Here is a 144179-nt window from a genome sequence, read left to right on the forward strand (position 1 = left end):
ATTAACCAAGTGTATCAATATCTTAATATGATTCATATGTACCTAGTAAGACGTTGTTATAACGATAATCGTTATATATATCGTTTTCGAGTTTCTTAAATTAATAGTCTCATTTTTATGTATATAACTCATTGTTAAAATACCTAATGAGATACATACTTATAATAAAATCATGTTAACTATATATATAACCATATATATGTCATCGTATAGTTTTTACAAGTTTTAACGTTCGTGAATCACCGGTCAACTTGGGTGGTCAATTGTCTATATGAAACCTATTTCAATTAATCAAGTATTAACAAGTTTGATTGCTTAACATGTTGGAAACACTTAATCATGTAAATAACAATTTCATTTAATATATATAAACATGGAAAAGTTCGGGTCACTACAAAAAGGGTGTTGTTATTGTAATTTTCTACAGTTTGAAGTTAATGAAAGTGAAGATTTTCGTAAGTTTATCCTATTAAAATTATCGTTATCAATTTTTATCATTATTATTATGTTTGTATGTTTTTATTTTTATGTTTACCCCAGTATAATGAGTAGCTAAATTTTCCTAGTGTTTGCTTAGATGTAGAGCCCCTAGTGAAATGGATTGTTATCATTTGTAAAAATTAAAATGTATCTCAAGTATTTTTAACATTGAGCCTAGCTAGGAGAACCATTATTATGTATTTAGATATTTAACCCTTGTCACTTAATTTATTAGATTCAAATAACGAAAGTTATTTTATTTATATAAATTAAGCTTCAACATTAATAATGATTTAGACGAACTTATGAACAATTTATTAACACTAAATTATAAATAAAGTTCGGTGGTTTGGGTAATATCATTAGGTAAATAATAGTGAAATTGTAAAAAGGGAAACCGTTATGATTTGGGTTTTGGCGAAAGTCAAAACTGGGTTAGGTCTCAATTTAAATACTTGGGGAATAGTGACTAGCTAAATAAGATCAAATGAAAATTAGATTTAATTTAGTTAGTCGTAAATTTATATATTCGAAAGAAAAATATAAAGTTTTGTACTAAAACATTTTAATAGAGCTTAAATTTAAAATAATCCATGGATCTAGAGGTGAAACATTTAAGTGAACACTCCCATTTATATATTGAAAAAATAATTATATTTGTTATTTGTTTACGTACTATTATTATAAAAAAAATTATATAATTCCTAATCTAAAACCCCCTTTAAATTAGTTTAACTTTAAAGACTATTAAAAATCATTAAACACTCCATCTCCCTGTGGAACGAATCGGATTTACCTATAAAACTAAACTACGCTGATAGGACCAGTTGCATATATATGTGTGAAATCAACCCGAATTCATTAAAACACCATATATACAATAAATCAATTCCTGTAACAAAATAACTCAAATCCATTCAAAATAAAGGTTACGTTTCACCACATCAACTTTTTGGTGCCGTAGCAACAAATATAAATTTATAAAAAGAAATTTTATAAGTTTGATTAATTATAAAGTTGAAAAAAAAAAAGGCAGAACACTTACGCGAACCGTGTGGTATACCACGCGGAACGCGTACAATCAGAAACCACGCTAAACGCGTAACACTACGCGAAACGCGTAGGTTCAAAAACAGAAACCCATATCTGGTCGATTTCTTTTTCTCCTTCACACATTATTATTGTTTTTGCTTACTGAGAGGACGAAGGAGAAGCACAAAAACCCCAAAAATCACACCCAAACACTAAATTAACACTATCAATCTGTAACAACCCGCCTTTTTCTGGTTACTTTCCGTTTAACTATTTTAAAGTCCGTTATATATTTATAACATCTTTCGTTAATACGCGTTTTAAATTATCTCGATTAGGTAATTCACGCACCCGATTCAAACTTGAGGGACTAAAATTGACACGGGGCAAACTAGTTTACTAGGTCAACTAGTCCACCCCAATCACCACCATTCAACCATCTCAATCTCTCTCTCTTTCTCTCTAGCAAGAACACACACACAATTACCAAATTCATTCAATCATCATCTAAATTCGATCTAGGAGGCTTACAACAAAATAAATTACATATTCGTGATCCTCTCTTCATCCTCTTCATTTTGGTACCAACTTCATCTCGTTTGGGTAACATTTCTAAAACTCTAGATTTCTCTAAATTCGTGTTTTTGACTTGAAATAGTGTTAGTTAGTGTCTATGGCTCATTGTGATGTCGTGTATGCAATTTGTAGGCTCGATCTTGTTATTTGGTGTAACTAGCATGAACACTTGAAATGGGTTAGTTTAACCTTTGATTTTGAATGATAAAATGTGTTTAGATGTTAATGGTTGTGTGTTCAAAGTGTTAGTTACTTCATTAACTTCGTTTTGGTGTGTTGATTGACATGAAAACCTTACATTAACATGATTATTGGTTTTGAGATGTTGGTTAGGGTTTGATAAGCTTTATATGAACTTTTGATGTATCAAATGCTATGAAATATTGTTGAAAAGTGTTTTGTTGCAACGTGTGTTTGATTACCTTCGAAACGGCATATCATACATGTAAATTGGTTACCCGAATCATGAAATGCGTTTTAGAACTTGAACCTTTGATTATGAACGTTTAATGCGGTTTTGGGTTGTTGTAGGTGTTAAATTACTTGTTGAAATGTGTCTAGTCATTTTCTTCGTCAAATTACCTTCCCAACGGTATAAAATACTTGACTTGATTGTTTGCGGATCATAAATTGTGTTTATTTGGTTTTTGGTTCGTGCACTTAGGAGTTCTGCATCAGACTTGAAATCCAACCTGGACGCCATCCAGATTCTTGGACGCCGTCCCAGTATTCAAAGCTGGACGCCGTCCAGAAAGTCTGGACGTCGTCCCAGCCTTCAAATCTGGACGCCGTCCAGAAAATCTGGACGCCGTCCAGATGCACTGGCAGGCTACTGTCCTCGTTGGTCATTTTACGAAAATGTTTGTTATGATATGGACCTCCGATTCACATGTAACTTGTTCTAACATGCTCATATATGATTAAAAACCTCAGAAAAATAGTTCGGGACCCGACCCAAACGTGTTGACTTTTTCGTTGACTTTGACCGACCAAAGTTTGACTTTTTGTCAAACTTAACCAAATGATTATGCAACATTCCTAACTTGTTTCTATACTTGTATCTTGCATGAAACTTGAAAAATTGATTCACATGCTACGTAATCGAGTCGTAACGAGCCATAGGACTAATTGAACATCTTTGACCTTTTGTGTTTACCGTTGTTGATACGACCTATTTGTTTAGGTCAAGACTAGCATTGCTCTTTGCACACGTTTACTTGTTGAAGTACTTTACTACTCGTGCACTCAAGGTGAGATCATAGTCCCACTTTTACTCTTTTTGAACTTACATTTGGGATGAGAAAACATAAACATTTCTTTTACTAAGTGAACACAAGTACAGGAAAACAAACATTCTACATACGAGTTTAGAACAAAATCCTCAATTCGATTATCATTAGTTATACTTGCCGGGTGTAAGTGAGAACTTATGTTGTATGGATCCATATGGGTTTGACAAACCCTCATTCAAACGGTTCGCTACCGTTTACGAATGAAATATATTTTCGAGAAACAGTGTATGTTCTAGCACTAAGTGATGGGGTTCAATGGAAGGAATGTTAAGCATTGATAATTGGGTGCTCGTGAAACAAACTTTTGGAATGTATTACTACTATCTCGTTGTTGCAAATCTTGTGGTTCACTTGTACTTACTTACTCAAACCTATGATTTCACCAACGTTTTCGTTGACAGATTTCTATGTTTTTCTCAGGTCCTTGAACGATACATGATACATGCTTCCGCTCATTATTTTGATACTTGCATTGGATGTCGAGTATATATGCATACATGGAGCGTCTTTTGGCTACTTTTAAATTGTGTCGCATAAGTTTCATTTGTACTTAAAACTTTGTATCGTAACTTGTGGTGGGACTATTCTTGTAAACTTTGAACAATCTTTACATTTGAAATGAATGCGACATATCTTTTGGTCAAACGTTGTTTTAAAGACTTATGACCACGTAACGGGACCTAAGTAGACGGCGCCGTCAAACATGATTTGGTCGGGTCGCTACAGATGGTATCAGAGCGTTGGTTGTAGGGATTTAGAGTTCATTGGTGTCAACCTCGAGTCATAGGGTACATTGGTGAGTCTAGACTACAACCGGCATATAGACTTGAAGTAGGAATTACTTGACTACTTGTGCATTTATACTCGAACGCTTCTACTCATATCTACTCTTAGTTCGTCTTAATCTCACATTGTTTAAGTTGATTGACACGCCACCTTGACTTTATAGAATAATGTCGAATGCACATATGAATCAGGGTAATATAATTGCCGGGATTATATTACGGTGACTCATATGAACGTTCCAACATTATGACATAAAGAATTTAAGGCGAGTCGAGGAAAAACTTCTCTTTATCTTTATTCTATATCACGGTTAGTATTATTGAGAATACTAATCAATGATATTCTTGTGTCTTGAAGGAACAATGGCTCCTCGTCGTGTACGCCGCAATGAAACTCCCGAACAAGCTCTCGAACGGATGATAGCTACCGCCGTAGATGCGGCCATGGCCGGTCACTCATCCAACAACAACAACAATAATAACAACAACCACAACAACAACAACAACAACAACAATGGAGCCGGTAACTCAAACAAAGGGTGCTCCTACAAATCCTTCATGGGGTGCAAACCTCACACTTTTGATGGAACCGGGGAACCGGTCGTGCTCACCCCATGGTTTGAGCAAACGGAAGCCGTCTTTAGCATAAGCAGTTGTCGGGACCAAGACAAGGTCAAATACTCTACTCACACCTTCGCCGGTGTCGCTCTTACATGGTGGAATACTTATGTACAATCGGTGGGTACCGATGAAGCTCACGCCCTCTCTTGGGCCGACTTGAGGGAAAAGATGATTGTCGAATATTTCCCTCGTGAAGAAACCCAAAGGCTCGAACAAGAGCTAAGAACTTTAAAGGTGATCGGAAATGATCTCAAGGCTTATAATCAACGATTTTCCGAACTAGCCTTGATGTGCCCAAATCTTGTGAACCCCGAAGCTTTAAGGGTTGAACTTTACATGGATGGTCTTCCAAAGAGTATCAAACACGGAGTAATATCATCCAAACCCACTAATCATCAAGAAGCTTTGAACATGGCCCGCAAATTGATAGAGACGGTGGACGAAATCGTAGTACCGGCACCTAAAGCCGAAGACAAGTCGGGTAACAACAAAAGAAAATGGGAAGCTCCCCAATCAAGCAACCACAACTTTGCCAAGAAATCTTTCACCTCCGACGGCAAGAAGGTGAAATGTCCCGTTCTTATTGATTAAAAACGTTCCATATTAATTGATTTCGTTGCGAGGTTTTGACCTCTATATGAGACGTTTTTCAAAGACTGCATTCATTTTAAAACAAACCATAACCATTATTTCATCAATAAAGGTTTAAAAAGCTTTACGTAGATTATCAAATAATGATAATCAAAAATATCTTGTTTACACACGACCATTACATAATGGTTTACAATACAAATATGTTACAACAAAATAAGTTTCTTGAATGCAGTTTTTACACAATATCATACAAGCATGGACTCCAAATCTCGTCCTTATTTAAGTATGCGACAGCGGAAGCTCTTAATAATCACCTGAGAATAAACATGCTTAAAACGTCAACAAAAATGTTGGTGAGTTATAGGTTTAACCTATATATATCAAATCATAATAATAGACCACAATATTTCATATTTCAATACACATCCCATACATAGAGATAAAAATCATTCATCTGGTTCCGATTCTTCTTCCGGTTCCGATTCTTCTTCCGGTTCCGACTCTTCTTCCGGTTCCTCTTCGGGAACTTGTGAATCAGTCCACGAATCATTCCAATTTACATTTGACTCTTCATTATTATTAGGTGAGTCAATGGGACTTGTTCTAGAGGTAGACATCTATCACATAATATCAAACGCGTTAAGAGATTAATATATCACATAATATTCACATGTTAAAAATATATAGTTTCCAACAAAATTTGTTAAGCAATCATTTTTCAAGTAAACACGGTCGAAGTCCAGACTCACTAATGCATCCTAACAAACTCGATAAGACACACTAATGCAAAATTCTGGTTCTCTAAGACCAACGCTCGGATACCAACTGAAATGTCCCGTTCTTATTGATTAAAAACGTTCCATATTAATTGATTTCGTTGCGAGGTTTTGACCTCTATATGAGACGTTTTTCAAAGACTGCATTCATTTTAAAACAAACCATAACCTTTATTTCATCAATAAAGGTTTAAAAAGCTTTACGTAGATTATCAAATAATGATAATCTAAAATATCTTGTTTACACACGACCATTACATAATGGTTTACAATACAAATATGTTACAAGAAAATAAGTTTCTTGAATGCAGTTTTTACACAATATCATACAAGCATGGACTCCAAATCTCGTCCTTATTTAAGTATGCGACAGCGGAAGCTCTTAATAATCACCTGAGAATAAACATGCTTAAAACGTCAACAAAAATGTTGGTGAGTTATAGGTTTAACCTATATATATCAAATCATAATAATAGACCACAAGATTTCATATTTCAATACACATCCCATACATAGAGATAAAAATCATTCATATGGTGAACACCTGGTAACCGACATTAACAAGATGCATATATAAGAATATCCCCCATCATTCCGGGACACCCTTCGGATATGATATAAATTTCGAAGTACTAAAGCATCCGGTACTTTGGATGGGGTTTGTTAAGCCCAATAGATCTATCTTTAGGATTCGCGTCAATTAGGGTGTCTGTTCCCTAATTCTTAGATTACCAGACTTAATAAAAAGGGGCATATTCGATTTCGATAATTCAACCATAGAATGTAGTTTCACGTACTTGTGTCTATTTTGTAAATCATTTATAAAATCTGCATGTATTCTCATCCCAAAAATATTAGATTTTAAAAGTGGGACTATAACTCACTTTCACAGATTTTTACTTCGTCTGGAAGTAAGACTTGGCTACTGGTTGATTCACGAACCTATAACAATATATACATATATATCAAAGTATGTTCTAAATATATTTACAACACTTTTAATATATTTTGATGTTTTAAGTTTATTAAGTCAGCTGTCCTCGTTAGTAACCTATAACTACTTGTCCACAGTTAGATGTACAGAAATAAATCGATAAATATTATCTTGAATCAATCCACGACCCAGTGTATACGTATCTCAGTATTGATCACAACTCAAACTATATATATTTTGGAATCAACCTCAACCCTGTATAGCTAACTCCAACATTCACATATAGAGTGTCTATGGTTGTTCCGAAATATATATAGATGTGTCGACATGATAGGTCGAAACATTGTATACGTGTCTATGGTATCTCAAGATTACATAATATACAATACAAGTTGATTAAGTTATGGTTGGAATAGATTTGTTACCAATTTTCACGTAGCTAAAATGAGAAAATTCTCCAATCTTGTTTTACCCATAACTTCTTCATTTTAAATCCGTTTTGAGTGAATCAAATTGCTATGGTTTCATATTGAACTCTATTTTATGAATCTAAACAGAAAAGTATAGGTTTAAAGTAGGAAAAATTAGTTACAAGTCATTTTTGTAAAGGTAGTCATTTCAGTCGAAAGAACGACGTCTAGATGACCATTTTAGAAAACATACTTCCACTTTGAGTTTAACCATAATTTTTGGATATAGTTTCATGTTCATAATAAAAATCATTTTCTCAGAATTACAACTTTTAAATCAAAGTTTATCATAGTTTTTAATTAACTTACCCAAAACAGCCCGCGGTGTTACTACGACGGCGTAAATCCGGTTTTACGGTGTTTTTCGTGTCTCCAGGTTTTAAATCATTAAGTTAGCATATCATATAGATATAGAACATGTGTTTAGTTGATTTTAAAAGTCAAGTTAGAAGGATTAACTTTTATTTGCGAACAAGTTTAGAATTAACTAAACTATGTTCTAGTGATTACAAGTTTAAACCTTCGAATAAGATAGCTTTTTATGTATGAATCGAATGATGTTATGAACATCATTACTACCTTAAGTTCCTTGGATAAACCTACTGGAAAAGAGACAAATGGATCTAGCTTTAACGGATCCTTGGATGGCTCGAAGTTCTTGAAGCAGAATCATGACACGAAAACAAGTTCAAGTAAGATCATCACTTGAAATAAGATTGTTATAGTTATAGAAATTGAACCAAAGTTTGAATATGATTATTACCTTGTATTAGAATGATAACCTACTGTAAGAAACAAAGATTTCTTGAGGTTGGATGATCACCTTACAAGATTGGAAGTGAGCTAGCAAACTTGAAAGTATTCTTGATTTTATGTAACTAGAACTTGTAGAATATATGAAGAACACTTAGAACTTGAAGATAGAACTTGAGAGAGATCAATTAGATGAAGAAAATTGAAGAATTAAAGTGTTTGTAGGTGTTTTTGGTCGTTGGTATATGGATTAGATATAAAGGATATGTAATTTTGTTTTCATGTAAATAAGTCATGAATGATTACTCATATTTTTGTAATTTTATGAGATATTTCATGCTAGTTGCCAAATGATGGTTCCCACATGTGTTAGGTGACTCACATGGGCTGCTAAGAGCTGATCATTGGAGTGTATATACCAATAGTACATACATCTAAAAGCTGTGTATTGTACGAGTACGAATACGGGTGCATACGAGTAGAATTGTTGATGAAACTGAACGAGGATGTAATTGTAAGCATTTTTGTTAAGTAGAAGTATTTTGATAAGTGTATTGAAGTCTTTCAAAAGTGTATAAATACATATTAAAACACTACATGTATATACATTTTAACTGAGTCGTTAAGTCATCGTTAGTCGTTACATGTAAGTGTTGTTTTGAAACCTTTAGGTTAACGATCTTGTTAAATGTTGTTAACCCAATGTTTATAATATCAAATTAGATTTTAAATTATTATATTATCATGATATTATCATGTATGAATATCTCTTAATATGATATATATACATTAAATGTCTTTACAACGATAATCGTTACATATATGTCTCGTTTAAAAATCATTAAGTTAGTAGTCTTGTTTTTACATATGTAGTTCATTGTTAATATACTTAATGATATGTTTACTTATCATAGTATCATGTTAACTATATATATATCCATATATATGTCATCATATAGTTTTTACAAGTTTTAATGTTCGTGAATCACCGGTTAACTTGGGTGGTCAATTGTCTATATGAAACATATTTCAATTAATCAAGTCTTAACAAGTTTGATTGCTTAACATGTTGGAAACATTTAATCATGTAAATATCAATCTCAATTAATATATATAAACATGGAAAAGTTCGGGTCAGTACAGAAGGGTTATGCCGGAAATCTACCTCTTTGCAAAAAATGCAACAAACATCACTTTGGCGAATGTAGTAAGCTAATTTGCCATCGGTGCCAAGGAATTGGTCATATGGCCAACGATTGTAAAAGTGCCACTCCCGTCGCTCGAAAGTGGCCCAATGCACCAAAGACGGGCACTTGTTACGAATGTGGCCAAACGGGTCATTATAGAAATGCATGCCCAAAGAAGAAAGATAACCCCAACACGCGCGGCCGAGCTTTCAACATCAACACCGAGGAAGCCCGGGATGACACTGAACTTGTCACGGGTACGTTTCTTCTCAACAATTCTTATGTCTCTTACTTATTCGATTCGGGTGCCGATAAATGCTTTGTATCCAAGACTTTGACTCATTCTTTTAGCACTCCACCTCTTCCATTAGATACCACTTATACCATTGAAGTGGCTAACGGGAAACTATTAAGTGCCGACACATATTACCGGGGGTGTACGTTAAACATTTTGGGTAAGGAATTTGAAATTTACTTGATACCCATGGAACTAGGAAGCTTTGATGTAATAATCGGTATGAATTGGTTAGTCAAAACGAAATCTCACATCCTCTGTGATCTTAACGCAATCCGAATTCCTACCGAGAATGGTGAACCTTTGATTGTTTATGGCGATAAGAGTTGCACCAGACTCAACCTCGTTTCGTGCCTTAAAGTTAGAAAACTACTCCGTAAGGGTTGTTTTGCGATCCTTGCCCACGTTAAGAAAGTCGAGTCCGATGAGAAGCATATCGATGATGTGCCAATTGTTAGTGACTTTTCCGATGTATTTCCCGACGAATTGCCGGGTCTTCCACCTCATCGACCGGTAGAATTCCAAATCGAACTTATTCCGGGAGCCGCACCCGTAGCACGTGCCCCGTATAGACTTGCTCCATCCGAAATGCAAGAATTGCAAAGTCAAATCCAAGAATTACTTGACCGTAGTTTTATCCAACCTAGCCATTCACCATGGGGCGCTCCGATTTTGTTTGTTAAAAAGAAAGGCGGATCCCTACGAATGTGCATTGATTATCGTGAACTAAATAAATTGACGGTTAAGAACCGATATCCTCTTCCTCGCATCGATGACCTCTTTGATCAACTACAAGGGTCTTGTGTATATTCGAAAATCGATCTCCGCTCGGGTTATCATCAATTAAGGGTTAAGGGGGAAGATGTCTCCAAAACCGCTTTCCGGACTCGTTATGGTAGTTATGAATTCCTTGTCATGCCATTTGGTCTCACTAACGCACCGGCGGTGTTCATGGATCTTATGAACCGCGTGTGCAAACCGTATCTCGATAAATTCGTTATTGTATTCATCGATGACATATTGATCTATTCTAAAAATGAAGAAGAGCACGAACAACATCTCCGACTTGTACTTGAACTCTTGAGACAAGAACGACTTTATGCCAAATTCTCCAAGTGTGAATTTTGGTTGAAGGAAGTTCAATTTCTTGGTCATGTTGTAAGTGATCAAGGTATTAAAGTCGATCCCACGAAAATCGAAGCCATTAGTAAATGGGAGACTCCTACTACTCCTACTCACATTCGTCAATTCTTGGGTCTCGCTGGGTACTATCGTAGATTCATCGAAAACTTCTCTTTGGTGGCACGTCCTCTAACCGCATTAACTCACAAGGGAAAGAAATTCATTTGGGCGACCGAACAAGAATCCGCATTTCAAATCTTGAAAACAAAGCTAACCACCGCTCCTATCTTGTCACTTCCCGAAGGCAATGATGATTTTGTTGTATATTGCGATGCCTCGAAACATGGTTTTGGGTGTGTATTGATGCAACGAACGAAAGTCATTGCTTATGCTTCGCGACAACTCAAAATTCATGAAAGAAACTACACGACGCATGATCTCGAACTCGAAACCGTTGTCTTTGCACTTAAAATGTGGAGACACTATCTTTATGGAACCAAGAGTACCATCTTTACCGATCACAAAAGTCTCCAACACATTTTCGATCAAAAGCAACTAAACATGAGACAACGAAGGTGGATTGAAACCTTAAAAGATTACGATTGCGAGCTTCGTTACCATCCCAGGAAGGCAAATGTAGTAGCCGATGCCTTAAGTCGAAAAGAAAGAGCGGTGCCTCTTCGTGTCCGAGCCTTAAACATCACCATCCACACGAACCTTAATAGCCAAATTCGGGTAGCTCAAGATGAGGGTCTCAAGGATGAAAACCTTTCACACGAGCTCTTGAACATTCTCGTCTCTCGATTCAAAATTAGGGAGACCAGACTCCGATATTACGCCGGAAGGATTTGGGTGCCTAGTTATGGGGACCTACGAAGCCTTATTTTAGATGAAGCCCATAAGTCATGATACTCGATTCACCCCGGTGCCAATAAGATGTACCACGACCTTAAACAACTATATTGGTGGCCGAACATCAAAAGGGATGTAGCTACTTATGTTTCCAAGTGTTTGACATGTTCCAAAGTCAAAGCCGAACACCAAAGACCATCCGGACTACTTCAACAACCCGAGATCCCGCAATGGAAGTGGGAAAGGATAACGATGGATTTTATCACCAAGCTACCAAAAACGACGGGTGGTTATGATACCATTTGGGTTATTGTTGACCGTCTCACCAAATCCGCACACTTCCTTGCCATGAAAGAAACGGACAAAATGGAGAAACTTTCACAACTTTACATTAAGGAGATCGTAGCCCGACACGGTGTACCTTTATCGATTATCTCCGACCGAGATGGCCGTTTCGTTTCTAGATTTTGGCGTACTTTACAAGAAGCGTTGGAAACGCGTTTAGACATGAGCACCGCATATCATCCTCAAACCGATGGACAAAGCGAACGTACAATTCAAACCTTAGAGGACATGTTACGAGCTTGCGTGGTTGATTTCGGAAAAGCTTGGGACAAGCACTTACCCCTCGCCGAATTCTCTTACAACAATAGTTATCACGCGAGTATAAAGGCCGCACCTTTTGAAGCACTATATGGCCGAAAATGTCGTTCACCTCTTTGTTGGGCCGAGGTAGGCGACGTGCAAATTACCGGACCAGAATTCATTCACGAAACCACCGAGAAAATCGTTCAAATCCGAGATAGGCTTAGTACGGCCCGAAGTCGTCAAAAGTGCTATACCGACAAAAGACGCAACGACCTTGAATTTCAAGTCGGTGACCGCGTCATGTTAAAAGTCGCACCTTGGAAGGGTGTAATCCACTTTAGGAAATGCGGGAAGCTAAATCCGCGGTATATTGGTCCTTTCGAAATCTTGGAGCGTATTGGAACCGTTGCTTATCGTTTAGATCTTCCGCCTCAATTGAGCTCCGTTCATCCTACCTTCCATGTATCTAACTTGAAAAAGTGTCTTGCCAAACCTGATATCGTCATCCCTCTCGAGGAACTTACTATTGATGACAAACTTCATTTTGTGGAGGAACCGGTTGAAATTGTGGACACCTCCGTCAAGACATTGAAACAAAGCCGAATCCCGATTGTTAAAGTCCGTTGGAACGCCAAAAGGGGACCCGAGTTTACTTGGGAAAGACAAGATCAAATGCAAAGAAAGTATCCTCATCTATTCGTGAATTCGGAAACGCAAGATCTCGAGGAAGAAACAACGACTACTACGCCTACTTAAATTTCGGGACGAAATTTCTTTTAAGGAGTAGGTAATGTAACAACCCACCTTTTTCTGGTTACTTTCCGTTTAACTATTTTAAAGTCCGTTATATATTTATAACATCTTTCATTAATACGCGTTTTAAATTATCTCGATTAGGTAATTCACGCACCCGATTCAAACTTGAGGGACTAAAATTGACACTGGGCAAACTAGTTGACTAGGTCAACTAGTCCACCCCAATCACCACCATTCAACCATCTCAATCTCTCTCTTATTCTCTCTAGCAAGAACACACACACAATTACCAAATTCATTCAATCATCATCTAAATTCGATCTATGAGGCTTACAACAAAATAAATTACGTATTCGTGATCCTCTCTTCATCCTCTTCATTTTGGTACCAACTTCATCTCGTTTGGGTAACATTTCTAAAACTCTAGATTTCTCTAAATTCGTGTTTTTGACTTGAAATGGTGTTAGTTAGTGTCTATGGCTCATTGTGATGTCGTGTATGTAATTTGTAGGCTCGATCTTGTTATTTGGTGTAACTAGCATGAACACTTGAAATGGGTTAGTTTAACCTTTGATTTTGAATGATAAAATGTGTTTAGATGTTAATGGTTGTGTGTTCAAAGTGTTAGTTACTTCATTAACTTCGTTTTGGTGTGTTGATTGACATGAAAACCTTACATTAACATGATTATTGGTTTTGAGATGTTGGTTAGGGTTTGATAAGCTTTATATGAACTTTTGATGTATCAAATGCTATGAAATATTGTTTAAAAGTGTTTTGTTGCAACGTGTGTTTGATTACCTTCGAAACGGCATATCATACATGTAAATTGGTTACCCGAATCATGAAATGCGTTTTAGAACTTGAACCTTTGATTATGAATGTTTAATGCGGTTTTGGGTTGTTGTAGGTGTTAAATTACTTGTTGAAATGTGTCTAGTCATTTTCTTCGTCAAATTACCTTCCCAACGGTATAAAATACTTGACTTGATTGTTTGCGGATCATAAATTGAGTTTATTTGGTTTTTGGTTCGTGCACTTAGGAGTTCTGCATCAGACTTGAAATCCAACCTGGACGCCGTCCAGATTCTTGGACGCCGTCCCAGTATTCAAAGCTGGACGCCGTCCAGAAAGTCTGACGTCGTCCCAGCCTTCAAATCTGGACGCCGTCCAGAAAATCTGGACGCCGTCCAGATGCACTGGCAGGCTACTGTCCTTGTTGGTCATTTTACGGAAAATGTTTGCTATGCTATGGACCTCGGATTCACATGTAACTTGTTCTAACATGCTCATATATGATTAAAAACCTCAGAAAAATAGTTCGGGACCCGACCCGAACGTGTTGACTTTTTCGTTGACTTTGACCGACCAAAGTTTGACTTTTTGTCAAACTTAACCAAATGATTATGCAACATTCCTAACTTGTTTCTATACTTGTATCTTGCATGAAACTTGACAAATTGATTCACATGCTACGTAATCGAGTCGTAACGAGCCATAGAACTAATTGAACATCTTTGACCTTTTGTGTTTACCGTTGTTGATACGACCTATTTGTTTAGGTCAAGACTAGCATTGCTCTTTGCACACGTTTACTTGTTGAAGTACTTTACTACTCGTGCACTCAAGGTGAGATCATAGTCCCACTTTTACTCTTTTTGAACTTACATTTGGGATGAGAAAACATAAACATTTCTTTTACTAAGTGAACACAAGTACTGGAAAACAAACATTCTACATACGAGTTTAGAACAAAATCCTCAATTCGATTATCATTAGTTACACTTGCCGGGTGTAAGCGAGAACTTATGTTGTATGGATCCATATGGGTTTGACAAACCCTCATTCAAACGGTTCGCTACCGTTTACGAATGAAATATATTTTCGAGAAACAGTGTATGTTCTAGCACTAAGTGATGGGGTTCAATGGAAGGAATGTTAAGCATTGATAATTGGGTGCTCGTGAAACAAACTTTTGGAATGTATTACTACTATCTCGTTGTTGCAAATCTTGTGGTTCACTTGTACTTACTTACTCAAACCTATGATTTCACCAACGTTTTCGTTGACAGATTTCTATGTTTTTCTCAGGTCCTTGAACGATACATGATACATGCTTCCGCTCATTATTTTGATACTTGCATTGGATGTCGAGTATATATGCATACATGGAGCGTCTTTTGGCTACTTTTAAATTGTGTCGCATAAGTTTCATTTGTACTTAAAACTTTGTATCGTAACTTGTGGTGGGACTATTCTTGTAAACTTTGAACAATCTTTACATTTGAAATGAATGCGACATATCTTTTGGTCAAACGTTGTTTTAAAGACTTATGACCACGTAACGGGACCTAAGTAGACGGCGCCGTCAAACATGATTTGGTCGGGTCGCTACACAATCTCCTCCAATTCATCTACCTTTCAACATGCCGAGATTGGTAAGGGTCCTAAACCCGTTTTTACAACTTATTTTTCAATTTTTTTCATTTATTATTTTTATGGCTTTAATCCGAATTAATGCATGATATTGTTGAATTTTGCTTGATTAATGCTATATCTATGTTGTTAGTGTGATGTTAAACCCGATTAGCATAAGAATTTGATGTTTAATTGATTTTTGAAAAGTTAGGGTTGATGTAAATTGGGGAAATTGAAGAATTGCTATTGAATTGTGTTATTTTGGGTCTATTTACATGTTTTTAGATGTTTCGATAGTAGTAGAAGCTTTGAATATAAGTTTGATTGTTCGAATTTGTGATTTTAATTTTCGTTTAAATTTGATAATTTTTTTTTTTAATTATCATGAATCAAGTATGGATTATAATGATGATTAGGAACTGGAATATACGCAATGTGATTGAATTAGATTATATATGCTTAGCTCATTGCGTGTTTCCACTTGTGAATTAAACTTTATTTTTGAAACTTGATTTATGATTGTGAATTTTTTGTTTTAATTTTTAGAAGTAAACTGTTGTTGAGATATTGATTCCTGTGGTGTTGAAACAAGCTTGTATGTCAAGAATGAATTCTTTGCTAACATTAACATACCCAATCGGGACAATTCTCTTGTTTTAAAATGTTATGCAGGGATTCTTTAGAATGAGAGCTGTTAACCAACAGCAAGGGGAAGAACAAGTAACACCATAAATGGAACAACAACTTCAGAATCTACACCCAAACCTGAGATTTTCCTGATGATGTACCTAACCGATTACAAAAGGTTAAGGACTTACTTTCTCTGGTTAATAGAAACATCTCTCCAGTATACGTTGTGGACTGGGCTCCTTTAGGACCCCCAGTCAACTTAGATGAGCAAATAAGGGGAATTTTAAACCAAAGTTTTACAAACAAATTTGGAATGACTTTGGTTATTAATGATTTTGAGAGATTGTTTAGTTTAAATAGCCCTGTATATAGAGAATGGTGTTTAGAGTTCTATTCTACCGTTAGAATAAGTTTACACCCAGAAACTATCAATGACCTTAATTTTCTAAAATTTCGACTGGGTGGGGTAGATAGAAGTATGTCCCTAAGTAACGTGACTGACGCATTAGGGATTTACACCGTTGAGGAGATGTTGACTCCAGGTTTTAGGGAGTATATTTTTACAGGAGCTAGATATACAGGAAATTATGATTCTTCGACAGTCTGGCAATCTTTCACTAATAGAAATACATATGAGCCAGGCCAAGAATCATACCTAAAGATCACTGATGTTCGCTTTAGAATAATTCATAAGTTTATAGCGAACACAATAAACCAAAGGTCATTCACTAATACAGATAAAATTAATTATATCGACCTTTGGTACTTAGATGCGATCAGAGATAGGGATACATTTGTTAGTATACCCTATAGAGTTGCTTACTTTTTGGCCCATGTTGGTAAAGGGGCTAGAGGAACAAGTGACATGTCGAGGGGTCACTACATAACGTGCCTAGGAAACTGGTTCGGACTCGACCCGTGTGAATCAGAACCTCCAATCCAACCAGTAGATCAAGCTGTTAAAACTTTAGGATTGGACGTGTATAGGACTGCTAAGGCTATACAAGTGAGGGGTGGGGTAATTAGTTTAAGACGACAAGAAGTTGTCGCTCCAGCTCCTATGGAGGAGGATGAGGAACCCGCTAGGGAAACTAGGAGGAGACGAAGATAACCAGATCAGGCTAGTTCGTCTAATGCAGGTATTTCTGATTTCGATATGCTACAAAATTCATTTAATTCATTGAGTTTAGATTTAAGGAACTCGTATGATAATTGGGGACGGAGATCAGAAGAACAATACACTAGTTTGTCTAGGCAAATAGTGGAAATTAGGCATACCCAACTGGCTCAGGATAATATGTTAGAAAACATCCGATACGATCAGAGGGGCCAGGGAGCACAGTTAGAGTGGGTGCATCATCAAGCATATTTATACGCAGCAAACCCACAACAATACGCACCCTCAGCTTTTCCATCATACCCCCAATGGCAAGCACACGGTGACCCTCTACCTCCACCTTATGACCCCAACGCTGCCCTAGCCGCAAGTCAGGAAGCTTATAGGCGTTTTTACGAGGAACAACGCCTAAATGAACAACGGCAGCAACAGCAGCAGGAACAGGAAGATCAGGGAGGCCCTGCGTGGTTATTTTTCTAGTTTCTTTTTAGTTTTAGAACTATTTATTTTGTAATTGTTTGTATAAAATAATTTTTATGGTGTGTTAATTTACTTTTACCTTTATTTATTTTATTTCTACAAAAACTTTTAGTGTGGGGTAAAATTTTTGTACTACTAAAGTACAACCCCATCTCGTTTGTGTTTGACATATTTGTTGACAGGTACTTACGATGATAAGATTCGACATAGCGAAACACGAAAGCATTATTGTGATAAAAAGGATTGGATATGTTCATACATTAAGCATTTTACAATCTCCAATTGCTTAACAAAGGAAGTTCTAAACACTTTACACTTTTTTGTCCTCTCAAATTTATACATTTAATCTGATTTTATGTAATGAGGGCATTACATAATCTTAAGTGTGGGGTGGGAGTATATAAATTCTCGAGAACTTATAATTTAGTGTTTTTTATGAAAATTTTTACAAATTTTAAAAAAAAAATATAACTAATCAATTTTTAAGGTAATAACGAGCAATTAAAGATTAGGTGTCAAAAATCGAAATTATTGTCTCCATACATTAAAAATACATAAGTTTATTTGATTGAAATATATAAAAGAAAACCAAGTATAACAGAATTTATAAACCCCATATGTTTAGAACTATTTATCACATGTTTCTATGAAGTTTATTGCATATATCATCGCTTTGGAATGTATAAACCTGAATATCCCTTAAGGAAGTAAAGTCTTCTAAAATGACACACTTGCTAACTTATGTTAGAAGATGTAGTCCAGAACAGCTGTAGGTTGACGAAAAATCTTGAAAAGTCATCTCTATCATCGGCTGGAAATCCACCTCACCTCAGCATTAAACAGGGTTTTTGGTGGTCAGACTTATCCTAACCATGAGATGGATCTGTCTCGTACAATGGGGGGGGGGCACATTGCAAATTAGCTTTTAAGACTAATGAATCTAATCCCCAGATGGATGATCTCTGTAAAGATCAACCGCATCTATGTTTGACCTCGATCAACATACATATGCCATAATAAATTGAGGTGTGCAAACTCATGGTTCACCGATGATATTTGGACATGATATAATTTTACTCTAAAACTTGTGCTATTTTATGAATTATATTGTGTAAAACCATTTTTAGGACATTCGGTTTCAAGTTCCATGATACTTCAATTATGGGGGCGGATAGCTTGCTAATTGCCGACTGAGACTACGGTTTTCAGTTACCCTCGACCGGAATTTGAGGTTAAAACCGGAAAACGTGTCTAGTGTTTCCAAATTTTTAAACCTTAATCACGATTTTCAACTTTGTTTCTGTTGTCAGGATTTCATTTCGTGTGGTGTGCGTGTGATCCAATAAATATTGTGTAGTGTTTCCAATTTATTTCATAAAGCGTGTGTTTTCGTTTCGTGTGACGTGTGTGTGTGATGAATTACTGATATGAAAAATTGTGTAGTATTTCGAGTCTATTAAAAACTGTTATTGCTTGAGGACAAGCAACGTTCAAGTGTGGGGTAATTTGATATTGCTAAAATAATGCATATTCTTAGTCGCAATATCAGTCCCAAATGTTATGATTTTATGTGTATTCGAGTAGTTTTCAGGTTTGTAATTGGTTAAAATGTCCAAAGCGTCGAATGAACTGTTATTATGGATTTTCAATGATATAGAGATCAAAATGAAGATAAAATGAAGATTTCTAATGAGCAACAAAATAGTACAACATCGCGCCTCAAGACTACAAGTTAAAATGATCGAAATCACGAAATCTGCGCGCCTGCATGAAAAAAATCATAACTAAATATACGGACTCGAAAAAAGGCGAATCAGGTGTCCAGACGTCCGTAACTCAAAAATCTACAACTTTCAATAAGGAACCTTACGCGAAACGTCTACCAATTTACGCGAAACGCGTAAGGTTTGGACGAGATTCAGATTCCAACAGTTAGTGGGACGGCTGCTTTTGAGTATAATACATAAATTAATTCAGGCTTTACAGCAAAAAGGCATACCTCCACTCTACCTACTACCTACTACTTCAACTACATGAAAAATAAGAGTGGGAGACACAACATCTTACATATACACAAGTACGCAAAGAAAGAAAATAGAGAGCAGAGGAGACTACACAAATTAATATCACTCACAACTCAATTTTTTACTACTGTCTTTATATTTTTAGTACTCCGTATAATTTATTTTCAGTTCCAATTAATTTCAAGTGTCAAGATTAGGATAGTTTTATTATTAAGGGGTGTATTGTTCGTGATTAAGGGTATTATTGTGCGAGTGCAAGGGTGCTTTCATTTCTATTTTCTACCATTTGTAATCATTAAATTGAAGATCTTTTGTAAGTTTGTTTCTTTCATTTTTACTATTGTCATTGTTACTTATTATTATGTTTTTGTTTATGTATTATTATTTTCACTCCCGTATTATTATCATGATTAGTTAGTAAATTCCCATATTGTTCACTTAGATGTAGAGTCCCTAGTGAAATGGATTGTTACCTTTTGTAAAAATAAAAATGTAACTTAAGTATTTTTAACATTGAGCCTAATTAAAAGAACCATTATTACGTATTTGGATATTTAACCCTTGTCACTTAATTTATTAAATTCAAATAACGAAAGTTATTTTCATTTATGTAAATTAAGCTTCAACATTAAAAGTGATTTAGACGAATATATGAATAGTTTATTAACACTAAATTAGAAATAAAGTTCGGTGGTTTGGGCAATATCATTAGGTATGTAAAAGTGAAATTGTAAAAAGGGAAACCGTTATGATTTGGGTTTTGGCGAAAGTCAAAACTGGGTTGGGTCTCAATTTAAATACTTGGAGACTAGTAACTATCTAAATAAGATCAAATGAAAATTAGACTTAATTTAGCTAGTTGAAACCTTATTTATTCGAAAGAAAAATATAAAGTTTTATACTAAACATTTTAATAGAGCTTAAAACTAAAACAATCCATGGATCTAGAGGTGAAACATTTAAGTGGACACTCCCATTTATTTATTGCAAATAATTATTATTATCATTTTTACTTATTATTGCTCAGAAAATTAAAATACAAATAGATTTTCTCCAGTTCAAATACGTACTGTTTTGTCACATCAAACTTAACATACGCGGATCGCGTATAATTTCACACGAAACGTGCATCTCCAATTTGTACGCGTAATGCGTAGATATACACGCGGAATGCGTAAGTGTAATGACAGTACTGTTACGATTTTTGTTAAATTCCAAGTTTTAATTAAAACATTTTATTATTACTTCCCTTTTCTACTAGATTAACTATCGGTAATTTAATCTCTTGAACTCCATTCTCCCTGTGGAACGAACCGGATTTACCAACAAACTAAACTACGCGGATAGGACTAGTTGCCTATATATGTGTGAAATCAACCTGAATTCATTAAAATACCATATATACAATAAATCAATTCGTGTAACAAAACAACTCAAATCCGTTCATAAATAAAGGTACTGTTTCAACGCATCAATATCCCACTTTCCTCTAGTGCTCATCAAATAATGTAATAGAGGGCCATACTAGAATCGTGATATATATATATACTTGTGTTTGAGGTTCGTTTAGTTCGAATATGAAGCACAGGATAGCGGTGAAGATTAAATAATATAACGTGAGGGTGGTTGATGGTAGTAACGGTTCATAAAGAATTTGGTGATGGTTGTTGATGATGATTGGGGTTCTTTTATGACGTCGAGCAAAAAGACAGTCATAGAAATAGAAGAACAAGGTGTTGCAGGTGGTTTGATAATAATTAAATGGTTTGTGTTCATCAAGAGAAGAAAGCAGAAAAAAAAATATCCAAAGTGGTTTTCACGATTTGAAAACTAGAAATACATACAATAGCCTTTGATAATCGTGATGGGGTTTTTGATGTCAACAGTCGCAACAAGGTGTGTTGGTTGTGTCTTCAAACCACAACAGTAATCACGTAGTAGTAAAACTCAAAAGGAGATGGGGTGCTCGATGATCACCTGAGATAATGAAGATGGTATGTTAGTGGTTGGTTCGAGATGGTTCATTGAAGATGAAGAGTGGTTCGTTGATGGATTGTCTTGGTGTTGATTAAAGAAAATGTGAAGGTGGCGGAGTGTTCTTGTGGTGGTGATTGATTAAAGGGATGGTGAGAATTCGTCTCCTTTCTAACCAATAACAGAGTGATCGATATTTATATATTGAGTGATTTTGACAAGAAGAATCACATCGAAATACGTTCAAACAAAAATAAAAAAAATGAGATTGAGATTGGTAACAACTCGTACGATTTTTGTCTTTGATATCCAACAGCATCTTTGGCTGTATTGATTTAGTTCACTGCTTTTAACAATTAGAGACAGGAAATAAAGTATGACTACGATGTTAAACAGATTGATTCTTTATTTATCTACTTATTTGATTATTCATTTATTTTTGTATATCATTTGTATATTATAATTGTAAATATAAATGTATTAATAATAATAATAATACTTTTATTAATAATACTGAAAATAAGGTTAATATCAAATATAATGATAATGTCAATAATTATAATTATACTATTAATAATAATGTCATTAATTAGAATAATAATCATAAAGTGATAATAATATTTAATGATAATACACTTAATAGTTAAGATAATACAAATTATATCGAATTTCATATATATAACTTTGAGAATCTAACAATATTAATAATACATATACTAATATTAATAATAATAATAATAATGAAAATAATGATAAAGATATAATATTTATTTTTAACTTATAGTTACATGTAATATATTAATTTTAAACTATATTATATAATAACATTTATTGAATATTTAATATTTATATCACAATATGTTAATAACTATCAATAGAAATTATATATAGATTCATAATAATACATATGTAATTATATAGTAATTTTATTTGTAACTTATTTATTCTAACTATTATTTTACATATTAACTTCTTAATGATCCAATTATATTTTATTATTTCCACTACTTACATTTATATATATATATATATATATATATATATATATATATATATATATATATATATATATATATATATATATATATATATATATATATATATATATATAACAACTGTTCGTGAATCTTCGAAATCGGTCAGAGGTTAAATGCAATCATGTAAACAATTCAAAGTTTTTGAGATTCAGTTTAACAGACTTTGCTTATCATGTCGAAATCATATAAAGATTAAGTTTAAATTTGGTCAGAAATTTCCGGGTCATTACAGCACCTACCCGTTAAAGAAATTTTGTCCCGAAATTTGAGTGAGGCGGTCATGGTTAACAATAAAAATATTTTCATGACGAATATGAGTTGATACATAGAGTTTTATCATCATTGAGTAATATGGATAGAACCATTTGATTTTGTGAAGAGTACAAGTGAAGCTATCACTGAAGAGTGAAATGAGTAGGTATAGATTCTACATATCTTTTGACGTAGATAGGATTGATTTCCAAAATTGAGAGTTTTGGAGAAAATCTTCGTAATAAGATTTGATTCTTCGGTAATCAAGGAGATTAGGATCCGCTTTAAATGTGATCATCTGTTTTGATTGCTCTGTCGGATATTTTACTATAAATCCACCTTCTTTTTTCCTTACAACTCACACCTTCTATTCTTTCTCCCTCAATTCTTACCTTAAAGCATTCGTCAATATGCTCCATCCAGTTCTGATTCTTGATATACTCCTAAATTCCATATCTGTCATTCTTCTCTTTCATCTACCACCAGAAGAATCTATTCACTTCTATTATTACCTTGGGGTTTTACTGTTTTTCATTCTCCCATGTCTTTATATTGCTATACGCATTGATATACACAGTTTGTAGTTTCGGGGTTGTTATCGGGCTTTATATTCTCCATTATATTTCGGAGCTTCATGCTTTCGTTTTCTCTTCCCGTCCTCGAGTCAAGCGAATAATGGTCCAAAATTCGTAGGTATGGATTTTGAAATGAACATAGTTAATGTTCTAAGAAAGAAATCGTAATGGCACGATCTTGATTTGGAAAATTACTAGAATGTCCGAAAAGATAGAACTATCAAGAAGATATGTTCTTAATACACTTGGAGATTGAGTAGAATGTAAGAGTCGTGTAAATGGCACATGATGATGGTACTGTGAATCATCACATTCCATTAGAAACTCAGCATGAACTACTGTAATATAATCACGTTGATCAAGTGTCATTATATTATACTAACTCATGCATCAGTTCCCAGCATTACTTCAATAACATTCATATTTTAAGCTCGAAAGTTTACAGAATATAGAAACTAACAGTTTCTATATGATGTAATACTGTTAGCACGAAGAGATTAATGATTTCAGATAAGATTAGTTATGAAAATATATTCAGAAATATCGAGTATATTTATAATGAAAGATACGATAATATCTCGGAATATCTAAGATCAGAGGATGATAGAAACTATTGTCCGCAAGGGTTTAGAATAAATAGTAAGATATTCGCTAAAGACTTTAGCAGGCATTGAATCATTTGGATTCTTTGAAGTCAAACTTATTCTTTATGATTTATCCACGGCTTCCTTCATAGTTTCGCATAATCCACTTTTTGGTACTAAAGTTTCTATTGAGTGTTTCCTATACCCCATTCTTTATCATTAACTTTTGATGGTTAAGGTCGTTTACGGTTGTCTACGGTTTCTGCTGCTTCATTCAGCTTCCTCAAAATTTGGAGTATTGATTAGTAGACTGGGTGCTTTTCAGAATTTCAGAATAAAAGATCATAATTCTAAGATATAAATGTTATATGTATACATATATCTGTTGATGTAGACATGCTGCGAGATTTCAAAATACTGATTGCAAATTCTCGGTAATTAGAATGGAAATTATTGTTATAAGATGTGAATGAGTATATGATAGAGTTTCAATGGGTATAAAATTTTTTCGGAAAGCCAAAGATCAATGGAGTTGCTGGCAAGTTTACTGCTAATGTAGTGAGATATAAACGGTTTTACGGTATTGATGACGAAAGGTAAACTTATATATCAGGGTTATAATAAGCTAATTCGAATGGAAGTCGAAGTTCATTTGCTGAAGCTATGACAAAATTGACTATTGTGAAAAAGAGTTTCAAAGTTATTTTCGGTAATAACAACGCCAAAGAAGTTAGCACAGATACGTGTTAAATTTTTACTCAAGTTCCGAATGTTTTCAGGTGCATAACTATATGCATCGATCTTTTCTTTCGTAGATGAAGTGCGGTTGGTTCGTCTTCTCGATTGAGGTGTTTTCAAGAATTATGAAAGGTTTGAACGCAGATTATAATCGTCAAGATACAAATGAGGTTTAGGATGAAATCAAGTGGCAACTTTGAAGAATTGTTTAGTTTCATAGGTTATTATCAATATTTTAATTCATTTTAATTGTCCAATGTTGGTAGTCCACAGTTAGCAGTCCACAGTTACTAATTCAATAATTCATACATAGTTTATAATATTCGAATTAATTAATATGTATCGTGACCCATGTACGTCTCAGACTCGATCACAACTTAAACTATATATATTATTGTAGAATCATCCTCAACCCTGTATAGAGAACTCGATCATTACTGCATATAGAGTGTCTATGGTTATTCCAAATAATATATATAGATGCGTCGATATGATATGTCAAAACCTTGTATACGTGTACCGATATTTAAAATGCGTAAAATAAATAACATAAATTAAATGACGATAAATAAAGTGCGTAAAATAAATAACAGAAATTAAATGACGATAAATAAAATTGCGATAATTAAATTGCGATAAATAAAATGTAATAAGGAAAAACAGTTAGCTAGGAACAGTTAGTTAGGATTTTGTTAGCGTGGTTTCTTAACAGAATTCTTCTCATAGTTAATTTGTTTGTTTCTAACAAATTTTATTTTGTCCAATGTTTTCTTCATTATGCCACTTGTTAAATTTTGATAGGTCAAAATCCAAATATGAAATTGAATGAAAATGGTTATTCTGCAGTGAACGGATACGTATAACTGTAGGTGTAAGTAGGATAGTGAATGACTGTTGAATCAGATTTGGAGATTGTACAGTGTAACTTATTAATGTGAAATCTAAATATTCCTCGGGTATTACCTACCCGTTAAAATATTTTCACCATTAACAGTTTGTATGAAAGAATTTTTAATTACAATCTTTATGAAAATATATATACATATATATTTTCTTCAGATGTAATCACGGATTTAATGAGTTAATATGATATTAAACTCATTTGATTTACCGTTAGAACAAGAATATATAATCTCTACAACATTCGAGATTACATAATCGTCATGTCGAACGAAGATAAATGATGTAGAACGATTCGCAGATTGATGATTATGCTCGAGGTACATAATGATATGTTGAGGCGTGTGATATTGAAACTTGTGTTGTTGGTGATACTGGTATTGATGTTGGTGGTACTGTTGGTACCGATGATGTTGCTGAAGCTGGTAAATTTTCAACCATATTCTCCAAATTTATTAATCGAGTGCGAAGCTCGTTGACTTCTTCCATTACTCCAAGATGATTGTCGTTCGGAATGAACGGATGAATAAGGTGTAGAATTTTAGATAGAATATAATCGTGGCGAGATATTCGGGAAATGAGTGAGAAAATAGTATCTCGAACAGGTTCGCCGGTAATTGCTTCAGGTTCACCGCCAAGAGGTGAATTTGGTTGATGGAAAGGATCACCTTCTTTTTGTCTCCAATGATTAAGGAGGCTACGAACCCATCTGATGAATTGGTTGATTCATTCTGGTGACACTGCTTTTGGAGCTTAGGTGAAACTCCATATCGGAATAGTTGTCGGAATCCGAGGAATTCGAACTGGTTGAGGGATTCATCTCGTACGATCAGATGAAGGATTTTTTTTTTCGATAAGAAATAGTTTATAGGATGTAGATTAGTACCCTGCAATACATAATTTACATATGCATATTTTATACTAAAATCCCATAAGTTACGGAGAAATCTACGGAAGCTGTCAAGCAAAGATAACAATAACATATATGCTAAGATATGAATTAGCAGATACGCTAAGATACGAATTTTATCTATACACTATTCATGCAATCATTGCAGTAAGATGTGTCTAGACTAAGAATGATAAGCAGGTAATTTCCTAAGGATGATAAACAGATGATTTTCGACAAAAATGATAAGCAAAACTTTTGACATGCAGACACGGTCGAAGTCCAGACTCACTAATGCATCTAAACATCTATTAGTTAGACACTCTAATGCAAGACCTGGTTCGCTAAGACCACCGCTCTGATACTGAATGTAAAGACCCGTCCTAATCCATCCGGACGAAGTCCATATTGATTATAAACGATTCACAACAGTTGATTAAATCGCGAGGTACTTGACCTCTATATAATACATTTTACAATCATTGCATTCGTTTTTTAAAAGACAATCTTTCATTACATCGAAAGTTGACGGCATGCATACCATTTTATAATATATCTAACTATAATTGACTTAATAATAATCTTGATGAACTCAACGACTCGAATCCAACATCTTTTGAAATATGTCATGAATGACTCCAAGTAATATCTTTAAAATGAGCAATTTCACAACGGAAGACTTCTTTCATACCTGAGAATAAACATGCTTTAAAGTGTCAACCAAAAGGTTTGTGAGTTCATTAGTTTAACATAAATAATCATTTCCATCATTTTAATAGACCACAAGATTTCATATTTCCATTTCTCATAAACATACGTCTCATGCACAGAGACAAAAATATCATTCATATGGATTGAACACCTGGTAACCGACATTAACAAGATGCATATAAGAATATCCCCTATCATTCCGGGACATCCATCGGACATGATAAAAAAACATCGAAGTACTAAAGCATCCGGTACTTTGGATGGGGCTTGTTGGGCCCGATAGATCTATCTTTAGAGTTCGCGTCAATTAAGGTGTCTGTTCCCTAATTCTTAGATTACCAGACTTAATAAAAAGGGGCATATTCGGTTTAATAATCCAGCCATAGAATGTAGTTTTAAGTACTTGTGTCTATTTCGTAAAACAGATATAAAAGCAGCGCATGTATTCTCAGTCCCAAAATATATATTGCGAAAGCATTTAAAAAGGGATTAATGAAACTCACGCATATAAATATTGTAAAACATTTAATAAAGCATTTGCATGTATTCTCAGCCCAAAAAGGTAAAGAGTAAAAAGGGATCAAATGAAACTCACCATACTGTATTTTGTAGTAAAAATACGTATAACATCATTGAACAAGTGTAAGGTTGGCCTTGGATTCACGAACCTATATCATTTGTATATTTATTAATACACATAATCGTAATCGAACAAATTTATTTATTATATCTTAATTTATATATTATATATTTAATTTTTTTTGTATATATTCAAAATGATTAATATCTATATTAATATATATATATTTGGTTAGTATTATATTAAAATACTTAAATTGTTATATATGATTATTTATATATTAAATGTTCATATGATTATTAAATACTTATATGTAATATTACTAAAAGTACATTTTATATACAAAATATTTATTTGGTAACATAATCTCAATAATAGTAATAAAAGTTGTTTTTAATTATAATGATAATATACTACTAATAATAATAATAATAATAATAATAATAATAATAATAATAATAATAATAATAATAATAATAATAATAATAATAATAATAATAATAATAATAATAATAATAATAATAATAATAATAATAATAATAATAATAATAATACTACCTTTAAAAGGAGACACGCTTCAAAAAAAATAAAGAAACAGCCAATGGCAGGGATCGAACCCGCAACCCCTTGTTCAAAAACACCACAGCCTAACCATTTGTCTGTTTCAAATTATCTATTATACCCCAGCTTAAATTCCATTTAACCCATCATAGTATTATTACGAGTCCTAAGCCCAAACTGAATAATTAAACAGACCTCGGCCCTAACACATCTGTTGTTAGTTTAAAAAAAAATATTACCATGGCCGAGGATTGAACCCACGACCTCTCGTTCAATAACCCCTCGTCCAACCATCTCTTCATCTGTTTCAATCTGATTACTCTAATACTTTAAAACCTTTTAACTCGACTATGCTTGTTGTCTTTTCTTTAATCTTACAGAACCAAATAACATCATCACTTATCATCCCACCTCATATTATTATTATAACCCTAGTGTAATCTTCATCATAACTTAATCCTAAACCTTATCTTATTATGAAATTACAATCATCATACCATTCATTATCATCTTCGCTGAGATCATTGTGCATCACAGATTCACCATAATATCATCAACGAAACGTCATCGAATCATCTTCATGATCACCTTCACTGTGCATCATTGCTATCGTTCATACCCATCTTCATCCTTACTTAGTATCATCATTCCCTTGAACATGTAATACAGCTCGATCACCTTTCTAAATTATGGCCCAACAGCTTAAAGAAGCGGCCCACATAATTACAATTGGGATATCGGCCCAGCAGCATCATTCTAACATGCTTCTTCCATCACCTTTACACATACGCGTTTAAAAAAAAAAAAATTGAAACATCTAGTTGAACGTCCCTATAGTGTCAGCCATACAATTTTAATATGTTCCACTTGAAATTTGATCTTACTAAGAAACCAATTCCTATGACCCTACAACTAGTGATGTATCCAATCTTCCACCCCTTTTAATATTCAAATCATTTCTTGTAGTAAAGATTGTTGACTAGTATATGCCATCATGTCCCACTTTCCTCTAGTGCTCATTAAATAATGTAATAGAGGGCCATACTAGAATCGTGATATATATATATATATATATATATATATATATATATATATATATATATATATATATATATATATATATATACTTGTGTTTGAGGTTCATTTAGTTCGAATATGAAGCACAGGATAGCGGTGAAGATTAAATAATATAACGTGAGGGTGGTTGATGGTAGTAACGGTTCATAAAGAATTTGGTGATGGTTGTTGATGATTGGGGTTCTTGGATGACGTCGAGCAAAAAGACAGTCATAGAAACAGAAGAACAAGGTGTTGCAGGTGGTTTGATAATAATTAAATGGTTTGTGTTCATCAAGAGAAGAAAGCAGAAAAAAATATATCCAAAGTGGTTTTCACGATTTGAAAACTAGAAATACATACAATAGCCTTTGATAATCGTGATGGGGTTTTTGATGTCAACAGTCGCAACAAGGAGTGTTGGTTGTGTCTTCAAACCACAACAGTAATCACGTAGTAGTAAAACTCAAAAGGAGATGGGGTGCTCGATGATCACCTGAGATAATGAAGATGGTATGTTAGTGGTTGGTTCGAGATGGTTCATTGAAGATGAAGAGTGGTTCGTTGATGGATTGTATTGGTGTTGATTAAAGAAAATGTGAAGGTGGCGGAGTGTTCTTGTGGTGGTGATTGATTAAAGGGATGGTGAGAAGTCGTCTCCTTTCTAACCAATAACAGAGTGATCGATATTTATATATTGAGTGATTTTGACAAGAAGAATCACATCTAAATACGTTCAAACAAAAATAAAAAAAATGAGATTGAGATTGGTAACAACTCGTACGATTTTTGTCTTTGATATCCAACAGCATCTTTGGCTGTATTGATTTAGTTCACTGCTTTTAACAATTAGAGACATGAAATAAAGTATGACTACGATGTTAAACAGATTGATTCTTTATTTATTTACTTATTTGATTATTCATTTATTTGTGTATATCATCTGTATATTATAATTGTAAATATAAATGTATTAATAATAATAATAATAATACTTTTATTAATAATACTGAAAATAAGGTTAATATCAAATATAATGATAATGTCAATAATTATAATTATACTATTAATAATAAAATGTCATTAATTAGAATAATAATCATAAAGTGATAATAATATTTAATGATAATACACTTAATAGTTAAGATAATACAAATTATATCGAATTTCATATATGTAACTTTGAGAATCTAACAATATTAATAATACATATACTAATATTAATATTAATAATAATAATAATAATGAAAATAATGATAAAGATATAATATTTATTTTTAACTTATTGTTACATGTAATATATTAATTTTAAACTATATTATATAATAACATTTATTGAATATTTAATATTTATATCACAATATGTTAATAACTATCGATAGAAATTATATATAGATTCATAATAATACATATGTAATTATATAGTAATTTTATTAGTAACTTATTTATTCAAACTATTATTTTACATATTAACTTCTTAATGATCCAATTATATTTTATTATTTCCACTACTTACATATATATATATATATATATATATATATATATATATATATATATATATATATATATATATATATATATATATATATATATATATATATATATAACAACTGTTCGTGAATCTTCGAAATCGGTCAGAGGTTAAATGCAATCATGTAAACAATTCAAAGTTTTTGAGATTTAGTTTAACAGACTTTGCTTATCATGTCGAAATCATATAAAGATTAAGTTTAAATTTGGTCGGAAATTTTCGGGTCATTACAATACCCATGTATTAGAAGAAGTAATACTAAGCTCAATGTATACCATATATACATTACCTGAGGTTTGCCCTGCATTCCTCTTTTCTTTCAACTCCTTTAGGTAGACCGGGCAGTTGCGTTTCCAGTGACCCATTTAACCGCAACCAAAGCACGGATCTTCCTTGGAGTTAGCTTTACCGGCAACCTTTTGCTTCTTGTTATTGTTGGTTGGGGTAACCATCTTTCCCTTTCCCTTGCCCTTACCTTGGTAGGCGGGTCCTTTCCTGTTAGCCGCCTTCGGCTTAGAAGTGTTATTGTTTTTTTGGACCCGCCTTCATTGATCATAAACATGGGTGAAGCCCTTTTATCCATGCTTTCTTCGGTCATCTTAAGCATGGCATGTAATTCGTCAATGCTCTTATCCCAACCATTCATGTTGTAATTCATTACAAATATGTCAAACCTCTTTGACAAGGAATTAAGGATAAGGTCCGTGGCTAATTCATTAGACACGTTGCAGTTTAGACGGTTCGCTCGATCAATTAGGCTTTTCATCTTAAGGACATAAGATGAAACGGATTGGGAGTCGTCAATCTGACATGCATGAAGCGCTCGAACTGTTTCGAAGCGCTCGACACGCTTGTTGAAGGAACATCTCCTTCAACTGTGTGATCATGTCATATGCACTATGATGCTCGAAGTCCTTTTGGAGTTCGGGTATCATAGTCCCAAGCATAAGGCAAGCGAATTGCACCAAATCAGTGCAATACTTATCCCAATAAGCCATGCCTTCCGTATCATCCTCATCGGGTTGATCGGGAATGGGGTCTTCCAACACATACGCCCTATCCTCAAGTTTGAGGACAATTCTTAGATTGCGAAACCAATCAATGAAATTCGTATGGTTGAGTTTTTCCTTTTCGAGAATTTACCTCAACGATATGTTGTTAAAGTTGATTGGAGCGTTTAGAATGTTGTTGTTATTGGCGGCCATCTACAAAATTTAACAAAGTTGTTTAAGTATCAATTTTAATTTAACAATCAATACCCTTTAAATCCACTTAATATTTATTAAATTTTAGAATCCAATGGTAAACCAAATTTCGGTTAGGTGACCTTTATTCCATCATTTGATTTAGCTAGGTAGTAATTATATGAAAATTGCAATCCTTTTGCAAGTTCTAAGTTATGGGATCATGCAATCCTTTTGCATGGCATATTTATCCCATCAACGCGTATTTGTTCCTCATGCTTCGGGGACCCTAAGTTCATGATTCCCAAATCAAGTCGTCCTACTTGTGTAAATGTGTAAATTTAACATACAAGTGGTTAGGTGACCTTTATCCCACAAGCACGCGAAGTTCACCTTAATCATATTAGTTTGCTCATAACAGTTAGGTGACCTTTATCCCATTATGAGTTCCCTAATATTTTTAAGTGTCACACAAAAGGATGGCATTTAACTTGTTTGCCTTGTTAATAAGGGATTTTAAGTTTTCATTATTTCTAGTTTAAGAAAACAATTATACCATATGCCAACATGCATTTAGTGTTGGGTTTATTTGAAAATCCACTTTTCATGTTATGTAATAAAGCCAATTTTATTACATTGATATAAACCACTTTATACGTGTATTAATAACCAATTATTATAATCCATTTAGTGTTCTTAATAACCATTTATTAATGTCCTTTTGCCACTTTTAATTTAACCAATTATTTTTCCGTTTTGCATGTCGTTAATAATGTCTAATTTAACCAATTAAATTATCATTATGCTTGTTGTTAACTTGTGATTTACTTAAAGCAACCAAACATACAAACACAATAAACACCCATGCATGCAAAACAAATATGTTCACAATCAAGCCAATTTGGCCGACATTTGTTTAGCCAAAAACAAATGCCACCGGTAAAGGGTTATAACACAAAGTAGGAGATTTCAAATCTCCCACTTAATCTTGTATCTTCCTTGTCATCATCTTGCATCTTCATTTTTACAAAAAAATATATCCTAATACATTTTTTTTTAAAAATGAAAATACAATCTAATCTATTTTACATACCAAATATAAAATAAATTACATCACCAAATGAATAAATATTACAAACCAAATGAATGAATTAATATTACATACCAAATGAATGAATTAAATCAACCAAACATTCAACCATTCAAACACAAGGTCAAGGCTTAGATTGTGAACATCATCATACAACCAAACATGACCAAAATGGAAGAATCCAAACCCATTTTTGGGTCTCCCAAATTCGGCCAAAAAAAGAGTACCTACCCAAACATATAATTTTTGCATTTTACTTTCATGCATGTACATAGAATGCAAATATAGTGGGTTTAAAGGCCATATAAGAAGCATACTTCATAGACTTTGGCTCTAGATACCATTGATGGAATTCAACATAACAAGCTTTAATGTCAACATAATCACAAAGCCATTTTATGATAGTTAAACAAAGCGGAAGCATGATTATCAAGAAAACAAGTTTATATGTTTAACCATTTAAATTGAATTCCATGTTAATATCAAGTCTTGAAATATTTGCTTACATATAAGAACAAGAAGAGAAGATTCATACCTACTCAAGCAAGTTGAGGGCTGTTTACAAGTGAGCAAGATGATGATGACGATGATGGAAAGTAAGCTTCTAACTTCAAGCCTCAAGCAAGTAATACCCCAAGCAATAACCCCAACACCCTTGCCTTTAGTTAGGATTTGATTTACACTTGAATAGAGCTTGCTAAAACAAATTAAAACCCACCTTTGAGTCTAAAAAAGGCCACGGCCAAAACAGCCCTTCAGCAGAATTCTGTGCAGTTTTTTTTAAGCTTACTTGATGTGTTTGAATGCATGTGTGAGTGTATGCATGTGTGAGTGTAGAACACTATGTCTTGGTGTTGGTAAAGCATGTTATTGGGTATGACCCGACTTGAATCATAACATGTTAGCCACATTAATTTAATATGTCTCTCGGGCATACGAAATACCTTCAAATTAATGCTTGTAATTAATAATCTGAACCCTCAACCTCAGATATTAATTAAAACTCTAATAAAATTTAAAATCCTAAACCTAACCCTAACCCTATACATTAAATACTAAAACCTAATACCATTTAATATTAAATATTAAACCCTAACCCTAATATAAAAAACTATAATATAAACTATATGTAATAAATTAAATGTGACATTTATATAAATTAAAAACTAAGCTGATCTAAGTAAGAATTTATATAAGCCGTGGACAAATAATTAAATGATTAAATAAAATGTATTATAAATAAATGTAACTTTAATAAAAAAAATATAAATTATATAAATAATTATGTAAATGCCGATTAAAAAAAATAATAAAACAAATATAATTGTTAGTAAACAAATTGGCTAGAAGGAGATTAATAAAAAAAATTATAAGCTTGATCATTAAGCTAAAACAATCATAGTTTAATACTAATTCAAGTCCTTGATCTCCAAGCAAGTTGAGTGTGATTAGGAAACTAGAAACCATCTATTTAAAGCCTCACGTTTTCCATAAGTTGCACCACAAAATAAACCCACAAAATCCTTGATTTAGTCGACACATTCTGTGATGCCCCGTACAAAACCATCGTGTATGAATCATTAACAATAGGATCATTACAAGGTCAAATACTATATGCTGTTTCAAAAGAAGTTTGCATTCATAAGAAAAGGTGACGTCATAACCAACGCCAAATGTTTAACAACCGGTAGTGTGCTTCTACGAATAGAAAGCGATAATAATAGTACGTGACCCATAGGTCATTACAAATACATTGTTTCAAAGATAACATTGTTTGAATGCAAATTAAACGTTTCATGCGGTGACATCTCTAATAATCGCAGCGGGACTCTACAAAGCATGACAACGACAGCGGAAGCAAGCAAACCTTAAGCACCTGAGAAAAACATGCTTAAAAATGTCAACACAAAGGTTGGTGAGCTATAGTTTAAGTATAACAGAAATGTAAGGTAGGCCATGAGATTTCAGTGTTTCAAAACAGTGTGAAAAGTATATGTATAACTGTGGGCACTTGGTAACTAACTTAACGTAAATAACATCCCCTAAAAGTACACTTGGCGAGTGCGTAAGTTTACGAAGTATTAAACACCCGTTAAATGCTAGCGCTACTAGCCCGAGTGGGGATGTTAAACCCTATGGATCCATATCTAAGATTCGCGTTCACCGGTTCAAAGACCAATGACTAAACGTTACCGAGCTAAGGGGAAATTTTATGCCGTTGTATAACCCACACATATATAAAGTTTAAGTACTCGTGACTAGTATGTAAAACGTAAAATTCGCATGTATTCTCAGTTCCCAAAATAGTTAAAGTAAAGAGGGATGCTATAACTCACAGTGGAAAGTAGTAAAAGTCGATACGCGGGAATAGTAAGCAAGTAGTTGGTCCGAAAGGTCCTCAACCTAAGTCAAAAGTTACTAAGTCAGTAAATCGTTCCCAAAGGTGTAAAAGTATGTAAATTAGGTTTTAAGTACCATCATCATTCATCATCAAACTAAAAGTGTAAAGTAAGTTTTAAGTCAAGACTAGGGTTTGAAACAAGGGCTGACTTCGTTCAGTCGCCACGACCTCTATACAAACTGAAATTAGGTGAGACCAGTGACCATGGCTCCGTATATGAGTCCAATAGAGGCTGACCAAGTTCCAGAACCAAAATCGTCATCGTTTGACCGTGGTGACAGTTTAAGTGCGAGTTGGTCAGAAATTTCAGCACAACGTTAATAGGGTGTAGTGACTTTCGGGAGGCCATAGATCCTAAACCGTAACTTGGATATAGATGAGGTCTAAATGGAAAATCATCTACTCAAACCGAACTAACTGAAAATCAACTTTAAAGTAGCCCAGGTTGTGATGACCCAGAAATTTCGACTAAATTTAAACTTAATCTTTGTATGATTAACATTTCCGACACGATAAGCAAAGTCTGTAAAACTGAATCTCAAAATTTTTGAATTACTTTTATATATTTAAATACCCTTCGGTTGTTTTCGACGATTCGCGAACAATTATATGTAAATAGATACATATATACTATAACATGAAAAGGTAACAATGTATTAATTGTTTGATACCGTACATTAAACTTATTGGTTTAAATATCTATTCGAATGTATATGATAAGTTGAAATATTTATTATTAAAATTTATTTATAAATAACTTCCAATGTGTATTTAAAAACTGATTTATGTATATTAAAAAGATATATACATATATATAATAAACGATAGTAACATTCGTTTATTGATTCAATTGATATTTAGTTAAGTTAACTAAAGCGTTTAAGATGAACCAGTTAAACACTAATTTGTTACAGTGTTTTCAAATTCCCACATTACTCAAAATGCTACAGTGTTTTCGAAAATCACTATTTGCTACAGTGAAAATCACTAGTTCTCTGAAATTGGAAGAATGCTGATGAAGCAGCAAAAACTGTAAACGACCTTAACAGTCAAAAGTTTGATGATAAAGAATAATATGGTGGTAAAGCTGAGAAAAAGAGAAGGTTTGAAACTGGAAAACGGATTGAGCAAAGTATGAAGGAGGGTTGTGGATAAATCACAAAGACTAAACCTGCCTTCAAAGAATACAAATGATTCAGTATCTGCTGAAGTCATTAACGAATACCTTGCTCCCGATACTAAACCCCTACGGACAATATTCTTCATCATCCTTCGATATTAGAAATTCTAAGATATTATCATATCTTTCATTATAAATATCTTCGATATTTCTGAAGATATCTTCATAACTATTATCATCCGAAATTATTTATCTCTTCACGCTATCTGTGTTACATCATAAAAGAAACTATTTTAGTTTCTAATTTCTGAAAATTTTGAAAAATGGATGTTTTTGAAGTAGTGTTGGGAACTGAAGCATGAGTTAGTATAATATAATGACACTTGATCAACATGATTATATTACAGTAAGTCATGCTGAGTTTCTAATGGAACGTGATAAAGGTTCACAGATCCCACCCTCATAATGAACCATGTTACATAACTCTTTTATTCTATTTAACCTCTAAACATATCAAGAAAATATTTTCTTGATGATTCGGTCTTTTCCGGATATTCTGGTAATTTGACAAATCAAGATCGTGCCATTACGATTACCTTCTTAGAACATTAACTATGTTCATTCTGAAATGTATAGCTACGAATTCTGGACCAGTATCCGCTTGACTTAAGGTCGGGAAGAGAAAACGAAAGCATGAAGCTCCGAAATATAATGGAAAATAAAAGCCAGATAAAAACACATAAATTTACAAACCGTGTATATCAATGCGTATAGCAATATAAAGACACGGGAGAATGATAAATACAACTATCCCTAGAGCATAATAGAAATAAACAGATTCTTCTGGTGGGAGCTGGAAAAGAAGGATGAGTGTGGCAAACGTCAATATTAGGTCAAGAACCAGAACTGGATTAAACATTTTCACAATCTTTTGAATGTATTAATTGGGAAAGAAAGTAGAAGTGGTGAAAATAAATGAAACGGAAGAGGTCAATTTATAGCGAAATATCAGACATAGCAATCGAGGTAGATTACGCATTTAATCAAAGGAAATCATAATTTCCTTAATTCCCGAAGAATCAAATCTTATTTAGATAATGAAGATTTTCTATTCCTTAAATTCCGGAAATCAATCGTTACTACATCAAGAGATAAGACGCATCTCTATTCTCCATTTCACTCAATTACGATAACTTCTCTTATAAGCTCTGAGTAATTGGATTGTTTTATCCATATTACTCAACGGTAATAAAATTCTATTTATCAACTCATATTCGTCATGAAAACATTTTTATTGTTAGCCATGACGACCTCACTCAAATTTCGGGACGAAATTTCTTTAACAGGTAGGTACTGTGATGACCCAGAAATTTCGACTAAATTTAAACTTAATCTTTGTATGATTAACATTTCCGACACGATAAGCAAAGTCTGTAAAACTGAATCTCAAAATTTTTGAATTACTTTTATATATTTAAATACCCTTCGGTTGTTTTCGACGATTCGCGAACAATTATATGTAAATAGATACATATATACTATAACATGAAAAGGTAACAATGTATTAATTGTTTGATACCGTACATTAAACTTATTGGTTTAAATATCTATTCGAATGTATATGATAAGTTGAAATATTTATTATTAAAATTTATTTATAAATAACTTCCAATGTGTATTTAAAAACTGATTTATGTATATTAAAAAGATATATACATATATATAATAAACGATAGTAACATTCGTTTATTGATTCAATTGATATTTAGTTAAGTTAACTAAAGCGTTTAAGATGAACCAGTTAAACACTAATTTGTTACAGTGTTTTCAAATTGCCACATTACTCAAAATGCTACAGTGTTTTCGAAAATCACTATTTGCTACAGTGAAATTGACTTTGCTACAGTGAATTGCTACAGTAACTTTGCTACAGTAAAACACTATTATAAAAATGTGTTTTGACAAATAGCGAGACGATGATTTATAGAAGTAAATGACCAAAACACTCGAAAGTATAAGATACACTTTGAGTGATATAATTAAGGGATAATTTAAGGCTATATTTTGACAAAGGTACGTGTCACGAAATGTAAAATGCAAGTTTTCTAAGCGTACGAAAATGCGTTCGAGAAACCGGAACCGGGACATAAGTCGAGTGATGACGTACGACTTATCGGAACAAAAATTACAAGTCTACTATGCACAAGAATAAAATATAATATATAAATAATTATATTAATTATTTATATATTTATATTTATTTTATATTATGTCGACAAGCTAGGAGCCAAAACAATGTGAGCTGTCCCTGGTCCTCATGCGAGTCGCATGGCCAGAAGGCCATTTCCATGCGAGTCGCATGACTCCAGATTTCAGGCCAGGTTCTATAAATTGCAACATTTTCTGCCGAGTAAAGAAAGAAAAAAAAACACACACATACATATTACTCCGTATTTATTTTATTTATTAATTATATTATTATTATTATTATTATTATTATTATTATTATTATTATTATTATTATTATTAATAAGATTATTATTAATCTTATTATTATTTTTTTATTATTAGTGTTATTATTTTTGCGATACAAAAATAATAATGTACATCAAATATTACGACGGAGTGCTGTCCAAGTAATTTTCAAAATGAGTTTTCGAGCAAGCTAGAGCTAAGGAAATTATGGGTTATTGCCAAGGAGGTTATGGGTAATGTTCGGGGGTATTTTTTTTCTGAATCAAACCTCGTGTTTATCATCTCCGATGCGTCTACGTGTTTTCCTGCAATATTGTATATCAATATTAAACAGTGAGTTCATTTGATTCCCTTTTACTCTTTATATTTTTGGGACTGAGAATACATGCGCTATTTTTACAACTGCTTTATTAAATGCTTTTGAAATATATTTTTAACTGCGAATACATGCAAATGCTTTATTAACCGATATACAATATTTATATGCGTGAGTTTCATAAGATCCCTTTTACTCTCTACATTTTTGGGCTGAGAATACATGCAAATGCTTTATTAACCGATATACAATATTTATATGCGTGAGTTTCATTGATCCCTTTTTAATTGCTTTTGCAATATATTTTTGGGCTGAGAATACATGCACTTTATTTTAAACGCAATGGATACAAGTACATACTAAATTCTACACTGAGTTTGAACCGAAAATCCCTTAGCTTTGGTAACTAGTAACTGCCAGTTATAAGAACTGGTGGGCGCGAGTAGTAGTATATGGATCCATAGGGCTTGACATCCCCGTTCGAGCTAGAGCGCTAGCCTTTTAACGGACGTATGCTATTTGAGAAGCGTACACGTTGGTTTGCGTGTATTATTAAGATGATTATACAGAGGGTACAAATTATATAAACGTTAAAGTTTAGTTACCAGGGTGCTCAATTTTGTAGAACCGATTGATAAACGTTTCAGATGAAACAACTGAAATCTTGTGGTCCACCTTTTATTTAAAACATAATGATAAACGTTTTGAATGAAACAACTGAACTTTTGTAATCCACATTGATATACGGATTATGTGTAATATTAAAACTATGAACTCACCAACCTTTGTGTTGACACTTGAAGCATGTTTATTCTCAGGTTTCTAGAAGTCTTCCGCTGTTTGCTCATACGTGATACAAGTTATGTGCTTGGATTCATACATGCTATATACAAGAAACTTGCATTCATCAAACCATTACCATGTATCTTATTTTGACTGTATTGTCAACAGATGTATTATTGTAAACCATTTAAATGGTGATTGTCTATACGTAGGAATCATCAGATGTAAAAAAACCTGGAATTTATATATTCATTTATGAAATACCTTTTCAAACGAATGCAATGTTACAAAACGTATCACATAGAGGTCAAATACCTCGCAATGAAATCAATGAATGACGTGTTCGTCCATATGGATTTGGAGCGATCGTCACAGTTGGTATCAGAGCGTTGGTCTTAGCGAACCAGAATTTGCATTAGTGTGTCTAACCGGTTATTGTTAGGGTACATTAGTGAGTCTGAACTTCGACCATGTCTGCATGATAAAAGTTGTTGCTTATAATTTTTTTGTTAGAAATTACCTGCTTATCATTCCTTGTGTGGAAAATTACCTGCTTATCATTTGTAGTCTAGACACACCTTACTGCATGGATTGCATGACTAGTGTATAGACAAAATGAATATCTTAGCGTATCTGTTACTGTTACCTTTACTTGACAGTTTCCGAAAGTTTCTCCATATTTTACGGATCCTTTGTACTATATAAAGGTATTCTATGTAATTAAAATATCATCCGATATCCGAAAATCATTTCACATCGAAAATTATTTATCTAACCGTGTAAGATGAATTCTGCAAGTAATTCGAGTTCTTCGGATTCCGATATGAATTTCCACCTGAGTTCCGAAAGCAGTGTAACCGGAATGAATCAACCAATCAGTCATCACCAATTCTGGATGAATTGGGGATGGGTTCGTAATCAACTTAATCAATGGAGACAAGAGGAAGGCGATCCTTTCCACCAACCGAATTCACCTCTTGGTGAGGAACCTGAGGCACTTACCGGCGAACCCGTTCGAAACACTATCTTTACCCTAATTTCCAGGATATTTCGCAACGATTATATGATAACTAGAATTTTAAACTTTATTCATCCTCTCGTACCAACCGCTAATCATCCCGGAATAATAGAAGAAGTTAACGAGCTTCGCGCTCGAGTTGTGGCTTTGGAGAATATGATGCACAATTTGCAGGCATCACAGGCAGCACCGGTAGCACCACCAGAACCAGCAGCACAACCAATAACAGTACCAGCACCACCAACAACAACATCCGCACCGTAAACCTTAACCTCACAATCTGTCCCACGAGTATCAACCTCATACGCACCGTAGGCACCGAAGAATACTAATAACCATAAACGATGAAGTATTAATTCATAACTTCATTGGAGAAATATCCTGCGACGATTATGTAATCTTTAATATAGAAGAGATTATTCGTTTCTAGTTCCAACCGAAAATCAAATGAGTTTAATAACTCATTAAATCTATATTACATCTGAAGGAAATATACATACATATATTTTCATAAAGATTGTAATTGAAAATCCTTTTGTACAAACTGTTAATGATGAGAATATTTTAATGGGTAGGTAATACCCTAGAAATATATAAATTCCACATTAATATGTTACACTATACATTCTTCAATTCTGATTCAGCAATCATTAACTATACTGCTCAAACCTATAGATATACGTATCTGTTCATCGCAGAATAACCATTTTCATTCAATTTCATATTCTAATTTCGATAGATCAGAATCCAAGTCAAGATTAAACGAAAAACATCACTCTTAGATTCCTACATCTTTCAAAACCATGCTTCGAAACCCATGCTTTGAATTCAGAACAGTACTAGAACATCATATGATTATATTTTGCGTTCAAACCCATCGAAATTCTTGGAAACACTTCAACTAATGAACAAACGAGAAGACAAACCAACTACACGATATCTACGAGAAGAAAGATTTGTACTTATAATCATATATCTGGAAAGCTCTCGAAACCTAAGTAAAACTTTAACACGTATCTGTGATAAATCCTTCGACATTATTATTACTGAAAGTAACCTTGCAATTCCTTTTTAAAAGTATCCAGTATTATCACCCATTCAACTAGTCAACGACGACCTTTCAGACTTATAACTTTGGCATATACGTTTTTGTTACTGGGGAACCTTTTATGTTCCACCATATTAGCAGTAAATGTACCAGCGACTCCGTCACTCTGCTATTTGAAACTCTCCGGAAATCACTATATATACATTGAAACCCTATCATGTACTCATCCACATCTTGTAACAATAGTTGCCATTCCAACTATCGGGAATTTTCAATCAGTATTTTGAAATCTTGCAGCACGTCTACGCCAACAGTTATATGTGTACATATAACGTCTACCTCCTCGAATTACATACTTCGAATGTGAAGTTTTTGAAAAACACCCCAAACTATGAAACTAGTTCTCTGAAATTGGAACAATGCTGATAAAGCAGCAAAAACTGTAAACGACCTTAACAGTCAAAAGTTTGATGATAAAGAATAATATGGTGGTAAAGCTGAGAAAAAGAGAAGGTTTGAAACTGGAAAACGGATTGAGCAAAGTATGAAGGAGGGTTGTGGATAAATCACAAAGACTAAACCTGCCTTCAAAGAATACAAATGATTCAGTATCTGCTGAAGTCATTAATGAATACCTTGCTCCTGATACTAAACCCCTACGGACAATATTCTTCATCATCCTTCGATATTAGAAATTCTAAGATATTATCATATCTTTCATTATAAATATCTTCGATATTTCTGAAGATATCTTCATAACTATTATCATCCGAAATTATTTATCTCTTCACGCTATCTGTGTTACATCATAAAAGAAACTATTTTAGTTTCTAATTTCTGAAAATTTTGAAAAATGGATGTTTTTGAATTAGTGTTGGGAACTGAAGCATGAGTTAGTATAATATAATGACACTTGATCAACATGATTATATTACAGTAAGTCATGCTGAGTTTCTAATGGAACGTGATAAAGGTTCACAGATCCCACCCTCATAATGAACCATGTTACATAACTCTTTTATTCTATTTAACCTCTAAACATATCAAGAAAATATTTTCTTGATGATTCGGTCTTTTCCGGATATTCTGGTAATTTGACAAATCAAGATCGTGCCATTACGATTACCTTCTTAGAACATTAACTATGTTCATTCTGAAATGTATAGCTACGAATTTTGGACCAGTATCCGCTTGACTTAAGGTCGGGAAGAGAAAACGAAAGCATGAAGCTCCGAAATATAATGGAAAATAAAAGCCAGATAAAAACACATAAATTTACAAACCGTGTATATCAATGCGTATAGCAATATAAAGACACGGGAGAATGATAAATACAACTATCCCTAGAGCATAATAGAAATAAACAGATTCTTCTGGTGGGAGCTGGAAAAGAAGGATGAGTGTGGCAAACGTCAATATTAGGTCAAGAACCAGAACTGGATTAAACATTTTCACAATCTTTTGAATGTATTAATTGGGAAAGAAAGTAGAAGTGGTGAAAATAAATGAAACGGAAGAGGTCAATTTATAGCGAAATATCAGACATAGCAATCGAGGTAGATTACGCATTTAATCAAAGGAAATCATAATTTCCTTAATTCCCGAAGAATCAAATCTTATTTAGATAATGAAGATTTTCTATTCCTTAAATTCCGGAAATCAATCGTTACTACATCAAGAGATAAGACGCATCTCTATTCTCCATTTCACTCAATTACGATAACTTCTCTTATAAGCTCTGAGTAATTGGATTGTTTTATCCATATTACTCAACGGTAATAAAATTCTATTTATCAACTCATATTCGTCATGAAAACATTTTTATTGTTAGCCATGACGACCTCACTCAAATTTCGGGACGAAATTTCTTTAACAGGTAGGTACTGTGATGACCCAGAAATTTCGACTAAATTTAAACTTAATCTTTGTATGATTAACATTTCCGACACGATAAGCAAAGTCTGTAAAACTGAATCTCAAAATTTTTGAATTACTTTTATATATTTAAATACCCTTCGGTTGTTTTCGACGATTCGCGAACAATTATATGTAAATAGATACATATATACTATAACATGAAAAGGTAACAATGTATTAATTGTTTGATACCGTACATTAAACTTATTAGTTTAAATATCTATTCGAATGTATATGATAAGTTGAAATATTTATTATTAAAATTTATTTATAAATAACTTCCAATGTGTATTTAAAAACTGATTTATGTATATTAAAAAGATATATACATATATATAATAAACGATAGTAACATTCGTTTATTGATTCAATTGATATTTAGTTAAGTTAACTAAAGCGTTTAAGATGAACCAGTTAAACACTAATTTGTTACAGTGTTTTCAAATTGCCACATTACTCAAAATGCTACAGTGTTTTCGAAAATCACTATTTGCTACAGTGAAATTGACTTTGCTACAGTGAATTGCTACAGTAACTTTGCTACAGTAAAACACTATTATAAAAATGTGTTTTGACAAATAGCGAGACGATGATTTATAGAAGTAAATGACCAAAACACTCGAAAGTATAAGATACACTTTGAGTGATATAATTAAGGGATAATTTAAGGCTATATTTTGACAAAGGTACGTGTCACGAAATGTAAAATGCAAGTTTTCTAAGCGTACGAAAATGCGTTCGAGAAACCGGAACCGGGACATAAGTCGAGTGATGACGTACGACTTATCGGAACAAAAATTACAAGTCTACTATGCACAAGAATAAAATATAATATATAAATAATTATATTAATTATTTATATATTTATATTTATTTTATATTATGTCGACAAGCTAGGAGCCAAAACAATGTGAGCTGTCCCTGGTCCTCATGCGAGTCGCATGGCCAGAAGGCCATTTCCATGCGAGTCGCATGACTCCAGATTTCAGGCCAGGTTCTATAAATTGCAACATTTTCTGCCGAGTAAAGAAAGAAAAAAAAACACACACATACATATTACTCCGTATTTATTTTATTTATTAATTATATTATTATTATTATTATTATTATTATTATTATTATTATTATTATTATTATTATTAATAAGATTATTATTAATCTTATTATTATTTTTTTATTATTAGTGTTATTATTTTTGCGATACAAAAATAATAATGTACATCAAATATTACGACGGAGTGCTGTCCAAGTAATTTTCAAAATGAGTTTTCGAGCAAGCTAGAGCTAAGGAAATTATGGGTTATTGCCAAGGAGGTTATGGGTAATGTTCGGGGGTATTTTTTTTCTGAATCAAACCTCGTGTTTATCATCTCCGATGCGTCTACGTGTTTTCCTGCAATATTGTATATCAATATTAAACAGTGAGTTCATTTGATTCCCTTTTACTCTTTATATTTTTGGGACTGAGAATACATGCGCTATTTTTGCAACTGCTTTATTAAATGCTTTTGAAATATATTTTTAACTGCGAATACATGCAAATGCTTTATTAACCGATATACAATATTTATATGCGTGAGTTTCATAAGATCCCTTTTACTCTACATTTTTGGGCTGAGAATACATGCAAATGCTTTATTAACCGATATACAATATTTATATGCGTGAGTTTCATTGATCCCTTTTTAATTGCTTTTGCAATATATTTTTGGGCTGAGAATACATGCACTTTATTTTAAACGCAATGGATACAAGTACATACTAAATTCTACACTGAGTTTGAACCGAAAATCCCTTAGCTTTGGTAACTAGTAACTGCCAGTTATAAGAACTGGTGGGCGCGAGTAGTAGTATATGGATCCATAGGGCTTGACATCCCCGTTCGAGCTAGAGCGCTAGCCTTTTAACGGACGTATGCTATTTGAGAAGCGTACACGTTGGTTTGCGTGTATTATTAAGATGATTATACAGAGGGTACAAATTATATAAACATTAAAGTTTAGTTACCAGGGTGCTCAATTTTGTAGAACCGATTGATAAACGTTTCGGATGAAACAACTGAAATCTTGTGGTCCACCTTTTATTTAAAACATAATGATAAACGTTTTGAATGAAACAACTGAACTTTTGTAATCCACATTGATATACGGATTATGTGTAATATTAAAACTATGAACTCACCAACCTTTGTGTTGACACTTGAAGCATGTTTATTCTCAGGTTTCTAGAAGTCTTCCGCTGTTTGCTCATACGTGATACAAGTTATGTGCTTGGAGTCATACATGCTATATACAAGAAACTTGCATTCATCAAACCATTACCATGTATCTTATTTTGACTGTATTGTCAACAGATGTATTATTGTAAACCATTTAAATGGTGATTGTCTATACGTAGGAATCATCAGATGTAAAAAAACCTGGAATTTATATATTCATTTATGAAATACGTTTTCAAACGAATGCAATGTTACAAAACGTATCACATAGAGGTCAAATACCTCGCAATGAAATCAATGAATGACGTGTTCGTCCATATGGATTTGGAGCGATCGTCACACAGGTGGTCTGGTCAGTTCCAGAAATAGTAAGTAAAGATGTTCCGGTGGGTTCTTGGTGCTTGATGCTCATCACAGTTCTCATCCTTGATGCGTATAGCTTCAAGTGTACAACTCGTTGATGTTTCATAACCCATCCTAATCCATCTAGACAAAGTACATATCGATTATAAACGATTCACAATAGTCGATTACATCGCGAGGTTCATGACCTCTATATGATACATTTTACAAACATTGCATTCGTTTTTAAAAGACAAACTTTCATTTACATTGATAGTTGATGGCATGCATACCATTTCATAATATATCTAACTATCATTGACTTAGTAATAATCTTGATGAACTCGACGACTCGAATGCAACGTCTTTTGAAATATGTCATGAATGACTCCAAATAAAATCTCTAATATGAGCAAATGCACAGCGGAAGATTTTTTTCGTACCTGAAAATAAACATGCTTTAAAGTGTCAACTAAAAGGTTGGTGAGTTCATTAGTTTATCATAATCATTCATTTTTATCATTTTAATAGACCACGAGAAATTCATTTCCAGTTCATAAATATACGTCCCATGCATAGAGACAAAAATCATTCATATGGATTAAACACCTGGTAACCGACATTAACAAGATGCATATAAGAATATCCCCTATCATTCCGGGAAATTCTTCGGACATGATAAAAACAACATCGAAGTACTAAAGCATCCGGTACTTTGGATGGGGTTCGTTAGGCCCAATAGATCTATCTTTAGGATTCGCGTCAATTAGTAGATCAGTTTACTAATTCTTAGGTTACCAAGTAAAAGGGGCATATAATGTAGTTTCAATTACGTGTGTCTATTTCGTAAAATATTCTAAAAGCGCATGTATTCTCAGTCCCAAAAATATATATTGCAAAAGCATTTAAAAAAGGGAGTAATGAAACTCACCATACTGTATTTTGTAGTAAAAATACATATGACGACTTTGAACAACGCAGGGTTGGCCTCGGATTCACGAACCTATATCATTTGTGTATTCATTAATACATATATAATCGTAATCGAATAAATATATATATTATTATTAGTGATGTAATTTTTATATTAGTAACTTACATATACTTCATTATTTAATTAAATGTATTCATTTTGTATAAAAATATTAATATAGTTATATTAATATATATTTGGTTAATATTGTATTAAAATACTTAATTTTTTATATATGAATATCTATATACAAATGTTAATAATAAAAAATTATATTAGGATTTATTAATGATGACAACATATATTTATATATTAATTGTTACATTTTATATATAGCTTAGTTACTATCATTTTAACAAAAATATAGTGATATGTATTATTAATATTATTGTAATGTATTTTTATGTAAAAATATATATTTATCATAATACTAATAATGATACTTATGATAATAATAATGGTCAGTTTAGTAATAATTTTAGTTTCAATAGGTATTTTAAGTGATCATATTAATAATAATACTAATAGTATGATACTAGTAATAATAATGATAATAATAATATTAATAATAAAAATGATACTAATAATACTTAATATTAGTAATGACAATAATAATAATAATACAAATAATAATAATAATGATTATAGTAATAACAATAATAACTACCTCTCAAGCTTTTTCCAAAAAGAAACTAAAGTGCCTTCGCCCGAGCTCGAACCCGAGACCTCTCGGTCTAACACAACACACCTAACCATCTGTCTATTTGTTATCTTCCTGATCTAAATGAAAGCCCAAATATATTTATCTTAATATATGTGACTATCTGATTCTCCTTCTCCTTTTCAAAATAAAAATGGCACAGTCCAGAATCGAACCCATGGCCTCTCGTTAACCTGACAACACCCCACACCACTCCTTCTGTATCCGCTTTTCTGTTTTAATTATACCTTAAATTCTTATATCCCGTATTTACCTGTTTCATCTCCTTCCTTATATCATTCGACCAAAAAAAACATAAATAAACAATAATTGGCCCCAAAAAATGAACTCGGCCCAAGTTCCTTATACGTTGGTTAAATGAATTTCAAAAATCCAATAACTCTTTTTTTTGTTTTTTTTAAGCACAAAGTCCTAGTGGTATCTCAATTCTAATATCAATCAATATTATCATAATTGTTTGAAATTTGTGGCCTAAATTCGTTAATTAAACAAAAAGATAATCGGTTTTTTTTTTAAACGCGACAAGAAGCAGAACCACTATCTCATTGATATCTTAATATTACCATCACCTTCCATTATTATCAAAACTAACCAAATAATAATTAAGTATCCCATGTATGTCGGCCATGAATTGGAAAACTTGTCCCACCAGCGCATGTGTCACGGATTTTTTTTTATTTAAGCTTTTTGTAAAGCAACTTTAATACACTTAAATTTACCAACTCTAAATTGTATATATATATTTATATATATATGTCGAGCAATCTTTAAATTTAAGAAACGGGTGATATATATATATATATATATATATATATATATATATATATATATATATATATATATATATATATATATATATATATATATATATATATATATATATATATATCACCCGTTTCTTAAATTTAAAGATTGCTCGACCCATGTTTATACCACAACTTCCATCTTATTATCATTGTTAAAACAAAATAGAAACAAAAAAAATATGCGGTAGCAGGATTCATCATGCAGTGAAGAGAAAGTAATAAGGATGAAAAATATAGTGGCAGTTTTGTTTTGATTGACTTACAATCGTAAGAAGAAACGGCGAAGTAGCAGCGAATTAAATAGCGAGTGGTGGTGTTTAGTGTACTCAATTGTTGCAAGAAATACACCAAGGTGGTGATGGTAGTCATACAAGAAACAGAAACACTATAGTTGTCTTGAGCGTTGAGGTATGTATCGTTGAAACAAAAAAAAAATTAGAAGGAAGAGAAACAAAAGAGAAAGGTGACGGGTGATTGTTTGTGGTGTTGAAGATGGTGGTTAATAGTGGTGGCGTGTGGATTTAGGTGGTGGGTATTGCCGGATCAAGAAAAGAATACGAGTGGTGGATGAAGTGTGTTCTTAAGGTTTACATGACTATATAAATATCTATATCCTAGATAGATGAAGACACATAATTAATGGATGGTAATAGATATGGATAGATAACAGAAAACAAAAGTAGAGTGATGTGGGTGTCGACAACTTATCACGAGAATAATAGAAAGACAGAAAAATAATTCATGTTGAAAGTGATATAGAACTGAATTTGGTCTTATTATCTATATATATACCAGTATATTTATATCTGTATTTATTAAGTATATAATCGATATTAATAATAATCATATAAATATAAGTAATAATAATAATTCTAAAAATTATATTAATAATACTTATTATTAATTATAGAAATAGAAATACTAATAATAATATTACTAATAACACTAATAATAATAAAAATTTTAATAATATAAATATTATTAAATGAAAATAATAATATTAAGAATAATAATAATCTAATAATTTATACATATCAAATTTCATATTTATATCATACTATTATTAATACTGATATTAATATTAATATTTATTCTAATAATAATACCGAAAGTAATAATATTATAACAATTATATTTAACTTGCACTTAATATTATACATTATTATTTATGTTATATTTACTAGTTATATAATGTATTCTATAATAACATATCTTGAATATTTATTACAATATATATATATATATATATATATATATATATACACGTTTATTTACAACAACTGTTCGTGAATCGTTAGAAATAGTCAAAGGTCAAATGATTTCATGAAACAGTTCCAAAATTTTTACGACTCAATATTACAGACTTTGCTTATCGTGTCGAGTTCATATTAAGATTAAGTTTAAATTTGGTCGGAAATCTCCGGGTCGTCACAGTACCTACCCGTTAAAAAAATTTTGTCTCGAAATTTGAGTGAGGTGGTCATGGCTAATAATAAAAATATTTTCATGACAAATATGAGTTGATAAATGAAGTTTTATCATTATTGACTAATATAGATAAATCGATTCGATTAGGTGAAGCGTACGAGTGAAGCTATCACAAAATAGTGAAATGAAGTAAATAGAGATTCGTCTTAACTTTTGACGTAGTCACGGTTGAATTCCAGAATTCAAGGGATTTAAAGAAAATCTTTGTAATCTTTATAAGATTTGATTCTTCAGTAATTTAGGGAGATAGGAACCTCTTTGGTAAAATGTGATAATTTATTTCGATTGCTCTGTCGGATATTTCACTATAAATCCACCCAATTCGTTTCTTTTATATTTTGAAGTTCCATCCATTTTATTTTCTCTTCCCGACTTTAAGTCAAACTAATAATGGTCCAGAATTCGTAGGTATGAAGTTTTAAATGAACATGACAAATGTTCTAAGAGAGATTTATAACAACCCTCATATTTCCATACCTGAATTGACTAATTTGACTATAGGATTGTTATCCATACGTAATATATAGATAAATTTGACATTGATCAAATATTTATTTTTAGTCGACACTTTTTGTTAACTAAAGTTTACACTAATTATATAAAATAACTTTAGTTAATATTAATATTAATGCGTATTATATTTAAAACTATATGAAACATAATTATTAATTAAATGATAAGTTATTTTAATCATTATATATATATTTTTAGCTTATAAAAAAGATATTTTTTTATAAATTAAATAATGAGCCCATGAATTTTGACTAAATATTTTTAAAAACAAAAACTTATTAAAAACATTTTTAACATGTTTTTATTTTTTGTCAAAATTAGCACCTTTATTTTATTTATATTTTTTTCTTTTCACCAACCATTTTTTTCCTATAAATACCCACTTCCATTTCATAAAAACTTGTATCAAATCTTTGGAAAAACTCTCTCACAAACTTGGGAAAGTACTTGAGGTATTTTCTATATTTTTTATAGAATTGCTTTTTTTTTTGTATATTCTTTAAAAATTTTAATTTAATATATATAAATTATTTTTACATATTATAATTAGTATTATAAGTATTATGATGTATAAAAATAATTTTGATAATTTATGGAATATTATTTATAATTAAATACGAATTATGTAGTATTTAAACATAAAAACAATATAAAATTCGTAATAAAATATTAACCAGTAATAAAAATAATTATAATTTTTTTTTGAGATTATTATACTTTTATAAACAAGAGAAAATTAAAAAAATTAAATAAATGGGACGATTAGTATTTAAAAAGAATTTACTTTTGCATTATTCTAAACCAAGAGAAATAATAAAGAAAATACAAAATAAATACAAATGTGTGTTAAATATTTTTATAAAATTTTTATATGATTAGTAACATCACTAGATACTTTAAAAAAAATATAAAAATTAATTTTAAATTATTTTTTCTATTTATTTAATTATAGGCCGATTACAATGGTTAAATAATTAGAAAACATTAAATAAATAATATTTTGATATAAAATTTGATTTAATAATTTTTATAACATTTTTACATAATATAGAACCTGTAAAAAATATAAAATTATTTATTTAGGTCGATTTAATATTTATTACCTAATTAAATTTGATTAATATAAACCGAGTATATATATTAAAAAAAGTGGGAAATAAATACAAAAACTTGATAAAATTATTTTTATAAAATATCCTATTGAATTGTATAATTAACTAAGTTTATAAAAATTATAAATATAATATTTAATGAATTAATATTCGAATTAACATATATTAGTATGATTTTCGATTAACATAAGTATACTAAATTAATATTATTATTATAACTTACGGTTAATAACTAAGTATACTATATAATAAAGTATAATGCTTATAATGTAAGTTAATAACAATACATTATTAATAAACACTTATTTTATAACTATACTAATTTAATAATAATAACTTATAGTATATAATATAAGATAATCAAATTGTTAATACATTAATAAATATAATATAACATATATAATAACATATAAACCTAAAGTGAAGGTTAATCAAAGATAATGTATAATTCATGTGAACTACATCGCTACTCACGGTCGTAAGTGAATGATGTCTAGGTTGCCATTTATGGGTAAGTGTAACGACCCGGAAATTTCCGACCAAATTTAAACTCTAATCTCTATATGGTTCCGACACGATAAGCAAAAACCCTAAAGTTGACCCGCACTTTTTCGATCGTTCTATACTTATAAGATTAATATTTACATAAATTAAACCTTACCAACATGATAAGCAATCCAAATTGTTGAGACTTATGTTTTCGAAAAGAGTTTTACACAACGTTTGACCGTCTAGTTTGACCGATGATATCACGAACTATATAACATATGATAATTATACGTTTGTGTATATATATGTATATATACATATTTAACATGGTTTATGGATGTTTTAATATCTCATTTTGTATTAATAACAATAAGTTATAAGTATATTTTGAAACTACTAACTTAAGTTTTCAAAACAATAACCATACATAACGTTATTTGATATAAATACTTATGACTTATAATGTTTATACATATAACGTATAAGTAATGTATTTAATCACTTTTAAGGACTTAAATACATAAAATAATATAAGTATATTCACAAAAGATAGCTATATTTGAATCCTCGTTCCGTTTTCTCAAAGATTTCTACACGTATATTTAGGGTATATGTACCCGTATCATACGCAGCTTCTAGATGTATTTACTATTGGTATATACCAATAAAAATCTGCTCCTTAGCAGCCTTAAATGATTAAGAAACATGTGGAACCAACCATTTGTCAAGTAGCATGAATTATTTAGCAAGAAAACAAAGTTAGGTATCATTTTTTTTCTTTATATACTAAAAACGTTTTTATGCATGCACACCATTTCTTCACCCCATTTTCTCATACTTACACTCCCATTTCTCTCTCAAAATACTCTTAACTTCATACTTGATCATCTACAAGCATTTTCCCCATCATTTAGCTTCAAAAACCTTACTTAATCACCATAAGAAAACCATACAAAAACACTTCAAGAAATCCTTCCAAGAACACAAACTTACTTCCAATCTTTCATCCACTTCCATCACCCTTTTGGTTCTAGGTTCTTACTCCTCTTTTACAGCAACCTTGTCCAAGGAACTTGAGGTAGTAACTATGTTCATAACCTTATTCGATTCATATATATATAGCTATCTTATTTTGTGGTATAAAATTTTAACAACAAGAACATAGTTTGAAAGTTTTCAAACTTGTTTGCAAACTAAATAGATCCTTCTAACTTAACTTTTAAAATACTTCAAGACCTGTAATATAACTTAATTATATGCTAATTTAACAAGGTAAAACTTGGTTTTTCAAAGAATACCTTAAAAACTGTTTTTACGACGTCGGAGTGCAACCGGGGACTGTTTTGGGTTGGATAATTAAAAACCATCTTAAACTTTGAATTGGAGGTTTATTTTCTGGAAAAATGATTTTTACTATAAATATGTTAACACATAAAAATTTCATGATTTAACTCAAAGTATAGGTATTTTTAGAAAAATGGTCATTAAATGATATTTTTGTAACAAAAATGTTTAACTTCATAAGTTTCACTAAAGTTTCACCTATGCCGTGTGATTTTGAATACATACTAAGGTATTTACAGTTCATAGTCTTAAAGAGGGACTCGATCCAAGGAGATGGCAAGTTGAATCAACAAAAACGGAGTTGTAACGAAGAAACTATGACCGAAACAAAATCGGATATCCAAGACTAGTTTAGCCACGAAAATAATTTGGAGAAATTAAATAAATCACATCTTTCTAAGATAACATGATATTTTATATATATGTACTCATAATTCAATTTTATATGGTTCAGGATCACCCGTAAACAATACGAGAAGATTAATCATAAGATCCCATGATTGTACGCAACACGTCATTTGACAACACCGGTACTTTATGTACGCAACACGTCATTTGACAACACCGGTACCGTGGGTCAAGATTAATCTCGACCAATACATATACGATGGGGGTTTTATTCATTTCATTGGGGGTTTATTAAACACCTAAAAATGAACCATTAAAATTGAATTACTAACATCGGACTGCTAACTACGGACTAAGGAATTATTAAAAGTATTAAAAGTATAACAAGTATATATATATGTGACGATTGTTTAAAAATGAAAATATATTGATATATTATATATGGATAGGTTCGTGATATCAACCGGAAGACCAAGTCAAAATATTTATATCTTCAAGACAACAGTGAGTATATAGTCCCACTTTTAAACTCTAAATATTTCGGGATGAGAATACATGTATTTTATGTTTTACGATATGGACACAAGTAACTGAAAAATATATTCTACGTTGAGTTGTACCACTGGCATACTTCCCTGTAGCTTGGTAACTAATATTTACAGCGGTATTGTAAACGCGAATCCTGTTGATAGATCTATCGGGCCTGACAACCCCAACCGGACTGGACCACCAGTATTCAACGGTTGCACAGTACTTCGTTTTGTGACTACACTTGGTACGGTGTAGTAAGATTTCATATTAAAGGGAATATGCGACGTGATTGAATGTTAAGTATGGTTACCAAGTGCTCAACCACTTAGAATATTTTTATGAAAATGTTTATATATGAAATCTTGTGGTCTATATATATATATATATCGCTGCCGGCATTAAACCTATATCTCACCAACTTTATGTTGACATTTTAAAGCATGTTATTCTCAGGTATGAATTAAGTCTTCCGCTGTGCATTAGCTCGTACTAAGGATACTATTTGAGGCTATTAAGGACTTATATCATAAGGCGTTGCATTCGAGTCATTGAAGTTCATAGAGACTATTATTAAGTAAATGGCGGTTTAGATCATTTGAATATTATGAAATGTCAGGCGATTATGTCAATTCTGGATGTAACTATAGATTGCCTTTTAAGAATAAATGCAACGTTTGTAAGATGTATCATATAGAGGGCAAGTACCTCGCAATGTTATCAACTATTGTAATTCGTTTGTAATCAATATGGACAACGTCCGGATGATTAGTTTCGGATCCTTTCAGTTGGTATCAGAGCGTTGGTCTTAGCGAACCAGGCCTTGCATTAGTGTGTCTAACTAGTAGTTGTTAGGATACATTAAGTGAGTCTGGACTTTGACCGTGTCTGCCTGTCAAAAGTTTTGCTTATCAATCCTAGTCGGAAATCATCTGCTTATCATCCTTAGGGAACTGCCTGCTTATCATTCTTAAGTCTAGACACGTCTTACTGCATTTAGTGCATCGATAGTGTATAGAAAAAATTCATATCCTAGCGTATCTGTTACTATAGACATTGCCTGACGTATTTCAAAGATTCTCCGTAATTCATGGGATTTTGATATTATATATACATATGTAAATTATGTGTTGAAGAGTACCAAACCCAACTCCTATAATCTATTCCAAACCAAAAATTCATTTCTCCGACCATACAAGATGGATTCTTCATCCAGCACAAATTCCTCCGACTTCGATAGCTTCGCCGATATGGATTTCCATTCGAGCTCCGAGAACAGCGTTACCGGAATGGATCAACCAATTTCCCATCATCTATTCTGGATGAATTGGGGATGGGTTCGTAATATACTAAATTTCTGGAGGCAAGAAGAAGGTGATCCATTCCATCCACCAAATTGTCCTCTTAACGATGAACCTGAAGCACTTACCGACGAACCTATTCGAAACACCATTTTCTCGCTCATTTCTAGAGTATCTCGTCATGACTACATACTATCCCATATTTCGAATCTTGTTCATTCGCTCGTTCCAACTGTCAATCATCCCGGTATAATAGAAGAAGTCAACGAGCTTCGCGCTCGGGTAGTGGCTTTAGAAAATACGGTGCGAAGGTTACAAACACCAGCAGCAGCACCAGCAGCATAATCTGTATCACTATCAACAACGCCGACAGTACTCTTGTCACTCCCAAAATCTCAACATCACAAACTGTATCTCGGATATCAACACCACATACCTCAAAAACCTCATCGGAACTTCGAGTATGATCTTCGTTCTATATATCGTTCTACATCGATTATCTTCGCCTTACGTATCGTTTTACCTCATTTATCTTCGTTCGACCTGGCGATTATGTAATCTCTAATGCTTTAGAAGTTATGTAATCTAGTATTAACGATAAATCAAATGAGTTTAATACTTCATTGACTCATTGAATCTATGATTACATCTGAAGAAAATATATATGCAAGTATATTTTTATAAAGATTGTAATTAAAAATTCTTTCGTACAAACTGTTAATGATGAAAATATTTTAACGGGTGGGTAGTACCCGAGGAATATTTAGAATTCACATTAATAAGTTACGTTGTACATTCTCTAAATCTGATTCAACGGTCATTTACTATCCTACTTACAACTACCGATATACGTATCCGTTCACCACAGAATAACCATTTCTATTCAAATTTCATATTTGGATTTTGATCTATCAGAATCCAACAAGTGGCATAATGAAGAAAACATTGGACAAAAATAAAAAGTGTTAGAAACAAACGAATTAATTAATTGAAATTGTGATAGGATTTCACGCTAACTGTTCCGGCTAACTGTTCCCAGTTAACTGATTAACATTTAATTTATCGCAATTTACATTCTCGCAATTTTATTTATCATCATTTAATTTCTGTTATTTACTTTTACGCACTTTAAATAACGGGACACGTATGCAAGGTTTCGACTTATCATATCGACCCATCTATATATATATTTCGGAACAACCGTAGACACTCTATATGTGAAGGCGGGAGTTGGCTATACAGGGTCAGAGTTGATTTCAAAATATATATATACTTTGAGTTGTGATCGACACCGAGACCGGTATACGGGTCACGATACGTATTATTTAATTCGAATATTATATATTAAATTATATATGAATCATTGAACCATCGGACTATTGGACTGCTAACTTTGGACAATTAAAATGAATTAAATTAAAATATTGATTATAACATATGAAACTAAATAATTCTTCAAGTTTGCCACTTGATTTCATCCTAAACCTCATTTGTACTTCGACAATTATAATCCTCGTTCAAATCTTTTCATGATTCTTGAAAACACTTCAATCGAGAAGTTGAACCAGCCGCACCTCGTTTACGGAAGAAAGATTTATGCATACAGTTATACACCTGAAACTTTCAAAACCGAAGTTATCGTTAAAACTTATCCGCGTCAAATTCCTTATCATTCATTGGCAAAAACAACCTTACATTTCTCTTTTCAATTTAAGTCAATTTTGTCACAGCTCCACTTTGATTTCTCAGTAGGACCACTCTTATTATAACCTCGATATATATACCTTGTCCTTTCACCATTGTTACCGGAGAACCTTTCATATTCCACGACATCATGTACCAGCAGCTTGTCATCTTTTTGGCAGAATCCGCAATTAGTATTTTAAAAATCTCGCAAAACTTCTCAGTCATACCTATAACGTCTATTCCTAAGGATTTCATACTCCGAAGGTGAAGTTTCTGAAAAATACCCTGAATTATGAAGTAGTTCTTTAAATGCTGATGAAGCAGCGAAAATTGTAAACGATTTTAAACAGTCAAAAGTTTGATGATGAAGCACAGTGTGTCGATAAAACTCAGAAAAATAGAAGAGTTGGAACCGGAAAACGGTTTGAGCAAAGTATGAAAGAGGTTGTGGATAAATAACAAGAACTGAATCTGCTTTCAAAGGATTCAAACGATTCAGTGCCTGCTGAAACCATTAGTAAAAACCCTACCCCTTATTCTAAACCTCTCCCGATGATATTCTTCATCATCATCTTATCTTAGATATTATAAGATATCTTCATATCTTCCGTTATACATATTCTCCATATTTCTGGAGATATTTTCACAACTACTCTTATCTGAGAATATTTATCTCTCCGTAATATCTGCATTACAACATAAAAGAAACTGTGTCAATTTCTAAATTTTGAAACCTCCAAGTTTAAAATATGAATGTTTTAAAGTAGTGTTGGGAACTGATGCATGAATTAGTATAATATAATGAAACTTGATCAACTTCATTATATTACAGTAAGTCATGTTAAGTTTCTAATGGAATGTGATGATTCACAGTACCGTCATCATGTGCCATGTTACACGGCTCTTACCTTCTATCAAGTCTCCAAACATATTAGAACGTATCACCTTGATAGTTCTATTTTTTCGAAATATTCGAGTAATTTAACGAATCAAGATCGTGCCATTACAATTTCATTCTAAAACCAATAGCTAGGTTCATTCCAAATTTCCTACCTACGAATTTCGGACCATTGTTCGCTTGGCTCGAGGACGGGAAGAAGAAATGAAGGGACAAAACCTCAGAATAGAAATAGGAACATAAACCACAGCAAATAAGAGAGAGAGCATTAACTGTGGATGACAATGATTTTAAGGGACGGGAGTAGGAACATCGAAATATAAGGGAAGGTATAAAACCTAACAACAACCCCGAAACTACAAACCGTGCATATCAATACGTATTGCAACGTAAAGGCACGGGAGAATTAAAAACATTATAATTCCAAGGAAAGGATAAAAGAGAATAGATTCTTCTGGTGATAGATGAAAAAGAAGAATGAAAGATATGAAAGTTAGAAATATAACAAGGATTAGAATGGGATGGAGCATATTAGCGAATGTCTTAAAGTAGGAACTAAAGAGAAAGAATAGAAGATGTGGGAAGAAAGAAAGGGAAGGAGGTAAATTTATAGTGAAATATTCGACAAAGAAATCAAAACAGATTGCCGCGTTAAATCAAAGAAGATCCTGATCGCCGCAAAACTAAATCTTATTACATAAGATTTTCTTTAAAACCCTTAAATCCCGGAAATCGATCATAATCACGTCATCGGTTACAACAATTCTATATTTACTCATTTCACTCTTTTGTGATAGCTTCGCTCGTGCGTCTCACATAACCAAATCGTTTTATCTAAATCTTTCAATAATGATAAAATTTCATTATTACCTCATATTCGTCATGAAAACATTCCTATTGTTATTTATGACAACCTCTACCAAATTTCGAGGACGAAATTTCTTTAACGGATGGGTACTGTAACGACCCGGAAATTTCCGACCAAATTTAAACTCTAATCTCTATATGGTTCCGACACGATAAGCAAAAACCCTAAAGTTGACCCGCACTTTTTCGATCGTTCTATACTTATAAGATTAATATTTACATAAATTAAACCTTACCAACATGATAAGCAATCCAAATTGTTGAGACTTATGTTTTCGAAAAGAGTTTTACACAACGTTTGACCGTCTAGTTTGACCGATGATATCACGAACTATATAACATATGATAATTATACGTTTGTGTATATATATGTATATATACATATTTAACATGGTTTATGGATGTTTTAATATCTCATTTTGTATTAATAACAATAAGTTATAAGTATATTTTGAAACTACTAACTTAAGTTTTCAAAACAATAACCATACATAACGTTATTTGATATAAATACTTATGACTTATAATGTTTATACATATAACGTATAAGTAATGTATTTAATCACTTTTAAGGACTTAAATACATAAAATAATATAAGTATATTCACAAAAGATAGCTATATTTGAATCCTCGTTCCGTTTTCTCAAAGATTTCTACACGTATATTTAGGGTATATGTACCCGTATCATACGCAGCTTCTAGATGTATTTACTATTGGTATATACCAATAAAAATCTGCTCCTTAGCAGCCTTAAATGATTAAGAAACATGTGGAACCAACCATTTGTCAAGTAGCATGAATTATTTAGCAAGAAAACAAAGTTAGGTATCATTTTTTTTCTTTATATACTAAAAACGTTTTTATGCATGCACACCATTTCTTCACCCCATTTTCTCATACTTACACTCCCATTTCTCTCTCAAAATACTCTTAACTTCATACTTGATCATCTACAAGCATTTTCCCCATCATTTAGCTTCAAAAACCTTACTTAATCACCATAAGAAAACCATACAAAAACACTTCAAGAAATCCTTCCAAGAACACAAACTTACTTCCAATCTTTCATCCACTTCCATCACCCTTTTGGTTCTAGGTTCTTACTCCTCTTTTACAGCAACCTTGTCCAAGGAACTTGAGGTAGTAACTATGTTCATAACCTTATTCGATTCATATATATATAGCTATCTTATTTTGTGGTATAAAATTTTAACAACAAGAACATAGTTTGAAAGTTTTCAAACTTGTTTGCAAACTAAATAGATCCTTCTAACTTAACTTTTAAAATACTTCAAGACCTGTAATATAACTTAATTATATGCTAATTTAACAAGGTAAAACTTGGTTTTTCAAAGAATACCTTAAAAACTGTTTTTACGACGTCGGAGTGCAACCGGGGACTGTTTTGGGTTGGATAATTAAAAACCATCTTAAACTTTGAATTGGAGGTTTATTTTCTGGAAAAATGATTTTTACTATAAATATGTTAACACATAAAAATTTCATGATTTAATTCAAAGTATAGGTATTTTTAGAAAAATGGTCATTAAATGATATTTTTGTAACAAAAATGTTTAACTTCATAAGTTTCACTAAAGTTTCACCTATGCCGTGTGATTTTGAATACATACTAAGGTATTTACAGTTCATAGTCTTAAAGAGGGACTCGATCCAAGGAGATGGCAAGTTGAATCAACAAAAACGGAGTTGTAACGAAGAAACTATGACCGAAACAAAATCGGATATCCAAGACTAGTTTAGCCACGAAAATAATTTAGAGAAATTAAATAAATCACATCTTTCTAAGATAACATGATATTTTATATATATGTACTCATAATTCAATTTTATATGGTTCAGGATCACCCGTAAACAATACGAGAAGATTAATCATAAGATCCCATGATTGTACGCAACACGTCATTTGACAACACCGGTACTTTATGTACGCAACACGTCATTTGACAACACCGGTACCGTGGGTCAAGATTAATCTCGACCAATACATATACGATGGGGGTTTTATTCATTTCATTGGGGGTTTATTAAACACCTAAAAATGAACCATTAAAATTGAATTACTAACATCGGACTGCTAACTACGGACTAAGGAATTATTAAAAGTATTAAAAGTATAACAAGTATATATATATGTGACGATTGTTTAAAAATGAAAATATATTGATATATTATATATGGATAGGTTCGTGATATCAACCGGAAGACCAAGTCAAAATATTTATATCTTCAAGACAACAGTGAGTATATAGTCCCACTTTTAAACTCTAAATATTTCGGGATGAGAATACATGTATTTTATGTTTTACGATATGGACACAAGTAACTGAAAAATATATTCTACGTTGAGTTGTACCACTGGCATACTTCCCTGTAGCTTGGTAACTAATATTTACAGCGGTATTGTAAACGCGAATCCTGTTGATAGATCTATCGGGCCTGACAACCCCAACCGGACTGGACCACCAGTATTCAACGGTTGCACAGTACTTCGTTTTGTGACTACACTTGGTACGGTGTAGTAAGATTTCATATTAAAGGGAATATGCGACGTGATTGAATGTTAAGTATGGTTACCAAGTGCTCAACCACTTAGAATATTTTTATGAAAATGTTTATATATGAAATCGTGTGGTCTATATATATATATATATATCGCTGCCGGCATTAAACCTATATCTCACCAACTTTATGTTGACATTTTAAAGCATGTTATTCTCAGGTATGAATTAAGTCTTCCGCTGTGCATTAGCTCGTACTAAGGATACTATTTGAGGCTATTAAGGACTTATATCATAAGGCGTTGCATTCGAGTCATTGAAGTTCATAGAGACTATTATTAAGTAAATGGCGGTTTAGATCATTTGAATATTATGAAATGTCAGGCGATTATGTCAATTCTGGATGTAACTATAGATTGCCTTTTAAGAATAAATGCAACGTTTGTAAGATGTATCATATAGAGGGCAAGTACCTCGCAATGTTATCAACTATTGTAATTCGTTTGTAATCAATATGGACAACGTCCGGATGATTAGTTTCGGATCCTTTCAGTAAGCTTGTGGATCTCGAATGCCATGACTTAGATTCTGGTCAAGAGTCCTGGGCTCCCGGTTACATCTAGTCATTCCTGACTTATTTGATAGCAACGAAGTTTGAGTAAAGTTATACAACGTCTTGCTAAAGATTAACCTGAACTTTCTAAAATTGAAAAATTACTATAAGTGGAAACTTCCCATAAATAGTAACCTTCCGAAAATGGAAATTCTTTAGTGAACCATTACTATCAATATAGTACTATATACTATTGTCTGTTAGGCAATGTCTGATCATACGTTCTATCTCTAGGTTGAGATCTCGGTCACGTCCTTCAGTTCAATTCTTTCGTGGAATACTCTTTTGAGCTACTAAGGTGAACTTCATAGCCCCACTTTTTACTGTTTCATAACTGTTTTATAACTTTTGGGGTAAGACACATGCTTGCTTTATAACTATTTTACGCTTAGACACAAGTACTAAATTGTTAACTATGCTATCATGCTTTGATTCATGCTAAATCCCTACCGTAATATTGTTAATAGCTACGTTTAAATGCAAACTTAATTATTGTGAATAGGCCTATTGAGAGTAACGTCTCTAACCATTCGACCGTTGGTCTTTGGTTACATAATAATGATTCCACGACACTGACAGTACAAGGTGTCATAGGGTAAACTTGTTTAGTAGCGATATTACAAAATGCAGCAACACTTTTAGATTGATATTTCTATATCAATCAACTTTAAACTAAATCTTGCGGTCTAAAACTTTGGATATTATTTATAAACCTGTGAATTTCACTCAACCTTTTTGATTGACACTTTAAGCATGTTTTGTCTCAGGTGATGATTGAGCTAGCTGTTTGCAACTTTGTGATGATAGATTTGATGCTTGCATGGAGTCCACATCGCATATTATATTTTAGTTCATAAACATTTATTTTACGTTTTAATAATAATGTAAAAATGTATTACTACTTCCGTTGTTTTATTAACAAAGGTTTTATTTAAAAAGTATCATATAGAGTCGTTCTCGTTTATACAACTGTGTTATGATATGATTGGTCATAATTACCCCTGGTCCATTTTGGGGGGTGTGACAGATTGGTATCAGAGCAGTGCTGTTGTAGAGAACTAGGATTGCATTTTAAGTGTGCCTTATACAATTAGGTACCTTAGCAATGTAGGACTACAACTTTCCTTGACTATAGTGCCTTTAATTGTTGCCTTTAATTGTTAAATGCTACACTATACTTTAGAAACTTTACTTATCTTAGAATGCCAAGTCAATCTAAGAACTCGTTATGCCACCGCGTTTAAATGCGACACTACGATTTCTGAAATTCTTGACATTCCTAAGTCATCTATCATGGTTTGTGTATTACATATGTATTACATGAAATATTATCCATGAATTTTGAAACTCCTATATTTGTTACTATTCATACTCAAACGTATAAAACTCCCTGTTATATCACGTACCTATATGCCTTATGCCTTTATGCATCGGTTTGCGAACCAGAAAATGTTATTGAGTTATTGAGAATCTCAAAGATATTATAATGTCATCACTATTCATATTCATTACTTTTTTTGCTTTCTTGTTGTTTTGATCATTGAATTTTTATGACGGATGACGTCTACGAAACTATAGAATAGAAAGCATTTGGATTACTGATTTAAAGGATCCTATAGCTCAAGCCCCTGGACCTGAATAGGACATTACGAATTGAAAATCTTTAATCAAAAGATTATCAGATTACATACTTATCATCTAGACACGTCATACTACCATTATTACAGTATAGACACATCATATCTTATTATATCTTATCGTATCTATCCCAATAATCTTTGTCTAACACTTTTCCTAAATTTCCTCCGTAAATTATGAAAATCTTTTTGCTACATATACATATTCAAGGAGATGAATATATCATCCAGTATTCAACACTAATCTCATATCAAACCCTAATTCAAATCACATAATATGGATTTCTCAACCGATTCCTCGAGCTCCAATGGCAGCGTAACCGGAACAAACGAACTAATCAGCCATCATCTATTTTAGATGAATTGGGGATGGGTTCGTAGTAAACTTAATCAATGGAGACAAGAAGAAGGTAATCCCTTCCTCCAACCGAATTCACCTCTTGGTGAAGAACCTGAAGCACTTACCGGCGAACTCGTTCGAAACACTATTTTCACCCTCATTTCCAGGATATCCAGTCACGAATATATAATATCTAAAATTCTAGATCTTATTCATCCACTTGTCCGAACCGCCAATCATCCAGGAATAATAGAAGAAGTCAACGAGCTTCGCGCTCGAGTGGTGGCTTTGGAGAATATGGTGTAAAACCTACGAACACCAGCAGCAGCACCAGCAGCATAACCAGTACCATCAGCATCACCACCAACAACATCAGTTTCACCAACAACAACATCCGCATCCCACACCTCAACATCACACTCAGTACCTCGAACATCAACATCATACGCCCCATAGATACCAAGGAATATTAGTAATAATGAGTTAAGATGTATTGACTCATTCTTCCTGAAGAACTATATATGTATACTTTATATATATGGATTGGAACAATAATAAATCTTTTCGTACTAAGCTATTACGTGTGAATCGTAACTAGTATGTACTACTTGGTTAATTCATATCACAATATGCTATGATGTATATCCTTTGTTAACGACTTAACAATCGTTAATCACTGCTTCAACACAATAAACTCCGTTTCATAATAAACCAAGTGTATTACTCAAATACAAGATTGATTGTATACTTCCATTTTTGATATACTCAAAACTTTTTAGAAAAACAATATTCGTGTCTTGTGAATTTCACAAGGATTACACGAGCACCAGCATCATACACCAAGGTATATCTATAACAATGAACGATGAACTATCGAATCATAACTTCATTAGCGAAATATTTCGTGACAATTATGAAATCTCTAAGATTTTGGAGATTATTTACTCTCGTTTCAACAGCAAATTAAATGAGTTTAATATTATATTACTCATTAAACCTATCTGAAGAATACATATATGAACGTATATCTTCATAAATATTGTAATTCTTTTGTACAAACTGTTAATTGTGAAAATATTTTAACAGGTACGTAATACCTGAGAAATATTTAGATTTGACATTAATATGTTACACCGTACATTCTACAAATTCTGATTCAATAATCAGTAACTATACATCCACAAGATATATGTATCCGTTCACTAAAAAGAACAACCATCTTCATACAAATTCAATTATCTATTCTAATTTTGACATATCAGAATCCAAGTAAAGCTTTAGCAGGTGTTATCCTTCTAAAAAAATCACTACATTCATGAATTATATTCATTCGTATTCTATGATGAATTATCACATCAAACCACCGAAATTATAATTCATTTCTTTTGAAATCAACAACGCCTATTCATCAACCATTAGATCCGTTGACGATTACAATCAGCGTTTAATCATCTAAAAACGAAATTTCTTGAAACCATCTCGGATTGATAACCAATGATTCAAATATGGCTGCATTAAATGCAGAGGAAACAGCAAAATTGTAGATGGTCTCAATGGCCAAAAGTTTTATAATAAAGAATGGTACGTTGGAAAAGCTCAAAAGAAAATTTAGAACTGAAAAACGGATTGAGCTAACCATGGAGGAGACCAAGGACAAATACAGGGACCAAACCCTATATTCAAAGAATCCAGGTAATTCTGGATCCGATGAATTCTTTAGAGAATATCTTGCTCCGAAGTCATGTTAAAAGCTTGCGGAAAATTTTTCTTCATTAACTTTCGAACTTAGAAATTCTAAAATATCATAATAAATATCCTCTATATTTCTGATGATATCATCATAACGATTCTTGTCCGAAATTAATTATCTTTGCGATATCTTTATCACATCATAAAGGAAACTGTATTAGTTTCTATATTCTGTAAAATTCAAGTTTAAATTATGAATGATTTGAAGAAGTGTTGGGAATTGAAGTATGAGTTAGTATAATATAATGATGTCAGGCCAACGTGATTATATTACAGTAAGTCATGCTAAATTTTTAATGGAAGATGATGATTCATAGACTGTATAAATCACCATTCGACATGTTACACGACTCTTACATTCTATTTAACCTATAAACATATCAAAAAAATATTTTTCTTGATGATTCGGTCTTTTCCGAATATTCTGGTAATTTGACAAATCAAATCGTGCTATTACCTTTCCTTTCTACTTTATAAATTATGATCATTCAAAACTTCATACCTACGAGTTCTGGACCATTATTCGCTTGACTTGAAGTTGGGAAGAAGAAACAAAAGCATAAAGCTCCAACATATAAGTGAAAATATAAAGCCTGATAACAACACGGAAATTACAAACAGTGTATATCAATGCGTATAGCAACATAAAGACACGGGAGAAATAAAAATACTATAACCCCAAGGTAATTGTAGAAGTAAACAGATTCCTCTAGGGGTAAATGAAAAAGAAGAATGATAGAAATGATAGTCAGAAAAATATCCAGGATAAGAACTGGATGGAGCATTTTCACAATCTTTGGAAGTATGAATCGAGAAAGAAAGTATAGAAGTGGTGAAGATAATGAAACAGAAGAAGCTAAATTATAGCAAAATTCTAGACACAACAATCAAGGCAATTTTAATTTCCTTAATTACCGGAGAATCAAATCTTATACAGATTATAAAGATTTCCTTTAAATCCCTTGAATTCCGGAAATCACCTTTAATTATGTCAAAATTTAAGGCAAACTGATATTTCCTTATTTCAAACTTTTAAGATAACTTCATTTATACTCTTCCTATAATCGAATCGTTTTATCCATATTACCCAATGTTGGTAAAACAATATTTTCAACTCATATTCATCATTCTTGTTGTAAAGAATGACAATCTCTATCAAATTTCACGACTATGATTTTCATGAACTCCTCTCTATTTTGTCTACCCTAGCGTGGTGGCATAAACGCTCAAGGTTTAAATGAGCTCGATATTATTCATAACACATTTTATATATCCAATTTACTGAAATGACTTGTATAACATCATCATTTTGAATGATCTCCGCATTAATAATAAAATGCACTTCGTAGAAGAACTTGTAGAAATTATGGTTTGTATGATTTTAATTCTTGAAACAGAACAATATTCTATCCGTTGGAATTCACGCAAGGCCCCGAGCATACCTGGGAACGTGAAAACCAAATAAAACATAAATATCCTCGTCTATGTACGAACAACACCGATTAATGGCAACAACTAAATTTCGGGACGAAATTTCTTTTAACGGGTAGGTACTATAACAACCCTCATATTTCCATACATGAATTGACTAATTTGACTATAGGATTGTTATCCATACGTAATATATAATTAAATTTGACATTGATCAAATATTTATTTTTAGTCGAAACTTTTTGTTAACTAAAGTTTACACTAATTATATAAAATAACTTTAGTTAATATTAATATTAATGCATATTATATTTAAAACTATATGAAACATAATTATTAATTAAATGATAAGTTATTTTAATCATTATATATATATTTTTAGCTTATAAAAAAGAGATTTTTTTTATAAATTAAATAATGAGCCCATGAATTTTGACTAAATATTTTCAAAAACAAAAACTTATTAAAAACATTTTTAACATGTTTTTATTTTTTGTCAAAATTGACACCTTTATTTTATTTATATTTTTTTCTTTTCACCAACCATTTTTTTCCTATAAATACCCACTTCCATTTCATAAAAACTTGTATCAAATCTTTGAAAAAACTCTCTCACAAACTTGGGAAAGTACTTGAGGTATTTTCTATATTTTTTATCGAATTGCTTTTATTTTTTTGTATATTCTTTAAAAATTCAAATTTAATATATATAAATTATTTTTACATGTTATAATTAGTATTATAAGTATTATGATGTATAAAAATAATTTTGATAATTTATGGAATATTATTTATAATTAAATATGAATTATATAGTATTTAAACATAAAAACAATATAAAATTCGTAATAAAATATTAAACAGTAATAAAAATGATTATAAATTTTTTTTGAGATTATTATACTTTTATAAACAAGAGAAAATTAAAAAAATTAAATAAATGGGATGATTAGTATTTAAAAAGAATTTACTTTTGCATTATTCTAAACCAAGAGAAATAATAAAGAAAATACAAAATAAATACAAATGTGTATTAAATATTTTTATAAAATTTTTATATAATTAGTAGCATCACTAGATACTTTAAAAAAAATATAAAATTTAATTTTAAATTATTTTTCCTATTTATTTAATTATAGGCCGATTACAATGGTTAAATAATTAGAAAACATTAAATAAATAATATTTTGATATAAAATTTGATTTAATAATTTTTATAACATTTTTACATAATATAGAACCTGTAAAAAATATAAAATTATTTATTTAGGTCGATTTAATATTTATTACCTAATTAAATTTGATTAATATAAACCGAGTATATATATTAAAAAAGTGGAAAATAAATACAAAAACTTGATAAAATTATTTTTATAAAATATCCTACTGAATTGTATAATTAACTAAGTTTATAAAAATTATAAATATAATATTTAATGAATTAATATTCGAATTAACATATATTAGTATGATTTTCGATTAACATAAGTATATTACATATACTAAATTAATATTATTATTATAACTTACGGTTAATAACTAAGTATACTATATAATAAAGTATAATGCTTATAATGTAAGTTAATAACAATACATTATTAATAAACACTTATTTTATAACTATACTAATTTAATAATAATAACTTATAGTATATAATATAAGATAATTAAATTGTTAATACATTAATAAATATAATATAACATATATAATAACATATAAACCTAAAGTGAAGGTTAATCAAAGATAATGTATAATTCATGTGAACTTCATCGCTACTCACGGTCGTAAGTGAATGATGTCTAGGTTGCCATTTATGGGTAAGCTTATGGATCTCGAATGCCATGACTTAGATTCTGGTCAAGAGTCCTGGGCCCCCGGTTACATCTAGTCATTCTTGACTTATTTGATAGCAACGAAGTTTGAGTGAAGTTATACAACGTCTTGCTAAAGATTAACTCGAACTTTCTAAAATTAAAAAATTACTATAAGTGGAAACTTTCCATAAATAGTAACCTTCCGAAAATGGAAATTCTTTAGTGAACCATTACTATCAATATAGTACTATATACTATTGTCTGTTAGGCAATGTCTGATCATACGTTCTATCTCTAGGTTGAGATCTCGGTCACGTCCTTCAGTTCAATTCTTTCGTGGAATACTCTTTTGAGCTATTAAGGTGAACTTCATAGCCCCACTTTTTACTGTTTCATAACTGTTTTATAACTTTTGGGGTAAGACACATGCTTGCTTTATAACTGTTTTACGCTTAGACACAAGTACTAAATTGTTAACTATGTTGTCATGCTTTGATTCATGCTAAATCCCTACCGTAATATTGTTAATTGCTACGTTTAAATGCAAACTTAATTATTGTGAATAGGCCTATTGAGAGTAACGTCTCTAACCATTCGACCGTTGGTCTTTGGTTACATAATAATGATTCCACGACACTGACAGTACAAGGTGTCATAGGGTAAACTTGTTTAGTAGCGATATTACAAAATGCAGCAACACTTTTAGATTGATATTTCTATATCAATCAACTTTAAACTAAATCTTGCGGTCTAAAACTTTGGATATTATTTATAAACCTGTGAATTTCACTCAACCTTTTTGGTTGACACTTTAAGCATGTTTTGTCTCAGGTGATGATTGAGCTAGCTGTTTGCAACTTTGTGATGATAGATTTGATGCTTGCATGGAGTCCACATCGCATATTATATTTTAGTTCATAAACATTTATTTTACGTTTTAATAATAATGTAAACATGTATTACTACTTCCGCTGTTTTATTAACAAAGGTTTTATTTAAAAAGTATCATATAGAGTCGTTCTCGTTTATACAACTGTGTTATGATATGATTGGTCATAATTACCCCTGGTCCATTTTGGGGGGTGTGACAAGATTGTAATAGCACGATCTTGATTGTTAAATTATCAGAATTCTAGAGAAAAGATAGAACTATCAAGAAATTATGTTCTTGATATGTTTAGAGATTAGACAGAATGTTTGAGTCGTGTAACATGGCACATGATGACGTTAAGGTCTGTGAATCATCACGTTCCATTAGAAACTCAGCATGAATTACTGTAATATAATCACGTTGATCAAGTGTCATTATATTATACTAACTCATGCATCAATTCCCAACACTACTTCAAAATCATTCATATTTTATACTTAGATTTTTCAAAAATTTCCTATATAATGTATTACAGATAGCACGAAGAGGTATATAATTTCGGACGAGAATATTTATGAAAATATCCTCAGAAATATCGAAGATATTTATGATGATATTTTGGAATTTCTAAGTTCGAAGGTTGATGAAGAAAAATTTTCCGCAAGATTTTAACATGACCTCGGAGCAAGATATTCTCTAAAGATTTCATCGGATCCAGAGTTACCTGGATTCTTTGAATGTAGGGTTTGGTCCTGGTATTTGTCCTTGGTCTCCTTCATGGTTAGCTCAATCTGTTTTTCAGTACCAAATTTTCTATCGAGCGTTCCCAATATTCCATTCTTTATTATCAAACTTTTGGCCGTTTAGACCATCTACGATTTTTGCTGTTTCCTCTGCAGTTAATGCTACCATATTTGAATCATTAGTTATTAATCCGAGGTGGTTTCAAGAGAATCGTATTTTTAGATGATTAAACGCTTATGGTAATATGGTGGAATATAAAAGGTTCTCTGGTAACAATAAATGAGCACGCATAAATATATATATCAAGGTTATAATAAGGTTGTTTCAAACAAAAAGTTGAAGTTGACTTGCTGAAGCTGTGACAAAATTGGCTACTGTGGAAAGGGATTGCAAAATTATTTTCGATAATAACAACGCCAAAGGAGCTAGCACAGATACGTGTTAAACGTTTACTCAGGTTTCGAGTGTTTTCAGGTGCATAACTATATTCATCAATCTTTTCTTCCGTAGATGAAGTGCAGTCGGTTCATCATCTAGATTGAGGTGTTTTCAAGAATCATGAAAGGTTTGAACGCAGATTGTAATCGTCAAGATACAAATGAGGTTTAAAATGAAATCAAGTGGCAAACTTGAAGAATTGTTTAGTTTCATATGTTATAATCAATATTTTAATTCATATTAATTGTCCGGTGTTATTAGTCCACAGTCGATAGTCCACAGTTAACAGTCCAATAATTCATATATAATTTAATATATAATATTCGAATTAATTAATACGTATCGTGACCCGTGTACATATCTCAGACTCGATCACGACTCAAACTATATATATTATTGTAGAATCAACCTCAACCCTGTATAGCTAACTCCAGCATTACTGCATATAGAGTGTCTATGGTTATTCCAAATAATATATATAGATGCGTCGATATGATATGTCAAAACCTTGTATACGTGTCCCGATATTTAAAGTGCGTGGAATAAATAACAGAAATTAAATGAAGATAAATAAAATTGCGAGAATTAAAATTGCGATAAATAAAATACTATAAATAAATTGCGATATATAAATTGCGATAAATAAATTGCGATAAAATAAAATGTAATACGGAATTAACAGTAAGCTAGGAACAGTTAGCTAGGATCTTGTTAGCGTGGTTTCTTAATAAAATTTCATATTGTTAATTAGTCTGTTTCTAATCAATTTTTATTGTGTCCATTATTTCTTCATTATGCCACTTGTTGGATTCTGATAGGTCAAAATCAAAATAGGAAATTGAATTTGAATGCAAATAGATTTTCTTTGGTGAACAGATATGTATATCGGTGGTTGTAAATAGGAAACTAAATGACCGTTGAATCAAATTCGAAGAATATATAGTGTAACTTATTAATGTGAAATCTAAATATTCTTCGGGTATTACCTACCCGTTAAAATATTTTCACCATTAACAGTTTGTATAAAAGAATTTTTAATTACAATCTTTATGAAAACATATATACATATATTTTTTCTTCAGATGTAACCATGGATTTAATGAATCAATATGATATTAAACTCATTTGATTTACCGTTAGAACAATAATATATAATCTCTAAAACATTAGAGATTACATAATCGCCATGTCGAACGAAGATAAATGATGTAGAACGATGATTATACTCGAGATACAGAATGAGATGTTGAGGCATGGATTGTTGATGGTACTGGTGTTGTTATTGATGGTACTATTGATGACGGTGATGTTGCTGAAGCCGGTAATTTTTGCACCATGTTTTCTAAATTGATTACTCGAGCGCGAAGCTCGTGACTTATTTGATTACTCTGGGAGGATTGTCGGTCGGAACGAGCGGATGAATAAGGTTTAGAATTGTGGATAGAATATAATCGTGTCGAGCTATTCTAGAAATGAGTGTGAAAATAGTGTTTCGGATAGGTTCGCCGGTAACTGCTTCAGGTTCTTCGCCAAGAATGTAGGTTGGTGGGTGGAAAGGATCACCTTCTTCTTGTCTCCAATGATTGAGGAGGCTACGAACCCATCAGATGACTTGGGGATGGCTAATTGATGGATTCATTCTGATGACACCGCTTTCGGAGCTTAGGTGAATATCCATGTCGGAATAGCTGTCGGAATCCGAGGAATTCGAACTGGTTGAAGGATTCATCTCGTACGATCAGATGAAGGATTTTTGATAAGAAATAGATTATAGGATGTAGATTAGTGCCCTGTAATACATAATTTACATATGCATATATAATACTAAAATCTCATAAGTTACGGAGGAATCTACGGAAGCTGTCAGGCAAAGACTACAATAACAGATATGCTAAGATATGAATTAGCAGATACGCTAAGATACGAATTTTTGTCTATGCACTATTCATGCAATCATTGCAGTAAGATGTGTCTAGACTAAGAATGATAAGCAAGTAATTTTCCTAAGGATGATAAGCAGATGATTTTCGACAAAAACGATAAGCAAAACTTTTGACATGCAGACATGGTCGAAGTCCAGACTCACTAATGCATCCTAACGACTATCAGTTAGACACACTAATGCAAGACCTGGTTCGCTAAGACCACCGCTCTGATACCAACTTTCATAACCCGTCCGAATCCATCTGGACAAAGTCCATATCGATTATAAACAATTCACAATAGTCGATTACATCGCGAGGTTCATGATCTCTATATGATACATTTTACAAACATTGTATTCGTTTTTAAAAGACAAACTTTCATTCATCGACAGTTGACGGCATACATACCATCTCATAATATATCTAACTATAATTGACTTAGTAATAATCTTGATGAACTCAACGACTCGAATGCAACGTCTTTTGAAATATCTCATGAATGACTCCAAATAAAATCTCTAATATGAGCAAATGCACAGCGAAAGATTTCTTTCGTACCTGAGAATAAACATGCTTTAAAGTGTCAATCAAAAGGTTGGTAAGTTCATTAGTTTATCATAATTATTCATTTTTATCATTTTAATAGACCACAAGAACTTCATTTCCAGTTCCTAAATATACGTCCCATGCATAGAGACAAAAATCATTCAAATGAATTGAACACCTGGTAACTGACATTAACAAGATGCATATAAGAATATCCCCTATCATTCCGGAAAATCCTTCGGACATGATAAAAACAACATCGAAGTACTAAAGCATCATGTACTTTGGATGGGGTTCTTTAGGCCCAATAGATCTATCTTTAGGATTCGCGTCAATTAGTAGATCAGTTTACTAATTCTTAGGTTACCAAGCAAAGGGGGCATATTCGGTTTCGATCATTCACCCATATAATGTAGTTTCAATTACTTGTGTCTATTTCATAAAATATTTATAAAAGCGCATGTATTCTCAGTCTCAAAAATATATATTGCAGAAGCATTTAAAAAAGGGAGTAATGAAACTCACCATACTGTATTTTGTAGTAAAAATACATATGACGACTTTGAACAACGCAGGGTTGGCCTCGGATTCACGAACCTATATCATTTGTGTATTCATTAATACATATATAATCGTAATCGAATAAATATATATATTATTATTAGTGAGGTAATTTTTATATTAGTAACTTATATATACTTCATTATTTAATTAAATGTATTCATTTTGTATAAAAATATTAATATAGTTATATTAATATATATTTGGTTAATATTGTATTAAAATACTTAATTTGTTATATATGAATATCTATATACAAATGTTAATAATAAAAAATTATATTAGGATTTATATATGATGACAACATATATTTATATATTAATTGTTACATTTTATATATAGCTTAGTTACTATCATTTTAATAAAAATATAGTGATATGTATTATTAATATTATTGTAATGTATTTTTATGTAAAAATATATATTTGTCATAATACTAATAATGATACTTATGATAATAATAATGTTCAGTTTAGTAATAATTTTAGTTTCAATAGGTATTTTAAGTGATCATATTAATAATAATACTAATAGTATGATACTAGTAATAATAATGATAATAATAATATTAATAATAAAAATGATACTAATAATACTTAATATTAGTAATGACAATAATAATAATAATAATAATAATAATAATAATAATAATAATAATAATAATAGTAATAATAATAATGTGACAACCCGGAAATTTTCAACCAAATTTAAACTTTATCTTTATATTATTCTGACACGATAAGCAAAGTTTGTTAATTTGAATCTCAAGAATTTTAAACTGTGTCCATACATTCATTTAAACCTCGACCAAGTTCCAACGATTCACGAACCATTAAATTGAACGAACATGATTATATATGTATATGTGTATATATTATAACTTGAAAACATTAACAAAGTATTAGGCGTATAATACTTTATATAAACGTATTTGTTTCAAAATATATTCTAATAGTTATCAACGGAATTAGAAGATAATATCAAATGACTGATTTATCAGATACATTGTGATATGATTACGGGTCTATGTTATGAGATCCACTGTGATTTAAGAAATCTATTCTTTTTGACAACATTCGGAAAATGGTAAAGTGATTTATAAGTAAGAATGTGGAGTGTAAATAACTTAGATGTTGGATATCGACAAGTTAAGTAACTCGACATTTTTCATTAAGATGATTTCATACGTTTATTTAACCTTCGGACTTTATTCCATGCTTCACCAACAGACTGTAATTTAAAAACTTGAAACCTATTATGAATATATATGATTCTACTTTTCTAAAACGTTTTATGATATAACGATTTCCATTATTTTAACCTTTAAACAAAATAATTCTTAAATATATTTAGTTTTGGAAAACAAAATTATCATATATATTTGATTTAGTTTCAAACGTACAAAAACGTTTTCAGTTTAAAAAGAACTTTATTATTAAAACATATATAACTTTTATAAATATCTAGAACCACTTTTGACAACTCATTACTTAACCAGTATGATATAGATAACGATATTTATATTTTATTTTATTAAGTATATATAACGATTTAAATTAATATTATATATATTTATACGCGTATTATACGTACATAGTTTTATACCTTTACTATACTTAAATTTTACTTTTACTTTATTTTTACTTTACTTTAACTTTAATAATTCACTTTAATAATTCATACTTTAATAATTCACTTTAATAATTCATACTTTAATAATTCACTTTAATAATTCATACTTTAATAATTCACTTTAATAAATCAAAAATCTATTATAAATAGAATTCAATAGGTTTCATTATTTCATAGAAACTTGAAAATATTTTCTCTAAACTCTCTCAATCAATTTAAAATATATATATTTACTCCGTATTATTTCAAAATATTATTAGTATACATAAAATATTACGACGGAGTGCTATCCGAGTGATTTCGAAATTGTTTTTCGAGCGGGATAGAGCTAAGGAAATTATGGGTTATAGCTATGGAGGTTATGGGTATGGTTCGGGAGTATTGCTCTTAAGTCAAACTAGTGTTTATCATCTCCGTTGCGTCTACATACTTTTCCTGCAATATTGAATCTCAATATTGATACGTGAGTACTCATAATTTAATTTTTATATATGAATAGTGTATCCCTGACTAGTGCTCGAGAATATAGGATTATGCATGCTTGTACTTTTGATATTGCCATTAGATAGGATATGTTGAATCATGAATTAGTTATGTATGCGGTTGAGATAAGGTATAAGATATGCATGTCGTTGGAAAGCTAGCGAAAAATTAAGAACTTTTCATTTAGATATCGAATGGTTTCGATGAACGGATTTGAAGTTATAGTCAATTGAATTTTTGTATTATTATTAAAAATTATTATTATCGTCGTTATTATCGTCGTTCTAGTTTTATATTATTATTACTATTATCATTATCAATAAAAGGAATTATCATTAAAAATTGTTATTTTTATTATTATTACTATCGTTATTATCGTTAAAGTTATAATTAGTATTATTATTATTATTATCTAATTATTATTATTATTATTATTATTATTATTATTATTATTATTATCATTATTAATATATATATATATATATATATATATATATATATATATATATATATATATATATATATATATATATATATATATATATATATATATATATATATATATATATATATATATATATATATATATATATATATATATATATATATATATATATATATCATTATTTAAAAATAGTTATTGTTATTGTTATTATTATTATTATCATTAAAATAGTTATTAGTATTATCGTTAATAATATCATAGTAATTATCATTATTAGTATTATTGTAATTAAAACTAATATTAGTAACACCTAATTATTTTGATTACTATTATTATCATTATTATGAACACGATATAAAAGACGATTAAAAGCTATTAAACGAAACGATTAGGAAATAATGAGTATGAGTATCATGATGAAATTAAAATATTATAAGATATTGATTTAGATAAAATTATCGTTCTTATTATTTTTATCATTACTATTATTATTAAAAGTATAGTTAGTATTAAAAACTATCATTTTAACAAAAATTATCATTTTAATAGAAATATCATTATTATTATAAAATATCATTATTATTATCATTTTAAATAGAATTATTATTTTAAAGTTAATATTAAAAAGTATCGTAAATATTAAAGTTATCATAATTAGAATTATCATTTTATCATAATGTCATTTTTAGTAATTATAATTATTGATATTTTTATTAATAGAATAATAATAATTATTATTACAAAATAATATAACTTTTACTTACTATTATTATAGATATTATTTTATCAAATAAATATGTGATACAAATATATTTTACTACGTATAATAAAATTACTTTAATAATACCTATCATATTATCTTTATGATATTAAATGAACTCTATAAATTTTATTACTTAATATATATAAAAGTATATTTTATTATATAAATTTTAATATAAAATTTTATTTATTAATAAATGAATTATATTATTTACTCTAATAAATCTTTTAAAAATATTTAAAAATATAAAACGATGATATTTAAACTATGTATTAATCATGTATAGATTTTGGATATTATTTTGAGTCAAATTGACTTTTGTTGACCTTTACATATTATTCTCGAGCCTTAGGATTGTGATACACTATGACTTGACCTAATTTGTTAGACAAATATTGACCAACACATAAATATATATAATTAATTTAGGTTCGTGAATCCGAGGCCAACCTTGCACTTGTTCAATGACGTTATATGTATTTTTACTACGAAATACAGTATGGTGAGTTTCATTTGCCTTTTTACCCTTTATATTTTTGGGCTGAGAATACATGCGCAATTTTTATAAATGTTTTACGAAATAGACACAAGTAATTGAAACTACATTATATGGGTGAATGATCGAAGCCGAATATGCCCCTTTTGCTTGGTAACCTAAGAATTAGTAAACCGATCTACTAATTGACGCGAATCGTAAAGATAGATCTATTGGGCCTAACGAACCCCATCCAAAGTACCGGATGCTTTAGTACTTCGAATTCGTTTTTATCATGTCCGAAGGATTTCCCGGAATGATAGGGGATATTCTTATATGCATCTTGTTAATGTCGGTTACCAGGTGTTTACCATATGAATGATTTTTGTCTCTATGCATGGGACGTATATTTATGAGAACTGGAAATGAAATTCTTGTGGTCTATTAAAATAATGGAAATGAATGATTATGATAAACTAATGAACTCACCAACCTTTTGGTTGACACTTTAAAGCATGTTTATTCTCAGGTGTTAAAGAAATCTTCCGCTGTGCATTTGCTCATTTTAGAGATATTACTTGGAGTCATTCATGGCATATTTTGAAAGAAGTTGCATTCAAGTCGTTGAAATTCATCAAGATTATTATTAAGTCAATTATAGTTGGATGTATTATGAAATGGTATGCATGCCGTCAACTTTCGTTGTAAAGAAAGTTTGTCTTTTAGAAACGAATGCAATGTTTGTAAAATGTATCATATAGAGGTCAAATACCTCGCGATGAAATCAACTATTGTGAATCGTTTATAATGTATATGAACGGGTCCTTTCAGTTGGTATCAGAGCGGTGGTCTTAGCGAACCAGGTTTGCATTAGTGTGTCTAACTGATAAGTCGTTAGGATGCATTAGTCTTGACCGTGTCTGCATGCCAAAAGTTTTGCTTATCATTTTTAGTCGGAAATCATCTGCTTATCATTCTTAGGAAATTACCTGCTTATCATTACTACTCTAGACACGTCTTGCTACATTAATTGCATGAGTAATATATAGACAAAATTTATATCTTAGCGTATCTGCTAAATCATATCTTATCGTATATGTTACTTTAAACTTTACCTGACATATCCCGCAAATTCCTCCGTAATCTACGAAATCTTTTGTTCTATATCTATGGATATTCTATGTAATTAGAATACCATCCGATAACCAAAAATTATTTCATATTGAAAAATCCTTATTCAATCGTATGAAATGGAATTCATCATTAATTCAAGTTCCTCGGATTCCGAAATGGAATCCCACTCCAGCTCTGAAAGCAGTGTGACCGGAATGGATCAACCAATCAGCCATCATCTATTCTGGATGAATTGGGGATGGGTTCGTAGCCTCCTCAATCATTGGAGACAAGAAGAAGGTGATCCCTTCCATCCACCCCATTGCCCTCTTGACGAAGAACCAGAAGCACTTACCGGCGAACCAATCCGAAACACCATTTTCTCTCTCATTTCCAGAGTATCTCATCACGATTATATACTACATCAAATTCTAGATTTTATTTATCCGCTCGTCCAAACCGACAATCACCCCGGTGTAAAAGAAAAAGTCAACGAGCTTCGCGCTCGGATAGTGGCTTTGGAGAATATGGTGCAAAGATTACAAACACCAGCAGCAGCACCAGCATCATAACTAGTACCACCATCATCAACACCAACAGTACCATTACCACCTCCAACCACAACCGCATCGTAAACCTCAACTTCACAATCTGTCCCACGAGCATCAACGTCATACGCACCATAGATACCAAGGAGTAGCAACAACAATAACTGACGAAGTATTAATTCATAACTTCATTGGAGAAACATTCCACGGAGATTATGTAATCTCTAAAGTCTTAGAGATTATCTAATCTAGCCCTAATCATAAATCAGTTAAGCGAACCAAAATGATAGAAGGAAGAGTAGAAACCCTGACAAAAATGGTGTGTGGTTAACAAGCTAAAGTTGTTTTACCAATAGCATCAACAGTACCGTTAGCGTCACCAGCATCGTCAGTGCAGTCAGCATCAGAATCAGCAACACCTATAACATCACAAACTCCGTCAGTTCAAGAATCACTGTGGACATCATTACGAATCAATAACGCGTATATTTTATCAATGAGTTATGAAGAATTAACTCATTCCCTCTGAAGAAATTATATGTATATTATATATATATATATATATATATATATATATATATATATATATATTGAAATAAAAATAAATCTTTCCGTGCTAAGCTATTGTGTGTGAATCTTAACTACTCGGTTAATTCATACTACAAATATGCAATAATGTACGTCCTTCGCCGCAACTTAACCATCGTTAACTACAATCTCTGTCTAAATTCAACAAATTTCAATTCATAATAAATCAAGTATATATTTGATTTTACACTTTCATCATCGATGTACCTGAAACTTTTCAGATAACATCGTTCGTACTTTGCGAAGTTCACAAGAATTTAACTAAAACCAACATCACATCTCAACAAATAACGAAGTATTGATTCATAATTTCAATATTATTGAAGAAATACTTATGTAATCTCTAAAGCCTTTAAGGGATTATTCAATTCTAGTTCCAACCGTATATCGAATGAGTTTAATTTAGTATTAACTCATTAAAATCTATGTTACATCTGAAGAGAATATATACATATATATTTTCATAAAGACTGTAATAAAAATTCTTTTGTACAAAATATTAATAGTGAAATTTTTTTAACGGGTAGGTAATACCCGATAGATATATAAATTCACAATTAATATGTTACATTCTTCGAATCTGATTAAGCAAATTATCAACTATACTTCCTACTTTCACAATAATATACATTCTTTCATAGAAATTAAAACAACCATACTCATTCAAACTTAATTACCTATTCTGATTTTGAAACCTCAGAATTCAATTCGAGATATAACCGGTACCATCACTTTTAGATTCCTACATCTTTTAGAGCTATACTTTGACTTCAAAACTGTGTTAGTACATCAAATGTGTATTAACGATTACAATCTGTGTTCAAGCCCTTTGAAAAATTTCTGAAGACATTTCAAATAATGAGCAATCGAGATGATAATCTAACCACATATTACTCACAGTTATGTACTTAAAAAGCTCTTGAAACCAAAGTCATAATTCAACACATATCTGTGTCAGATCCTTTGGCATTTATTAGCAAAAATAACTTTGCAATTTATTTTCAAAGTAGCAAATTCTATTACAGCTCCAGCAAGACAACTTCGATTTTTCATTCGGAGTAGTCTTATCATAATCTTGATATATATGATTACCCTTTTGTTACCAGAGAACCTTTCATATTCCACCACATTAGCAATAAACTTATTTACAACTTCACTGATTTTTGACCTTCCGAAGAATCATTATATTTACCGAAACCTCATCATTTAATCATTCGCATCTTGTAACGAGAATTGTCATACGAATCATTGGGAATTAGCAATCAGTATTTTGAAATCTCGCAGTATGTCTACACCAACAGTTATATGTGTATATATAACGTCTATCTTCTGGACTTAATTAGAATGTGAAGTTTCTGAAAAACACTTCGAACTACGAATTGGTTCTCCGAAAATGGAAAAATGCTGATGAAGCAGCAAAAATTATAAACGACTTTAACAGTAAAAGTTTGATGATAATAAATAAGTGTGCTGGCTAAGCGCAGAAAAAGAGAAGTCTTGGAACTAGAAACCGGATTGAGCAAAGTATGAAGGAGGCTGTGGACAAATAACAAAGACTGAACCTGACTTCAAAGAATCTAAATGATTCAGTACCTGCTGAAGTCATTAACGAATACCTTGCTCCTGACTCTAAACCCCTGCGGACAATATTCTTCATCATCCTCTGATATTAGAAATTCTAAGATATCATCGTATCTTTCATTATAAATATCCTCCATATTTCTGAAGATATTTTCATAATTATTCTTATCTAAAATCATTTACCTATTCGTGCTATCTGTATTACATCATAAAAGAAACTATTTTTGTTTCTAAATTCTGAAACATTCGAGTTTAAAATAGGAATACTTTTGAAGTAGTGTTGGAAGTTGAAGCATGAGTTAGTATAATATAATGACACTTGATCAACGTGATTATATTACAGTAAGTCATGCTTAGTTTTTAAATAGAACATGATGATTCACAGATCATAACATCATCATGTGCCATGTTATACGACTCATGTATTCTACTTAATCTCTAAAAATATCAAGAAAATATTTTCTTGATGATTCGATCTTTTCCGAGGTATTCTGATAATTTGACAAATCAAGATCGTGCCATTACGATTTCCTTCTTAGAACATTAACAATGTTTATTCTAAAATTTTTATCTGTGAATTATGGACCATTATAAGCGGTACTTACTCGCAAGAAGAAGAAACGAAAGGACAAAACTCCGAAACAGAAATTGGGATATAAATCGCAACAAATAAAAGAGAGCATTAATTGGAGATGCCAATGATTATAGAAGAGATAAGCAAGGACATCGAAATATAAGGGAAGATATAAAACCCAACAACAACCCAGAAATTACAAACCATATATATCGATGCATATAGCAATATAAAGACACGGGAGAACTAAAAACACTATAAAACCAAGAGTATAGTAGAAGTAAATAGATTCTTCCGGCGGCAGATGAAAAAGAAGAATGACAGATATGAAAGTTAGGAGTATATTAAGAATCAGAACTGGATGGAGCATATTAGCGAATGCTATAAAGTATGAATTGAGGGAGAAAGAATAAAAGGTGTGAGTTGTGGAAATAAGAAAACGAAGGGGGTGGATATATAGTAAAATATCCGACAGAGCAATCAAAACAGATTATCGCATTTAATCAAGCGGATCCTAACTTCCTTAATTACCAAAGAATCAAATCTTATTACGAAGATTTTCTCTAAATTCCTTGAATTTCGGAAATCAACCGTGACTATGTCATTAGTTAAAAAGAATGTGCATTTACTCATTTCATTCTTTTTTGATAACTTCACTCATACTCTTCACAAAAATCAAATTGCTTTATCTATATTACTTGATGATAATAAAACTCTAATTTTCAACTCGTGTACGTCAAGAAAACATACTTATTGTCAGCCATGACCATCCCATTCAAATTTCGGGACGAAATTTCTTTAACGTGTAGGTACTGTGACAACCTAAAAATTTTCAACCAAATTTAAACTTTATCTTTATATTATTCTGACACGATAAGCAAAGTTTGTTAAGTTGAATCTAAAGAATTTTAAACTATGTCCATACATTCATTTAAACCTCGACCAAGTTCCAACGATTCACGAACCATTAAATTGAACGAACATGATTATATATGTATATGTGTATATATTATAACTTGAAAACATTAACAAAGTATTAGGCGTATAATACTTTATATAAACGTATTTGTTTCAAAATATATTTTAATAGTTATCAACGGAATTAGAAGATAATATCAAATGACTAATTTATCAGATACATTGTGATATGATTACGGGTCTATGTTATGAGGTCCACTGTGATTTAAGAAATCTATTCTTTTTGACAACATTCGGAAAATGGTAAAGTGATTTATAAGTAAGAACGTAGAGTGTAAATAACTTAGATGTTGGATATCGACAAGTTAAGTAACTCGACATTTTTCATTAAGATGATTTCATACGTTTATTTAACCTTCGGACTTTATCCCATGCTTCACCAACAGACTGTAATTTAAAAACTTGAAACCCATTATGAATATATATGATTCTACTTTTCTAAAACGTTTTATGATATAACGATTTCCATTATTTTAACCTTTAAACAAAATAATTCTTAAATATATTTAGTTTTGGAAAACAAAATTATCATATTTATTTGATTTAGTTTCAAACGTACAAAAACTTTTTCAGTTTAAAAAGAACTTTATTATTAAAACATATATAACTTTTATAAATATCTAGAACCACTTTTGACAACTCATTACTTAACCAGTATGATAAAGATAACGATATTTATATTTTATTTTATTAAGTATATATAACGAATTAAATTAATATTATATATATTTATACGCGTATTATACGTACATAGTTTTATACTTTTACTATACTTAAACTTTACCTTTACTTTATTTTTACTTTACTTTAACTTTAATAATTCACTTTAATAATTCATACTTTAATAATTTACTTTAATAATTCACTTTAATAATTCATACTTTAATAATTCACTTTAATAATTCATACTTTAATAATTCACTTTAATAATTCAAAAATCTATTAAAAATAGAATTCAATAGGTTTCATTATTTCATAGAAACTTGAAAACATTTTCTCTAAACTCTCTCAATCGATTTAAATATATATATTTACTCCGTATTATTTCAAAATATTATTAGTATACATAAAATATTACGACGGAGTGCTGTCCGAGTGATTTCGAAATTGTTTTTCGAGCGGGATAGAGCTAAGGAAATTATGGGTTATAGCTATGGAGGTTATGGGTATGGTTCGGGAGTATTGCTCTTAAGTCAAACTAGTGTTTATCATCTACGTTGCGTCTACGTACTTTTCCTGCAATATTGAATCTTAATATTGATACGTGAGTACTCATAATTTCATTTTTATATATTAATAGTGTATCCCTGACTAGTGCTCGAGAATATAGGATTATGCATGCTTGTACTTTTGATATTACCATTAGATAGGATATGTTGAATCATGAATTAGTTATGTATGCGGTTGAGATAAGGTATAAGATATGCATGTCATTGGAAAGCTAGCAAAAAATTTAGAACTTTTCATTTAGATATCGAATGGTTTCGATGAACGGATTTGAAGTTATAGTCAATTGAATTTTTGTATTATTATTAAAAATGATTATTATTATCGTCGTTCTAGTTTTATATTATTACTATCGTTATTATCATTAAAGTTATAATTAATATTATTATTATTATTATTATTATCTAATTATTATTATTATTATTATTATTATTATTATTATTATTATTATTATCATTATTAATATATATATATATATATATATATATATATATATATATATATATATATATATATATATATATCATTATTTAAAAATGGTTATTGTTATTGTTATTATTATTATTATCATTAAAATAGTTATTAGTATTATCGTTAATAATATCATAGTAATTATCATTATTAGTATTATTGTAATTAAAACTAATATTAGTAACACCTAATTATTTTGATTACTATTATTATCATTATTATGAACACAATATAAAAGACGATTAAAAGCTATTAAATGAAACGATTAGGAAATAATGAGTATGAGTATCATGATGAAATTAAAATATTATAAGATATTGATTTAGATAAAATTATCGTTCTTATTATTTTTATCATTACTATTATTATTAAAAGTATCTGTAGTATTAAAAACTATCATTTTAACAAAAATTATCATTTTAATAGAAATGTCATTGTTATTATAAAATATCATTATTATTATCATTTTAAATAGAATTATTATTTTAAAGTTAATATTAAAAAGCATCGTAAATATTAAAGTTATCATAATTAGAATTATCATTTTATCATAATGTCATTTTTAGTAATTATAATTATTGATATTTTTATTAATAGAATAATAATAATTATTATTACAAAATAATATAACTTTTACTTACTATTATTATAGATATTATTTTATCAAATAAATATGTGATACAAACATATTTTACTACGTGTAATAAAATTACTTTAATAATACCTATCATATTATCTTTATGATATTAAATGAACTCTATAAATTTTATTACTTAATATATATAAAAGTATATTTTATTATATAAATTTTAATATAAAATTTTATTTATTAATAAATGAATTATATTATTTACTCTAATAAATCCTTTAAAAATATTTAAAAATATAAAACGACGATATTTAAACTATATATTAATCATGTATAGATTTTGGATATTATTTTGAGTCAAATTGACTTTTGTTGACCTTTACATATTATTCTTGAGCCTTAGGATTGTGATACACTATGACTTGACCTAATTTGTTAGACAAATATTGACCAACACATAAATATATATAATTAATTTAGGTTCGTGAATCCGAGGCCAACCTTTCACTTGTTCAATGACGTTATATGTATTTTTACTACGAAATACAGTATGGTGAGTTTCATTTGCCTTTTTACCCTTTATATTTTTGGGCTGAGAATACATGCGCAATTTTTATAAATATTTTACGAAATAGACACAAGTAATTGAAACTACATTATATGGGTGAATGTTCGAAGCCGAATATGCCCCTTTTGCTTGGTAACCTAAGAATTAGTAAACCGATCTACTAATTGACGCGAATCCTAAAGATAGATCTATTGGGCCTAACGAACCCCATTCACGGATGCTTTAGTACTTCGAATTCATTTTTATCATGTCCGAAGGATTTCCCGGAATGATAGGGGATATTCTTATATGCATCTTGTTAATGTCGGTTACCAGGTGTTCACCATATGAATGATTTTTGTCTCTATGCATGGGACGTATATTTATAAAAACTGGAAATGAAATTCTTGTGGTCTATTAAAATAATGGAAATGAATGATTATGATAAACTAATGAACTCACCAACATTTTGGTTGACACTTTAAAGCATGTTTATTCTCAGGTGTTAAAGAAATCTTCCGCTGTGCATTTGCTCATTTTAGAGATATTACTAGGAGTCATTCATGGCATATGTTGAAAGACGTTGCATTCGAGTCGTTGAAATTCATCAAGATTATTATTAAGTCAATTATAGTTGGATGTATTATGAAATGGTATGCATGCCGTCAACTTTCGTTGTAAAGAAAGTTTGTCTTTTAGAAACGAATGCAATGTTTGTTAAATGTATCATATAGAGATAAAATACCTCGCGATGAAATCAACTATTGTGAATCATTTATAATGTATATGAATGGGTCCTTTCAAATAATAACTACCTCTCAAGCTTTTTCCAAAAAGAAACTAAAGTGCCTTCGCCCGAGCTCGAACCCGAGACCTCTTGGTCTAACACAACACGCCTAACCATCTGTCTATTTGTTATCTTCCTAATCTAAATGAAAGCCCAAATATATTTATCCTAATATATGTGACTGTCTGATTCTCCTTCTCCTTTTCAAAATAAAAATAGCACAGTCGAGAATCGAACCCATGACCTCTCATTAACCTGACAACACCCCACACCACTCCTTATGTATCCGCTTTTCTGTTTTAATTATACCTTAAATTCTCATATCCCGTATTAACCTGTTTCATCTCCTTCCTTATATCATTCGACCAAAAAAAACAAAAAAAACAATAATTGGCCCCAAAAAATAAACTCGGCCCAAGTTCCTTATACGTTGGTTAAATGAATTTCAAAAATCCAATTACTCTTTTTTTTTTTAAGCACAACACATGCTTGTGGGACTAGTGATTTGTCGGCCAAAACAATAAAGTAGTGACTAACTATGTTCCAATGGAAATCAAATGGCAGTATCCTTTTTATATATATTTTTTTTAAATCTCGCACAAAGTCCTAGTGGTATCTCAATTCTAATATCAATCAATATTATCATAATTGTTTGCAATTTGTGGCCTAAATTCGTTAATTAAACAAAAAGATAATCGGTTTCTTTTTTTTTTTTTAAACGCGACAAGAAGCAGAACCACTATCTCATTGATATCTTAATATTACCATCACCTTCCATTATTATCAAATCTAACCAAATAATAATTAAGTATCCCATGTATGTTGGCCATGAATTGGAAAACTTTTCCCACCACCGCATGTGTCACGGAAATTTTTTTTTTTTTAAGCTTTTTGTAAAGCAACTTTAATACACTTAAATTTATCAACTCTAAATTATATATATATATATATATATATATATATATATATATATATATATATATATATATATATATATATATATATATATATATATATATATATATATATATATATATATATATATATATATATATATATATATATATATATATATATATATATATATATATATATATATCACCCGTTTCTTAAATTTAAAGATTGCTCGACCCATGTTTATACCACAACTTCCATCTTATTATCATTGTTAAAACAAAATAGAAACAAAAAAAAATATGCGGCAGCAGGATTCATCATGCAGTGAAGAGAAAGTAATAAGGATGAAAAATATAGTGGCGGTTTTGTTTTGATTGACTTACAATCGTAAGAAGAAACGGCGAAGTAGCAGCGAATTAAATAGCGAGTGGTGGTGTTTAGTGTACTCAATTATTGCAAGAAATACACTAAGGTGGTGATGGTAGTCATACAAGAAACAGAAACACTATAGTGGTCTTGAGCATTGAGGTATGTCTCGTTGAAACAAAAAAAAAATTAGAAGGAAGAGAAACAAAAGAGAAAGGTGACGGGTGATTGTTTGTGGTGTTGAAGATGGTGGTTAATAGTGGTGGCGTGTGGATTTAGGTGGTGGGTATCACCGGATCAAGAAAAGAATACGAGTGGTGGATGAAGTGTGTTCTTAAGGTTTACAGGAGTATATAAATATCTATATCCTAGATAGATGAAGACACATAATTAATGGATGGTAATAGATATGGATAGATAACAGAAAACAAAAAGTAGAGTGATGTGGGTGTCAATAACTTATCACGAGAATAATAGAAAGACAGAAAAATAATTCACGTTGAAAGTGATATAGAACTGAATTTGGTCTTATTATCTATATATATACTAGTATATTTATATCTGTATTTATTAAATATATAATCGATATTAATAATAATTATATAAATATAAGTAATAATAATAATTCTAAAAATTATATTAATAATACTTATTACTAATTATAGAAATAGAAATACTAATAATAATATTACTAATAACACTAATAATAATAAAAATTTTAATAATATAAATATTATTAAATGACAATAATAGTATTAACAATAATAATAATCTAATAATTTATACATATCAAATTTCATATTTATATCATACTATTATTAATACTGATATTAATATTAATATTTATTCTAATAATAATACCGAAAGTAATAATATTATAACAATTATATTTAACTTGTACTTAATATTATACATTATTATTTATGTTACATTTACTAGTTATATAATGTATTCTATAATAACATATCTTGAATATTTATTACAATATATATATATATATATATATATATATATATATATATATATATATATATATATATATATATATATATATATATATATATATATATATATATATATATATATATATACACGTTTATTTACAACAACTGTTCGTGAATCGTTAGAAATAGTCAAAGGTCAAATGATTTCATGAAATAGTTCCAAAATTTTTAAGACTCAATATTACAGACTTTGCTTATCGTGTCGAGTTCATATTAAGATTAAGTTTAAATTTGGTCGGAAATCTCCGGGTCGTCACATGATGGGTTTGCATCATCTTAACCAAGGTTTGACCATCATAACACTAGTGTAAGTCTAAGATATGTAGCACAACTCACTTAAGAGTTGTATGTAATTTGATGAACCAACGTTACATCAAGATCTTAGATCCGACACATACATGAGTTCTAATAGTAATATTAAGCTACAAACTTGAAAGTAAACTAAATAAACAATATCTTAAGTTGTAGAACTTAGACCTTAGCTAGATCTTAAAGATCCTAGACTAGAAAGTCTAGATCTAGTGTTCTTAAGTTAGATCCTAAGTTATAGAACTTGGATCTTCACTTTAATGAAACCATAAGTTATGAAACTTAGATTTTCAACTTGAAAAATGTATGTAAGCTTGTAAGCTCTTATTTACAACAAAATTAGAAGACCATAAGTTATATAAACTTAGATCCAACATAAGTATATGAAGTTATAACTAGAAAGTTATACTTCCATGTTCTTGAACTTATAAAGTTAACTTTTAGTTTCAAGAAATATGAGATTAAGATTAACTAGTAATACTTGACCAAATTAACAACATCACAACTTTAAGGTACTTACAAAAGAAAGAATTAAACTAAAGTATAAGTATGATGTTCATGTTTGTTTCATACTTAGGAAGATTCAAATCAAAGTTTGGATCTTAGGATTTAAGTCTACAAAACATGAACACAAGTATAATTATGAAAATTATGAACTTTAAATCTTGAAAACATTTAAATGTAGAACCCTAAACTAGTAAGTTTAGATTCTTGTTCTTGGTTTTTCATCAAACAAAAGATGGAAGTAACCAAGATTAAATGAAGATACAAGTTAGAAAACTTGATCTTTAACATAAACAAGAAACAACAACAAGTAACAACAAACTACAACTAGTAATTGATGATGATGGATGGCGGTTTTGGAACAAGAAAAAGAAGAAGAAAAAGTTTTGTTACTTACAATATTTGAGAGAAAAATGAGAGAAAATGAAGTGGTGTTTGAATGTATGTGTAAAAGTGAAGTGTAATACTAGTAAATAAGTAATACAAAAAAATTGAACTCCTCCCTCCTAGCCTTCAAAACCGATAGCCAAGGGCCAAATGAGGCAAGTTCAAAAGCAAACTTTCCAATATGGGAGAATGGTGTATGCTTAGAATGGTATTAATGTTAAATGGTATGGGAAAAAGGGGTGTAAGTATACATGTAACAAGTCTTTACATAACACAACTAATCTAGTTTAATTTTAATGTAATACTTGCATAAAAGTGGGCTTAATTAGTCCATTAAGAAGGTAGGGTGGGCTTCCAAGTCCATGTACATTAATAAAAGCCCAAGCCCAAGTAAGTATGCAACAATTAAATAAAAAGCCCAAGTAATTAACTACTAACATTAGTTAATTAAAAATGATTAATAATAATTAATCATGAACGTAAATAATATTCAAAATATTATTCGTGTAAAGTACGTGTGTCACAAAGACAAGTCAGGCCATGAAAAGTTAAATACGGTAACAAGTAATACGTATAAGAACACGTTTATTAAAACACAAGCATTAATAATAAATTATTAATAATTAAACGTTGGAAAATCCAGGGTCATTACATTACCCACCTGTTAAAGAAAATTTCGTCCCGAAATTTTAAGCTGAGGTAGATGGAGGAGTCGAGAAAAGGTGAGGATACTTCTGCATCATTTGATCCTCTCGTTCCCAGGTAAATTCAGGTCCTCGTTTGGCATTCCATCGTACTCGGACGATTGGAATCTTGTTGTGTTTCAAAGTTTTGACCTCACGGTCCATAATTTCGACAAGCTCTTCCACGAAGTGGAGTTTGTCATCAATTGTAAGTTCCTCCAATGGTATTACATGTTCCGGTTCAGCAAGACACTTTTTCAAATTTGATACATGAAAGGTAGGATGAACTGAGCTCAATTGAGTTGGAAGATCCAAACGGTAAGCAACGGGTCCAACACGCTCCAAGATTTCAAAAGGACCAATGTACCGCGGGTTTAACTTTCCACATTTTCCAAAACAAATGACACCTTTCCAAGGTGCAACCTTCAACATTACACGGTCACCCACATTTAATTCAAAGTCTTTAAGTTTAAGGTCGGCATAACTCTTTTGGCGATCACTGGCCGTCTTGAGTCTCGCTTGAATCTGGACAATCTTCTCAGTTGTTTCATGGACTATCTCGGGTCCGGTGATTTGCGTTTCGCCTACCTCGGCCCAACAAATAGGAGAACGGAACTTGCGGCCATACAATGCTTCAAAAGGTGCGACATTAATACTCGAATGATAACTGTTGTTGTAAGAGAATTCGGCTAGCGAAAAATGCCTTTCCCAGGCCTTTCTAAAATCAATAACACAAGCACGCAACATGTCCTCCAAAGTCTGAATCGTGTGTTCGCTTTGTCCGTCGGTCTGCGGGTGATACGCAGTACTTATGTCGAGACGAGTCCCCAAGGCTTCTTGCAAAGAACGCCAAAATCTGGAAGCAAAACGGGGATCGCGATCTGAGATGATCGATAAGGGTACACCATGACAAGATACAACCTCTTTGATGTATAGTTGACCGAGTCTCTCCATCGTATCCGTTTCCTTCATGGCTAAGAAGTGTGCAGATTTGGTAAGACAGTCAACGATAACCCAGATGGTATCGTATCCGCCCACCGTCTTTAGTAGCTTGGTAATGAAATCCATTGTTATCCTCTCCCACTTCCATTACGGAATTTCCGGTTGTTGAAGTAACCCAGAAGGCCTCTGATGTTCGGCCTTAACTTTCGAGCAAGTCAAACAGTTACCAGCATAAGTTGCAACGTCTTTCTTAAGATTAGGCCACCAATAATGTTCCTTAAGATCGTGGTACATTTTGCCGGCTCCTAGATGAATCGAATATCTTGACTTGTGGGCTTCATCTAATATAAGGCTACGTAGGTCTCCATAACGAGGTACCCTAATTCTTCCGGCATAGCATCGGAGTCCAGTCTCCTTAACTTCGAATCGAGAGACGAGAATGTTCAAGTATTCATGAGATATATTCTCCTCCTTGAGAGCCTCATCTTGGGCTGCTCGGATCTGGCTGTTGAGGTTCGAATGTATGGTGATGTTCAGTGCTCGAACACGAAGAGGTGCCATCCTCTCCTTTCGGCTCAAAGCGTCAGCTACAACATTGGCCTTACCAGGGTGATAACGAAGTTCACAATCATAGTCGTTCAGCGTCTCGATCCATCGATGCTGTCTCATATTCAGTTGCTTCTGATCAAAGATGTGTTTGAGGCTTTTATGATCGGTGAAAAGAGTGCTCTTAGTTCCATAAAGATAATGTCTCCACAATTTTAATGCAAAGACAACGGCTCCAACCTCGAGATCATGCGTTGTGTAATTTCGCTCATGAATCTTCAGTTGTCGGGAGGCGTAAACGATAACCTTTGTGCATTTCATCAGTACACAACCAAAACCACTTTTCGAAGCATCGCAATAAATGACAAAATTGTCACTGCCTTCAGGAAGTGATAAGATAGGTGTGGTGGTTAACTTCTTTTTCAAGGTTTGAAATGCTGATTCCTGTTTAGGTTCCCAAATGAACTTCTTCCCTTTGTGAGTCAGCGCGGTCAAAGGACGCGCAATCAGAGAGAAACCTTCAATCCAGTAGGGTTTGTCTTCACAATCAGGGTGGTGATCTTACAGTCTTTGCCAATATGCCCAGTCCTTTTACATTTTTTGTAGACCACGTTGCAGTACCCGGTGTGATGCTTGTAGCATCTCTTGCACTGCGGTAGAATACCCTTGTAGTTTGAGTTCGAGCAAGGGTTCGGGTTGGGGTTCCTCCCATCGTTGTGCCTCTTAATGGGGGTTTGATCATAGGCTCTCCCCTTGTTGTTATCCCACTTACGCTTCTCACTTCTAACCCCCGATTCGGATTTTGCCTTTTTCGGTTCATCGCTGATAATTTGGTTCATTAAGGTGTGCGCCATGCGCATTGCTTCCGGGACATTAGGTGGCTTAGAAGAGGTGACATTTCCCTTAGTGGTCTTAGGAAGTCCCCACAAATACCTTTCCATACGCTTAAACTCCGGGGTAACCATGGTAGGACACATCAAGGCTAATTCCAGATACCTACGGTTGTAACCATCGAGATCGTTTCCCATAACCTTCAACTGCCAAAACTCTGAAGGTATTTTGTATGCCCAAGAGACATATTAAATTAACGTGGCTAATATGTTTTGATCCAAGTCGGGTCATACCCAATAACAAGCTGTAACAACCCTCACTTTTCGACTTCTAAATTTCTGAATTAACCCTAGGGTTATATGTCTGACTATATGTATTAAGGGTTGTTATATACAATTAAATATTGACCGAATAGTAATTTTAGTCAACAATGTACGCTTAAATAAATAATATATTATTAATTTATATAATTTGAAATAATTTAACTAAGTATATAAACTTTGTATCACTTTTATTATTTAGTTAATGTATTATATATTTAACTATATAATAAATCCAATTATATATAAATGTAATAATATTTACAAACTTACTAAAGCTATAGTTTAATAATTAAAATCATAATTATTATTAAAAATACAAAATACCGAATTATTTATTATTTTTATGCAAAATTTGTATTTATTAATTAAATAAAAAAGATAAAAATAAAATAAAATATTATTGACAAATATTCTTGGAAAAACATTAAATAAATTTGTTTATTTACATAGAAAAAAAAATCCTTTAAATAAATAATAAATAAATAAATAAATAAATTACTTTTTAATTAAAAATTTTAATGGAAAAACTACTTTTATTATTTTATTTTGTACATTATTCCATGACCTAACATTTAATACTTTTTAATTTTAAAATCCCATTAAGAATTAAATATTTCTTTTTCTTTTAATTATTTTATTCTTTTTACCTAATTTTTTCAAGTATAAATACCCCTCATTTCTCATTCAAACTCACACCAAAATTTCTCTCATTCTCTCTTTGAAGAATTACTACTAGTAAGTATTCTTTTCTTACTTTTTATTTTTTTTACTTTTTACTTTTTACTTTTTACTTTTTACTTCGGTTATTATTTTTACCGAAATATGTAAATAATGTTATAAATTATATGCAATTAAAAATAAAATAAATAACATGTATACACTATTACTATTACTAGCACCTATAACCTACTACTTATATTGTAACATAAAAACATTTTGGGATATGTATTAGAGATGTATAGATCTTCGAACTTTCATGACGAATGGTTTCTATGAGATTCTAGGCAGAGGGTTTGGATTTCCGATTTAAAGGGTCCTATGGCTCAAGCCCCTAGATCTAAATTAGCCATTCGAAGGGAAAGGGGTGATTGGAAGCTTATCTAATACGGCAAGTATCCTAAAATGGAAAACACTGATAAAAGTAGAAACTCTCTAGTCATAGGAACTTAGTAAAATAAGAAACTTTCTAAAAATGGAAACTTTATAAAAATAGTAACTTACTAGGAATAGAAACTTAGTAAAACAAACTATACTTAAACACACACTTAAACTTAAACATGAGCAAAACACTTAACTACTCTTAAATGTCAATAGGTTGACTTTCCTGCTCACTCGTTCAACTCTTTATTTCTAGGAATAACTCTCTCTCTACTTACTAAGGTGAATTCATAGCCCCTCTTTAATTGCTAGCAAACTTACTTACTTTTACTTGGGGTGAGACACATGCTGTTTTTAATTTTATACTTTAGACACAAGTACCAAACTGTTAAACTATGCTATACCCGGCTATGTCCGACTAAGTCCCTACAGTGATATTTTTAATTGCTGCGGCATGCTTAATTATTGTGGGTAGGCCTATCGGGAGTAACGTCCCCGATACATTTGACCAAGTCATTGTATTACTTAATAATGAAATTAAACCGACAAGGACAGACACAACTTGTCATGGGGCAAAACTTGAACGTTTAGTCTAAATATCACGCATTGGCATAACTTTTTGATCCTGCGGGAGATCAACTTTACAAACTAAATCTTGTGGTCTAAAACAACGACAAACTTTTTGTTAAACCTATGAACTTCACTCAACCTTTTTGGTTGACACTTTAGCATGTTTTATCTCAGGTGCTGTTTGATTCAAGCTCTTATACTTACCGCTTATGTGATGCTACTTGGACATAGGATCAAGAGATATCGCATTTATTACTTCTGCATGTGAACATTTACGATATTGTTATTCCTGTCATTGTAACGACATTTCATTTTCCGCTGCAACTCATTAAAGTTAAATTCATCATTTAGTATTGTTCTCGTTTATTATAATATGTTGGTATGTTTTGATATTAGTGACGTTCCTTCCAGACCCTATTGGGAGGACGTTACAGATTGGTATCAGAGCATTACCAGGCTGTTATAGAGAAGCAGTATTGCATTTTTATGTGTGCCTTACTTGTTAGCTAGGGTGCCTTAGCAATCTAGGAAACTATAACCTTTCCTGCCTTAGAATTAAAGCACTTAGGATTGCCCCATAATCTTAACGATTATGCTTTAATAAACTTGACTTAAAGATTCTAATCAAAATATCCTTCCTAATGTTAGGATGTCTAATTATCATCAAACGACCAAAATGAATCTTTTCAAGCCAACCGAAAAAGATACTGAAAGGTCTTCCACAGAAAGACCAGTCCAAAGTACACCTTATGGATTTGGTGGTCCTCCCTCACCAAATTATAGCCCAAATACTACTCTAAAGTTACATGGGTCTCCTGAATACTATCCAACCCCGAGGAATAAAGACAAGAGGAAATGTTTTGAAGAAACTGGGCTGTCAAAGAAAAGATCCCGATCTCCTTTCTACGATGAAGTTGATGCCAAGTACGAGCTCATGAATCTGCGAAAAACTACCGATGACCTAATTCGCCATATTGCAAGGATCGATTTTCAAATGAAGGAAAAAGACCTAGCGATCAAGAAGCTCATGGAGGAAAATGCTGAACTAAAGAAAGAGATAAAGTTGGTGAAGTATGAAGGTGATAGAAATACCCGATGGGGGAAGCAATCTCTCTCTTGCCTGACCTTAGATTGAAGATGGAGGAAAACCGCGTGAATAATCAACAATGAAGTTTCTAACCTTTATGATAATCTCGAGTTCCTGCATGAGAAATAAAAGGCGAGGAACGAGAAAGTTGATGAGTTTATGAAGAAGGTGGAGGATGAGAAGAAGAAATATGAAGATTACTTCAATCTTAATATTTCCTAGATTATTTTTCCAATTCCTTGTCTATGTAAAGGCTATGCCTTAAACTATTTCTATTTCCAAATCGTGTAATAAAGGCTTATTTAATGCCTCGTTCTAATAATATAAAGTGTTTTATTAATATCATGCAATATCAATACTTTATTTTATTCATACTTGTGATTGCTCAAACTTATAACTTGTTAAACTTATCAAACATATGTTCACTTTTATGTAGTGACATCATGGTTCGTTCAGCTGCACCTACCGTTAACAATGTTGTGTTAACTACTGAACAATTCCAACAGTTACTCGCTGCCGCCCAAGGCAACGCCCAAGCTAATCATGCTAATACTCAACCGAAACCTTGTTCCTACAAGGATTTTTCAAACTGTCATCCTCCTGCATTTAAGGGGACTGAAGAAGCTGTCGAACTAGTCCGTTGGTTCGAGAAGATGGAATCTATTTTTTGTATTTGCAACTGTGGTGATAACGATCGAGTAAAGTATGCCACTAGTGTAGTGACCCGAACTTTTCCATGTTTATATATATTAATTGAGATTGATATTTACATGATTAAATGTTTCCAACATGTTAAGCAATCAAACTTGTTAAGACTTGATTAATTGAAATAGGTTTCATGTAGACAATTGACCACCCAAGTTGACCGGTGATTCACGAACGTTAAAACTTGTAAAAACTATATGATGACATATATATGGTTATATATATAGTTAACATGATATTATGATAAGTAAACATATCATTAAGTATATTAACAATGAACTACATATGTAAAAACAAGACTACTAACTTAATGATTTTGAAACGAGACATATATGTAACGATTATCGTTGTAACGACATTTAATGTATATATATCATATTAAGAGATATTCGTACATCATAATATCATGATAATATAATAATTTAAAATCTCTTTTGATATTATAAACATTGGGTTAACAACATATAACAAGATCGTTAACCTAAAGGTTTCAAAACAACATTTACATGTAACGACTAACGATGACTTAACGACTCAGTTAAAATGTATATACATGTAGTGTTTTAATATGTATTCATACACTTTTGAAAGACTTCAAGACACTTATCAAAATACTTCTACTTAACAAAAATGCTTACAATTACATCCTCGTTCAGTTTCATCAACAATTCTACTCGTATGCACCCGTATTCGTACTCGTACAATACACAGCTTTTAGATGTATGTACTATTGGTATATACACTCCAATGATCAGCTCTTAGCAGCCCATGTGAGTCACCTAACACATGTGGGAACCATCATTTGGCAACTAGCATGAAATATCTCATAAAATTACAAAAATATGAGTAATCATTCATGACTTATTTACATGAAAACAAAATTACATATCCTTTATATCTAATCCATACACCAACGACCAAAAACACCTACAAACACTTTCATTCTTCAATTTTATTCATCTAATTGATCTCTCTCAAGTTCTATCTTCAAGTTCTAAGTGTTCTTCATAAATTCCAAAAGTTCTAGTTTCATAAAATCAAGAATACTTTCAAGTTTGCTAGCTCACTTCCAATCTTGTAAGGTGATCATCCAACCTCAAGAAATCTTTGTTTCTTACAGTAGGTTATCATTCTAATACAAGGTAATAATCATATTCAAACTTTGGTTCAATTTCTATAACTATAACAATCTTATTTCAAGTGATGATCTTACTTGAACTTGTTTTCGTGTCATGATTCTGCTTCAAGAACTTCGAGCCATCCAAGGATCCATTGAAGCTAGATCCATTTTTCTCTTTTCCAGTAGGTTTATCCAAGGAAATTAAGGTAGTAATGATGTTCATAACATCATTCGATTCATACATATAAAGCTATCTTATTCGAAGGTTTAAACTTGTAATCACTAGAACATAGTTTAGTTAATTCTAAACTTGTTCGCAAACAAAAGTTAATCCTTCTAACTTGACTTTTAAAATCAACTAAACACATGTTCTATATCTATATGATATGCTAACTTAATGATTTAAAACCTGGAAACACGAAAAACACCGTAAAACCGGATTTACGCCGTCGTAGTAACACCGCGGGCTGTTTTGGGTTAGTTAATTAAAAACTATGATAAACTTTGATTTAAAAGTTGTTATTCTGAGAAAATGATTTTTATTATGAACATGAAACTATATCCAAAAATTATGGTTAAACTCAAAGTGGAAGTATGTTTTCTAAAATGGTCATCTAGACGTCGTTCTTTCGACTGAAATGACTACCTTTACAAAAACGACTTGTAACTTATTTTTCCGACTATAAACCTATACTTTTTATGTTTAGATTCATAAAATAGAGTTCAATATGAAACCATAGCAATTTGATTCACTAAAAACGGATTTAAAATGAAGAAGTTATGGGTAAAACAAGATTGGATAATTTTTCTCATTTTAGCTACGTGAAAATTGGTAACAAATCTATTCCAACCATAACTTAATCAACTTGTATTGTATATTATGTAATCTTGAGATACCATAGACACGTATACAATGTTTCGACCTATCATGTCGACACATCTATATATATTTCGGAACAACCATATACACTCTATATGTGAATGTTGGAGTTAGCTATACAGGGTTGAGGTTGATTCCAAAATATATATAGTTTGAGTTGTGATCAATACTGAGATACGTATACACTGGGTCGTGGATTGATTCAAGATAATATTTATCGATTTATTTCTGTACATCTAACTGTGGACAACTAGTTATAGGTTACTAACGAGGACAGCTGACTTAATAAACTTAAAACATCAAAATATATTAAAAGTGTTGTAAATATATTTTGAACATACTTTAATATATATGTATATATTGTTATAGGTTCGTGAATCAACAGTGGCCAAGTCTTACTTCCCGACGAAGTAAAAATCTGTGAAAGTGAGTTATAGTCCCACTTTTAAAATCTAATATTTTTGGGATGAGAATACATGCAGGTTTTATAAATGATTTACAAAATAGACACAAGTACGTGAAACTACATTCTATGGTTGAATTATCGAAATCGAATATGCCCCTTTTTATTAAGTCTGGTAATCTAAGAATTAGGGAACAGACACCCTAATTGACGCGAATCCTAAAGATAGATCTATTGGGCCTAACAAACCCCATCCAAAGTACCGGATGCTTTAGTACTTTGAAATTTATATCATATCCGAAGGGTGTCCCGGAATGATGGGGATATTCTTATATATGCATCTTGTTATTGTCGGTTACCAGGTGTTCACCATATGAATGATTTTTATCTCTATGTATGGGATGTGTATTGAAATATGAAATCTTGTGGTCTATTATTATGATTTGATATATATAGGTTAAACCTATAACTCACCAACATTTTTGTTGACGTTTTAAGCATGTTTATTCTCAGGTGATTATTAAGAGCTTCCGCTGTCGCATACTTAAATAAGGACGAGATTTGGAGTCCATGCTTGTATGATATTGTGTAAAAACTGCATTCAAGAAACTTATTTTGTTGTAACATATTTGTATTGTAAACCATTATGTAATGGTCGTGTGTAAACAGGATATTTTAGATTATCATTATTTGATAATCTACGTAAAGCTTTTTAAAACCTTTATCTATGAAATAAAGGTTATGGTTTGTTTTAAAAATGAATGCAATCTTTGAAAAACGTCTCATATATATGGTCAAAACCTCGCAACGAAATCAATTAATATGGAACGTTTTTAATCAATAAGAACGGGACATTTCAGTTGGTATCAGAGCGTTGGTCTTAGAGAACCAGAAAATTTGCATTAGTGTGTCTTATCGAGTTTGTTAGGATGCATTAGTGAGTCTGGACTTCGACCGTGTTTTCTTTAAAAATGATTGCTTAACATTTTTGTTGGAAACTATATATTTTTAACATATGAATATTATGTGATATATTAATCTCTTAACGTGTTTGATATTATGTGATAGATGTCTACCTCTAGAACAAGTCCCATTGACTCACTTAATAATAATGAAGAGTCAAATGTAAATTGGAATGATTTGTGGACTGATTCACAAGTTCCCGAAGAGGAACCGGAAGAAGAGTCGGAACCGGAAGAAGAATCGGAACCGGAAGAAGAATCGGAACCGGATGAAGAAATAGAACCGGTGGGGGAAATAATAAAACGGTTAACTAAAAGAAAATCCTCAACCAACCGACCAAAGTTAATTATGGTCAATGGTGTTTCCGCCAAGGAAGCAAAATATTGGGAGGATTACCAATTCTCCGATGAATCGGATTCCGACGAGAATTCCGATGATGTTATAGAAATTACCCCAACTGAATTTAAAAAGGCAAAAGAAAATAATAAGGGAAAGGGCATAAAAATAGAGAAATCTAATTCCAACCCCGATGAACTTTATATGTATCGTCAACCCCCGAAGTCCTTAAGTTGTAACAATGACCCGGGAACCTCTAAACCACCAGGTTTTTCTAAACCAATGTGGACAACGACGGCTCGTATTAGGGGAACATCATATATCCCTAGAAACTTGGCAAAACGAACCAAAACCGAAGAAGAAGAAACGAGCGAGTCGGAATAAGATAGTTGTATTCGTGTGGTGTAATATATGTAATATAGTGTTCTTATGCTTTATGATATATGTAAAAATTGCTTGTATTAATAAGTATTTTTTTATGAAACGAACTCTTGTCTATTTTACAGTTTAAAAACACAAAATGGATAGACAACCCAATATTTTAAGAGACCTACCCGGAGACATGATTGATGAAATCTTGTCTAGAGTCGGCCAGAATTCTTCGGCACAACTATTTAAGGCGAGATCAGTTTGTAAGACATTCGAAGAACGTTCCAAGAATGTCTTGGTTTATAAGAGACTTTCGTTTGAAAGATGGGGGATATCACATTGGGAAACCCATAAGTTACGATGTGTTTACTTTGACGCATATATTGCGGGGAACCCAAATGCTATTTTACGCAACGGGTTAAGAACTTATTTTGACTCAATATATCCGAATATTGTACTTCGTGATTTAGAAAAAGCGGCTAACATGCAACATAAAGAAGCATGTTATGCTTACGGATTAGTAATGTTCGCTTCTCACCAAAGTGAGAACAAGAACATCGGGCTACAACTATTAAACAAAACGTTTCCACAAGTGACGGAGTCGGTAATTGGGGTAAGAAATGAGGTTTTTAGATTGTTACGGGACTGTTGGACATTACGTAACCCTCGTCCTTTTGACGACGTTACAACACGATGTCTTATCAACGGCCATAATGGTTATGTTCCACAAGACCAAGGATGGGAAGTAGTCCTAGTAAAACCAGAATGCATGACTTGTTTCTGGACGTATGAATTACGTGTCTTTATTGCCTTTGCCGAACGACTTGTGTACTAGCTAGAATTGTCTTCACAACTATCTTGTATCAAAGTTATTGTGTGCTATATTTCATGCTTTATGTAAAATAAGCGGTATTGTAAGTTTGTAAAATATTGTATAAAAGTTTGAACGAGAAATATTATTACAATCAGTTTTTCATATAGAATTGTAGTAGTTGAATTGTATATTAGCTACTAAGTATGAACTTAACGGGTAGGTACTACCCGGATTTAAACTTATAAAACGCTAATATGAAGAAAAAGCTTTTATAAATGAGTTCATATTATGCTACGAAATACTATTAACTACTCTTAATATTCTGTATGATTAACTTGTTCCATTTAACTATTTTGAAGGAAATGGCACCGACTACTCGACACACCGTGAATATGAATGAAGAGGAATTCCTTACTTTTCTAGCTTCAAACATAGCCGCAGTACAGGCTGCGCTACATACCAACAATAACCTTGGATCTAGCAGTACAGGAAATCGTGTAGGATGCACCTACAAAGAATTCACTGCCTGCAAACCTTTGGAATTTGATGGAATCGAAGGACCGATCGGATTGAAACGGTGGACCGAGAAGGTCGAATCGGTGTTTGCCATAAGTAAGTGTACTGAAGAGGACAAAGTAAAGTACGCTACGCATACCTTCACAGGTTCTGCGTTAACATGGTGGAATACCTATCTAGAGCAAGTGGGACAAGACGATGCGTACGCACTACCGTGGTCAGCATTCAAGCACTTGATGAACGAGAAGTACCGTCCCAGAACCGAGGTCAATAAGCTCAAGACAGAACTTAGAGGGTTACGAACCCAAGGATTTGATATTACCACGTACGAAAGACGATTCACAGAATTGTGCCTATTGTGTCCGGGAGCATTCGAAGATGAGGAAGAGAAGATCGACGCGTTTGTGAAAGGATTACCGGAAAGAATCCAAGAAGATATAAGTTCACACGAGCCCACCTCCATACAACAGGCATGTAGAATGGCTCACAAACTAGTGAACCAGATTAAAGAAAGAATTAAAGAACAGACTGCTGAAGAGGCCAATGTGAAGCAAGTCAAAAGAAAGTGGGAGGAAAACGGTGATAAGAATCACCAATACAACAACAACAGCAATTACAACAATAATCGCAACAATTATCCCAACAATCGCAACATCAATCGCAACTACAACAAACGGCCCAACAACAACAACAACACCAACAACAACAACAGCAACTACAACAATCATCCCAACAACAATAATAACCGCAACAACAACAACAACAACAATCAGAAGCAGCTATGCCAAAGGTGTGAAAAGAATCACTCGGGGTTCTGCACCAAATTTTGCAACAAGTGTAAAAGAAATGGTCATAGCGCGGCGAAGTGTGAGGTCTACGGACCAGGGGTTAATAGAACGAAAGGAACAAATGGTGTCGGAACGAGTAATGGCGGAGCAAGTAGTGTCGGAGCAAGTTATGCCAATGTAGTTTGTTATAAATGTGGAAAACCAGGCCACATTATTAGAAATTGCCCGAACCAGGAGAACACGAATGGACAAGGCCGTGGAAGAGTTTTCAATATTAATGCGGTAGAGGCACAGGAAGACCCGGAGCTTGTTACGGGTACGTTTCTTATTGACAATAAATCTGCTTACGTTTTATTTGATTCGGGTGCGGATAGAAGCTATATGAGTAGAGATTTTTGTGCTAAATTAAGTTGTCCATTGACGCCTTTGGATAGTAAATTTTTACTCGAATTAGCAAATGGTAAATTAATTTCAGCAGATAATATATGTCGGAATCGAGAAATTAAACTGGTTAGCGAAACATTTAAGATTGATTTGATACCAGTAGAGTTAGGGAGTTTTGATGTGATAATCGGTATGGATTGGTTGAAAGAAGTGAAAGCGGAGATCGTTTGTTACAAAAATGCAATTCGCATTATACGAGAAAAAGGAAAACCCTTAATGGTGTACGGAGAAAAGGGCAACACGAAGCTACATCTTATTAGTAATTTGAAGGCACAAAAACTAATAAGAAAAGGTTGCTATGCTGTTCTAGCACACGTCGAGAAAGTACAAACTGAAGAAAAGAGCATCAATGATGTTCCCATTGCAAAAGAATTTCCCGATGTATTTCCGAAAGAATTACCGGGATTACCCCCACATCGATCCGTTGAATTTCAAATATATCTTGTACCAGGAGCTGCACCAATAGCTCGTGCTCCTTACAGACTCGCACCCAGCGAGATGAAAGAACTGCAAAACCAATTACAAGAACTTTTAGAGCGTGGTTTCATTCGACCAAGCACATCACCGTGGGGAGCTCCTGTTTTGTTTGTCAAGAAGAAAGATGGTACATTCAGGTTGTGTATCGACTACCGAGAGTTGAACGAACTTACCATCAAGAACCGCTACCCACTACCGAGAATTGACGACTTATTTGATCAACTACAAGGCTCGTCTGTTTATTCAAAGATTGACTTACGTTCCGGGTATCATCAAATGCGGGTGAAAGAAGATGATATTCCAAAGACTGCTTTCAGAACACGTTACGGTCATTACGAGTTTATGGTCATGCCGTTTGGTTTAACTAATGCACCAGCTGTGTTCATGGACCTTATGAACCGAGTGTGTGGACCATACCTTGACAAGTTTGTCATTGTTTTCATTGATGACATACTTATTTACTCAAAGAATGACCAAGAACACGGTGAACATTTGAGAAAGGTGTTAGAAGTATTGAGGAAGGAAGAATTGTACGCTAAGTTTTCAAAGTGTGCATTTTGGTTGGAAGAAGTTCAATTCCTCGGTCACATAGTGAACAAAGAAGGTATTAAGGTAGATCCGACAAAGATAGAAACTGTTGAAAAGTGGGAAACCCCGAAAACTCCGAAACACATACGCCAGTTTTTAGGACTAGCTGGTTACTACAGAAGGTTCATCCAAGACTTTTCCAGAATAGCAAAACCCTTGACTGCATTAACGCATAAAGGGAAGAAATTTGAATGGAATGATGAACAAGAGAAAGCGTTTCAGTTATTGAAGAAAAAGCTAACTACGGCACCTATATTGTCATTGCCTGAAGGGAATGATGATTTTGTGATTTATTGTGATGCATCAAAGCAAGGTCTCGGTTGTGTATTAATGCAACGAACGAAGGTGATTGCTTATGCGTCTAGACAATTGAAGATTCACGAACAAAATTATACGACGCATGATTTGGAATTAGGCGCGGTTGTTTTTGCATTAAAGACTTGGAGGCACTACTTATATGGGGTCAAAAGTATTATATATACCGACCACAAAAGTCTTCAACACATATTTAATCAGAAACAACTGAATATGAGGCAGCGTAGGTGGATTGAATTGTTGAATGATTACGACTTTGAGATTCGTTACCACCCGGGGAAGGCAAATGTGGTAGCCGATGCCTTGAGCAGGAAGGACAGAGAACCCATTCGAGTAAAATCTATGAATATAATGATTCATAATAACCTTACCACTCAAATAAAGGAGGCGCAACAAGGAGTGTTAAAAGAGGGAAATTTAAAGGATGAAATACCCAAAGGATCGGAGAAGCATCTTAATATTCGGGAAGACGGAACCCGGTATAGGGCTGAAAGGATTTGGGTACCAAAATTTGGAGATATGAGAGAAATGGTACTTAGAGAAGCTCATAAAACCAGATACTCAATACATCCTGGAACGGGGAAGATGTACAAGGATCTCAAGAAACATTTTTGGTGGCCGGGTATGAAAGCCGATGTTGCTAAATATGTAGGAGAATGTTTGACGTGTTCTAAGGTCAAAGCTGAGCATCAGAAACCATCAGGTCTACTTCAACAACCCGAAATCCCGGAATGGAAATGGGAAAACATTACCATGGATTTCATCACTAAATTGCCAAGGACTGCAAGTGGTTTTGATACTATTTGGGTAATAGTTGATCGTCTCACCAAATCAGCACACTTCCTACCAATAAGAGAAGATGACAAGATGGAGAAGTTAGCACGACTATATTTGAAGGAAGTCGTCTCCAGACATGGAATACCAATCTCTATTATCTCTGATAGGGATGGCAGATTTATTTCAAGATTCTGGCAGACATTACAGCAAGCATTAGGAACTCGTCTAGACATGAGTACTGCCTATCATCCACAAACTGATGGGCAGAGCGAAAGGACGATACAAACGCTTGAAGACATGCTACGAGCATGTGTTATTGATTTCGGAAACAGTTGGGATCGACATCTACCGTTAGCAGAATTTTCCTACAACAACAGCTACCATTCAAGCATTGAGATGGCGCCGTTTGAAGCACTTTATGGTAGAAAGTGCAGGTCTCCGATTTGTTGGAGTGAAGTGGGGGATAGACAGATTACGGGTCCGAAGATTATACAAGAAACTACCGAGAAGATCATCCAAATTCAACAACGGTTGAAAACCGCCCAAAGTCGACAAAAGAGCTACGCTGACATTAAAAGAAAAGATATAGAATTTGAAATTGGAGAGATGGTCATGCTTAAAGTTGCACCTTGGAAAGGCGTTGTTCGATTTGGTAAACGAGGGAAATTAAATCCAAGGTATATTGGACCATTCAAGATTATTGATCGTGTCGGACCAGTAGCTTACCGACTTGAGTTACCTCAACAACTCGCGGCTGTACATAACACTTTCCACGTCTCGAATTTGAAGAAATGTTTTGCTAAAGAAGATCTCACTATTCCGTTAGATGAAATCCAAATCAACGAAAAACTTCAATTCATCGAAGAACCCGTCGAAATAATGGATCGTGAGGTTAAAAGACTTAAGCAAAACAAGATACCAATTGTTAAGGTTCGATGGAATGCTCGTAGAGGACCCGAGTTCACCTGGGAGCGTGAAGATCAGATGAAGAAGAAATACCCGCATCTATTTCCAGAAGATTCGTCAACACCTTCAACAGCTTAAAATTTCGGGACGAAATTTATTTAACGGGTAGGTACTGTAGTGACCCGAACTTTTCCATGTTTATATATATTAATTGAGATTGATATTTACATGATTAAATGTTTCCAACATGTTAAGCAATCAAACTTGTTAAGACTTGATTAATTGAAATAGGTTTCATGTAGACAATTGACCACCCAAGTTGACCGGTGATTCACGAACGTTAAAACTTGTAAAAACTATATGATGACATATATATGGTTATATATATAGTTAACATGATATTATGATAAGTAAACATATCATTAAGTATATTAACAATGAACTACATATGTAAAAACAAGACTACTAACTTAATGATTTTGAAACGAGACATATATGTAACGATTATCGTTGTAACGACATTTAATGTATATATATCATATTAAGAGATATTCGTACATCATAATATCATGATAATATAATAATTTAAAATCTCTTTTGATATTATAAACATTGGGTTAACAACATTTAACAAGATCGTTAACCTAAAGGTTTCAAAACAACATTTACATGTAACGACTAACGATGACTTAACGACTCAGTTAAAATGTATATACATGTAGTGTTTTAATATGTATTCATACACTTTTGAAAGACTTCAAGACACTTATCAAAATACTTCTACTTAACAAAAATGCTTACAATTACATCCTCGTTCAGTTTCATCAACAATTCTACTCGTATGCACCCGTATTTGTACTCGTACAATACACAGCTTTTAGATGTATGTACTATTGGTATATACACTCCAATGATCAGCTCTTAGCAGCCCATGTGAGTCACCTAACACATGTGGGAACCATCATTTGGCAACTAGCATGAAATATCTCATAAAATTACAAAAATATGAGTAATCATTCATGACTTATTTACATGAAAACAAAATTACATATCCTTTATATCTAATCCATACACCAACGACCAAAAACACCTACAAACACTTTCATTCTTCAATTTTCTTCATCTAATTGATCTCTCTCAAGTTCTATCTTCAAGTTCTAAGTGTTCTTCATAAATTCCAAAAGTTCTAGTTTCATAAAATCAAGAATACTTTCAAGTTTGCTAGCTCACTTCCAATCTTGTAAGGTGATCATCCAACCTCAAGAAATCTTTGTTTCTTACAGTAGGTTATCATTCTAATACAAGGTAATAATCATATTCAAACTTTGGTTCAATTTCTATAACTATAACAATCTTATTTCAAGTGATGATCTTACTTGAACTTGTTTTCGTGTCATGATTCTGCTTCAAGAACTTCGAGCCATCCAAGGATCCATTGAAGCTAGATCCATTTTTCTCTTTTCCAGTAGGTTTATCCAAGGAAATTAAGGTAGTAATGATGTTCATAACATCATTCGATTCATACATATAAAGCTATCTTATTCGAAGGTTTAAACTTGTAATCACTAGAACATAGTTTAGTTAATTCTAAACTTGTTCGCAAACAAAAGTTAATCCTTCTAACTTGACTTTTAAAATCAACTAAACACATGTTCTATATCTATATGATATGCTAACTTAATGATTTAAAACCTGGAAACACGAAAAACACCGTAAAACCGGATTTACGCCGTCGTAGTAACACCGTGGGCTGTTTTGGGTTAGTTAATTAAAAACTATGATAAACTTTGATTTAAAAGTTGTTATTCTGAGAAAATGATTTTTATTATGAACATGAAACTATATCCAAAAATTATGGTTAAACTCAAAGTGGAAGTATGTTTTCTAAAATGGTCATCTAGACGTCGTTCTTTCGACTGAAATGACTACCTTTACAAAAACGACTTGTAACTTATTTTTCCGACTATAAACCTATACTTTTTCTGTTTAGATTCATAAAATAGAGTTCAATATGAAACCATAGCAATTTGATTCACTCAAAACGGATTTAAAATGAAGAAGTTATGGGTAAAACAAGATTGGATAATTTTTCTCATTTTAGCTACGTGAAAATTGGTAACAAATCTATTCCAACCATAACTTAATCAACTTGTATTGTATATTATGTAATCTTGAGATACCATAGACACGTATACAATGTTTCGACCTATCATGTCGACACATCTATATATATTTCGGAACAACCATAGACACTCTATATGTGAATGTTGGAGTTAGCTATACAGGGTTGAGGTTGATTCCAAAATATATATAGTTTGAGTTGTGATCAATACTGAGATACGTATACACTGGGTCGTGGATTGATTCAAGATAATATTTATCGATTTATTTCTGTACATCTAACTGTGGACAACTAGTTATAGGTTACTAACGAGGACATCTGACTTAATAAACTTAAAACATCAAAATATATTAAAAGTGTTGTAAATATATTTTGAACATACTTTAATATATATGTATATATTGTTATAGGTTCGTGAATCAACAGTGGCCAAGTCTTACTTCCCGACGAAGTAAAAATCTGTGAAAGTGAGTTATAGTCCCACTTTTAAAATCTAATATTTTTGGGATGAGAATACATGCAGGTTTTATAAATGATTTACAAAATAGACACAAGTACGTGAAACTACATTCTATGGTTGAATTATCGAAATCGAATATGCCCCTTTTTATTAAGTCTGGTAATCTAAGAATTAGGGAACAGACACCCTAATTGACGCGAATCCTAAAGATAGATCTATTGGGCCTAACAAACCCCATCCAAAGTACTGGATGCTTTAGTACTTCGAAATTTATATCATATCCGAAGGGTGTCCCGGAATGATGGGGATATTCTTATATATGCATCTTGTTATTGTCGGTTACCAGGTGTTCACCATATGAATGATTTTTATCTCTATGTATGGGATGTGTATTGAAATATGAAATCTTGTGGTCTATTATTATGATTTGATATATATAGGTTAAACCTATAACTCACCAACATTTTTGTTGACGTTTTAAGCATGTTTATTCTCAGGTGATTATTAAGAGCTTCCGCTGTCGCATACTTAAATAAGGACGAGATTTGGAGTCCATGCTTGTATGATATTGTGTAAAAACTGCATTCAAGAAACTTATTTTGTTGTAACATATTTGTATTGTAAACCATTATGTAATGGTCGTGTGTAAACAGGATATTTTAGATTATCATTATTTGATAATCTACGTAAAGCTTTTTAAAACCTTTATCTATGAAATAAAGGTTATGGTTTGTTTTAAAAATGAATGCAGTCTTTGAAAAACGTCTCATATAGAGGTCAAAACCTCGCAACGAAATCAATTAATATGGAACGTTTTTAATCAATAAGAACGGGACATTTCAACTAGCTCATTGGGTGGCAATGCTTTAACTTGGTGGACTACTCATTCCAAGTCCATAGGAATTGATAATGCTAATGCAATTCCATGGGATGAACTCAAAAGCTTTAACTTGGTGGACTACTCATGCCATGTCCATAGGAATTGATAATGCTAATGCAATTCCATGGGATGAACTCAACAAATTCTGTCCTCGAAGTCAAGTTCAGAAACTTGAAGCTGAGTTCTGGGAACTCAAGGTCAAGGGTACTGACATTGAGAACTATACCAATCGTTATCTGGAGCTATCTACTCTATGTCCTGAAATGTTTCCTACTGAAGCTAGAAGAATTGAGCGGTATATTGAAGGTCTTCCTGAGGATGTTCAAGGGAATGTTATTGCTGCTGAGAAGGTTACTTTGGATGCTGTGATTCTCATGGCACAAAATCTCATGTTGGCCAAGAGAAGAAGGGCGTCGACCAATAAGCAAGTCGAAACTAAGGGTAATGATGGTAAGAGGAAGTTTGAGCCATCTCAAGGTTCGGCTCAGAATTATAATAAGAAGCCTGCGGATGGTTCAAGGTCGAATTATAAGGGTACTTATCCTTTCTATATTCGTTGTGAAAGGCATCACCCGGGGAAGTGTATTGCGGTTTGTGCGTTGTGTAAGAAAGTGGGACACGTTTCTAAGATGTGTAAGACTCCTCTGAAGGATAAGGCTATTGTTCCGACCAAAGCTCCTCCTACATGCTATACTTGTGGAGAGAAGGGACACATTAGTCCGAATTGTCCTAAGAAGAAAGATAATCCCGCTACTAGAGCTAATGCTACTGCTGCGAAGGGTCGTGCGTTTGTTATTACTGCTGCTGAAGCCCGAGATGAAGATGAAGTTATCACGGGTACGTATCTTGTCAATAATTTCTATGCAACTATTTTATTCGATACTGGTGCCGACAGAAGTTACGTGTCTAGTGATTTTTGTACCCTATTTGCTGAAAAGCCTCAACCCTTAGAAACTAAAAGATTAGTAGAAGTAGCCAATGGAAAGGTCATGCAAGTCGATAAAGTCTATAAAAACTGCAACCTAAGATAGACCTTTTGCCAGTCGAGCTCGGAAGTTTTGACGTCGTAGTTGGAATGGACTGGTTACGTCCATTGAGAGCTGCCATCATGTGTTACGATAAAACCATTCATGTTCCATTGGGAAATGGAGAGACTCTTATCATCCAAGGTGAAAAGAGTGGTTCCATTCTCAATATTATCTCCTGTATTAAAACCCGCAAACATCTTATGAAAGGTTATCCAGCTATTCTAGCCCACGTTAAGATGATCGAATTGAAAGAGAAGTGTATTGAAGATGTACCAGTGGTTAAAGACTTTCCCAAGGTGTTTCCCGAAGATCTTCCAGGTCTTCCACCTCCTCGACAAGTTGAATTTCAAATTGATTTAGCTCCCGGTGCTGCTCCTATTGCTAAAGCACCATACCGTTTAGCACCTTCCGAAATGAAGGAACTTTCCAACCAGCTCCAAGAACTATTGGATAAAGGTTTCATTCGTCCAAGCTCATCCCCATGGGGAGCTCCTATTCTATTTGTTAAAAAGAAGGATGGTACGTTAAGGATGTGCATTGATTACCGCGAACTTAACAAGCTTACTATCAAGAACCGTTATCCGTTGCCACGTATTGATGATCTATTCGACCAACTTCAACGGTCAATTGTTTATTCAAAGATTGATTTGAGGTCCGGATATCACCAACTTAGAGTCAAGGAATCTGATATTCCTAAGACTGCTTTTCGCACTCGTTATGGGCACTATGAATTCTGTGTCATGCCTTTTGGTTTGACCAATGCTCCTGCCGTTTTCATGGATCTCATGAACCGTGTCTTCAAACCTTATCTCGATAAATTTGTCATTGTTTTCATTGATGACATTTTGATCTACTCCAAGAGTGAGAAGGAACATGAGCAACATCTGTGCGTGATTCTTGAACTCTTACGAAAGGAACAACTCTACGCTAAGTTTTCTAAGTGCGAGTTTTGGCTCAAAACTGTACAATTCCTCGGACACGTTGTTGATAGTAATGGAATACATGTCGATCCAGCTAAGATTACCGCTATCCAGAACTGGGAGATACCAAAGACTGCGAAGCATATTCGTCATTTTTTGGGACTTTCCGGTTATTATCGGAGATTCATAAAGGATTTTTCCCTTCTTGCCAAACGTCTTACGAAGCTAACTCAAAAAGGGAAAAAGTTTGAGTGGTCCGAAGAACAGGAATATGCTTTCAAGATTCTGAAAGAGAAGTTGACCACAGCCCCGATTCTATCTTTACCTGAAGGTACTGACGATTTTGTTGTTTACTGCGATGCCTCAAAGCAAGGCTTTGGTTGTGTTTTAATGCAACCTGAAAAGGTTATTGCCTACGCATCTAGACAGTTGAAGAAACACGAGGAGAACTATACCACACACGACCTTGAGTTAGGTGCCGTGGTATTTGCATTAAAGATATGGAGACATTATCTATATGGTACCCAGTTTACGGTGTACACTGACCATAAAAGTCTTCGACACATCTTTGATCAAAAACAGCTGAATATGAGGCAAAGCCGATGGCTCGAGTTATTGAACGATTATGACTGTAAGATGGAATATCATCCCAGCAAGGCAAATGTAGTTGCTGATGCCCTTAGTCGAAAAGACGATGTTAAACGTGTTCGTGCCTTAAACCTGAAAATCAAATCAAATCTTATATCACGAATTTGCGAAGCTCAACTGGAAGCTATTAAACCAACACTTATCGAAGGTGAAGGACCTATCGGTTTCGAGAACCAACTCCAAGTGAAAGCTAATGGTACACGGTACTTTGGCAATAGAATTTGGGTTCCTCGCTTCGGTAATCTCCGTGAACTAGTCTTGGATGAAGCGCATAAGACTAAGTATTCTATTCATCTGGGTTCCAGTAAGATGTACCACGATGTGAAGGAATTCTACTGGTGGCCTAATATGAAAGCCGACATTGCTACTTATGTTAGTAAGTGTCTCACTTATTTGAAAGTCAAGGCTGAACATCAAAAGCCTTCTGGTCTGTTGACACAACCCGATATTCCGCAGTGGAAGTGGGAATGTATCGCTATGGACTATATTACTAAATTGCCCAAGACTTCTAGTGGCAATGATACTATATGGGTCATAGTAGATCGTCTTACTAAATCTGATCATTTTTTACCGATCAAGGAGACCGACAAGATGGAGAGATTGTCACAACTGTATATCAAAGAAATTGTCTCTCGTCATGGTGTTCCTATATCAATCATATCCGATCGCGACAGTAGATTCACTTCCAGATTCTGGAAATCCTTACAATCTGCTCTTGGAACTCAACTCGACATGAGTACTGCTTATCATCCGCAAACCGATGGTCAAAGTGAACGAACCATTTAAACATTGGAAGATATGCTTCGTGCTTGTGTTATCGACTTCGGCAAAGGCTGAGATAGACATTTGCCTTTGGTTGAATTCTCTTACAATAATAGTTACCACTCAAGTATTAAGGCTGCACCTTTTGAGGCCTTATACGGATGAAAATGTAGATCCCCACTATGCTGGGATGAATTAGAGGACAGACAGTTAACTGGTCCTGAAATCATACACGAGACAACTGAAAACATAGTTCAGATTAAGAAACGAATAGAAACTGCCCGCAGCCGACAGAAGAGCTATGCTAATAAAGGTCGGAAAGATTTGGAATTCCAAGTTGGTGACAAAGTCATGTTAAAAGTATCCCCTTGGAAAGGCGTCATTCGTTTTGGTAAATGAAGCAAACAGACCGCGTTTTGTTGGACCCTTCAAGATTACTGAAAGGATCGAACCCATGGCTTATCGATTAGAATTACCTGCTGAACTTAGCAGCGTACACAACGTATTTCATGTCTCGAATCTTAAAAAGTGTCTCGCTGATGACACTCTCGTTATTCCTTTGGATGACATTCGCATTGATAATAAAATGCACTTCATAGAGGAACCCATAGAAGTCATGGACCGATCTGCTAAACGCTTAAAACAAAGCACCATACCTATTGTTAAGATCCATTGGAATTCACGACGTGGCCCCGAGTATACCTGGGAACGTGAAGACCAAATGAAACAGAAATATCCCCATCTCTTCTCAACCGCTGATGCATCTGAGAAGTCTACCTAAAACTTCGGGACGAAGTTTTTATTAACGGGGAGGTACTGTAACAACCCTCACTTTTCGACTTCTAAATTTCTGAATTAACCATAGGGTTATATGTCTGACTATATGTATTAAGGGTTGTTATATACAATTAAATATTGACCGAATAGTAATTTTTAGTCAACAATGTACGCTTAAATAAATAATATATTATTAATTTATATAATTTGAAATAATTTAACTAAGTATATAAACTTTGTATCACTTTTATTATTTAGTTAATGTATTATATATTTAACTATATAATAAATCCAATTATATATAAATGTAATAATATTTACAAACTTACTAAAGCTATAGTTTAATAATTAAAATCATAATTATTATTAAAAATACAAAATACCGAATTATTTATTATTTTTATGCAAAATTTGTATTTATTAATTAAATAAAAAAAATAAAATAAAATATTATTGACAAATATTTTTGGAAAAACATTAAATAAATTTGTTTATTTACATAAATAAAAAATCCTTAAAATAAATAATAAATAAATAAATAAATTACTTTTTAATTAAAAATTTTAATGGAAAAACTACTTTTATTATTTTATTTTGTGCATTATCCCATGACCTAACATTTAATACTTTTTAATTTTAAAATCCCATTAAGAATTAAATATTTCTTTTTCTTTTAATTATTTTATTCTTTTTACCTAATTTTTTCAAGTATAAATACCCCTCATTTCTCATTCAAACTCACACCAAAATTTCTCTCATTCTCTCTTTGAAGAATTACTACTAGTAAGTATTCTTTACTTACTTTTTATTTTTTTACTTTTTACTTTTTACTTTTTACTTTTTACATTTTACTTCGGTTATTATTATTACCGAAATATGTAAATAATGTTATAAATTATATGCAATTAAAAATAAAATAAATAACATGTATACACTATTACTATTACTAGCACCTATAACCTACTACTTATATTGTAACATAAAAACATTTTGAGTTATGTATTAGAGATGTATAGATCTTCGAACTTTCTTGACGAATGGTTTCTATGAGATTCTAGGCAGAGGGTTTGGATTTCCGATTTAAAGGGTCCTATGGCTCAAGCCCCTAGATCTAAATTAGCCATTCGAAGGGAAATGGGTGATTGGAAGCTTATCTAAAACGACAAGTATCCTAAAATGGAAAACACTGATAAAAGTAGAAACTCTCTAGTCATAGGAACTTAGTAAAATAAGAAACTTTCTAAAAATGGAAACTTTATAAAAATAGTAACTTACTAGGAATAGAAACTTAGTAAAACAAACTATATTTAAACACATACTTAAACTTAAACATGGGCAAAACACTTAACTACTCTTAAATGTCAATAGGTTGACTTTCCTGCTCACTCGTTCAACTCTTTATTCCGAGAAATAACTCTCTCTCTACTTACTAAGGTGAATTCATAGCCCCTCTTTAATTGCTAGCAAACTTACTTACTTTTACTTGGGGTGAGACACATGCTGTTTTTAATTTTACACTTTAGACACAAGTACCAAACTGTTAAACTATGCTATACCCGGCTATGTCCGAATAAGTCCCTACAGTGATATTTTTAATTGCTGCGGCATGCTTAATTATTGGGGGTAGGCCTATCGGGAGTAACGTCCCCGATACATTTGACCAAGTCATTGTATTACTTAATAATGAAATTAAACCGACAAGGACAGACACAACTTGTCATGGGGTAAAACTTGAACGTTTAGTCTAAATATCACGCATTGGCATAACTTTTTGATCCTGTGGGAGATCAACTTTACAAACTAAATCTTGTGGTCTAAAACAACGACAAACTTTTTGTTAAACCTATGAACTTCACTCAACCTTTTTGGTTGACACTTTAGCATGTTTTGTCTCAGGTGCTGTTTGATTCAAGCTCTTATACTTACCGCTTATGTGATGCTACTTGGACATAGGATCAAGAGATATCGCATTTATTACTTCTGCATGTGAACATTTACGATATTGTTATTCCTGTCATTGTAACGACATTTCATTTTCCGCTGCATACTCATTAAAGTTAAATTCATCATTTAGTATTGTTCTTGTTTATTATAATATGTTGGTATGTTTTGATATTAGTGACGTTCCTTCCAGACCCTATTGGGAGGACGTTACAGATTGGTATCAGAGCATTACCAGGCTGTTATAGAGAAGCAGTATTGCATTTTTATGTGTGCCTTACTTGTTAGCTAGGGTGCCTTAGCAATCTAGGAAACTATAACCTTTCCTGCCTTAGAATTAAAGCACTTAGGATTGCCCCATAATCTTAACGATTATGCTTTAATAAACTTGACTTAAAGATTCTAATCAAAATATCCTTCCTAATGTTAGGATGTCTAATTATCATCAAACGACCAAAATGAATCTTTTCAAGCCAACCGAAAAAGATACTGAAAGGTCTTCCACAGAAAGACCAGTCCAAAGTCCACCTTATGGATTTGGTGGTCCTCCCTCACCAAATTATAGCCCAAATACTACTCTAAAGTTACATGGGTCTCCTGAATACTATCCAACCCCGAGGAATAAAGACAAGAGGAAATGTTTTGAAGAAACTGGGCTGTCAAAGAAAAGATCCCGATCTCCTTTCTACGATGAAGTTGATGCCAAGTACGAGCTCCTTACCGCTTATGTGATGCTACTTGAACATAGGATCAAGAGATATCGCATTTATTACTTCTGCATGTGAACATTTATGATATTGTTATTCCTGTCATTGTAACGACATTTCATTTTCCGCTGCGTACTCATTAAAGTTAAATTCATCATTTAGTATTGTTCTCGTTTATTATAATATGTTGGTATGTTTTGATATTAGTGACGTTCCTTCCAGACCCTATTGGGAGGACGTTGTAGTGACCCGAACTTTTCCATGTTTATATATATATTAATTGAGATTGATATTTACATGATTAAATGTTTCCAACATGTTAAGCAATCAAACTTGTTAAGACTTGATTAATTGAAATATGTTTCATATAGACAATTGACCACCCAAGTTGACCGGAGATTCACGAACGTTAAAACTTGTAAAAACGACATGACGATATATATATGGATATACATATGGTTAACATGAGATTATGATAAATAAGTATCACCATAAGTATATTAACAATGAGTTATATACATATAAACAAGACTACTAACTTAAGGATTTCGAAACGAGACATATATGTAACGATTATCGTTGTAACGACATTTAAATGTATATATATCATATTAAGATATATTAATATATCATAATATCATGATAATATAATAATTTAACATCTCATTAGATATAATAAACAATGGGTTAACAACATTAATTGAGATCGTTAACTTAAAGGTTTCAAAACAACACTTACATGTAACGACTAACGATGACTTAACGACTCAGTTAAAATGTATATACATGTAGTGTATTTAGATGTATTAAAATACTTTTGGAAGACTTCAAGACATATATCAAAACACTCATACTTAACGAAAATGGTTACAGTTACTTTTCCATTCTTTTCTTTCATCAAGAATTCTAGTCGTATTCTTACCCGTATTATACACAGCTTCAAGACGTACTTACTATGAGTATATACCAATAGGAACTAGCATGGGATTCCACTCTTGATTATGTCATGTATGACTAATCAATTTTAACTTCTACCATGAGCTAGTCAACTAACTAGAACTCCTTTTAACCCCACTCACCACTCACCAATTACCACTCATCATTCACTCCATTTCACTTCCAATTCTCTTTCTAATTCTCTCTCAACACACACACACTATTATGAACGTATTTTTCCAGTAGTTAATCATCATCTTCATCAAAAATCACTTCAAGAATCAAGCTATAATCATCATAGGAAGAACACTTCAAGAACACTTCAAAAATCCCTTCAAGTTTACTAATTTACTTCCAAGCTTTCTAATCCATTCCAAGTAATCATCTAAGATCAAGAAACCTTTGTTATATACAGTAGGTTATCTTTCTTATTCAAGGTAATATTCATATTCAAACTTTGATTCAATTTCTATAACTATAAACTATCTTAATTCGAGTAAAAATCTTACTTGAACTTGTTTTTGTGTCATGATCCTACTTCAAGAACTTTCAAGCCATCCAAGATCCTTTGAAGCTAGATCATTTCTTGTAACTTCCAGTAGGTTTACCTACTAAACTTGAGGTAGTAATGATATTCATAACATCATTCGATTCATATATATAAAACTATCTTATTCGAAGGTTTAAACTCGTAATCACTATAACATAGTTTAGTTAATTCTAAACTTGTTCGCAAACAAAAGTTAATCCTTCTAACTTGACTTTTAAAATTAACTACACACATGTTCTATATCTATATAATATGTTAACTTAATGATTTAAAACCTGGAAACACGAAAAACACCGTAAAACCGGATTTACGCCGTCGTAGTAACACCGCGGGCTGTTTTGGGTTAGTTAATTAAAAACTATGATAAACTTTGATTTAAAAGTTGTTATTCTGAGAAAATGATTTTTATTATGAACATGAAACTATATCCAAAAATTATGGTTAAACTCAAAGTGAAGTATGTTTTCTAAAATGGTCATCTAGACGTCGTTCTTTCGACTCAAATGACTACCTTTACAAAACGACTTGTAACTTATTTTTCCGTCTATAAACCTATACTTTTTCTATTTAGATTCATAAAATAGAGTTCAATATGAAACCATAGCAATTTGATTCACTAAAAACGGATTTAAAATGAAGAAGTTATGGGTAAAACAAGATTGGATAATTTTTCTCATTTTAGCTACGTGAAATTGGTAACAAATCTATTCCAACCATAACTTAATCAACTTGTATTGTATATTATGTAATCTTGAGATACCATAGACACGTATACAATGTTTCGACCTATCATGTCGACACATCTATATATATATTTCAGAACAACCATAGACACTCTATATGTGAATGTTGGAGTTAGCTATACAGGGTTGAGGTTGATTCCAAAATATATATAGTTTGAGTTGTGATCAATACTGAGATACCTATACACTGGGTCGTGGATTGATTCAAGATAATATTTATCGATTTATTTCTGTACATCTAACTGTGGACAATTAGTTGTAGGTTACTAACGAGGACAGCTGACTTAATAAACTTAAAACATTAAAATATATTAAAAGTGTTGTAAATATATTTTAAACATACTTTGATGTATATGTATATATTGTTATAGGTTCGTGAATCAACCAGTGGCCAAGTCTTACTTCCCAACGAAGTAAAAATCTGTGAAAGTGAGTTATAGTCCCACTTTTAAAATCTAATATTTTTGGGATGAGAATACATGCAGGTTTTATAAATGATTTACAAAATAGACACAAGTACGTGAAACTACATTCTATGGTTGAATTATCGAAATCCAATATGCCCCTTTTTATTAAGTCTGGTAATCTAAGAATTAGGGAACAGACACCCTAATTGACGCGAATCCTAAAGATAGATCTATTGGGCCTAACAAACCCCATCCAAAGTACCGGATGCTTTAGTACTTCGAAATTTATATCATATCCGAAGGGTGTCCCGGAATGATGGGGATATTCTTATATATATGCATCTTGTTAATGTCGGTTACCAGGTGTTCACCATATGAATGATTTTTATCTCTATGTATGGGATGCGTATTGAAATATGAAAACTTGTGGTCTATTGTTACGATTTGATACATATAGGTTAAACCTATAACTCACCAACATTTTTGTTGACGTTTAAAGCATGTTTATTCTCAGGTGAATACTAAGAGCTTCCGCTGTTGCATACTAAAATAAGGACAAGATTTGGAATCCATGTTTGTATGATATTGTGTAAAAACTGCATTCAAGAAACTGATTTCGATGTAACATATTTGTATTGTAAACCATTATGTAATGGTCGTGTGTAAACTGGATATTTTAGATTATCATTATTTGATAATCTACGTAAAGCTTTTAAACCTTTATTTATGAAATAAAGGTTATGGTTTGTTTTAAAAATGAATGCAGTCTTTGACAAAACGTCTCATATAGAGGTCAAAACCTCGCAACGAAATCAATTAATATGGAACGTTTTTAATCAATAAGAACGGGACATTTCAGACGCTACACAAGCTTACCGACAACTTATTCGTATTTGATCTTAACGATTGGATCGTTGATTAAATTACGCAACACTTGAATTTTAAGAAAATGGTTTCTGAAAACAATTGCACTTGATATGTATATATATATAAATCATGGAATGATTTATATAATATGGATTTAATTATTTATAGGTTAAATAATTAATTAAGTCATGTTGCATTTTATAAAATTGGTTTTATAAAATAAAGTATACATGACAAATAATATGGAATTTTATATATTTGGTTTCATAAATAATACATACATAATTTATAAAATGCAAGTTTATGAAATTTGTTTTATAAAATCTAATTTTATATAACAAGTTTATAAAAATGCATGTACATAAAATGTGTCAAGTATTATTTTATAAACTAGATGGGAGTGGCCTTGGAGTTGTAAGTAGGCATGCTAGAGACTCCATTACTTGGTCATACTTTCCTAATTCCATATACAAGCATCTTGACTCACTTTGAGACATACACATGCAATTAACATATAAAAAAAAAAACTGCACAAACCTTCTCCTATCAACTGTCCAGGCCGTGGCCTTTTTGGTGCACAAAGGGGTTCATATTTTGGTTTTTGCAAGCTCCATTCAAGTGTTATTAAATCCTAACTAAAGGCTAGGTGTTAGTGCAAAAGCTTGGGGTATTTCTCCTTGAGGTTTCATTCTTTTGGAACTCCATTCTCCATCATCTTCATCATCATCTTTTGGATTAACCCTCAACTAGCTTGAGGAGGTATTATATCTAAACCCATTTGTATTTTGTAAGTATATTTCATAACCTGATATTAATTGGGATTTAACTTTAAATGGTTAAAGATTAATAAGTCACAAATTGGTAATTTACATGCTTCCGCTTTCTTAATTCTTAAATGGTTTTAAGTATATTTTGAACTTGTTAAATCCCAACAATGGTATCTAGAGCCGAAGTTGTTGAAATATGCTTCGAGATGATGAAAGGAGGAATCGAACCCTAATGGATATGGTTCAATCTATGATGGCTAGAAGCTCGTTGCCTCTATCATTTTGGGGTTATTGTCTATGCTCCGCGGCTCGTATTCTAAATATGGCCCCAACCAAGAAAGTGGAACGAACTCCTCATGAGATGTGGTTTGGAAAACCTCCATCTCTATCATACTTAAAGGTATGGGGATGTGAAGCTTATCCTAAGCGTTACGTCCCTAATAAGTTGAATGCTCGATCCACGAAGTGTATCTTCATAGGATATCCCAAGGATGATATGGGATACTATTTCTATGATCCAACCGAGCAAAATGTATTTATTGCTCGAAAGGCTGAATTCCTTGAAACTAAGTTCCTAATGGAAGGAAATAGTGAAAGGAAGATAGATCTTGAAGAGGTTCAAGATCAAGTAGATGATACACAATTGGTCGACACTAGCACTCAACATGAAAATGTTGAGAGTGATCAAATGGATGATCAAAATACACAAGATGTTCGCAGATCTGGTAGGATTAGTAATCCTCCTGAGAGATATGGGTTTCTCATGGATGGTTGCTATGTGGTTGATTTGGATGAACCAACAAACTACCAAGATGCTTTATCAAGGATTGATAAGGATAAATGGCAGGAAGCCATGAACGCTGAGATGCAATCCGTGTATGACAACCAAGTTTGGAAACTTGTTGAACAACCTACTGGCTCAAGGCTAGTTGATTGTAAATGGCTTTTCAAAATGAAAACCGACATACATGGAAACTTGGATACATATAAAGCTAGACTTGTAGCAAAAGGTTTCACTCAAACTCAAGGGGTAGACTATGATGAAACTTTTTCGCCTGTGGCAATGCTAAAGTCTATTAGGATATTACTTGCCATTGCTGCTCATTATGATTATGAAATATGGCAAATGGATGTCAAGACCGCTTTCCTAAATGGACATCTTGAGGAAGATGTCTATATGGTTCAGCCTGAAGGTTTTTTTGATCCGAAGTGTCCTAAAAAGGTATACAAGTTAAAGAAGTCAATCTACGGATTGAAACAAGCATCTAGAATGTGGAATCATCGTTTTAATGAGAATGCCAAGAAATTTTGCTTCATTAAAAATGGTGATGAAGCTTGTGTATACAAAAGCTAATGGGAGCACTATCATGTTCCTTGTATTATATGTGGATGATATATTTTTATTTGGGAACGATATTCCGGCAATGCAAGGTGTTAAAACTTGGTTAAGTAAATGCTTCTCCATTAAGGATCTTGGAGAAGCACAATACGTTTTGGGGATTGGGATCTACAGGGATAGATCCAAGAAACTGATAGGTTTGAATCAAAGTGCATACATTAAAAAGATCTTGAAAAGGTTCAAGATGGAGAACTCTAAGAAAGGTTTGGTACCTATTCAAAAGGGAACACTTCTCAGTTCATCTCAGTGCCCCACCACGAAAGATGAACAGGAGAGAATGAATAAAGTCCCATATGCGTCTGCCATTGGGTCAATCATGTATGCAATGATATGCACTAAACCGGATGTGTCATGCGCTCTTAGCCTGACAAGTAGATACCAGAATAACCCAGGAAACAATCACTGGATTGCTGTCAAAAGTATATTGAAATACCTTAGGAGGACTAAGGATATGTTTCTAATATATGGGTCTGGTGAGGAGGAACTCGCTGTAAAAGGTTACGTGAACGCGAGTTTCCAAACTGATCGAGATGATTCTCGGTCACAGTCCGGTTATGTCTTCACGTTAAATGGAGGTGCGATCTCTTGGAAGAGTTCAAAATATGATGTTGTTGCATTATCCACTACAGAGTCGGAGTACATTGCCGCCTCATTGGTAGCTCTGGAAGCTGCATGGATGAAGAAATTCATCGACGACTTAGGAGTAGTCCCTTCCATTCAGGACCCTCTTGAGATCTTTTGTGACAACAAGGGTGCGATTGCTCAAATCAAGGAACCTCGTGCTCACCAAAAGACCCGTCACATTGAGCGGAGATTCAACTACATAAGGGATGAAGTTGTAAAGGGAAAGATATGTATTTGCAAAGTTCACACAGATCTTAACATAGCAGATCTCTCACGAAGCTCTTACATGGATCAAAACATGTAGGACATGTTTGTGCTTTAGGGCTTCGATATTCTAGTGATTGGTCATGATCTGTTTTAAGTATTTTAATGGAAAGAAATTGTTCAAACTCATTAATATAATTATGGTATTAATTTTCTTTGAGTTATGTTCCTATTTTGCATATTTTATCCATGGATAAGTAATTATTCTAAATTCTGTAGTCGATCACATTTGTGGGAACAAGTGTGAGGTTTAGACTATTATGAACTTGGATTGGTATACATTTGAAATGTCCCGTTCTTATTGATTAAAAATGTTCCATATTAATTGATTTTGTTGCGAGGTTTTGACCTCTATATGACACGTTTTTCAAAGACTGCATTCATTTTAAAACAAACCATAACCTTTAATTCATAAATAAAGGTTTAAAAAGCTTTACATAGATTATCAAATAATGATAATCTAAAATATCATGTTTACACACGACCATTACATAATGGTTTACAATAAAAATATGTTACATCGAAATCAGTTTCTTGAATGCAGTTTTTACACAATATCATACAAACATGGACTCCAAATCTTGTCCTTATTTTAGTATGCAACAGCGGAAGCTCTTAGTATTCACCTAAGAATAAACATGCTTTAAACGTCAACAAAAATGTTGGTGAGTTATAGGTTTAACCTATATATATCAAATCGTAACAATAGACCACAAGATTTCATATTTCAATACACATCCCATACATAGAGATAAAAATCATTCATATGGTGAACACCTGGTAACCGACATTAACAAGATGCATATATAAGAATATCCCCATCATTCCGGGACACCCTTCGGATATGATATAAATTTCGAACTACTAAAGCATCCTGTACTTTGGATGGGGTTTGTTAGGCCCAATAGATCTATCTTTAGGATTCGCGTCAATTAGGGTGTCTGTTCCCTAATTCTTAGATTACCAGACTTAATAAAAAGGGGCATATTCGATTTCGATAATTTAACCATAGAATGTAGTTTTACGTACTTGTGTCTATTTTGTAAATCATTTATAAAACCTGCATGTATTCTCATCCCAAAAATATTAGATTTTAAAAGTGGGACTATAACTCACTTTCACAGATTTTTACTTCGTCGGGAAGTAAGACTTGGCCACTAGTTGATTCACGAACCTATAACAATATATACATATATATCAAAGTATGTTCAAAATATATTTACAACACTTTTAATATATTTTGATGTTTTAAGTTTATTAAGTCAGCTGTCCTCGTTAGTAACCTACAACTAGTTGTCCACAATTAGATGTACAGAAATAAATCGATAAATAATATCTTGAATCAATCCACAAACCAGTGTATACGTATCTCAGTATTGATCACAACTCAAACTATATATATTTTGGAATCAACCTCAACCCTGTATAGCTAACTCCAACATTCACATATAGAGTGTGTATGGTTGTTCCGCAATATATATATAGATGGGTCGACATGATAGGTCGAAACATTGTATACGTGTCTATGGTATCTCAATATTACATAATATACAATATAAGTTGATTAGGTTATGGTTGGAATAGATTTATTACTAACTTTCACGTAGGTAAAATGAGTAGTTTTTATCAATCTTGTTTTACTCGCCATTTCTTCGTTTCTAATCCGTTTTGAGTGATTCCAGTGGCCACGGTTTCGTATTGAACTTAAATTTATGAATCTAAATATAAAAAGTATAAGTTTATAGTCAGAAATACAAGTTACAAGTCGTTTTTGAAAGAGGTAGTCATTTCCGTCGAAAGAACGACATCTTGATGACCATTTTGAAAAACATACTTTCACTTTGAGTTTAACCATGATTTTTGGATATAGTTTCATGTTCATAAGAAAAATCACTTTTCCAGAAGTATAGCTTTTAAATCAAAGTTCTTCTTAGCTTTTAACTATCCCAACCAAAATAGCCCCCGATTTTACTATGACGGCGTATATCCAGTTTTATGGTGTTTATCGTGTTTCCGAGTTTTAAATCATTAAGTTAGCATATCATATAGATATAGAACATGTGTTTAGTTGATTTTAAAAGTCTAGTTAGAAGGATTAACTTTATTTGCGAACAAGTTTAGAATTAACTAAACTATGTTCTAGTGATTACAAGTTTATAACGTTGAATAAGACAGCTTTTTATGTATGAATTGAATGATGTTATGAACATCATTAATACCTCAAGTTCCTTGGATAAACCTACTGGAAATGATAAAAATGGATCTAGCTTCAAAGGATCCTTGGATGGCTTGAAAGTTCTTGAAGCAGAATCATGACACGAAAACAATTTCAAGTAAGATTTCCACTCGAAATAAGATTGTTATAGTTATAGAAATTGAATTAAAGTTTGAATATGATTATTACCTTGCATTAGAAAGATAACCTACTGTAAGTAACAAAGGTTTCTTGATCTTGGATGATTACTTGGAATGGATTTAGAAAACTTGGAAGTAAACTTGCAATCTTGGAAGTATTCTTGATTTTATGAAACTAGAACTTTTGGAATTTATGAAGAACACTTAGAACATGAAGATAGAACTTGAGAGAGATCAATTAGATGAAGAAAATTGAAGAATGAAAGTGTTTGTAGGTATTTTTGGTCGTTGGTGTATGGATTAGAAATAAAGGATATGTAATTTTGTTTTCATGTAAATAAGTCATGAATGATTACTCATATTTTTGTAATTTTATGAGATATTTCATGCTAGTTGCCAAATGATGGTTCCCCCATGTGTTAGGTGACTCACATGGGCTACTAAGAGCTGATCATTGGAGTGTATATACCAATAGTACATACATCTAAAAGTTGTGTATTGTACGAGTACGAATACGGGTGCATACGAGTAGAATTGTTGATGAAACTGAACGAGGATGTAATTGTAAGCATTTTTGTTAAGCAGAAGTATTTTGATAAGTGTCTTGAAGTCTTTCAAAAGTGTATGAATACATATTAAAACACTACATGTATATACATTTTAACTGAGTCGTTAAGTCATCGTTAGTCGTTACATGTAAATGTTGTTTTGAAACCTTTAGGTTAACGATCTTGTTGAATGTTGTTAACCCATTGTTTATTATAACAAATGAGATGTTAAATTGTTATATTATCATGATATTATGATATATAATATATCTTAGTATGATATATATACAGTTAAATGTCGTTACAACGATAATCCTTACATATATGTCTCGTTTCAAAATCATTAAGTTAGTAGTCTTATTTTTACATATATTTCATTGTTAATACACTTAATAATATATTTACTTATAATTTAACATAATTAACCAAGTGTATCAATATCTTAATATGATTCATATGTACCTAGTAAGACGTTGTTATAACGATAATCGTTATATATATCGTTTTCGAGTTTCTTAAATTAATAGTCTCATTTTTATGTATATAACTCATTGTTAAAATACCTAATGAGATACATACTTATAATAAAATCATGTTAACTATATATATAACTATATATATGTCATCGTATAGTTTTTACAAGTTTTAACATTCGTGAATTACCGGTCAACTTGGGTGGTCAATTGTCTATATGAAACCTATTTCAATTAATCAAGTCTTAACAAGTTTGATTGCTTAACATGTAGGAAACACTTAATCATGTAAATAACAATTTCATTTAATATATATATAAACATGGAAAAGTTCGGGTCACTACAGTACCTACCCGTTAAATAAATTTCGTCCCGAAATTTTAAGCAGTTGGAGGTGTTGACGTATCTTCTGGAAATAAATGCGGGTATTTCTTCTTCATCTGATCTTCACGCTCCCAGGCGAACTCGGGTCCTCTACGAGCATTCCATCGAACCTTAACAATAGGTATCTTGTTTTATTTAAGTCTCTTAACCTCACGATCCATTATTTCGACGGGTTCTTCAATGAATTGAAGTTTTTCAGTGATTTGGATTTCATCCAAGGGAATAGTGAGATCTTCTTTAGCAAAACATTTCTTCAAATTTGAGACGTGGAAAGTGTTATGTACAGCCGCGAGTTGTTGAGGTAGCTCCAGTTGATAAGCTACTGGTCCGACACGATCTATAATCTTGAATGGTCCAATGTACCTTGGATTTAGTTTCCCCCGTTTACCAAATCGAACAACGCCTTTCCAAGGTGAAACCTTAAGCATGACCATTTCTCCAATTTCAAACTCTATATCTTTTCTTTTACTGTCCGCGTAGCTCTTTTGTCGACTCTGGGCAGTTTTCAATCTTTGTTGAATTTGGATGATTTTCTCGGTAGTTTCTTTTATTATCTCCGGACCCGTAATCTGTCTATCCCCCACTTCACTCCAATAAATCGGAGACCTACACTTTCTACCATAAAGTGCTTCAAACGGCGCCATCTCAATGCTTGAATGGTAGCTGTTGTTGTAGGAAATTTCTGCTAACGGTAGATGTCGATCCCAACTGTTTCCGAAATCAATAACACAAGCTCGTAGCATGTCTTCAAGCATTTGTATCGTCCTTTCACTCTGCCCATCAGTTTGTGGATGATAGGCAGTACTCATGTCTAGACGAGTTCCTAATGCTTGCTGTAATGTCTGCCAGAATCTTGAAATAAATCTGCCATCCCTATCAGAGATAATAGAGATTGGTATTCCATGTCTGGAGACGACTTCCTTCAAATACAGTCGTGCTAACTTCTCCATCTTATTATCTTCTCTTATTGGCAGGAAGTGTGCTGATTTGGTGAGACGATCAACTATTACCCAAATAGTATCATAACCACTTGCAGTCCTTGGCAATTTAGTAATGAAATCCATGGTAATGTTTTCCCATTTCCATTCCGGGATTTCGGGTTGTTGAAGTAGACCTGATGGTTTCTGATGCTCAGCTTTGACCTTAGAACACGTCAAACATTCTCCTACGTATTTAGCAACATCGGCTTTCATACCCGGCCACCAAAAATATTTCTTGAGATCCTTGTCCATCTTCCCCGTTCCAGGATGTATTGAGTATCTAGTTTTATGAGCTTCTCTAAGTACCATTTCTCTCATATCTCCAAATTTTGGTACCCAAAATCTTTCAGCCCTATACCGGGTTCCGTCTTCCCGAATATTAAGATGCTTCTCCGATCCTTTGGGTATTTCATCCTTTAAATTTCCCTCTTTTGAAACTCCTTGTTGCGCCTCCTTTATTTGAGTAGTAAGGTTAGTGTGAATCATTATATTCATAGATTTTCCTCGAATGGGTTCTCTGTCCTTTTTGCTAAAGGCGTCGGCTACCACATTTGCCTTCCCTGGGTGGTAACGAATCTCAAAGTTGTAATCATTCAACAATTCAATCCACCTACACTGCCTCATATTCAGTTGTTTCTTATTAAATATGTGTTGAAGACTTTTGTGGTCGGTATATATAATACTTTTGACCCCATATAAGTAGTGCCTCCAAGTCTTTAATGCAAAAACAACCGCGCCTAATTCCAAATCATGCGTCATATAATTTTGCTCGTGAATCTTCAATTATCTAGACGCATAAGCAATCACCTTCATCCGTTGCATTAATACACAACCGAGACCTTGCTTTGATGCGTCACAATAAATCACAAAATCACCATTCCCTTCAGGCAATGACAATATAGGTGCCGTAGTTAGCTTTTTCTTCAATAATTGAAATGCCTTCTCTTGTTCATCCTTCCATTCAAATTTCTTCCCTTTATGCGTTAATGAAGTAAACGGTTTTTCTATTTTGGAGAAATCTTGGATGAATCTTCTGTAGTAACCAGCCAATCCTAAAAATTGACGTATATGCTTCGGAGTTTTTGGGGTTTCCCACTTTTCAACGGTTTCGATCTTTGCCGGGTCCACCTGGATACCTTCTTTGTTCACTATGTGACCGAGGAATTGAACTTCTTCCAACCAAAATGCACACGTTGAAAACTTAGCGTACAGTTTTTCTTTCCTCAATACTTCTAGCACTTTTCTCAAATGTTCTTCATGCTCTTGATCATTCTTTGAGTAAATAAGTATGTCATCGATGAAAACAATGACAAACTTGTCAAGATATGGCCCACACACTCGGTTCATAAGGTCCATGAACACAGCTGGTGCGTTAGTCAATCCAAATAGCATAACTATAAACTCGTAATGACCATAACGCGTCCTAAAAGCAGTTTTTGGAATATCATCCTCCTTTACTCGAATTTGATGATATCCAGAACGTAAATCGATCTTCGAATAAACCGACGAGCCTTGTAGTTGATCAAATAAGTCGTCAATTCTCAGCAGTGGATAACGGTTTTTGATGGTAAGTTTGTTCAACTCTCTGTAGTCAATACACAACCTAAATGTACCATCCTTCTTCTTGACAAACAAAACAGGAGCTCCCCATGGTGATGTGCTTGGTCGAATGAAACCACGTTCTAATAGTTCTTGCAGTTGGCTTTGCAGTTCTTTCATCTCGCTGGGTGCGAGTCTATAAGGAGCACGAGCTATTTGTGCAGCTCCTGGTACAAGATCTATTTGTAAATCAACGGATCGATGTGGGGGTAATCCCGGTAATTCTTTCGGAAATACATCGGGAAATTCTTTTGCGACGGGAACATCATTGATGCTCTTTTCTCCAGTTTGTACTTTCTCGACGTGTGCTAGAACAGCATAGCAACCTTTTCTTATTAGTTTTTGTGCCTTCAAATTACTAATAAGATGTAGCTTCGTGTTGCCCTTTTCTCCGTACACCATTAAGGGTTCTCCTTCTTCTCGTACAATGCGAATTGCATTTTTATAACATACGATCTCTGCTTTCACCTTCTTCAGCCAGTCCATGCCAACTATTACATCAAAACTCCCTAACTCTACTGGTATCAAATCAATCTTAAATATTTCGCTACCCAGTTTAATTTCTCGGTTCCGGCATATATTATCTGCTGAAATTAATTTACCGTTTGCTAATTCGAGCAAAAAAATTACTATCCAACGTCGTCAATGGTCAACTTAATTTAGCACAAAAATCTCTACTCATATAGCTTCTATCCGCACCCGAATCAAATAAAACGTAAGCAGATTTATTGTCAATAAGAAACGTACCCGTAACAAGCTCCAGGTCTTCCTGTGCCTCTGCCGCATTAATATTGAAAACTCTTCCGCGGCCTTGTCCATTCGTGTTCTCCTGGTTCGGGCAATTTCTAATAATGTGGCCAGGTTTTCCACATTTATAACAAACTACATTGGCATAACTTGCTCCAAAACTACTTGCTCCTCCATTACTCGTTCCGACACCATTTGTTCCTTTCGTTCTGTTAACCCCTGCTCCGTAGACCTCACACTTTGCCGCGCTATGACCATTTCTTTTACACTTGTTGCAAAATCTGGTGCAGAACCCCGAGTGATACGTTTCACACCTTTGGCATAGCTGCTTCTGATTGTTGTTGTTGTTGCGGTTGTTATTGCTGTTGGGATGATTGTTGTAGTTGCTGTTGTTGTTGTTGTTGTTGTTGTTGTTGTTGTTGTTGTTGTTGTTGTTGTTGTTGTTGTTGTTGTTGTTGTTGTTGTTGTTGTTGTTGTTGTTGTTGTTGGGCCGTTTGTTGTAGTTGCGATTGATGTTGCGATTGTTGGGATAATTGTTGCGATTATTATTGTAATTGCTGTTGTTATTGTATTGGTGATTCTTATCACCGTTTTCCTCCCACTTTCTTTTGACTTGCTTCACATTGGCCTCTTCAGCCGTCTGTTCTTTAATTCTTTCCTCAATCTGGTTCACTAGTTTGTGAGCCATTCTACATGCCTGTTGTATGGAGGCGGGCTCGTGTGAACTTATATCTTCTTGGATTCTTTCCGGTAATCCTTTCAAAAATGCGTCGATCTTCTCTTCCTCATCTTCGAACGCTCCCGGACACAATAGGCACAATTCTGTGAATTATCTTTCATACGTGGTAATATCAAATCCTTGGGTTCGTAACCCTCTAAGTTCTGTCTTGAGCTTATTGACCTCGGTTCTGGGACAGTACTTCTCGTTCATCAAGTGCTTGAATGCTGACCACGGTAGTGCGTAAGCATCATCTTGTCCCACTTGCTCTAGATAGGTATTCCACCATGTTAACGCAGAACCTGTGAAGGTATGCGTAGCGTACTTCACTTTGTCCTCTTCAGTACACTTACTTATGGCAAACACCGATTCGACCTTCTCGGTCCACCGTTTCAATCCGATCGGTCCTTCGGTTTCATCAAATTCCAAAGGTTTGCAGGCAGTGAATTCTTTGTAGGTGCATCCTACACGATTTCCTGTACTGTTAGATCCAAGGTTATTGTTGGTATGTAGCGCAGCCTGTACTACGGCTATGTTTGAAGCTAGAAAAGTACGGAATTCCTCTTCATTCATTTTCACGGTGTGTCAAGTAGTCGGTGCCATTTCCTTCAAAATAGTCAAATGGAACAAGTTAATCATACAGAATATTAAGAGTAGTTAATAGTATTTCGTAGCATAATATGAACTCATTTATAAAAGCTTTTTCTTCATATTAGCGTTTTATAAGTTTAAATTCGGGTAGTACCTACTCGTTAAGTTCATACTTAGTAGCTAATATACAATTCAACTACTACAATTCTATATGAAAAACTGAATATAATAATATTTCGCGTTCAAACTTTTATACAATATTTTACAAACTTACAATACCGCTTATTTTACATAAAGCATGAAATATAGCACACAATAACTTTGATACAAGATAGTTGTGAAGATAATTCTAGCTAGTACACAAGTCGTTCAGCAAAGGCAATAAAGACACGTAATTCATACGTCCAGAAACAAGTCATCCATTCTGGTTTTACTAGGACTACTTCCCATCCTTGATCTTGTGGAACATAACCGTTATGGCCGTTGATAAGACAGCGTGTTGTAACGTCGTCAAAGGGACGAGGGTTACGTAATGACCAACTGTCTCGTAATAACCTAAAAACCTCATTTCTTACCCCAATTACCGACTTCGTCACTTGTGGGAATGTTTTGTTTAATAGTTGTAGCCCGATGTTCTTTTTCTCACTTTGGTGAGAAGCGAACATTACTAACCCGTAAGCATAGCATACTTCTTTATGTTGCATGTTAGCCGCTTTTTCTAAATCATGAAGTCCTATATTCGGATACATTGAGTCAAAATAATTTCTTAACCCGTTGCGTAAAATAGCATTTGGGTTCCCCGCAATATATGCGTCAAAGTAAACACATCGTAACTTATGGGTTTCCCAATGTGATATCCCCCATCTTTCAAATGAAAGTCTCTTATAAACCAAGACATTCTTGGAACGCTCTTCGAATGTCTTACAAACTGATTTCGCCGTAAATAGTTGTGCCGAAGAATTCTGACCGACTCTAGACAAGATTTCATCAATCATGTCTCCGGGTAGGTCTCTTAAAATATTGGGTTGTCTACCCATTTTGTGTTTTTATACTGTAAAATAGACAAGAGTTAGATTCATAAAAAAAATACTTATTAATACAAGCAATTTTTACATATATCATAAAGAATAAGCACATTATATTATATATTACACCATACGAATACAACTATCTTATTCCAACTCGCTCGTTTCTTCTTCTTCGGTTTTGGTTTGTTTTGCCAAGTTTCTAGGGATATATTGTAGAGACCCGTCCTAATCCATCCGAACGAAGTCAATATCGTTATAAACGATTCACAACAGTTGATTACATCGCGAGGTATTTGACCTCTATATGATACATTTTACAAACATTGCATTCGTCTTTAAAAGACAAACTTTCATTATATCTAAAGTTGACAAGCATGCAACCCATTTCATAATATATCAAACTATAATTGACTTAATATAAATCTCGATGAAATCAACGACTCGAATGCAACGTCTTTTGAAATATGTCATGAATGACTCCAAGTAATATCTTTAAAATGAGCAAATGCACAGCGGAAGATTTCTTTCGTACCTGAGAATAAACATGCTTTAAAGTGTCAACCAAAAGGTTGGTGAGTTCATTAGTTTACATTAATAATCATTTCATAATTTTAATAGACCACAAGATTTCATATTTCCATTTCTCATAAACATACGTCCCGTGCATAGAGACAAAAGTATCATTCATATGGATTGAACACCTGGTAACCGACATTCACAATATGTATATAAGAATATCCCCATCATTTCGGGATCCTCCTTCGGACATGATATAAATTTCGAAGTACTAAAGCATCCGGTACTTTGGATGGGGCTTGTTGGGCCCGATAGATCTATCTTTAGAGTTCGCGTCAATTAGGGTGTCTGTTCCCTAATTCTTAGATTACCAGACTTAATAACAAGGGGCATATTCGATTTTGATCATTCAACCATATAATGTAGTTTCGATTACTTGTGTCTATTTCGTAAAACATTTATAAAAAAATAGCGCATGTATTCTCAGTCCCAAAAATATATATTGCGAAAGCATTTAAAAAGGGAATAATGAAACTCACGCATATAAATATTGTAAAACATATAATAAAGCTTTTGCATGTATTCTCAGCCCTAAAAATGTAAAGAGTAAAAGGGGATCAATGAAACTCACGCATATAAATATTGTAAAATAGTTAATAAAGTATTTGCATGTATTCTCAGCCTAAAAACGTAAAGAGTAAAAGGGAGCAAATGAACTCACGCATATAAATATTGTAAAACAGTCAATAAAGCATTTGCATGTATTCTCAGCCCAAAAACGTAAAGAGTAAAAAGGGCAAATGAAACTCACTATTCGATATTTTGTAGTAAAAATATGCATACGACGGAACTGAACAATGCAGGGTTGACCTCGGATTCACGAACCTTTAAAAGTTTTCCCCAAAAAAATTCCCAAGATCGGGCTCGAACTCGCGACCTCTAGCTCACACAAACACCTTCTAAACCATTCGACCGTTTCTGCTTCTTCTCAATTATTTTCGATTTCCATTACATATTACCCGTATGATTTTTGGCCCAACAGAAAACTTGAGTTGGGTTAAAGCCTACTAATTGTTATAAACAACAATTCGGCCCAACTAACAGTCCATGGATTCTATTAACATGCGAATAGCCCAACAGACTCAAGCTTTCACAACAGCCCAGCTTTATTAAAAAAAATATAAATCGACTAGGCCTAGTTTCGAACACAGGACCTCCTGTTTCCCAAGACACTCCCATACCGTTCCTCTGTTAGTTCATTTCTGTTTTAATTAGAAGTTTAATTTATTTAACCCTTATTGGTTCTGTTATCTTCTTCTTCTTCAATTAACCAAACCCCAAATCAGTTTTTCCTAATCATCTTTATCTAATCATAACCATGATTTATATATCACAGTTTCATCATCATTTTATATCATTATCATCATTGTTTATCTCATGTGTCATATACTTCTCGTAAAAAAAAAGTATAATAACCGAATTCCACTTTAAGTGACCCATTTGGTCGACTTTTGGCCCTTCAATTTAATAATTGCTCCACTAGGCTAAAGTGATAAAAAATATGTCGGTACCCTATCTTTTTACCATGATACCCGACAGTAACAGTTCAAAGGGGTGTGTCACTAATGGTTTTATGGTTACAAGTGGAGGAATGAGGTTTACTTTTGAAAAAGTTGATATTAACTTAATCATGCCAATTGCCAGTTGTACATGGATTTCATGGTAGGACAAAAATACATACGTGTATTCCTCATCTCCTCATCATCATTTATTTCTTTATTAAAGCAAGTGGTTATATGATTGGGAATTTGTCTGTCATAGAGAAAAAAAAAGAGCACTCACTAGTATTTTAAAACAATAACGTCATGTTTTCATTCCTCCTTATATTATATCATGCGTGATTGTGTATCATAAGACAGGAATGCTCAGCTGCAGAAGTAGCATTACAGTGACAAGAAGAAGAAAGATAAAAATAAAAGAAATGGCGGTTTAGTTGTGGTTTTCAATGATGATGATCGTGTTGTGATGATGGTTGTTTTAAATTGGTTCTCGGATGGGGATGGTTTAAGATCATAGTGTGGTGGTTCAAATGAAGAGATGAGCAAAAATGAAACTAGTTAGCATGGAATGAGAAGTTGAATGATAATAGTAGTTCATGATGGTGGAGGCTTATGATGGAAACAGGAACGAGAGATGATTGGTGATTATGGCTCTCGGTGGGAGATTGTAAGGAAAATAGTTTGTAAGTTAAATGGTTATGGGTGTGAGGGTGGTGTTATCGTGTAACGGTAATCGACAGACAAAAGTTGCAGGTTGTGATGATGGCCGGCTGTGGTCATGATGTCGGGTGTTATGCAGAAGGAAGAGAAGGAGATGAAGTGGGTTTTGTTTATTGTGGTACTTCCCTGGATATGTTAGTGTATACTACATACATAGAGGAAAGAAATGGAGAAAGTCAAAGACAGGAGATAAAGTAGCTTAATCATGTTAAACACTAATGTAAATAATAATCAATCAATAATTCAATTAAGTACAGTGAAGCAGCCTCACTCTTTGGTTTCTTGTTACCGACACTATTTCCTTTATTATATTCAATCCCGTGTATCATTGTTAGTTCATGCATCATCATCTCAATCAATGTTACTATTAATTAGGGGAATTAAGTTTAACATATAGTTCAACTTTACTAGACGTCTCTATATTTATTTTAACAAATTTCACAAAATAAAACATCATTCCAAATAAAGTTAACATAGTAGTCATATCTTCATTTCCTTAAAGTCATATTGCATAAATACACATTTCTAATAGTGTATCACTGATATAATGAAACGACCCGTCCTAATCCACCTGGACGAAATCATCAACATTTGGTCCCATTACGATGGTCGACTCCAAATAATGTCCTTAAATTGAGCAAATGCACAGCGGAAGAATTAATTCGTACCTAAGATTTCATAATCATAAACATAATACACTCGCAAGTGTATGTAAAGCATTCTAAGTGGTTGAGCACTTGGTAACCATACTTAACTATTAATCAACGTCGCATATTCCCTTTATTATGAAATCTCACTACACTGTGTGTAGCCTACAAAACGAAGTACTGTGCAACCGTTGAATACTGGTCGTCCAGTCCGGTTGGGGTTGTCAGGCCCGATAGATCTATCAACAGGATTCGCGTTTACAATACCCATGTAAATAGTAGTTACCAAGCTACAGGGAAGTATGCCAGTGGTACAACTCAACGTAGAATATATTTTAAGTACTTGTGTCTATATCGTAAAGCATTCATAAAAGCAGCGCATGTATTCTCAGCCCAAAATATATATTGCAAAAGCAATTAAAAAGGGAGCAAATGAAACTCACCATACTGTATTTTGTAGTAAAAATACATATGACGTCATTTAACAAGAGTAGGGTTGACCTCAGATTCACGAACCTATATTATTTGAATATTTATTAATACACATAATCGTAATCGGACAACTTTATATTTTATCTTAAATTATATATTATACTTATTTAGTTTGTGCATATATTTAAATTGTTTAATATCATATATGTTTAGTTATATTAATATATATATATATATATATATATATATATATATATATATATATATATATATATATATATATATATGGTTAGTATTATATAAAAAGATATTATTAATTTGTTATATATAAGTGTTTATATAGATATTGTTATTATGTTATATATGTTATTAATATAGTTTTAATATATGTATTAAGTATATTTTAAATACAAAATAGTTATTTGTAACAAAATGATTGTTTTGATAATACTGATTTACTGATAATAATAACTTTCTTGATAGTACTAATAATAATAACGATATTGTTAAAATTGATATTTATGTTAATAATAATAATAGTAAAACTAATAATTTCAAAAAGTAAAAAAAAAATATAATATTAATAACTTGTATTATTTTTATAATAACAATAACAATCATTCATATATATTATCTTATATAATTAATCTTAACCATAATAATAATAGAATTAATAATAATATTAACAATAATAATAAAGATAATAATAACGATAGCAATACTTAATAATAATCTTAATAATATCAAGTAATACCTTAGGAGTATTAAAAAGAAATAAGCTGCCAAGGACGGGACACGAACCCGCGACCTCTCACATATCATACAACACCCTTAACCACTGAAGCGTTTCAGTCTTTCAGAATTAAATCAGATACTCTATATATTTATTCCATCTTTTCCATTTTCTTATTATATGGATCACATTTACGGCCCAATTATAAAAGATAATCCAATACGGCCCAAATCATGTTTATTTGATGCAAGTTATACAAGGATTTCGGTGTTCAGTTTAAAACCACGAACAACAATAGAAGTCGACAGAGAGAAAAAAATATATATATAAAAGAAAAAGGGTTTTGGCAGTTCAATGAGTGACAGTAGGGATCGATGGACTTTTATAGTTCGAACATCATCAAAGAAGCAGCAGCAATAATTTATCACAGGAGAACAACTAAAAGTAGATGATTCGATTTGATTTCAAATCAATCTGTAGGTGTTGGTTAATGGAAGAAGGAATTACTGGAAAGTTATCTACCAACAATCGATTTGGTGTTTTTAATTGATGATTCTTCACAACAGGTAAGTGATGGTTAATTGATGTTTTAATTGGTGATGTCTAAAACAGAATTAGAAGTAGAAAACTGAAAGGGGTTTTTGATCTGTTTATACTCGACGAAAAAGAAAAAAAATATAGTCTAATAACATCAAAGCATTAAGGGGTAATTGATAGAGGTTGTTTCTAGGTGTTAGGGTTGTTGCTTAAAAGTTATGAAAACAAAGTTTATTGAGCTGAGTTTTTATCTGTTTTCAGTTTTTTTTTTATTCAACAAAAATACATGTCATATAATCCGATCTAGTATATATTGTAACTGTTTAATTAAATCACAAATTTTGTTTTTTTGTATAGATTGATCGACATAAACTAATTGGGAGCAGGAGAAGAAGAGACTTTTGTAAAAGCCGATAGAGATTGATAACAAAATATATATTATTTGGATTTGTGTTGGTGTTTGATTTCTGGTTCGTACGATAGTAAAAGTTGAAGAATCAATTAAACAGACGTGATAAAATTTTGAAGTGGACGTGTAACCATTACTAGACCAGAAGGATATATGTTTGTACAGAGTATATAATAAGATAAATAAAGCTGATAACGATTGTTAACCAAATTTGTATATATCTGAAATTGAATCTCTAATTGATATTATCAGGGGACAGAAAAATGGAATCACATAAAAGGTTGAAAACAATGGTAAATTGTATTACGTATTCTCTTGTTTTTGTACATATATATACGGTATTTGAGTTTATCTATATGTCTGTATATATATATCTCCTAGTATTTATATCTCTATATCAGTTTACCTGGATACTTTATATATCAATATATATTTATTTTACATTTTAAGGAAATATAAACTTGTAAATGATATAATCATTAATATTTAATATAAATCTTAATTTTTAATAACAAAACTAGTAATATTAATAATAAAGATAGTTTTAATATCATGATGATATTAGTAAGAATAATGGTTTAAAAATTTTTAAATGATAATTTAGCAATCATGTTAATAATAATACTCTTAATAATCTTAGTAAAAATTAAACCTAAACTTTTACTAATAACAATGATACTATAACAAATTATGTATATTAAATTCGCATCTCTAGTCTGTATATTTAAATAATATTCTAACACTGATATTGATATTATTGTTGAAAGTAATTATAACAACTATATTTTTAACTTGAAATCATATTTAATATATCCGTATCTTAATTTATTAATTATATCATAATATTTATATGTATAATTCATATAGGTTCATATTAAACTACATCTTAATTATTTTATAACCTATCTTACATTTTTAATTCAAATGTTAATTTATATTTTACTGTTTTTAATTATTATATATATATACTTATATATATATATATATATATATATATATATATATATATATATATATATATATATATATTTAATTACATATTTATTTACAGACAACTTGTTCGTGAATCGTCGGGCATTTTCAAAGGTTAACTGAATCCATGAATACAATTCAAAGTTTTTAAGAATTACCCATTACAGACTTTGCTTATCATGTCGAAACCATATAAAGATTTGGTTTAAATTTGGTCGAAAATTTCCGGGTCGTCACATATAACTTCAAAAATTTCAAATATATTATCAAAAATATTTGTAACATCGTTAAGCAAAATTGTAAATCGATGAGTTTCCTAGTGTAGCATTATTAGTACAATTAAACACCTTTTTATCAGCTACTATGTAAGTTGAAAGTGGTAAACCAACTAAAGGTAAAATATGATCGTTTACAAATTAAAATAAAATAAGAACCTACGTTTATTTTTAAAATCATATAAACTTGAATTTAACTTGCTTAATATCAATCAATCGGAACATCAAACTAGTATTTCCATCACTAAATATTTATTTATTTATTTATTTATTTTTTTATAAGCTTTATATATACTTGTATATATAGATTCATAACAACTTTATTATATCGCTTATTATTTTACAATTTAGTTCTTACAATTAAATTATATATTATTTCAAATTATAATTCGAATTAATACATGTACATTTATATTTTTAAATATATATGTATCTATTTACAAATAGTTGTTCGTGAATCGTCGGGAATGGTCGAAGGTCAATTGAATATATGAAAACAGTTCAAAATTTTTGAGACTCAACCTAACGGGCTTTGCTTATCGTGTCAAAGTATTAAATCGTATCGAGAGTTTGGTTTAAAATTAGTCAAAATTTTCCGGGTCACTACAGTACCTACCCGTTAAAGAAATTTCGTCCCGAAATTTGATCGAGGTTGTCATGGCTAACAATAAAAATGTTTTCATGACGAATATGAGTTGATAAATTGAGTTTTCATCATTACAGAATAATATAGATAAAATAATTTGATTATTCGAAGAGCACGAATGAAACTACCATGAGAGAGGTCCCAACGGGCATCGTCCACCTTCGCCCAAAAACTTGCCCAAATTTTTAGCCGTTTGTAAAAAAAATAAAATTCCAACGCCTATCCCAACAGTCACTTTTACACTATAAAAACACCAACCATATACATCATTTTATACACTCAAACATATATTTCTTTTATATTTCCACCTTTCTCAAAATCAAAATCAAACACTCCCAAACTGCAAAATGTTGACACTTCCCCCAATGATTGTTTCATTCAACGTTCATTACGGAGGTGATTTCTGTAATCAAATGAAGGAATATAAGTGGGGCGACAGTATTTCGTTTGAAGATATCGACATTCGTGATGTTGGTTTACAAGACTTGCTATCCTTTCTGAAGGAAAAAGTTCCGTGTGAATTCACGTCTGTGTTCTTTTATAAAGACGATTATGATGCGGATTGTAGGGCAAGTTTTCTGTGTACCGATGATCAATGGTACTTTATAAAAGATACCATTGAAGATCGCGGTAAACGCATTTCTTTGTATGCGGTTCTTGAAGATGAAGAGACGTTGGGTTATCGTTACCTCGATGAATCAGCTGAAACAGCAGTTGAGGCATCAAGAGAAATACCGATGTCTCCAGAGTACCTCACGGATGGTGAAATGACTGGTGAATGCTACTTTGCAGATGACAATTGACGACGACGAGTAGTTTGATTGTAATCTTTTAATTTTTAATTGTCGTGATGTTTTAAATTTTTAATTATTGTAATTTCGGTGTTGTTGTCGAGTTTTATATCTTCCTTTATGTTTCGAAGCTCTTCATCTTTTTAATCTACTCTCGATCTCTAGTAAAACGAGTAATGGTCTAGGATTTGTAAGTATGGAGTTTCGAATGAATTTAATGTTATAATCAAGAAAGAACGTAATAGCACGATTTGATTCGTCAAATTACCAGGATCATTGAGAATAGAGCTATCAAGAATATACTTTCTTGATATGTTCAGAAGTTAATTAGAATAAAAAGAGTTATGTTACATGACACATGATGGTGGTATGATCTACTGTGAACCATCATGTCCCGTTAGAACTCAGCATGACTTACTGTAATATAATCACGTTGATCAAGTGTCATTATATTATACTAACTCATGCATCAGTTCCCAACACTACTTCAAAACATTCGTATTTTAAACTCGAAAGTTTACAGAATATAGAAACTAACAGTTTCAATATGATGTAACTCTGCTAGCACGAAGAGATTAATGATTTCAGATAAGAATAGTTATGAAAATATCTTCAGAAATATCGAAGATATTTATGACGATATTTTGGAATTTCTAAGATCGAAGGTTGATAAAGAAAATTCGTCTGCAAGAGTTTTGGAGTTAGAAGCAAGGTATTCGCTAAAGATTTCATCAGAAACAGAATCATTAGGATTCTGAATGTACAAGTTTAGTCCTTGTGATTTGTTCGGATACTCCTTCGTAGTTTGCTCAATCAGTTTTTCAGTTTCAAGCTTTTTCTGAGCTTTGCCAACATATAATTCTTTATCATCAACTTTTTGGCCGTTGAGGTCGTTTACAGTTTTTGTTGCTACGTTCAACTTTTCAAAATTTAGAGTATTAATTCGCAGACTGGGTGCTTTTCAGAATTTTAGAATGAAAAATCATAGTTCGAAGAGATAAATGTTATATGTATACATATAACTGTTGATGTAGAACCGTTGCGAGATTTAAAATACTGATTTGCTGATTCCCGGTAAGGCAATTCTTGTTACAAAACGAGGATGAGTATATGATAGGGTATTTATGAATAAATATAGTGATTTATCGAAGTGACTTACGCCAAAGAGTAGTGAAGTTGCTGGTACGTTTACTGTTAATGTGGTGAGATATAAACAGTTCCCCGATAACGAATGCGAAAAGATAATGTATGTATCAAGGTTATAATGAAGTTGTTTTGAACGAAAAGTCGAAGTTGACTTGCTGGAGCTGTGACAAAATTTGCTACTTTGAAAGGGATTACCAAGTTATTTTGGGTAATAATAACACTAAGGAATTAGCACAACTATGTGTTAAACGTTTACTCAGCTTCCGAGAATTTTTCAGATGCATAACTAAATGCATCAATCTTTTCTCCCGTAGATGATGTGCGGTTGATTCATCCTATCGATTGAGGTGTTTTCAAGAATCATGAAAGGTTTGAACGCAGATTGTAATTATGATGATACGAATGGGGTTTAAAATGGAATCAAGTGGCAAACTTGAAGAATTGTTTAGTTTCATATGTTATAATCAATATT

This window comes from Rutidosis leptorrhynchoides, chromosome 2, assembly GCF_046630445.1.
Source record: "Rutidosis leptorrhynchoides isolate AG116_Rl617_1_P2 chromosome 2, CSIRO_AGI_Rlap_v1, whole genome shotgun sequence".
In the NCBI taxonomy this organism is placed as follows: domain Eukaryota; kingdom Viridiplantae; phylum Streptophyta; class Magnoliopsida; order Asterales; family Asteraceae; genus Rutidosis; species Rutidosis leptorrhynchoides.